Raw genomic sequence first — 110,115 nt, forward strand, 5'->3', positions numbered from 1 at the left:
TTAAAAGTTTCACAGATGATACTAAAAAAAAAAAAAAAAATTCACATCTGTTTTTAAAGAAAGCATTTAATTATTCCTTGCTGCAATTTCTTCTCGTTTATGCTTATCTACCCCCTTTTGATGCTGCCACTCAGTCACTCAGGTGTGTCCAACTCCTTGCAACCCTTTGGACTGTAGCCCACAGGCTGCTGTGTCCATGGGATTTCCCACGTAAGAATACTGGGGTGGGTTGTCATTTACTCCTCCAGGGGATCTTCCCCATCCAGGGATCAAACCTTGGTCTCCTGCATTGGCAGGTGGATTCTTTATCACTGAGCCACAGGAAAGTTAATTTAGCAGATCCGAATTCACAACAGTACATTAATAGTAAGTATAATCATAAACATACCAAGCAATAAAAATTTTTCCTTATTATTTCTTTGTATTTGAAATTTGTTTTACTTTAATTGTGTAACACCATAGGTGCAATACCTAATTTCATTCATATATATTCACCATATATATGAATAAACAAAACCAACCTTGAGGGCCTCTAAGAATCATTTTTATTAAAAAGTACTCTGCATATTTAGAGTTTATACTTGACTATGATGTTCCATAATAGTATTTTACTATACTAATGTAGAGCTTGTCAGATAACATATAATCTGAATTGTGTTGTGGCGGGGGGGGGGGGGGGGGGGCGCGGTTTAGCCTCATTTTTTAATTTAAGGGCATGACAGTACAAGGTCTTGTAAGAGACTTAGGTTCTAAAATGGGGGTGTTAATATCATCAATTTCAAAGCATACTGTATAACTTAGAGCAGTACCTGGCACACATTAAGTTTCAATAAATAATAGCATTTTTATTCTATCGGGGAAAGAGAGTCCATCAGCAGATATCGGAGGTTTCCTAGAAAAGGCAGCATCTGAGACAGACCGGAGGGATGGCAGGACTGAGACACTTGAAGATGTCAGAAAAGGCAATCTTACACACAGCATACATACAAAGACTGAACGGCAGAAAATATAGGGAGCATTAAGTAATTAGTACCTAGCTCTACTTCCCTACAACTGTGTTGTCCAATATCAGTTCAGTTCAGTTCAGTCACTCAGATAGCAGCCACTAACTAAATTTGGCCATTGAGCACTTGAAATGTGACGATTCTGAACTAACGTGCTGTTAACTACACACTAGATTTTGAACATTTAGCATGAAAAGACTATAAAATATTAATTTTTTATATTGATTATATACTGAAATGGGCTTCCGTGATGGCTTAGACAGTAAAGAATCTGCCTGCGAAGCTGGAGACCCAGGTCCGATCCCTGGGTAGGGAAGATCCCTTGGAGAAGGAAGTGGCTACCCACTCCAGGCTAGAGTTTCGTACACATAGGAAAAGCTTAGGAGATAAGGTTAGAGAAAAAGCGAATCAGGTTGTATGTGGGTTCTGCATGTCACAGAAAGCATTTGGGCTTTATTCTGTGGGCAATTAAAAGATTTTTGGAAATTCTGACTAGATGTGTGCCTCAGAAAAATTAATCTGGCACTAGTGAGTTAAAATAAAATGATAAAGGAGCAACAAAGACGACCAGTAACAAAGTTGCTGCAATTCTCTAAACAAGAACAAGGGACTAAACTGGTAATGACAGCAGGAAAAGGAAAAAAAGAGGAGAGAAATGGCGTGATTATGGAGGGAGGAAAAAGATCAAGGGAGGTTTTCTGTTTATTTTTTGGTTTTTTTATGGAAGCATGACAATATTAGCGGGAAAGTCCCACTAGAAGAGAAAACTGATGACAAAAGGGTGCAATTCCTAGAGTGCTAGTGCTGCTGCTGCTGCTTCTAAGTCGCTTCAGTCGTGTCCGACTCTGTGCGACCCCATAGATGGCAGCCCACCAGGCTCCCCCGTCCTTGGGATTCTCCAGGCAAGAACACTGGAGTGGGTTGCCATTTCCTTCTCCAATGCATGAAAGTGAACGTGAAGTCTCTCAGTCGTGTCTAACTCTTAGCGACCCCTTGGACTGCAGGCTACCAGGCTCCTCCATCCATGGGATTTTCCAGGCAAGAGTACTGGAGTGGGGTGCCATTGCCTTCTCCGCCTAGAGTGCTATCTTAGGTAATCGAAAGTGTATAGAATCTAAGGCACTTAAGTGAGGCAGGGGAGAAAGGTGGAAAAATGGCGATTTAGATTCGGGAGCACACACACAAAAGTACAAGTGACAACACGAGAATGCCACGGAAAAAGTCAACAAGAAAAGTGATTTGAGAAAGAGATCATGGCAACAAAAACAATAAAAAGTGGCACCAAATCAAGGAAGCACTAAATACCGCTATTGTCTTAAGAGTTCACGCCGACTTGAAATCCGGAGCCGGAAACATCGTATTCCGTTGCTGCTGCTACTGCTGCTAAGTCGCTTCAGTCGTATACGACTCTGTGCGACCCCACAGATGGCAGCCCACCAGGCTCCCCCGTCCCTGGTATTCTCCAGGCAAGAATAATGGAGTGGGTTGCCTTTCCTTCTCCAATGAATGAAAGTGAAAAGGGAAAGTGAAGTCGCTCAGTCGTGCCTGACTCTCAGCGACCCCATGGACTGCAGCCCGCCAGGCTCCTCCGTCCATGGGATTTTCCAGGCAAGAGTACTGGAGTGGGGTGCCATTGCCCTCTCCGTACTCAATAAAGAAGGTCGCGGGGCTCTAGGCTTCCTTGGAAACTCAAGAAGGAAGGAAAGAGGTACATACCTCATGTGGAGTTTCACAAACAGCCAATCCCACCAGGCCAGTGGTCTATTCAAAAACCAAACAAGAGTCATGCTGTTAACTACAATTCTGAGGGTTCCCACGCTAAGAAAAGCAAAACCATCACTGTCTTGGCTAAAACTGGCCTAAAACCAGCTACCGGTGTCTCAGAACCTCTGGTTCGAAGTTTTTTCCTGCCTCTCCACTCGAGGCCGCTAAACTGGTCACCCATAAGGGCACAGCAAAATGAGTCTCCAAGAAGTATCGCTAGCCCGCACCAGTTCAGGCCACCACCCGCGGACTGACTCCATTCCCGCAGTCTAAACTCCAGCAGTGACCTCCACCCGTCTCACCTTCTTCAGCAAGCCCGCCATGACAGCGCCGAGAAGCCGGGACGCGCAGCCCTCTGGGAACCTCTCTCAGACCCGCTCAATCCACCGCCGAGGCCGCCGCTCCGTCACCTTGGAAACAGCTTGGCCCCGCCCTCTGAGGCTCTGCCGGGGAGCAAAAGGCGCTGCACCTCCCACTCCTATGAGGAAAACTGATGCCTGAGTAAGGAGTGCACAAGTCTCTCAATCAAGCACAATCAGGGAAAGAGTTCTCTTAGATGTCTCTCGTCTCAGTTCCTGTACCTTTACAAAGATCTATTGAACACCCATTGTGTGTTAGTTTCTGGGACAGATTTTGTACAACAGGATCTCACATCCCGGAATTCACAGAACAATGACCAAAACATGCGTTAATAAGTAATGGGCTAAGTGTTCCAAAAGAGGTTTGTGCCAAGTGCAGTGGTAGCAGGTAAGAGGAAATCACTAAAAATTGTAGGGCTACTGTTGTTAAAAGGGGCATTTGCTTAAAAAGTCAATGAGAGAAGAGCACAAAAAATTGAGACTAAATACAGCTTCAGTTCAGTTCAGTTCAGTCACTCAGTCGTGTCCGCCAGGCCTCCCTGTCCATCACCAACTCCCGGAGTTCACTCAGATTCACATCCATCGAGCCAGTGATGCCATCCAGCCATCTCATCCTCTGTCGTCCCCTTCTTCTCCTGCATATAGCTTAAGCATCAATAATAAAACAGCCCACAGAATGGGAAAAGATATTTGCAACCACATACAATCACCAAAAGAGAAGTGGTGCCTAGAATATATAAGGAATTTTCTTCAAACAGTAAGAAAAGAGCTAATAACCACAACAAGTCTTCCTGCTTCAGTTCTTGCCTCTCTCTCGTCAGAGGGAGATTATATATCAAATGAGTTTGTAAATGTATAAAGGGCCTGGCTCAATGCATGGAACATAGCAACACACAGGTGACTGTGTTATTTTTTATTTTGCTGTTATTATTCTCAACCCAGTAGCTAGACTAATCCTTTTAGAAAGTATTTTGCTCTTCTGTGATTTTTCACTCAAAATGTAGAAACCAAATTCCCTGCATCTGCCTCCATTGTCCAACACTGTTGCTCCCTCTGCCCTTCTCCCCTCAGACCTAACCTCCTATTCCCCTCTCCCTACCCAGATAGCTGCTCTTCTAACCCTTTTCTTGGGAAACTCTTCCACCAGATGAGTGCCTGGTTCATTCTCTCACCTCTTTCAAATATTTGCACACTGTTACCTTCCCAGTGTGTGCTGCCCTGGCTTTGAGATTTAAAATTGCAAATCATCACAAAGACACTCTTTACCCTCTTTGCTGCAGTTTTCTTTGTAGCCCTTGTCACCCTCTAATGTGCTGTCTAGTTATCTTATATTGTTTTTATGTATCATCATTTTCTAAAATATAAGCCATGTATGGGTCGGAATTTTTTTTTCCTACCATATCTCAAGGGCCTGAAATAGTACTTAGTACATAATGGACACCCAGTTAATACAGGTTTAGTGAATACAATAGAAAAAATAGGCAGGAGAAAGAAATAAACCATTGGCAGAAATGGAAATAGGAAGTCAATAGACATGAAAAGGACTCAACCTCCCTATTAAGAAAAGAAATGCAAAGTAATAATTTTACTGCTGTCTTATGGGTGAAAGTTAAGGACCAATTGTTAACTAGGATGTGGAGCAACAGGAATACTCATACACTGCTGATGGGAGAGAATTAGTATAATCACTTTGGGGAATAATTTTGCAGGAGTTAGTTGAAGATATGCAAAATCTATGATTGAGAGCTATTGGTGAGTCTGAATTGTGTCCCCTCAAAATTTTGTTGGAAGTCCTAACCCCTACAACATCAGAATGTGACCTTACATGGAAATAGGGTCAATGAAGATGTAAATTAGTTAAGCTGAGGTCATGGGAGTGGGCCCTGGTCCCAAATGACTGGTGTCTTTATTAAAAGGGGGAATTTGGACACAAATGATACACCCAGGGAGAGCATCATGCAAAGATGAAAGCAAAGACTGAGATGATGTTTCTACAAGCCAAGGAGCACCAAAGATCTCCAGAAAACCACGAGAAGTTAGGGGAGAGGCCAGGAATGAATTCTCTCTCTTAGCCCTTGAAGGAATCTAACCCTGCTGGCTCCTTGATCTTGGACTTCAGCCTCCAGTTCAGTTCAGTTCAGTTGCTCAGTTGTGTCCGACTCTGTGACCTCACGGACTGCAGCACACCAGGCCTCCCTGTCCATTACCGACTCCTGCAGTTTACCCAAACTCATGCCCATTGAGTCAGTGAGATCCAACCATCTCATCCTCTGTCTCCCCTTCTCCTCCCCCCTTCAATCTTTCCCAGCATCAGGGTCTTTTCCAATGAGTCATTTCTTCACATCAGGTGGCCAAAGTATTGGACTTTCAGCTTCAACATCAGTCCTTCCAATGAACACGCAGGACTAATTTCCTTTAGGATGGACTGGTTGGATCTCCTTGCAGTGCAAGGGACTCTCAAGAGTCTTTTCCAACACCACAGTTCAAAAGCATCAATTCTTTCTTTATAGTCTAACTCTCACATCCATACATGACCATTGGAAAAACCATAGCCTTAACTAGATGGACCTTTGTTGGCAAAGTAATGTCTCTGCTTTTTAATATGTTGTCTACGTTGGTCATAACTTTCCTTCCAAGGAGCCTCCAGATGGCTGAGCAAATATTATTCTGTTTAAGCCAGTTTGTGGTATTTTGTTACAGCAAACCTACAAACTGAGTAATAGATTAGTTTAATCATATGATCCTCTCTTCTCTGAAAGGATAGCTGCTCCTAGACACATGAGCTAGGGGGATATAATCTTTCTAGTTCAGATTACCCAAGAATTTGTTATTTTGTTGTTTGATTGCTAAATTGTATCCAACTCCTTTGCATCCCCATGGACTGTAACCCACCAGGCTCCTCTGTCCATGAGATTTCCCAGGCAAGAACACTGGAGTGGGTCGCCATTTCCTTCTCCAGGGGATCTTCTGGACCCAGGGATCAAACTCACATCACCTGCATTGTGGGTAGTTGCTTTACCACTGAGCCACCAGGGAAGCACACAAGAATTAGGCTTTACCATAACTTCCATCATAATTTCCAACTTTTGGGAGGCCCACTCCCATGACCTCAGCTTAACTAATTACATCTTCAATGACCCTATTTCCATATAGTACAGTATAGTGAAGTCGCTCAGTCGTGTCCGACTCTGCGAACCCATGGACTGTAGCCTACCAGGCTCTGAAGAGCCTCTCAGTCCAAGGAATTTTCCAGGCAAGAGTACTGGAGTGGGTTGCCATTTCCATATAAGGTCCCATTATGATGTTGTGGGGGTTAGGACTTCAAACAGAATTTTGAGGGGACACAATTCAGATTCACCGATAGCTTTCAATCATAGGTTTTGCATATCTTTTAGTATTTAAATCATCCACAGTTACCGTTCAGGACAGAGGAAATATATAGTAACAAATATGCATGAATAATGGTGTTTTAAAGATACACAGACACATATGCATGGATATACACACATACATAAATGTAAAGAAACTGTTGATTTGGAACAAACCACCTGATACACACATTTGCTCCTACAAAGGTAACACATATATCTGGACATACTAGTTTAGATTCAGGAAACAGCATTAGGACTAAGAGGAAATGTCCTTTTTCAAACCAGATAATGCTGAAAGAGTGACTGGAACTTAGATAAATAGAAGTTTATGAGGTCACAGTCTTTGTTCCCTGTCCCTCCAGATTCTAAGAATTTTCGCCATTGTAGGGTGTGTTCTAGAATGTAGAATCACGTGATTATAAAAGATGCATGTGTTTTCATTGGTTGTAACTTTGAGTTTGGGCTTCTGCTGTATCACCTTTGCTAAAGACACCACAGCTAAACAGACCTAGCTGATCCTGGCTAAGGTACTGCACAGCTAATCAGTTCTATGTGGTGGGAAAATGTGTAGATTTTCAGAACTAACCCTTTGCCAGGCTATGCCTGGAGGGGTTTGATAGTGGTGTCCCACGGCTGGTGGCGGTAGATTTAGCTACAGAGGAAAATCAACGTTGACATCTATGATATTAGAAGGGGATTTGGGAATATCTTATTGTGAGTAGCAAGAGCATCAAATGCACTATATTCTCAGGTAAGAGTTCCCAGAGGGGTAAATATTGGAGATAGATGTGCGGAGTTATTCGGCAAATAAAGTTAGCAGGACAGGTGACTTAGAGCTAAAATCTGTAACACAGTTTGCTCTGCAGGAACTCTAGCCTAGCCAATAAAGTGAAAGTGAAGTTGCTCAGTCTTATCTGAAGGTCTTATTTCTCTAAAATTAATTAACTAAGAGAGTTAGAACCTCCTACACTGCTTCTTGGGCTTCCCAGGTGGCAGTAGTAGTAAAGAACCTGCCTGCTAGTATAGGAGATATAAGAGATACAGGTTCGATCCCTGGGTAGGGAAGATCCCCTGCAGCAGGGCATGGCAACCCACTCCAGTGTTCTTGCCTGGAGAATCCCATGGGCAGAGGAACCTGATGGGTTACAGTCCATGGGGTCACAAAGAATCAGACACGACTGAAGCAACTTAGCACGTGTGCACGCATGCTGCTTCTTAATGACTCAGAACTCTTGTGTGGAGGGCTGGATCTTACCAAAGTTAGAGTATTTCCTTAGAAGATATGGCTCAGGGACCTCTTACTTGAGAGAACCATGAGACCAAATGACTGAGAAAGAAGAAAACACCTCAGTTTTCAGAGCAGGAGAAGTTCATTCTTCAAAATCGAGAGATGATGAGGCCTGTCTTGGGCACGCTCACCTTAGTTCTCATGGCAGGAACGGGGCGAAAATAATTCCATTTAGGGAGTGTTCTCTCCTCTTCTAACTTTGTAACAAAAAAAGGTCATTTTTCTCAAGTGAGTTCTTAGAACAGACTGACATGTTAAAATCCTAACAGTTTGGATATTATCCATCTCTAATGCTTCCATCCATAACAATTTGGTCCTGTCTTCTTCTCTATCTGTGCTATGGATACTTCTAAAAAGTGATTGTAACCAGATAATTAGGTGTTTCTGGTATGGTGGGTTTTAGAACCTCATTCTAAATTGGGCTGTAAGTCAAATTAAAGCCATTACCCAGTTTTATCCGACTGGCTATTGGCTTCCAGATGTTTGAGTTATCGAACATGTCAGAATGGGACCATCCAACACTCCCACCTGGGCTTCCCTGGTGGCTCAGGCAGTGAAGAATCTGCCTGCAATGCAGGAGACCCAAGTTCAGTCCCTGCATTGGGAAGATCCCCTGGAGAAGGGAATGGCTACCCACTCCAGTATTCTTGCCTAGAGAATTCCATGGACAGAGGGACCTGGCAGGCTACGGTCCATGGGGTTGCAAAGAGTCAGACATGACTGAATAACACAACACTCCCACCCAGATTTGAATTAAGCTTAACAACTGAGATTAAACATAGTTCAGTTCAGCTCCGTTCAGTTCAGTTCAGTCGCTCAGTCGTGTCCGACTCTTTGCATATCTCCATTGAAAAAATAGAGAGAACCTACAGGAGGAAGGAATAATAAAGATGTTTGAGGGGGCATGTCTGTGTACTTAAGTGTGTACTTAACACTTCTTATTTAAAAGCAGGAAAGAAAGTAAAGAAGTGATGAAAAACAGGAATTTTTTTAAGGAGATAAAAAACTATCATTTGAGACTAAAATAAGTATTTATTAATATTAAAGGTAATAATATACTAAAAAATGGTAACAAAACTAATTATTTTAAAAATAAATTTCTTAACAGAATTTAGAAATAGGAAGATAAAATGAGGTACAAGAAAAAAGTTGAAAATGGTGAAAAGATAATCAACATTGTATTTTTTAACTAGTTCTTCCAAAGTAAAAGGACAAATTAAGTGAAATAAAATAACCAAGATAAAATGAGGGGGAGGGAGACACTAGCTAAAGCAGAGCAAGAACTTCAGAAATGTGAGAGGAAGCATATGACTGCTTTTAAAAACTGGACAAGCAACAGAAAAATAAAATAATGATTCATTAAACAAATGTATATTGATTGCTTACTTTGTACCAGAAGCTACCATGGGTCCTAGGGTCTATCAAGTGGACCAGGTGGCCAGGTCTCAGTTATCAAGGAGCTTTGTTCTAGTGGCTGGACATACAGTAAACATATAAGGTGATTCATAAATAGAATTACCAAATGTGATTATTTTCAAAAGGGAATAAAAATAATTATTTGCATAATCTCCATCCTCAACCTCCAGACTGTCCGCCTTCCACAGAGACCTGTCAGGACTGCTGCTGGCACAGAACACGTCTGCAGTCACGTGATGCCTTCTTGACCGACCTTTATTTGAAGGATATTCTAGGCATGGGAAAGGAAAGCTGAATATATTAAGAAACTGGGTTTCCATGTACTCATTTACTGCAGTAGGCATGCCTGCTCATCTTTACCTGTAGGCCGGAACTAAAACACCTCGACAAATTATGATCTGAGCAGATTGACTGTAGAGTCCTTTAGTTAACCAGCAATTAATTCTGCAAGGGACACAACACAAGAGAGTTACCAAAGCAATTTCTCTCTCCCTATCTTAATTTGGAAGAATCAAGTAAGCTATATATCTAACTTCTTCAGCCCTGCCCATTCCCCATTCCCACTGAAATTTACATATTCCTTCTGAAAAATATACCCCACCCATTTACTCAAAATAATTATGAACTGAAAGGAACTCTAAGCAGGAATACTGGCTGCACTGTTTACCAGCTCTATGACCTTTGTGCGTGCTCAGTCACTTCAGTTGTCTGACTCTGCAACCCCAGGGACTGTAACCTGACAGGCTCCTCTGCTCTTGGGATTTTCCAGGCAAGAATACTGGAGTGGGTTCCCGTGCCCTTCTCCAGGGGATCTTCCTGACCCAGAGATTGAACCCAAGTCTCCCACGTTGCAGGCAGATTATTTACCACCAAGCCACCAGGGAAGCCCACCTCTGATTTAGGAAGATCCTTTCTCTTCTCTGGATCCAGACGAGTATCTCCATCTATAAAGCTCATGATGGTTGGTCTCGGGCTTCATTTCCTAGCAAGTAGTGGTAGAATCCCTAGCTGTTCCAAACTGTGTTCCCGGGCATTCCAATCAATATATGTTATGATGATAATGATGATATTTGTTTCAATTTATATTTTTAAGTAATAAAAATTCTTTTAAATTTCTCATTAAAATGGAAATATTTGAGCTCCTCCAATAGCACAGCAAGTGACTATGTGCTGTGGTTAGTGAAAGTCAGATTATTAGGGAACAGTTCATTGCTGCTATACAGAGAGAGAAACTCTGAATAATTTTGAATGTTATTCAGTATTGTTTTTGTTTTTAATTGTGGAAGGGATGTTAACATTTATACAAGCTGTTGACATTTATACAGTTAAGATATGGATCTTCCATTATTGTAAGGATCTCTCAGGTTGCCTTTTTAGTAACTACTCCTAATTCTCTCTCATTCACCAACACCCATCGCCCCACCCCCCACCCTGCTTCCGCCTCGCCCTTTAGCTCCTGGCAACCATTAATCTGTCCTTCATTTGGAGAAAGTTCTGTAAATGAAGTCATACAATGTAACCATTTGGAATTTACTTTTTTCACTCAGAATATTCCTCTAAAGATTCATCCAGAGTGTTAGTGAATCAATAATCCTTTCCTTTTTATTGCTGAGTAGTATTCCACACTATGGATATACAGTGTTTGTTTAACCATTTGCCTATCAAAGGATGTCCAGCTTGTTTCCAGTTTTGGGCCATTACAAACAAAGGCGCTATGAACATTTGTATTCAGATATTTGAGTCAGCATAAGTTTTCATGGATCCCATATAAATGCTCAGAAGTGCATATGCTGGGTCGAATGATAGCTATATATTTAAGTTTTTAAGCTATCAAACTATTTTCCAGAGTGGCTATATTATTCTACATCTCTCCCAACCATGCATGAAGGATCCAGTTTTCTACATTTTTGCCAGTGTTTGGTGTTGTTACTGTTTTTTGGTTTTGTTGTGGTTTTTTTTGTTGTTGTTGTTGTTATTTTGGTAGATGTGTAATTATATCTCATTGTGGGTGTAATTTGCATTTCCTTAATGGTTTATTGATGTTGAACATCTTTTCATGCATTTTATCATTTGTATAGGCTCTTCTCACTCAAAAAATAAAAAGGTAGCTGTATGAGTGATCAGTAATGGGTATGTTAACTAGCTTATGGCAGTCATTTTACAGTATATACGTTCATCAAATCATCACACTGTACACTTTAAATTTATACGGTTTTGTCAATTATACATCAATAAAACGAACAAAAATTACCAGCACACCACTAACTTTATTTAACCTGCTAATTTCTCACTTCTTTGATTTCCTTTGTACTCTTAAGTTAGTACCATGCAGCTTAAAAATAGTTTGATTTCTGCTTTCTCTTTCCTAATTTTGAGAGCAGAAAGCATGATTTTTACTACGTGCACTTTCCCATTACATTTTTCTACAGAGCTAGTCAGAAAGTAGGTGTGCCTAACAAATATACCTAAATCAATGAATAGATTGTTGAAGCTTTGAGGGAGTCCTCAGCAATTATAAGTGATAGAAGAAACTTAGATTTGAGAACCATTGTTGTTTTACCATCAGTATTTATTTTTACTTTTAGTATTTCAGGCTTAAAGATCACTGAAGGAAAATATTCATCCAGGCTCTGAAGAAGTGTTTCAGAGCTTGGGCATAAGCTGTTCTCTATTCTTCACAAACACATCTTTGGCCTGAGGCTGCACTATTTAATTTTTATTTATTTATTTTTTAGTAATCTCTATTTACTCTAGCAGTTCATTCAGACAGCTAGACAGTTGATTCCTTCACCTACTGTGTTTTGTTTAGAAGACCTTGTACCTTGTACCTCTTCAATATTTTTTCTTGAGTGAATTCATTTCTTATCCAGGAACAGGCTATATATAACGTGTTTAAGTTCTTACAGTCTCATTTTCCTCCATAGGACTCTTTTAGTTTACTTTGAAAGTATTAGTCACTCAGTCGTGTCTGACTCTTTGCAACCCCATAGACTATAGCCTACCCTGGCTCCCCTGACCATGGAATTCTCCAGGCAAGAATACTGGAGTGGGTAGCCGTTCCCTTCTCCTGGGGATCTTTCTGACCCAGGATTTGAACCTGGATTTCCTGCACTGTAGGCAGATTCTTCGGAGAAGGCAATGGCATCCCACTCCGGTACTCTTGCCTGGAAAATCCCATGGACAGAGAAGCCTGGTAGGCTGTAGTCCATGAGGTCGAGAAGAGTCAGATACGACTGAGCAACTTAACTTTCACGCATTGGAGAAGGAAATGGCAACCCACTCTAGTGTTCTTGCCTGGAGAATCCCAGAGACAGAGGAGCCCGGTGGGCTGCCGTCTATGGGGTCGCAGAGTCGGACACGACTGAAGCGACAGCAGCAGCAGCAGCAGGCAGGTGCTTAATCATTTGAGCCAGCGGGGAAAGCCCCTATTTTAGTTTACTTTTCCTTTATTTTTCTGTTTCAGTCTTGAAGACTTGATTGGATTTAGATCTGACTCTATTTCCTTCCTGCTCCCTTGGACTCTAAGACACATTAAAAAAATACAGAGAGAAAGGTAAGAAACCACCATAAATATGTCAAACTGATTCTTTTCCTTAGTCAATGGTAAGCTCATTTTCATTTAATGAATAACAGATATGTTTGTTCTGGTTTTTGTAGTTTTTAAAATGATCTTTTCCTATGAATCTGTTTCTGTTTTTTATGTTGTTCAGATATTTAGGAAGACGACTTTAGTTTTTGTTTCGTGATTATATTTATAATATTATTATGTGTCTCTCTTGGTTTCCGATTTTCCTAGACAATTTTACTGTCAGTTTTCTACTAGGAAAAATTGATAAAATTATGAAGTTCCTTTTTTGTCTCCTCTGCTCTGCATTTCCTCTCCTATTCAATTTTAGCACACACACACACACACAAAATTACTTTTCTCAGTGTTCACCTTCACATGTTAAATATTTTTATACTCTGACATTTGCTATGTCAGATTTGCTTTTTATCATTTAACTCCCAGCTACACCAGAGGAAGCAATCTCTGCTACTTACCTTCTTTTCCTTTCTGTCCCAAATTTATGTTCCAGATAATTGTCTCCTATCTATGTTGTCAGGGCATATAATATCAACACTCCATTCTGTCATCCTAATTCCTACATTTCTTTTTCTACAGTCAATATATTTTTTCAATATTCTCTGCCATCAAGGATGGGAAATTTTTCCTTACTCCTCTTGGTTATTTTGGCTGGTCTAATAATTAAATGGACATGAGGCAGATTAACAGGGGAAAGAAATAATTTTGTATGTACAGGAGTTCATACAAATATAGACTCAAATAAGTGACCAAAGCAGGCAGCTTTTACACCTTTTGGACAAAGAAACAATAAATTTGTGAAGAACTGAAAAGAGAAAGAAGTTTGGACTTGAGGTAGTAAATTGGTAAAGAAGTAACACATTTTGTTTATACAGCCTTCTTGGCCTTGAACTTCGTATCTCTGGAGATCAGGATGTCTCCTTTGCCTTCTGGTTCAGAGAAGGTTCCTTTCACAGGGGAGATTTATTTCCTGCTTTCAAGGGAGCAAAAGAGAGTCAGAAGATCCTCCTCACACCAGCTGTTTCTTAAGTAACTTTGATTCAAAATAATCAACATGTCAAAGTGGCATATTTGCCCTGACCTCCATTACTGCTAATCCATATGCCATGTTTATCCTTGTCATTTATTGTTTGGCAGATTTAATCCTTTAGACACTTCTTTTTTTTCTCTATAGGTTATTATCAGATCTCATCTGAATTTATGCTGGTTCTTATATGTGTCAGGAATTTCTGATGTTCAGCCGTGATTATATGCCGTGATACATATGCCACACATATATAATTTGCACATAGAAACTGCTATTAAAATACTGAATGAAGAAATAGATATATGAATAGTAAGATAAAGTTCAAATGATAAAAATTATTCACAATCCATACTGGATAATCTAGACCTAACTGCTCACAAACTATCTATCTGCTTATATTTTTGCATCAGTTTAAAAAAATCATGGCAATTTCCCTTCCAAAGCTTCCTGATGCCTTTTTCATTCTCTGTCTTGTTCAGACTTTACTAAAAGTAGTTCTTTGATCAGAACTGACTGTTCTTCAGTCTACAGGAAATAACTTGCCTCAGCTTAGATACCTGTTATTTTAATATTCGCCATTTACCTGATTTGTGAACATAGGTTCAGCAGTAAAGAATCCGCCTGTCAATGCAGGAGATGTGGGTTCAAGTGCTGGGTTGTGAAGATCCCCTGGAGAAAGAAATGGTAACCCACTCCAGTACTCTTGCCTAGGAAATCCCATGGACAGAGGAGCCTGCCAGGCTACAGTCCATGGGGTTGCAAAGGGTCGGACACCACTTAGCAACTAAACAACAACAAAACTTTGAACATACTATTCTTTCCTGCTTCTACTTCTTTCTCTTTAATAAACTGTTAAACTGTTAAAAAATTCTGTAGTTTTAGTACTTGTTCAATCATTCCTTCATTTATGCCATCTCAGTTAATTTGAGGCTTTAGCTTTTAACATTATTAGCACCGGTCTTTATATTTATCCATATTATAGGGGCCTTTGTCATCTTTTATACAGGCCCTTTTAATATCTGAGCTCATCAAAGAGATTGCTATGAAGCCCAGGAATTTCTTGCAATGCCTCACCCTTTCCTTTCTCAGTCAAATTTGTTTGCCTGGTTAGAATTTTCTATCCTATGGTCTTCCCTCCTTCTTGTGGACAACTGAATCACTGTCATCTGGAAACTTTATGAATTCTAATTCCTCTTATTTCCTTTCTGAAAAATACGATTTTTGTTTTCCCTAGTGTAAATCTGTGGTAACGCAATTTATGTATGATGTATTTTATATGTAAAGATTAAGAATCAAGTAACAGTGTTAATAGTAGATGTTATACAATATATAAAAATGTGAGTCGTGTTTATTTTACCAATTATATTTGAGTACATTGATTCCATAGTAACAGCATGTTTTCTTTGATAATTTCAAAGCTTAATGAGGAAAAATCTTAGATGAAAAATATCTTCTTAGCTAGGATTGAAGAATAAGGATCTTAAGTCTATTTTTTAAGTGAATATCTACTGTTAAAGTTCTACATTGCTATGTACTCACTGAAGAGGTTATAATAGTTATGTTCTCTGAATTCTTTTTTATTACCAATCCATTTTTATGCAAAATAAATCCTCCATAAATATGTTCAAAAATATTCTGAATGGCTTTTCTGTTTGTTTTCTTCTTTTTAACCCTACCTGACTTTAGCCTGAAGGCCAAAAAGGTAATTGTAGTCAAAATAGAAGTTTAAAATCAATTCAGAACTGGTTTGTAACTCCCTGATACCAAGGGCTTTGCAAATCTATAACTCATTCATCTCTTGGAAGCTGAGTTAATTATGGCAAATCACACTAATTAAATTATTTACAAGGTCTTTATTAAAAACAAATCTATTATGTTTAGCAGTGCATTGTGGATTTGCCTTGAGACTCCCAGCTGTCTTTCCCAACAAACTTTGTAGTTAGACATTTAGTTTAAGTGAGAACCTTAAGCATATGGTTAAGCTGCAGGTTTCTCTGGCTGCTGTTTAGGTTCCCAGGCCTTCAGTTCAATTCAGATTTATTGAACACCCGTGTTGTTCAAATCCCATGTGTTATATTTTCTGTCCTCAGAGTTTCCAAATAACAGCTGATGTAAGAAATGTACATAAACGATTACAATTCAAGGCAAATAAAAAATACATCATCGGAAAATAAAAAAGGAAAACAGATGGGCTCTGACAGGGTTAGAACTTCATAGAGATGAAGAGCGAAGATTTAGGCTGGGTCTTAAAAGAGCAGAACCTCTGCTCTGCAGGCAGAAATAGGGAGTGGCACTGAGGGCCTTTGAGACAGGTCACAGAGTGAGTAGAACCCAGAGGGAAGAATGTGCAGAGCCTGATCAGAGAGCAAGCAAGTTGAGCTAGGGGAGCCCGGGAAGGCTTGAGGGGCATGGCAACCCTCAGGTCTCCACTGCAGTGCTTGGTAAGAATGTGGTTTGGCTATTTGGTTGAGTTGCTTGAATTACTGAACAAAGCAATTACAGTATAATCAAACTTGCTGGGATCGAACTTGCTGGGTACAGGGATAGCTCTGAGCTTGCCTCTGCTTTGGGCCAGTTGAGCAGGGGCTACTCTGTAGTACAGTCACTGAGTGACATCTCTTGCTCCAGTATGGGAATGGAGAGGGCAGTGATTCCACATGAGAGCTTGGGTGCACACACTCACACACACCCTCAGTCACACTCCTGGGAGGCCTCTAGCACATGGGCCAGCCTATGTTAAAACTGTAGCTCTGCCCCTAGGAGCCATGCAAACCTGGGCAATTTATTTAGCCCCCTAAGTTTTGCTTCCTCCTTGAAAGTCTTCTTTCCTCCTACATTGCAGGAATGTTGTGAGGATTTGTTGTTATTTAGTCACTAAGACATGACCGGCTTTTTATGACCCCATAGACTGTAGCCCATCAGGCTCCTCTGTCCATGGGATTTCCCAGGCAAAAATACTGGAGTGGGTTGCCATTTCCTTCTCCAGGGGATCTTCCGGACCCAGGGATCGAACTGGGGTCTCCTGCATTGCAGGCATATTTTTTACCATCTGAGCCAAAACGCAGAATTCGAAAGCAAATCCCTAAGTAGCCTTCTTGTGTGACTCTCCTCCCACTAGGTGGCGCTGTCTTCCACGCAGTTTCCGCTTCCGCTTGCTTTGTTGAAACTGACCTCCGTTTAGAAAATGGCTTTATTTACCAATCATTCAATCAATAGCGACTTGGTATCTGTGACCCACAGGCTTCCTTCAACTCCTTGGAGGTGTTATGTCTCAAAGTGTATACTTAAACAGCGCTTCAAGGAAAGAGTCTCGCTAGATAGTGGAAAGCTGAGGGAAGGCTATCAATTGTTGTGAAAAAAAGCTCCATTAATTTCCTAACTCTTTGGATTCAAAACCAGAATGTTGTGAATAATTTCTTTAACAAGTAACAGAACTACTTTACTATTTGACGACCTATGACATTGCTAGAGTGTGAGTATGGAGGCAGGACATGATAATTCAACCAATACCTAGTCTCAACACCAGAAGAAGATTCTGCTTAACTTAAGTCCTAAAACTGTGTTTTTGTTATTATTATCTTTATCATTTTAAAATGTTTTTGGTTCTAAAGAACTTGTGAGCTTCACTACACATAAAATAAGTTTTGGGGAACTCTTTCAGTTAAAGTTATATACATCGAATTATGAGGATAACTTGCTACTTAAATTATTTAATAAATTATAAACTGAAATTTTTCTTTTATTGCTGTTTAAGTCTAGTTGTGAATACAACATATATGTTTCATAGTTTCTGTGTTTTTCTCAATCTCAAGTCTGAGAGATTTGGAGTGGAAAATACGAGACTTTGTGGGTATTTTTCAAAAGATTACTGCAGACCACTTAAAATGAATTACATTTTTAAGTAAAACAAATGGATTAACAAACTGTAAAGAGCCTTTTGACTGCTCCTGCCAGTCAATCTGGGCAATGCTGAGGTATATGCTGTGCTGCTGGTGCTCCAGGTCCATTTGCATACAGAGCACCTCTTATTCATTTGGAACAAAATCTACATCTCAATTTTAGTGGTGAAATATCTGCAAAATGAGAAAAGGGAGGAAAAATTGTGAAATCAGATCAGGGCATTGTCCTGCCTGAAATGCTCCTGTAGCTTCCTCTTGCTGGGGCAGTTCTCAGACTCAGATGCTTGCAGGATAGACTCATTCCCCAGCATTTGAAGCTTACACTTTGTGGAAGGAAGGATGAGTGACTAGGTTATATTAGAATATTGAAAGGGAGTGTATGTTCAAAATGTTCAGACCATACACACAGCCTTTGAGATTCTGGTGAATAATACCACATACACTAGTTCACCCCAGAGAGAAAGCCCTTTCTCATCTCCACTGCCTTAGAAGAAGAAATAAAATCCTGAATTCCCCTAGTTCAGTATATAACATCCTACATATTATGACTCCTGCCTAAGTCTCCTGCTTGTCTACTGCAGGCTTCCTTCCCACCGCATTCTGTGACCAGCAATTAGCCATTAGTTCAGTTCAGTCGCTCAGTCGTGTCTGATTCTTTGCGACCACATGAATTGCAGCATGCCAGGCCTCCCTGTCCCCATTGGGGTAATTCACAATTACCCACCATGTATGTGTTTTCCTTTAGATCAATGTGCATTTTTTTTTCTACCTTGAATACTTGTCCTTTTTTTAGATTATTAAAAAAAAAAAAAAACCTCATCCTTCAAGTCTCAAGCCTTTATCTTCTCTGTGACATACTCTTCTCTCCTGGAAGCTGTTTATCACCTTCTTTTGGTCATCTCTTTATCTATTCCATTAACTGATGCTAAAAATGGCCTTGTTTAATATTATCAATGTACCAGGAACATAATAGCAAATAAACCCATGACTAGTGAATAAATGAGTGTAGTGCTGTTCAAAGGGGATACATATCATCTAGTTTACTCAGAAATAATAATAACATAGGACTGTGAAAGAAATCAATGTAAATCTTATTTAAGAATTAATTAGCCTTTTAAAATCTAATTTAGATAGAAGGCAAAGAGATGGCACGCATCACAAACAAAAATACTTTAGCAGGATCTGAAACTTTAAAAGTAAAACATTCAGGCTATAGAAGATGAAATGATAACATTACAGATTCTTAAAAGAGAAATTCAAACTCATATAGTTCCAGGCCTAATTTCAATATTTCAGCTGAGAAAGAGGATCCCAAGAAGTAAGAGACTGACCCATTTCAAAGAATCTCGGAGCTTTCCTTTCTGATGATCTTATATCACAGGAAGTGATATGGAAAGTGAGTTCTCAGGACAAGCTGGAAGTAAGGGCCCTGAAGCACAGCAAAATTCTAAGAAGCCTAGGAAATCCTCTTGCACGGCGGTCACCATGGCGCAGTCCTGACGTTCACCTCGAACATCAGGACTGTGTTTGCTTCTCCTGGGTTTGATGATTTGTCTTCGGAAGTATAATACAACAGTTTTCAATTCTACTTCAGTTTCTGCTTTTTGACATCCTTTTAATCCTCAAGTAGCTGCTGATATAAACTTTAAAAGAACTGATTTTAATAGATCAATGGCCCTTTTTCACAAAGTGAGACAAACAAAACGAGCTGAGAGATTTTTCTCAGAGAGAAACAGCGACCCCATAGACGGCAGCCCACCAGGCTCCCCCGTCCCTGGGATTCTCCAGGCAAGAACACTGGAGTGGGTTGCCATTTCCTTCTCCAATGCATGGAAGGGAAAAGTGAAAGTGGAGTCGCTCAGTCGTTCCCGACTCTTCGTGACCCTATGGACTGCAGCCCACCAGGCTCCTCCATCCAGACAAGAGTACTGGAGTGGGGTGCCATTGCCTTCTCTGGAATAAAGAAAGTAATGTTCCTAAATTTAAGGAAATTGTACGTGGGTCGTAAAAGCCCCTTGACTTAAGAACCCTGTGTCTTTATTCTTTATACTGAGAAGAAGGGGGGAAAAGATGGAAAACCTCTGGAATGAAGTCAGTTAGGGAGATGATTCTGGAATAGAAGACGAACCGACAGTTTGCTGAGTCCCATGGTCAGTTCTTAGTCCTTATCTTACTTGGCCTGGCAACAGAGTTTGATACAGTTAATTGCTCTCTCCTGCTGCAAATATTTTTCTTCCCCTAGCTTGCATTCTATTCTGTCCTGAGACTTTGGTTAGCACAAGGCTAATCCCTTGAATGCCTGCGTTTTTATGCCTTTGTGCATTCATTTGGTGAATTTATCCAACCTCATGGCTTCATGTATCACCAGCTCAGACTCCGCTGCCTAAATGTGGACTCACATTCACCTGCCTCCTTAACCTTTCCTCTTGCTTGACTTTTAACAGGTATTTCATGCTTTACATGATCCATGCCGAACTCCCGTTCTTCCTCTTTAAACCTGCTCTTTCTGGGACCTTTTTCATCTCAGCTGATGGCAACCCTATCCTTCTGGTAGTTTAGGCTCTATCTTTCTCCACCTCGTACACCTGACATCAAATGTAAGACAAAATCTGTAAATTTTACCTTCAAACAGAGCAAAACACCTTCATATTAGCTGGTGAAATATTATGCTCTTTCCTGTGTCCTGTGCTCAATCACTCAGCTGCATTCAACTCTTTGCAGCTCCATGGACTGCACATAGCCTGGCAGGCTCTTCTGTCCATGGGATTTCCCAGGCAGGAAAACTGGAGTGGGTTGCCGTTTCCTCCTCCAGGAGATCTTCCTGACCTCAGGGATCAAACCCATGTCTCCTGCATCTCCTGCATTGCAGGCAGATTCTTTACCACTGAGCCATCTGGGAAGCCCTCCTGTATCCTGAGTACCCAGAAAAGAAAGCCCCCTAGAAAGTATTCACTTACCTGACACTGGATGCTCCAGATCTTCAGGATTGGAGAATTACCCAGACATTCCAAACTGCATCCAAACATTTGCACCAAATCTCAAAACTCAACTTGATTTTAACATTTTTGAATTATAGCCCAAGTGAAGGAAATGTGAAAATGTGCCTTATTTGTATTGTAACTGCACATTAAATCCTCAAATCAAGTTACAACTAAGCTGCATATAATGTATGGTAGTAGACATTCCATTTTGGAAAAATCAGAGTGTTTTATTCCTGGACTGACACTATTTACTAGAGGTAAATCTAAGCCTAGCAGAAATAATCACATTTTTCTAGTTTCCTGAAAGAATCACTAAACTTAACTTTTATATTGAAATTGTTTGAACAAAATGGTAAGTCAATTTTGATATGTAAAAAATAAAAGATCTGAATGCAAGTGGGGTATTAATGTATCTCTTAATGGTAATGAATTTATGTTGAAATTTTAAAATTTTAACATGGTAATTTTTATTCATCAAATTCTTATAATGTTTCCATAACAGGTAATGTCAAAATGCTCTTTTTCATAATTAACTATTAATTGGGGAAACGTCATACACTAGCAACTTCAAAAATCAAAACATAACAACAAGCGCGATTCTTTTCAGAAAGAACAGAATACTGAATTTTCAATAATTCAAGTTTTACTTTGGTTGTCAATATGAAGCTCTGTTATACAGTCTTGATTATGATTATGTTCAATTGATATAAAAAGATACTAAGAATAGTGAGAGTCTCCTTAAGTCACTATCAATTTAGGATATGTAAGAGGTTAGAATTAGAAAAGATTGGAAGAAAAGGACTCAAAATACTTTGATTATCCACTAATGTAAAACTGATCTCTCTGTTAAAAACTCAAACGTGTATCTGTATGAGTCTTTTATTCTCTGACCCTCTCTTCTGTAGCCTACTTATGTCTTATCTCTCTTACCAAATTTGGGCCTCTTTACTACTTATTTTTCTCTGCAAGATGGTAAACTTCTTCAGGACTAGAGCTGCGTGTCCCAGCTATCTTGGTGTGCATGCCTTGAGCGGTCTAGCACCACATTCTGCGTATACTAAAATCTCTGCATTTATAGCATAGACGACCAAATGGGACAGTTGCTTTATGTTCATTTTATATCCCAGAAGTATGATACTATTAGTACGTACTGTGTCTGTACAGTGATTACTATTTTTCAAGGAATTTCCATAATTATGCTCTTGTTTTATTCTCACAGTGGTGGGAAGTAGAGAGAGCAGCATTTACACAAGTGGGAAAAAGTGCAAGTATTTCAGTGATTTGCCTTAATTCACAAAGTTATGGACAGATCTGAGGCTAAAATAGAAATTCCCTGCCTTCTTTTAATTTAGAGTTCTTTCTCTTAGATGCATTGAAATGTCTCTCGTGATGTTGAAAACTAAGAGCTTTGCTCTAAAAAAGAGAGAAAGAAAGAAAGATCAAGTCGCTTTCTTAAAATTCACCTTAAGTTTTAACTGAATCAGCCTTTAGTTAAGTGAGACAGGAAGTAACTGCTAACCCAGTGTTAGGCAATAATAAGTCACCAGTGTTTGGCAGAACATTTAGCACATATTTGGTGTGTGCTTTCTACGTGGCGAACTCTTTACCAGACACTGTTGATGAAGTGGTAAGTATAACCGGGAGCCAGGACAGAATACTCCCGCTTTTTGCCCTCATTAGTTCAGTGTGCTATCTACAGCACCGTCTTACTAAAAACTACCTTCTCGTCACTTGCCTTTGTCCCTCCGCGTGGAAACAAAATGACAGTGATGTCAACAGTGCAGGTTCTCCCAGGGGCCTGTGACATCAGCGCTACTGATGGAAGGCAGTGCTAACACATTTGACTCCGTTTCAGTCGTTTCTCAGTCTGGGAGAAAACAATAGAAAGCACAACAAATACAAACAGCCGATTATCAGAGTGCTAGGAAGCACACTAAAATAAAAAGCATTCTTTTCTCACAGTTTTCTACTGTTTTATACCCAACTGAAATAAAATGTGCATTTTTTTAATAACAGCCCCCAAGACCAAACTAACAAACAAGTGTAGAAAGGGGGGAAGGAGGAGAAGAAAATCTGAGCTATCCTAAAGTAAAAATGAAACGAAGTGAGGTACACAGAAGCACTCACTAAGCTACAGGATAATAGGGCAGAACAAAGTAGCGTTCTCCAAGGTGTGTGAACAGCCCCATTTTGCTCCGGAGGCGAAGATAAAGCTGTGCTCTGATAAGGCTTTTATGAATAAGGGGATATATTGAAAGGGAATATGGTAGTGGCCTTGTGGGGTAGATGGCATTATATAGCTTATCACAGCAAGAGTTGTATGTTAAAAGTCACAGTCAAAGGCCCACAAGCCCCGCGCCAGTTTTCAGGAACACAGAGTACCTGTGGGCAAGTGAGAAGTGTGGCAGCATGCGTGTCTTAAACACGAAGGCCAGGAAGCCACCTCACTCCCTGGGAGTTCACCATACAGTGCTGCCCAAACCTCCCAAGTTCCAGGGACAGTCTCTTTAACAATGCGTTACAACCATTTCCCCCTAAGCCTCCTGGTGTCAGTTGCTAGAATTAGCATCTTGACACAGGACACGCATTTCTTGCTATATATAGATAGAAGGGGCACGTATTTGGATGTTGGTATCATTGTGTGTACCTTCTCAGAACAATGATAATATTCAATAGCCCTTCACTGCCTAATCATACCCCTCACTGAAACTCACTCTAATCTACAAAACAGGGGTGCAAGGTTCTTTGTTTCCATTTGAGAAAACCAGCAGGAAGAGTCAATTTCCAAAACAAGCAAATGTGGAAGTGATTATTACCATTATGAAAAGCTCATTTTCTTAAATACTTGAATTACTCAAAGCCTATTTTACTGTGTGTATATAGATGATTAGGTACTTGAGGAATAAATCTCATAAAAATGGTGAGTGCCAAGGTCATTGTGTTATTATTTTTTATTATTATGGTTTTGATTATTATTACCCTCATATTACAGATGAATAAACTGAATCTCAGAGCTTTTAAATAGCAAATGTAAAGTGACAGAGTAAGAGGTAAGGCAAGACTTGTTCATAGATCTGTGTCATCAGTAGCATATTTTCATTGATTTGATACACTCTCTTTTTTTCTATTATATTAAGCATTATTTTTAATATTGTGCAACATAACTAGATCCACAGTAATCATTATAAAAATGCATAAAAGGAACATAAATTTATTCATATAAGAGCAGAAATGTCCCTGAAATGTGCCAAATCACATTTTTAAATGTTGAGTATAGATTTTTCTTAACATTCATATAAATTTTTAAATATCGTGAGTTAAGAAAAGCTCAATAAAAAGTAGAGTTTCACAATGCTGCTTGCTTTTTATAAGAGTGCTTCACTGAAAAATTCCAAATCAGATTAATAATCATAAAACATGCACAGTATTCTAGCCTTCAACCTTGATTATTTAAAAACACGGTAATAATGACATAAATATAAAATATTTCTTAGGGTTTGTTCCAAGGCTGACAGAAGTATAGCCTTTTTTTTTTAATCACAAAGAGAAGATAGAACCTCTGATTTCACATTTATGGTTTTCCACATTTTGAAATAAACCTGATAAATCCACTACAGACCATGTGTTTATTCCTTAACACTAAGTACCGAGTGACACAAAGACAACTCAGAGAGGCACAAAGAAAAACTGATGCATATAGCACTCCCCGAAGCCGAGGGGGTAGGAGTTCCAGGAAAGGAGGGAGGGAGTCAGAGCAGGAAGCCCAATAGAGGGCCTGAAAAATAAGAAACAAAGAGCGTCCATCAGCCTTAGACACGAGCAGGTCAATGAGACCCTCGAGAGGAGTTGTTTTAGTGGAGTGGTGGGGACAGAAGCCAGATGGCTTTGTGAATGCTGACAGTGACTGAGTTAATCCAAGGATACGCATGTCAAAACAAACTTCAGGCAGATTATTTTCATTAGAAAATCAGTGAGACCGTAAACTTTATTTTTTTAATAGAAAACAAACAACTCTTCCCGAGTGAAAGAATTTTCTCTTGCTTTACCCCTGCTGCTCACGTTCTATGGTTTATAACTTGACATTAGAAGTCTTGATCAGATTACGTGTCGTTGCATATCATATGCCCATCTGTGTATCAGACTGGCAGCTTTGACATGCAAATCAAATCAAAACCAGTAGATTCCTACAACAAGAAGATTGTATGTAATGATATTTGACGTGAGTCTGAAAGATGAAGAATGAGAAATAATGTGTGTTTAAATTGACTAAAAGTGGACTGGAGTCTGCAGACACAGAGAGTCACAGGTTTGTTTCTTGAACCACTGATTATAAAATATTTTTAAATTTTACCTAGCTGGTTTTGCTGTGTTCCTTCAGCAAGGACCCTGGGTTGGCAGATCGTTTGTTTTCATGAGAGCTCTTTGAACCAATGAGGATCTGGATAATCTTATTACACCTCTATGGCCGTGTGCTTCTTGTGATGAGGGTCCAGAGAAGTGGTGGGTAACACTTCACTGTGTGCCAGGAATCGCTCATGTTTCAGTTGTACAAGGTCAGAGCTTAATTTAGCCACCAACTGGGTACTTAATTTTAGATACACAGAGGAACACATTGGCTCCAGGGCACTTCCTCTGATTTAGGAAGGCAAGGCCCTGGATAAGAATGACAAGACGATCATTCCAAAAGGTGAGATTATGAAATATTTGATCTGTACCTCATCAACTAGCTTCAGTAGTTTAGTATTGGGAATATTTTGAAGAGAGGGAAACGTATTGTGATCACTTGTCATTACCTTCTCTCTGATTGATCACTTGTGGGTTTGCTTGTCAATGGCGTTTTTAATTATAGAATAAAGCCAGGGTTGTTTTGTTTGTTTACAGAATATTAACTCAATTGCATAATTATTAAGCTTGATAAAAAATAGCATCATGAGTAAAGCAGATCAAGAATGAATATGCTTATAAGTATCAATATATACACTGTGGAATGTCTTTGCTAGCTTTGGTTTCTGAGAAAAAACTAAATGATTTTTGTAAATAATTAAATTTCTCTCAAGGCTTTTTAAAATCACATAACAAAAAAATGAGTTAAATTTTAAAAATTAATTTATATTCAGATTTAAAATTCCTTTAAATTCTTTTAAGTCAGATGGAAAACAAAGGAACTCAATAGAATAGTAAATTAACTTTTGGAAGTTCAATCATAGAGTCTGGAGGCTGGAAAGTCCTTAGAACTTATCTGAGACCATCACCCATCTGGTTCTTTAGTGAACAGATAATTTCTAAGGAATATTCTACATCTAAAATAAAATGGTTCCTAGGAAACAGCAGTGTGCACAGAGAACACTTTTTTAAACACGGTTTTTCTGAAAACTTTGTATAATTGTCATAAAATATCGTAATTCTACACTTTGTTGTTTTTAATGGAAATACCTTGTTTTGAATGAAAATATACCTAAAATATTTAGTTTTACTAGAGTTGTTTGGTAGTTTGCTAGTTGCTTGCTTAAACTCATTAGAAAATTTTTTCTGAGGCTTATGAATATTTAGGTTATAGAATAAGATCCTTTGGTATTAATTCCGAGTAGGCAAGTCATCAGTTACAGTACAAGGGTCAAGCTGTGTGACCCCTAATGTCAAATGCCTCGGTTCACATCTCCATCTCCATCACTCAGTAGATATTCAAGCTTGGACAAATTACCTAACCATTGTGTGCCTCAGTTTCCTCATCTGTAAAATGGGAGGAAAATGTGTCATAGAAATTATATGACATAATCTATTTAGCATACTTAGCCTAATGCATGTCACAGGGAAGCACTTAATAGATGTTACTTATAATAATTATCAAAATTGATAAAACAAATATTTATTGAGGACCTCCTGTGTGCTTAACTCTCTGCTAAACCTTTGAAGGAAGGGCAGATATTGGTGTTGTTTCTGGGGAGAATGCATTATTTAAAGGCAGCAAATCCTTAGGGCATGGATCCTATTGTCTGGTGTCTAGCAGTGTGCCTGAAATATAGCAGATATTGAATATTTTTGAATAAACAAATAGGATGATCTGAAATTCCTAAGAAGAAAAAAATAATAATTATTGAGAACTGGTGAGTCAGTGTTCCTCATTTGCTTTTTTGTCTCAGTGGAGAAGGAGAACATAGTAGATACTATGTATCTGTATTTCAACAAGATATTTGACAGTATCTCTTGACGACGGTCTTGTTATCAAAAAGGAGACATTAATACTAGACGTGGTGTCTTTGGGAGGATTTGTAAATGGATAAACAGCCTTTCTTAAAGGGTGCTAAATAATAGATCAACGTCAACCTCTGTCCTACGCCAGTTTCTGTTCAACATTTATCATTATTAATGGAGCAGGTAGACACAGAAGACTTGCAAATATAACAATAATACTTGGAGGATAGAAAATGCATTTTCTTTTAGCTGACTGAAATAAATGTCAAGTCCAAAAGAAAGAAAGAAATGTAATAGGACTAAATAGAGAGTCCTGTACAGAATTGTGCAGCAATAAAGTGGATGGAAGAAATGACATGTAGAATTTAGGGCAACAGGAATCCAAATCAAGTCTGTAACATGAGAGCCCCAAATTCATCTGAATGTGGGTTAAATTAACACCTCTTCAGTGTCCAGCAAAAGGGAAGTGGTCACAGCCACTTAATGTTGTGTTGGTGTGACTGTAGCTGTTGTGTTGCCTTCAGAGTCCATGGTCCAGAGCTGCTTTTAGAAAGAAATGGATAAACAAGTGTGTTTACAGGAAAGCAATCAACATGGTGGCGGGAGGTAAACTGTTCACAGGAGGAACAGTTGTCCAGGCCTGGGCGGAGAAGGCTCAGTGCAGACTGACAGCCTTCCTGAGGCCCCTCATGTGGCAGAGGACAAATATTTTCTCAGCGTGGCTCTGAAAACAGAACTAGGAGTATAGAATACTGATTTGAGGAGATGGATTCAAGTTCAATATATTTTCCAATTGTTAAAGCTGGCCAAAGATGAAGGGTTGTGTGGGGTATAGTAATCTGCCTGCTACTTTGCTTTTCAAGCTGAGGCTGGACAATTTCTAGACAGCATCTGTAAATGGAATTTACAAGTGGGGCTTACCTAATGGTCTTCAACTCTGAAGTCTGGTGATTCTAGAGAAAAGAAAGAAAGAAGAAAGTGAAGTCGCTTAATCGTGTCTGACTCTTTGCAACCCTGTGGACTGTAACCTATCAGGCTCCTTATGGCAGCCTGATGGGATTTTCCAGGCAAGAATACTGGAGTGGGTTGCCATTTCCTTCTCTAGGGGATTTTCCTGACCCAGGGATCAAACCCGGGTCTTCTGCATTGCATGCAGACTCTTTACCATCTAAGCCACCAGGGAAGCCCCAGAAATAAAATAATGAGTGTGCCAGAGAACCTGTTTAAGATAAGGATTAGAGCTCAAACCACCAGACAATCCCTAGAATTCTACTTCCTTGTTCCAGAGGGGTTCAGTCACAGAATACTAACAGGTAACAGGTAATGTTTCTTGACTACTTGCAACATGTCAGACACAGCTAATAAGGCAGCTAAGCCAGGAAGGCAGGTTCAACTACTGTCTCCAGAAGAAAGAAATCAATAGCCTGTATATGATTTCAAAATAACATATGAAGAAATGCAATGACTCGTTACTGTTTGAGTTTTGAATAGAAAAGGATTTGATGAGCACCAAACAGACCACAGTCCCTGAGGTCACAAAGAATCTGACATGACTGGGCATCCGAGCATGCGTGGGCGCAAACAGGAAGTTCTGCCCTGTTCAGTGAAACCTTCGAGGAACAAATATTTTTAGAGAGGGAATATATGTGTATGTATATATGTATTTGGACTTCCCTGGTGGCTCAGTGGTAAAGAATCTGCCTACAATGAAGAAGACACAGGTTCCATCCCTGGGTCAGAGAGATCCCCTGAAGGAGCAAATGACCACTCACTCCATTATTCTTGCCTGGGAAATCCCAGGGACAGAGGAACCTCTCAGGCTATAGTCCACGGGGCTGCAGAGTCAGACACAATTTATTGACTAAGCAACAATAACAATATATGTTTCTGTCTATGTACACGTACATATATGCGTATATATGTACATTTTTTATTAAGGTCTAAAGATATTATTTTTATTGTTATTGTGGAGAAGGCAATGGCTCCCCACTCTAGTACTCTTGCCTGAAAAGTCCCATGGACGGAGGAGCCTGGGGGGCTGCGCTGCAGTCCATGGGGTAGCGAAGAGTCAGACACGACTGAACAACTTCACTTTTACTTTCACTTTTATGCATTGGAGAAGGAAATGGCAACCCATTCCAGTGTTCCTGTCTGGAGAATCCCAGGGATGGTGGAGCCTGGTGGGCTACCGTCTATGGGGTCGCACAGAGTCGGACACGACTGAAGCGACTTAGCAGCAGCAGCAGCAGCAATGTAATCAGAAGATTTTACTCACCCTACACCTCAACTGTGTAATAAAATTGTATAAATAGAGTGCAGCTATTTTATAATCTGTAACTGGCTTCACCATCCCCAGGAGCTGCCACCCTCTGATCAGTGCAAAATAAATTTGGTCTCATGCAGTTGGCACAAAAACTTAGGTGATGAAACCTTTGCTTGGATGACTCATGTAAATGGATCAGTCTTTCAGATTTCTGCTCCTTCTTCCCTAGTAAGTATTAAGTGAAGTAAAAGTAGCTCAGTTGTGTCCGACTCTTTGCGACCCCATGGACTATACAGTCCATGGAATTCTCCAGGCCAGAATAATGGAGTGGGTAGCCTTTTCCTTCTTCAGGGGATCTTCCCAACCCAGGGGTCAAACCCAAATCTCCCACATTGCATGGATCCTCCTTCTCTGCTTTACTATAAATGAGGGCAATTATCTCTTCTCAACCTCACAAAGTCTGGCCTGCCAGGAAGAGACCTATCTTACCACCTATAAGGTTTACCCATGAACCAGATATCAGGCCTGTTTTCTGGAAGACTTTGTAAGATTTGGCTCGATAAAGTCAGTCATAGTTCCCTCAAAGTGTCTGGTCATATCTGATTACATGAACCTCATTCTCTTATATGATACCTTATCTATAGTATTAAATATTCTTCAAGGATGTGAATGTTAATAGCTGTATAGTTTCCCATAACTTGACTACACAATAATATCTTCTACAAATTCCCTCTTGTTGGACATTTTATATTGTTTCTAACGATTTGGCAGTTCAACTATGCCTGTGATGAACATTTTCACATACAAATCTTTTTCCACATCTCTGAATCTCTGTAAGATAGATTCTTAGAATTACAGACAAAAGGGTGAGTCTTTAAAAGTATCAAGTTATCATGCCAGCTTGTGATAAGGACACATCTACGAATAACACATCTATGAGAAACCCAAGTAAGATGGTAGGTGTTGCAAGAGGGCATCAGAGGGCAGACACACTGAAATCATACCCGCAGAAAACTAGTCAATCTAATCATACTAGGACCACAGCCTTGTCTAACTCAATGAAACTAAGCCAAGTCTGCAGGGCAACACTGACGGGCAGGTCATGGTGGAGAGGTCTGACAGAATGTGGTCCACTGGAGAAGGGAATGGCAAACCACTTCAGTATGCTTGCCTTCAGAACCCCATGAACAGTATGAAAAGGCAAAATGATAGGATACCAAAAGAGGAACTCCCCAGGTCATTAGGTGCCCAATATGCTACTGGAGGTCAGTAGAGAAATAACTCCAGAAAGAATGAAGGGATAGAGCCAAAGCAAAAACAATACCCAGCTGTGGATGTGACTGGTGATAGAAGCAAGGTCTGATGCTGTAAAGAGCAATATTGCATAGGAACCTGGAATATCAGGTCCATGAATCAAGGCAAATTGGAAGTGGTCAAACAAGAGATGGCAAGAGTGAACGTCGACGTTCTAGGAATCAGCGAACTAAAATGGACTGGAATGGGTGAATTTAAGTTAGATGACCATTATATCTACTACTGCAGGCAGGAATCCCTTATAAGAAATGGAGTAGACATCATGGTCAACAAAAGAGTCCGAAATTCAGTACTTGGATGCAATCTCAAAAACGACAGAATGATCTCTGTTTGTCTCCAAGGCAAACCATTCAATATCACAGTAATACAAGTCTATGCCCCAACCAGTAATGCTGAAGAAGCTGAAGTTGAATGTTTCTATGAAGACCTACAAGACCTTTTAGAACTAATACCCAAAAAAGATGTCTTTTTCATGATAGGGAACTGGAATGCAAAAGTAGGAAGTCAAGAAACACCTGGAGTAACAGGCAAAATTTGGCCTTGGAATGTGGAATGAAGCAGGGCAAAGACTAATAGAGTTTTGCCAAGAAAATGCACTGGTCATAGCAAACACTCTCTTCCAACAACACAAGAGAAGACTCTACACATGGACATCACCAGATGGTCAACACTGAAATCAGATTGATTATATTCTCTGCAGCAAAAGTTGGAGAAGCTCTATACAGTCAACAAAACCAAGACCAGGAGCTGACTGTGGCTCAGATCATGAACTCCTTATTACCAAATTCAGACTGAAATTGAAGAAAGCAGGGAAAACCACTCGACCATTCAGATATGACCTAAATCAAATCCCTTATGATTATACAGTGGAAGTGAGAAATAGATTTAAGGGACTAGATCTGATACACAGAGTGCCTGATGAACTATGGACGGAAGTTTGTGACATTGTATAGGAGACAGGGATCAAGACCATCCTCATGGAAAAGAACTGCAAAAAGCAAAATGGCTGTCTGGGGAAGCCCTACAAATAGCTGTGAAAAGAAGAGAAGCGAAAAGCCAAGGAGAAAAGGAAAGATATAAGCATCTGAATGCAGAGTTCCAAAGAATAGCAAAAAGAGATAAGAAAACCTTCTTTAGCAATCAATGCAAAGAAATAGAGGAAAAGAACAGAATGGCAAAGACTAGAGATCTCTTCAAGAAAATTAGAGATACCAAGGCAATATTTCATGCAAAGATGGGCTCAATAAAGGACAGAAATTGTATGGACCTAACAAAAGCAGAAGATATTAAAAAGAGATGGCGAGAATACACAGAAAAACTGTTCAAAAAAATCTTCACGACCCAGATAATCACGATGGTGTGATTACTCATCTAGAGCTAGACATCCTGGAATGTGAAGTCAAGTGGGCCTTAGAAAGCATCACTACGAACAAAGCTAGTGGACGTGATGGCGTTCCAGTAGAGCTATTTCAAATCTTGAAAGATGATGCTGTGAAAGTGCTGCACTCAATATGCCAGCACATTTGGGAAACTCAGCAGTGGCCACAGGACTGGAAAAGGTCAGTTTTCATTCCAATCCCAAAGAAAGGCAATGCCAAAGAATGCTCAAACTACCACACAATTGCACTCATCTCACACGCTAGTAAAGTCATGCTCAAAATTCTCCAAGCCAGGCTTCAGCAATACGTGAACCATGAACTTCCAGATGTTCAAGCTGGGTTTAGAAAAGGGAGAGGAACCAGAGATGAAATTGCCAACATCCACTGGATCATGGAAAAAGCAAGAGAGTCCCAGAAAAACATCTATTTCTGCTTTATTGCCTATGCCAAAGCCTTTGCCTGTGTGGATCACAATAAACTGTAGAAAATTTTGAAAGAGATGGGAATACCAGACCACTTGACCTGCCTCTTGAGAAACCTGTATGCAGGCCAGGAAGCAACAGTTAGAACTGGACATGGAACAACAGACTGGTTCCAAATAAAAAAAGGAGTACACCAAGGCTGTATATTGCCACCCTGCTTATTTAACTTCTATGCAGAGTACATCATGAGAAACACTGGACTGGAAGAAGCACAAGCTGGAATCAAGACTGTTGGGAGAAATATCAATAACCTCAGATATGCAGATGATACCACCCTTATGGCAGAAAGTGAAGAGGAACTAAAAATCCTCTTGATGAAAGTGAAAGAGGAGAGTGAAAAAGTGGGCTTAAAGCTCCACATTCAGAAAACAAAGGTCATGGCACCTGGTCCCACCACTTCATGGGAAATAGATGAGGAAACAGTGTCAGACTTTATTTTGGGGGGCTCCAAAATCACTGCAGATGTTGACTGCAGCCATGAAATTAAAAGACACTTACTCCTTGGAAGAAAAGTTATGAGCAACCTAGATAGCATATTCAAAAGCAGAGACATTACTTTGCCAACTACGGTCCGTCTAGTCAAGGCTATGGTTTTTCCAGTAGTCATGTATGGATGTGAGAGTTGGACTGTGAAGAAGGCTGAACACTGAAGAATTGATGCTTCTGAACTGTGGTGTTGGAGAAGACTCTTGAGAGTCCCTTGGACTGCAAGGAGATCCAACCAGTCCATTCTGAAGGAGATCAGCCCTGGGATTTCTTTGGAAGGAGTGATGCTAAAGCTGAAACTCCAGTACTTTGGCCACCTCATGCAAAGAGTTGACTCATTGGAAAAGACTTTGATGCTGGGAGGGATTGGGGGCAGGAGGAGAAGGGGACGACAGAGGATGAGATGGCTGGATGGCATCACTGACTCGATGGACGCGAGTTTGGGTGAACTCCGGGAGTTGGTGATGGACAGGGAGGCCTGGCGTGCTGCGATTCATGGGGTCGCAAAGAGTCGGATACGACTGAGTGACTGAACTGAACTGAACTGATGAATAATTTGCCTCTTCATAGGCCATGCCTCCTCTATTCTTACCCATTCTCTGTTTATATTCCTCTGGAAATCCACATAATTGTAAACCTATAGCTCCCTCCTACATTGCATCACTTTCAAAAGGTAGTATGCCATCTTCCTCCATCTGTTACGATTGAAATTGCCTTGGAAATCAATATTATGGAGTAAAAATGTCTAATGTTGTAATATGGAACTAGTGATAAAGAAAACCTGTATGATAGGCTCTATCATAGTGTATTTACCTAGAAATTAAGCCTAAGTTAGTGCAGTCCTGAAACTGGAAGTGAACTTGGCAAAAACATATGTGTGACATGGAGAAAAAACACAAGCTTAATCTATCTTTTTGCTTATTTTAAGAGTGTGTATTTGATCATTCCATTTTTTACTCGTTCAACAAATACATAGTGAATTCTTATTACATACCAGATATCATATGTAGTGTCTAGAGAAAAATATATCTATTTTGGTTTTCTGTATCATTTCTAAAATGTTGAAAGCATTTTGTTGCTGTTGTTCAGTCATTGAGTTGTGTCTGACTCTTTGGCAACCCCATGGAGTGTAGCTCACCCGCATGGCTGGCATATTCTTTACCACTGAACCACTAAGGAAGCCTTGAAGACATTTTAAGGCAACATAAAAGTAGCTTTCATCATCTGGACTAAAGGGTGTGTGTGTGTGTGTGTGTGTGTGTGTGTGTGTTATCGGAACTAGCTGTGCTGTTAAGAAAGATGCTGTTTGGACTGGTCTAGGTCTCCTTATCATCCATAGGATTTCTCTCTAAAAGACAAATATCATGAAGAGGGAATGACTGTGACTTATTATTTGTAGATAGAAGTTACTTGTGTCTGTGTGTTAGAAACCAATTCTGACAGTTTTACCTCCTCCTGAAATCTCTTGGGGGCTCACTGACTCTGTTGCTGAAATGAGCCTAATAAAGCTGAGTTGCCACTTTGTACTACAGGATTCTGAAGAAGCAAACGTGTGTAGCCACCAAATAAAAAACAAAACTGTTGCGACATTTTATTTATTTCTGTATGTCTTCAGAATTACACAAGTGAATGGTCAAAGTGCAGAAAAATGAAAATGAGTGTTGTTTTGCATACACTGACTGTGAAATCTTCACAAAACCAAAATGTGACAATGCCTTTTAACTAAAGCTACTCTTGTCGTAGGACAAATCCTGATGATTCTCTCTGGAATCTCCAGTGGATGATTTTCTCTGGGACCATAGCAGTTTCAAGGTAAAAGAAAATGTCCTCAGAGTATCAGCACTGCCCCTACCCCCTGCCCCCCTGCCCCCGTGCCCCTGTTTCAAACAGCAGAACCTCAGAGCATTTGGAATTGGGCTAGCCCTGTATAAAGAAAACCAAATTTTACTGTATTGCCCTTTTCTTATCCTCTCCTGTTACCTCCCCCTAGATTCAGTCTTAATGAAAGTGAAAGAGTTAGTTGCTCAGTTGTGTCCAACTCTTTGCGACCCCATGGACGACGGCTTGCCAGGCTCCTCTGTCCATGGAATACTCCAGGCAAGAATACTGGAGTAGCTTGCCATTCCCTTCTTTAGGAGATCCTCCAGACCCAGGAATCGAACTCAGGTCTCCTGCTTTGCAGGTAGATTTTTGTTACTGTCTGAGCCATCAGGGAAGCCACCAAGATTCAGTCTTAGATCGTTCACCGTCTTTCCCATCCCATTCAACCCTCAGCAACTATTCCAAGAGATCCTGATTCTACACTGGGGGCCACTATGGTGCTACTGGCGCTTTAAAAGGGGCAACTGGAAGATGGAACAATAAGCCACAAAGCACAGAATTGCTCACTGATGTAACAGAATTGCACTGGTGTGACAGGTGCTGGGGCAGGGTGATATTTATGAACACAGAGTCCTTCCTTGCATCATGGAAGCACCTGTCCACTCTGGGAACTCTTAAGGCCAGCCCTGTTCAGGACCCACAGAGATGGTTTCAGTTCTTTATGCCCCAGACAGAGCATGTGAGTGAGAGGGGTGAAGACAATGTAATCGGAAACAAGCCAACCAGACAGTTCACAGGGGACAAAGTTATGCTGGCTCTGGTCCCGGTAAAAGGAGAACCTTGAGCCCATGTTCTGGGAGCTCCCACATTTCAGGGGAAGGCCTGAGAGGCCTCACACACTTATCAACAGTAGAGGAGAAGCCTGAATTGTGGATTGAGGGTGGTTTAGAGAGTTCAGGGCCGAGAGGCATCATATACCCATATTCACCTCTGCCTCATATCCTGTAACATTGTCCCAACCCCCGGCCACTTCAGGCAGGCACCAAATGGAATGCTGATCCAATTTTTTAGACAGTAATGTTTAGAAAAAAATACAGAGTGAAAGCAAGTTTAAGACACCACATCCCCCCTAAGCAAAACAAAGCCTTATTGCACAGAGTCAACGGTAAAGACTCATGTATCCCTGGAAGCTATGTTTTATTTTTGGAAGTTATTGTCATCAAGAGCTGGCTGACAAGATCAGAATGCTTTCTTTTAAGGACAACATACTGTGGGGTTTTTTTTCCTGCAGCTCTGGAAAGACATTAAAATGAAGGTACCATTCTCTGTCCAGACTCTACTTATCAGCTCTGTGACAATGGGTGGGTCTCTTAACCTCAGGAAGTCTAAGTTTCCACTTTTGCACGATGAATCTCTAATACCTAGAAAGTAGAACTGGAGGATTTAAAGCGAGACAGCATAGGCAAAGTGCTTTACACGGTGCTGGAAACAAAGCAAGCCCTCACTATTATTATAACCACCATTTTTATGATTACCAAAGTTATTCTTTCCCACTATCTAAATCTAGGATTTCACTCAGTCCATTCTGAAAGTAAACGAATAATTCCTGGTCTCTGAATAATGCATTTGGAAATCCTTAATTTAGTAGTTCTTGGACTGGGACACAAGAATGGGCTTCAGAGAACCCCATAAATGCCCTACAATTTTATGCAAACTTTTGAGTGACATACATCCCTCTGGAGAGAGAATCCATTGCTTTCATCAAACATGTTCCTGACTCTAAGCAAGATTTGCTTTGTTCAGTCACTCAGTCACGTCGGACTCTTTGTGACCCCATGGACTCTAGCCTGCCAGGCTTCCCTGTTCTTCACCATCTCCTGGAGCTTGCTCAAACTCATGTCTGTTGAGTTAGTGATGCCATCCAACCATCCTATCCTTTATTGTCTCCTTCTCCTCCTGCTCTCAATCTTTCCCAGCATCAGGGTCTTTTCTAATGAGTTGGCTCTTCTTGTCAGGTGGCCAAAGCAAGATTAACCAGTGCCTGAAGTGAAAAGGCTAACTTTCCAATAGGATTGTCCCAATTATTTCATATATCAGCTACTTTGAGAATAATTAAATTTCAATAGTGGGCTTTTCCAGAACAAGGTTGACAAACTGTTATCTAAAAAGAGTCAATCATCTAGATAGAGAAGTGGGGCTCTCATGAATATGTCTTCAGTTCAGTTCAGTTCAGTTCAGTCACTCAGTCGTGTCCGACTCTTTGAGAACCCATGAATCTAGCACACCAGGCCTCCCTGTTCATCACCATCTCCCGGAGTTCACTCAAACTCATGTCCATCGAGTCGGTGATGCCATCCAGCCATCTCATTCTCTGTCGTCCCCTTCTCCTCCTGCCCCTAATCCCTCCCAGCATTAGGGTCTTTTCAGATGAGTCAACTCTTTGCATGAGGTGGCCAAAGTAATGGAGTTTCAGCTTTAGCATCAGTCCTTCCAATGAAAACCCAGGACTGATTTCCTTTAGGATGGACTGTTTGGATCTCCTTGCAGTCCAAGGGACTCTCAAGAGTCTTCTCCAACACCACAGTTCAAAAGCATCAATTCTTTGGTGCTCACCTTTCTTCACAGTCCAACTCTCACATCCATACATGACCACTGGAAAAACCATAGCCTTGACTAGACAGACCTTTGTTGGCAAAGTAATGTCTCTGCTTTTGAATATGCTGTCTAGGTTGGTCATAACTTTTCTTCCAAGGAGTAAGCGTCTTTTAATTTCATGGCTGCAATCACCATCTGCAGTGATTTTGGAGTCCAAAAAAATAAAGTCTGACACTGTTTCCACTGTTTCCCCATCTATTTCCCATGAAGTGATGGGACCAGATACCATGATCTTCGTTTTCTGAATGTTGAGCTTTAAGCCAACTTTTTCACTCTCCTCTTTCACTTTCACCAAGAGGCTTTTTAGTTCCTCTTCACTCTCTGCCATAAGGGTGGTGTCATCTGCATATCTGAGGTTATTGATATTTCTCCCAGCAATCTTGAAGGATGTCAAATATTATTTGGCCCTTTCTCAGACTGCTGGCTGGTGCTTTGTTTGAATAGTTTTAAACAAAGCCTGACAGTAGATAGGCTCTCCTTTTACCCTCCTCTGCATCTTGACGTCTCTGGTTCTGTTCCACTGATGCTTCTTTGATTGTCTGCCTGACACCTTAATCCAAAGCTTTCAGGAAAAGGTTGGAGACAGCTTGTTTCAGATGGGGGTTGCTCCATGTAGTAGTAAGAGTTTTCTCTCCATTGAGATCCTGCTGTTGTTAGAGATACCAAACAGTTGTTGTGTGTTAGTTGCTCAGTTGTAACTCTTTGTGACCCCATGGACTGTAGCACGCCAGGGTCCTCTGTCCATGGAATTCTCTAGGCAAGAATATTGGAGTGGGTTGCAATTCCCTTCTCTAGGGGATCTTCCTAACTCAGGGATCTAACTTGAGTCTTCTGCATTGCAGGTGGATTTTTTATCATCTGAGCCACCAGGAAAGCCCACAAAAGAGTTAAGAGTTTTAGATAATTTCCTTCTTGGTGGTAGTTAAAAGACATTTAAAAGAACTTTTCACAGAGCAACTCAGTTCTCTAAAGCAGGGGTCCCCAACCTCCTGATCTAATGCCTGATGATCTGAGGTGGAGCTGATGTAATAAGAATATAAATAAGGTACACAATAAATGTAATGCACTTGAATCATCCCAAAACCATCTCCCCAGCCCTGGTCTGTGAAAACAAATTGTCTTCCATGAAACCAGTCCCTGGTGCCAAAAAGTTTGGGAACTGTTGCAGTAAGGAGTCTGTGATATCTCACGTACTGGAAGGCCAAATTTCAAGCAGGTTTAGTGTTAAGCTGGTGATTTAAATAGGCAAAAGGCTCTGTATCCTATTACTAATCCCAGAGCCGTGCGTTCCTCCCCCCATCACCACGTGACATTAGTGAGAAAGGTGACAGGCGATGCCATACGTCTAACTTCATCATCCAGTCCTGCTACCTGCAGACACTCAGGACTTGTCTGCCAGTAATGAGTCAGCAACTGTTTTCCAGTGACCAAGAGAATGGCCATTTCCTATAGTTGGCTAGGAGTGGGAGCAAAGAGAAAAGATATACAAGACAAAAAAGTTAAGACTTTATTCCCCCAGAAAATTAATAGTCCTGGTGAGAATACAAAATACAAAAATGTAAAGAACTTGCAAAACTAATACAAAATGATTGTAAATTCAGTTGGAAAACACCGGGTGAGCAGAGATACTCAGGGATTAAAAGAGCCAGAGAGGAATTGAAGAATTCACCGAAGGTTTCCACAGGAGGAGTGGCTGGAGCCAGGCTTGAGGCTGTGGGGACCATGAGTGTGAAGTAGCTGGGAGGGCCTTGTGAATCAAGTGAGATAAGACAGAAGACATGAAAGCACAGAAGGGCGAAAAATGAAGCCTAACACAGAATGGGTAATCAAATTCATCTAATTAGAATAAAGACTCCAGGGACTTCCCTGATGGTACTACGGTTAAGACTTCACCTTCCAATGCAGAGTGTACAGGTTTGATCCCTGGTCAGCAAGCAAAGATCCCACACGCCTCATAGTCAAAAAACTAAACCATAAAGCAGAATCAATATTATAACAAATTCAAAAGAGACCTTAAAACTGTTCCTATCAGAATAAAGACTCTCCATACAAAAAATAGATGGTTCTAAGAATAAAGCAGAGCCTAGATTATGTTAAGTTCATTTATTAACTCATTCATTCATTTTTTTCATTCTTTCAACATGTGCTTAGAGTCTATGTACCTTGAGATACTGCTTTCCTAGTCTCTGAAGGTAGACTAATTCTCTACTGATTACAGTACATTCTAGGTGGAAGAGATAGATAATGGACAATAAATAATGATAAGCAATAAATTTTTTAAAATGCCATCTGAGTCTATTTGGTGAATAGGGTCCCAAGCCCATGTGTCAAGCTTTTAAGGTTGCTAAGATACCCTGGTGTGAGAGACATACTTAGTGGAGTGCCATTACTATCTCATGGACTCCTCCAAACATCATCACTGTTCTCCCCTTTCTGTTTCAAGGTTATAGTAAGGCCTCTGGTGCAGAACAATAAGCAATAAAGTCACGATGCCACTGAGTTCATGTGCAGTCTGTCCGCAGGTCAGAGACCTTGACTGTCAGCATGTATAGAACTGCCCTTAGGATTTGAACAGCAAGAAGAGGCAAAGCAAAAATCAACTGTGTTTTGGAAATTGCCCACCGAATACTATTTGTGACTTCCCCCTTGATAACACACTGGACAATGTAAAATCTTGCATAGATAATACATTTTGGCTTGAAAAGTGTTTGGCTCAAAATAATTTCCTGTGATTGATTATCAGCCAACCTAGCTGTAGAACTGGCTTCCCAGGTGGCGCTAGTGCTCAAGAATCTGCTTGCCAATGCAGAGATGTGTTCCAATGCCAGGAAGAGACATGGGTTCAATCCCTGGGTGAGGAAGATCCCCTGGGGAAGGAAACCCACTCCAGTATTCTTGCCTGGAGAATCCCATGGAAAGAGGAGCCTGGTGGGCTATAGTCCATGGGGTCACAAAGAGTCAGACATGATGAAGCAACTTAGGACGAAGCAGCTGTAGAACTATTTTGATGTGTATACTTACTAAACTTTCTCTTTATAAGGTAAAGCAATTGATTCAGCTGTAATGGGAGATACATACTCCTCTAATTTGATATCTGAAAGAAATAAGACAATGAGAAATAAGCTACATTTTTGTGTTTTGTCTTCAGCGGAGCTGGGCCAGTCAATAGTTGTAGCTTGTAACAGAACAGTGCTAGGGAAGAAACAGGGAATCTATAGGAGGGCTGATCTCTGATCTGGCCATGGAGTTAAAATGACCCAAATTTTAACTGTTCAAATGATGCTGAGACCCAGTCAGACCTTGGAACTTTCCCTGTAAAACAAGGCAAAAGAAAATATGAACCAAATAGTAGCTGCATAAAATTTCATGAATATCATGGGTATGGTATCCCTATCCTTTCTGAAGGAGACTAACCAAATTCTGAGGTCCTTCCACTTTGGGAGAGGATTGAAGACTGGATGATAAAAGATGTCATGTCTGTTTCTCCTCACTTTTTATCTAAAATACTAAATAACTTGGCCACTGTTTGTTTAACTTTCTGGTGTTAAAAAATGCTCGACTGAGTTGGGGAATCCCACAGGCTATAAGCCCTTTGGTGCAAATGAAGAAAAATGCTGCTTTCTTGGGGTGTGCAGAGTGGCCTGCCAGTGGGCATAGCTCATGTGGGGGAGGTTTGGCTGGATTTTATCAGCCAGGAGCACTTGTGCAGTGTGCAACCTGCACTCCCATTCGTGGTGGCCCTGATTTGGTTGAAACATGGATTAGGGAGAACTGAAACAGCCATCAGTAAATTAAATAAGTCAGTCCAGAAGTTTTTCTGTTTTGACTGTTTTCTTCAAAAGCAAGAAGTCAGTTTTAATTCAGCTTCGCGTTCGCCAGTTCCCACATTTAAACCTCGCTGCATAAGGCAGGTCCTTACCACTCCCTTACATTAGGACTCCAGCATTCCTAACTGCATTAGGGATGCCTTTCTGCCAAGGTGGGAGAAAGGATCTTTCTACAGCCGGGAACACAGGTAGCCCAAGTCTGTAAATGTGGATTTCTGGGAGCATCCAGAGAGCCACATGATCTATCAAACCCATCTGGTCAGTAAGGAAGTTCTTCAAGTGCTTAAAGCCATTTTTATCAGATTAATCCTCTCTTGTATTAAAGTTCTGGACTTCTGAAAGCTGTTCACTTCGTTGTGAGACTAGACGGTGTTTTCTCAGGGAGAACAGGGCTGAAAGTTGTCAGCACCTTCTATTTAAAGTTACCTTTGTGTCTTCTCCATGTACACCATCAAAGTTCCTGAGGGCAGAGCTAGGTCACTATGTTTGTGACGTTCCGTTCTCTCAACTTTAATTCAACAGATGTTCACTGGGACGCTTCCTTATGCCAAGCACCTTCTAGAGTTGTAGGCGATGCAGAGATGAGTCACATAGAACCCCTCACCTCCAAGAGTGATTTTGGTAGAAGGAGTTGAATGCAAATACAGAAATAACTGCAATTCAAGGCAGTCAACCCAAACCGCTTTGGGAGTAGAGAGAACTAAATCAGTGAAAAAGCACACACAGAGGACAGAGAATAAAGAAAAGTAAAGAATGTGAAGGCCTTCCCAAGTGGCTCAGTGGCAAAGAATCCACCTGCCAATGCAGGAGACACAGCTTCCATCTTTGGGTTGGGAAGATCCCCTGGAGAAGGAAACGGCAACCCACTCCAGTATTCCTCCAGGGAAGCCCCAGGGACAGAGAAGCCTGGTGGCCTACAGTCCATGGGATCCAAAAAGGATGGGACACAATTTAGCAACAAAACAGCAAAGAGAAAGGCTAATTGTTCTTTATTCCTTCCTTTGTCTGTCTTCTCGGAGTTTTAAACTTCTAATATGTTACGCAGAGCAATGTCTTGAGGAAATGATGGGCCAAATTAGTGTAAGTCAGAAATGTAGAAAAAGTCATTCTAAGCCCAACTGTAGTCATTACTCAAAAGAAAGTAAAAAGTCAGAAAGCGCAGACACTTAAAGGGCAGGTAATCAAAGGTTTCAAAAGTTAGAATGGGCATTTTATACATATAAAAGATAAATTAAATGTTAACTGCCTCTGTATCTTTTTAAATGAGGAAAGGTGAATGTATTTTTCATTTTGCCTCTTTCGTGTTGACTCTATATGCTGTTCTGTGGTTTTTGCTGATAATAAGAAATTGCCTGCTTCGAAATTATATCCCGTCATGGATGCTAATGATGACCCTGATGAAGATCATCTTACAAGTTATGATGTTCAGCTCAGTATTCAAGAATCTATCGAAGCCAGCAAGACTGTATTTTATCCTGAAAGGTAACATTCAAATTGATGATCCTCAACTAAACTTCATGGCATTCATTTTTTGTAAGATCAAATGAGTGATGTTTCCAGACCTCTCTACCTATTTTTTTGTGGCAGGAAATTCAATACCTTTACAAGAACTGCTGTGCACAGGTGTAGCCATCTGATTCTACAAATTCCCATCCCCTGTGAAGTATGAGACTACCTAGATAGGAAATTCCCAGTTCAGTTTGGTGGTATAGGATTGCCTATTTCCTCAATTCATATAGAATCAAAAAGGATGGTAAATAATGTGAACGAAATTGTAAACACTGTGTATATGACTAACGTATAGACACATATACAGAATCTGTTGTGCTACTGACTCAGGCAAACTTTATAAGTAATATATTCCATTTTGCACAGTTAAAATATGAAGAATAATGCTAACTCTTCTGCCTATAAACTTAATGAGTGAGAAAAGAGTTGAAGGCTTTTATAATATATGGCAAAGTGATATATAAACCAGAACTTATTTAATTATCTACAGTTAAAGTGACAGCAGTTAAGAAATTATACATGAAATTGGTTGTGTTGGCAAGAGTTATAGCAGCTAAAACTGCCAAAGTAAATTTTCATTTTGAGTAGCACACATTATACTTCTGACAAAACTAAACTTTAATTTACCTTTAAATTCGATTATAGTATTTAGAATCCTGTATTCTGAAATTAGTAGTGCTTTTGAAAAGATTCAGTGCTATAAAATGATTGCTTTTGAGCTTTTGAAAAACAGACATGTTAACAGTTATATTTCTGGTCTTTTTCATTCTTCCCTTATCTCCCAGGAAGGCATTCACAACCCTGGAATACCAGTGGATGTTTCTGCTTTAATAGAGTTAAATCAATTTGTTATTCAATACCTAGTCACCTTTGAATAAACACACATCAGAGAATTTCCATGAGGGTTGACAATGACCTCCTGGGTCAGTGATTAGAATTTGTTTAGTAAATGCTCAGCCTATTTTTCACTAGTTTTCACAGTTGATTAAATACTAACATGCAATATACAGCATATGCTCCCAAATAAGCAACCATTAATTAGCCATTATTAAATTCAAAGCAAGAAACCTTTATTGAGCATAGAATTTTTAAAGTTGGGAGAAACCTTAGAGATCTTCCTATATAATCTCATTTTACTGATGCAGGAATCACCATCCAGAGAGGCTGCTGGCCTCCTCAGGATCACAAAATCACATCTGAAAGCAGCTTTTCCGTCTCTGACTTCAGTTATTTACCCCTTTTCATTGCCTACAATTAATTTCAAAGACAATGTTTTAACCTTCTCCTTTTCCATCTTCCCTAATGTTCATAGGTCCAGTGTATCATAAACATACTCTGTATCTGACTTTTAGACATTTACATTTTTAAAGTAGATAACATCAGTTGTGTGCATTTCCTGAAGATCCTGATTATTAAATGTGTGTGCAAAAACTAAACAAATGTTTTGGTTCCTTGGAGTATATCATGAATACAAATATGGCTTATATTTCTTTCCCTGCTAGATTTGTACCACTAAGCAATCAGAACAGAAAGCTTGTGGAGGCCATACAGCAAGGTAAATGGATTTATCACCTACAGTAGAATGGACTGGAGATTCCACCTGGCTGAGAGGTTTGTTATCAGCCCATGTGCTTATTTTAGGTCACATTCTTGAGCTCCAGGAGTATGTGAAATATAAACATGCTTTGGATGAAGCTGATGAAAAAGGATGGTTTCCATTGCATGAAGCTGTTGTCCAACCCATTCAGCAGATACTTGAAGTTGTCTTGGATGGTAAGAAAATGCAGAATGCCCTTAACCAAACCGAAGCCCAAATGCAGATGTTCTGAAGTATTCCCAATGAAAAGAATAAGCAAAAGGAAAAAGTCGAATAAAAGGTGATTTGCAGTTTGGAAAAGATAGTACTCATGCTTTAAACTGAGTACAAAATTAGCCTATTTTGTGGAGTTCAGGGTTTACCTTTTACATCTTTCTAAAAATATGACCCAGTTTGGTGGGAGGATGTGATTATCACCTAAAAGTTTATATATACCATTAACTAATTGATTTAAATATAAAATATTTTGCTTTTCAAAGTTGGTTGTAAACTTTCATCTTGAACTGAGTTGATAGTTTCCAAAAGAGTATTATTTTGTATAATATCTGTACAAAATTACATTACATTATATTACATTATCTGTCCTTATATTACATTAATTTTTTCATCATGCAAACATGAATAACTGCTGTGATATATCTACCCAAGGTTAAATGTTATTAATAATTTCTACATTCCAACAGTTTTTCACATCCCAGCATCTTATAAAACACTTTGAGAATGCCCTTCTTTTCAACCTTCAATGTTGCTTCCTAGTGCTGTTGTTAGAGATAATGATAGCCACTGGATAATTAACTATCCAGCTAGTCAGCCAGCTACAAAAAGTTAAAAATAGACAGACAGATAGGATAGATAGTCAGACAGATATAGAAGATGATGTTAAGCATGGTATTTTTTTTTGTAACATATTCTGATAGGATACATCATTGATAAATACTTCTCATTCCCACAGGCACTAACTTCATTTGACAAAAAACAATTTCAGGTTCAATTTAAATAATAATACAAAGGATTAGGGAAGTTGTTCATAATTTATTAAGAAGTGAGAAGTCACAACCCATTATCTTTTTTTGTAAAAAACACCTTGAAACACAGATGTTGGTTTGCTAGCTGTCAACTTGATTAGCAAGCCCATGCTCATCTATTTCTACTCACCATCATTTGCTAGACTTTAATCATTTCTCTTTTTAGTCTTCTCTTTTTTGTCAATTGACTTTGTCTAATCTAGTGTAGATAATATTGCGTCATTCTGTTCTATATGACATCCTTTAAGTAAAGACTTTTAATTTTCCACATGCTTTCATATCTCAGCATCTTATAAGACGCTCTGGGAGTTCAAGACCTCTGATGGAGAAACACCTTTGACTTTGGCAGTCAAAGCTGGTCTGGTGGAAAATGTAAGAACTTTACTAGAGAAAGGAGTGTGGCCAAACACCAAAAATGACAAAGGAGAGACGCCCCTTCTGCTTGGTAAATGAGCTATTTTTCCTAGAACTTTTATAATTTGAGACAAATAATATTTATTCAGTATTTAATGGAAGCCACCGTGTATTGACTAAAATTATGTGACCGCATCTGTTTCCACTCTCTGACGTCCTTTCCTAACCCCCATCTCACTTGCCATATGATTTTGTTTTCTTCTCCCACCAGGAGGTGAAACGTGAAAGCTCTTTCAGCACCAGTTAATCAGAAGGGGTCTAATGAGGAGTTTTATAAGGCCAGGAGTGCCCGTTGTGCAGAAATAGTCTCTAAGGGGGGTCCGGCCTCTAAGGGATATTGCATGTGTGACCTGTAGCTTAAACAAAGAGGCAGAAAGGGGACTCCAGAGAGAGACATGAGGTACAGAGCAGAATGATGAAACCAAACTTGAAGGCAGGCGAGCCAGCAGATTCTGAGCACACACATGTCACTGGGGTCACCACTGCGACACATCAAAGGAATGATTGTAAGCCTGAAGATGCTGTTTATCTGTACACAGCTTCTTCTCAGGCTTGTATATCCTGCTGTTTGTTGACCAGTAAGAATTGGCACATCTATTTGCAATACCAGAGTGAGATGAGATTAACTATAGATGACCACAGATAACCTTTCTTTCTCTCAGGGACATAGGTGTGGAGAAAGAATTAGGGTTTTGACATCTGAGATACTTGTATTTATTTTTCTTCCATTTTATTGAAATGTAATTGACATATAACATGGTACTAGTTTAAGGTATACAACATAATTTGATGTATGTATTACTATGAAATGATTACAACAGAAAGCCTAGTTAACATGCCTCACTTCACATAGTTACACATTGTTTTTTCTTGTGTTGCAAACTCTGTTTTGCAAACTTTTAAGACCTGCTCTCTTAACTTTCAAGTATACAATTCAGTATTGTCATGTGAATGTTAATTCTAGCTGGGAGACTGCAGTTATGGGTCTCAGTTTCCTCATGTGTAAAATGGAAATACAACATCCACCACGCAGAATTAGCCTATTATACAGAGTGAAGTAAGTCAGAATGGAAAACACCAAAACAGTATATTAATGCATATATACGGAATTTAGAAAGATGGTAATGATGACCCTATAAGCAAGACAGCAAAAAAGGCACAGATGTAAAGAACAGACTTTTGGACTCTGTGGGAAAAGGCGAGGATGGGATGATTTGAGAGAATAACACTGAAACATGTATATTACCTATATGTATATGTGTGAAGTGAAGTCGCTCAGTCGTGTCCGACTCTTTGCGACCCCATGGACTGTAGCCTACCGGGCTCCTCGGTCCATGGGATTTTCCAAGCAAGAATACTGGAGTGGGTTGCCATTTCCTTCTCCAGGGAAACTTCCCGACCCAGGGATCAAACATGGGTCTCCTGCATTGTATATAGTATGTATATGCGTATTTCACATGTATATGTGAAATAGACCGCCAGTCCAGGTTCAATGCATGAGACAGGGTGCTTAGGGCTGGTGCACTGGGATGACCCTGAGGGATGTGATGGGGAGAGAGATGGGAGGGGGTTTCAGGATGGGGGACACATGTACACCTATGGCGATTCATGTGAATGTATGGCAAAACCGCTAAAATATTGTAAAGTAATTAGGCTCCAATTAAAATATATAAATCAATTTACAAAAAAATTAGAGAAAAATCAGTTCAATTCCATTCAGTTCAGTCACTCAGTTGTGTCTGACTCTTTGTGACCCCACGGACTGCAGCATGCCAGGCTTCCCTGTCCATCACCAACTCCCGGAGCTTACTCAAACTCACATCCATTGTGTCAGTAATGCCATCCAACCATCTCATCTTCTGTCGTCCGCTTCTCCTCCCACCTTCAATCTTTCCCAGCATCAGGGTCTTTTCAAATGAGTCAGTTCTTCTCATCAGATGGCCAAAGTATTGGAGCTTCAGAATCAGTCCTTTCAATGAATATTCAGGGCTGATTTCCTTTAATATTGACTGGTTGGATCTCCTTGAAGTCCAAGGGACTCTCAAGAGTCTTCTCCATCACCACAGTTCAAAATCATCAATTCTTGGACGCTCAGTTTTCTTTATAGTCCAACTCTCAATACCATTGGAAAAGGAAATGGCAACCCACTCCAATACTCTTGCCTGGAAAATTCCATGGACTGAGAAGCCTGGTAGGCTACAGTCCATGGGGTTGAAAAGAGGCAGACACACCTGAGCAACTTTCCTTTCCTTTCCTTTCCTTTCTCAATTCCATACATGACTACTGGAAAAGCCATAGCTTTGACTAGACGGACCTTTGTTGGCAAAGTAACGTCTCTGCTTTTTAATATGCTGTCTAGGTAGGTCATAACTTTTCTTCCAAGGAGCAAGTGTGTTTTAATTTCATGGCTGCAATCACCATCTGTAGTGATTTTGGAGCCTCTAAAAATAAAGTCTGTCACCGTTTCCATTGTTTTCCCATCCATTTGCCATGAAGTGATGGGACCAGATGCCGTGATCTTAGTTTTCAGAATGTTGAGTTTTAAGCCAACTCTCTCACTCTCCTCTTTCACTTTCACCAAGAGGCTTTTTAGTTCCTCTTCACTTTCTGCCATAAGGGTGGTGTCATCTACATATCTGAGGTTATTGATATTTCTCCCAGCAATCTTGATTCCAGACTGTACTTCATCCAGCCTGGCATTTTTCATGATGTACTGTTCATATAAGTTAAATAAGCAGGGTGACAATATACAGCCTTGACGTACTCCTTTCCCAATTTGGAACCAGTCTATTATTCAATGTCCAGTTCTAACTGTTGCTTCTGACTTGCATACAGATTTCTCAGGAGGCAGGTCAGGTGGTCTGGTATTCCCATCTCTTTAAGAATTTTCCACAGTTTGTTGTGATCCACACAGTCAAAAGCTTTTGCATAGTCAATAAAGTGAATAGAGAAAAATATTAATATGTAAACTTCTGCCACATGGTAGATGCTCAGGAGAGGAGAGATGTTATGAAATAATGCACGTGTGGCAGGAGGAGGGAAAGCAGCCCTGAGATTGTTCACCAGCCATCCCAGTTCAGTTCAGTTCAGTTGCTCGGTCATGCCCAACTCTTTGCGACTCTATGGACTGCAGCATGCCAGGCTTCCCTATCACCAACTCCCAGAGCTTACTCAAACTATGTCCATTGATTCAGTGATGCCATCCAACCATCTCATCCTCTGTCATCCCCTTCTCCTCCTGCCTTCAATCTTTCTCAGCATCAGGGTCTATGTACTATGCTGAATAGCACAGTACAAATGGAATGATCATCTTTCAAAGAGTCCAGTGAGAGCCTAGATATGATCGAAATAGAAAACAAGTGTTAATAAATGCTATAACAAAGGCGTATATCCAAAGTAAATTGGGGAAATAAGAGAGCAGTGGAATCTGTGAAACTTCCAAAGAAATAGTTGTGACTCATGGGACATAGAGGGTATCAGCAACAGGTCTTTGCCCCTGCACGTAAATGTTAAATGAATAGTGTCATCACATCTCAGGAGCATTCCACTCTGATTTCTTCTTTACTCTTCTCCTATTTGGCAGCTTTTCAGTTCAGTTCAGTCGCTCAGTCCTGTCCAACTGTTTGCGACCCCATGAATTGCAGCATGCCAGGCCTCCCTGTCCATCATCAACTCCCAGAGTTCACTCAAACTCATGTCCATCGAGTCAGTGATGCCATCCAACCATCTCATTCTCTGTCGTCCCCTTTTCCTCCTGCCCCCAATCCCTCCCAGCATCAGAGTCTTTTCCAATGAGTCAACTCTTCGCATGAGGTGGCCAAAGTACTGGAGTTTCACCTTCAGCATCATTCCCTCCAAAGAATACCCAGGGCTGATCTCCTTTAGAATAGACTGGTTGGAACTTCTTGCAGTCCAAGGGACTCTCAAGAGTTTTCTCCAACACCACAGTTCAAAAGCATCAATTATTCGGTGCTCAGCTTTCTTTACAGTCCAACTCTTACATCCACACATGACTAATGCAAAAACCATAGCCTTGACTAGATGGGGCCTTTGTTGACAAAGTAATGTCTCTGCTTTCGAATATGCTGTCTAGGTTGGTCATAGCTTTCCTTCCAAGGAGTAAGCGTCTTTTAATTTCATGGCTGCAGTCACCATCTGCAGTGATTTTGGAGCCCCCCAAAATAAAGTCTGACACTGTTTCCACTGTTTCCCCATCTATTTCCCATGAAGTGATGGGACCAGATGCCATGATCTTCATTTTCTGAATGTTGAGGTTTAAGCCAACCTTTTCACTCTCCTCTTTCACTTTCATCAAGAGGCTTTTTAGTTCCTCTTCACTTTCTGCCATAAGGGTGGTGTCATCTGCATATCTGAGGTTATTGATATTTCTCCCAGCAATCTTGATTCCAGCTTGTGCTTTTTCCAGTCCAGTGTTTCTCATGATGTACTCTGCATATCAGTTAAATAAGCAGGGTGTCAGTATACAGCCTTGATGTACTCCTTTTCCTATTTGGAACCAGTCTGTTGTTCCATGTCCAGTTCTAACTGTCGCTTCCTGACCTGCATACAGGTTTCTCAAGAGGCAGATCAGGTGGTCTGGTATTCCCATCTCTTTCAGAATTTTCTACAGTTTATTGTGATCCACACAGTCAAAGGCTTTGGCATAGTCAATAAAGCAGAAATAGATGTTTTTCTGGAACTCTCTTGCTTTTTCCATGATCCAGTGGATTTTGGCAGTTTGATCTCTGGTTCCTGTGCCTTCTCTAAAACCAGCTTGAACATCTGGAAGTTCACAGTTCACGTATTGCTGAAGCCTGGCTTGGAGAATTTTGAGCATTATTTTACTAGCGTGTGAGATGAGTGCAATTGTGCGGTAGTAAGAGCATTCTTTGGCATTGCCTTTCTTTGGGTTTCTTTGGCAGCTTTCAGCCTTCTCCAATTCAGATTAAACTGGAAAAACTAATTATTATAGTCAGGGTACAGATAAAACTTCCATAACAAAAGAAGCAAACAAACACAGATACATAAAACAAACACACTGCAATGACTTCGAAAAGAAAGAAGTTCATTCCTCTCTCACACAACAATTCAGAAGTGAGTGGTCCAGGGTTTGGCAGGATGGCTATACCACCTTTACATAAGACTTTAGATGTTACATTTTTCCATCCATCAGGGAGGAGGAAAGAGGCAGCCTTGGGAAAATTTCAGCCTCTAAGAGGATGACCTAGACGTTGTACACAGCACTTCTGTTCATACCCTGTTTGTTCAGATTTTGTCACATAGTCTTAGGTACAAGGAAGGCTGGGGTATTTAGTTTCTACCTGGATAGATTGTGAACAGCTAAAACTTGGGAACTTCTGATTCTAAGGGAAAAGGTGAAATACAAGTACTGAAGAAGATATGGTTTTCTCTGCGTACATGTTACCAGACTTTATGTCACAGTAACATGGTGCTTTTTAAAATGAACAGAACACTTTTCCTGAGCAAGATCTACTGATACTACCAGAATATCACATACGGTTGCTTCACCACTATTAACATGACTTATTATTTTTGTAAAGGCATATACCATGGACTATTTGCATGTATTTGTTGCTATTTCTATAGTCTTTGATTTCTGCAAAAAAGATACACTCTTCCAGAGTTTATATATTATCTCACTTTGTGAGTATAAAATTATTCTCTACTTGTTATTCTCGATCCACTTATTATTGTTAAGGGACAACTAAGTCATGATTATCACTCATTCGTTTTCATTTCACGTCACTTAAAATTTCCTTTACTGCTTAATGCCCACAACAGAGCATTAAATATTTGTCTGCATTTCAAAGTCTCAATTGTTAGTCTCTCTACTCTAGCAATAACTGAAATGTGGGAAAGGAACTTTGATCATTGAGTTATAAGAATCAAAATAGAATTAATGCTTAGAAATAATATTTTTAAAAACCAAATGGTAACATCATAGATTAAACAAAAGTCTCACAGAGGAAATATTATGGAGGTGTTCACTTATGTCCCCACCAGCTGCATTTCTGGAGGATAGGGACTCCCCTTGGGTTACCTTCTTTAGGCCATTCATTGTGGATTCTATGTCATCTTTTTAGGTTTGTAAGAAAATGGATCTTCCATGGCACTTTGTTTTCCTTTTTCTTGCATTTTGAAGCTACTTGAAATATGCTACTCATAGTTTATTAACTTATAAAGGAGAGACGAGGGGGGAAAGTGCTGTTATTTTTTTAATGTATGCACAACACCATTTTTGTCTTAACCTGACACTATTATCTTTGTCTTTATTTATGAAATATCCTTGCTTTTGCTCAGTCGCTCAGTTGTGTCCGACTGCAGCCCTATGGACTGTAGCCCACTGGCTCCTCTGTCCATGGAATTTTCCAGGCAAGAATACTGGAGTGGATTGCCAGTTCCTACTCCAGGGGATCTCCTGAACCTAGGGACTGAATCTGTGTCTCTTGAGTCACCTGTGTTGGCAGGCAGATTCTTTAACACTAGAGATATCCTTTAGAAAGAAAAAAGTAAATTCACTTTTGGTCCCTCAAGGGCCCTTCTTCCCCCAGCAGCCAGCTGACCCTTAATTATGGTACTTTGATATATTACAATCTTGTTATACAGTTACTTGCTGAGTGTAGATATCTGATATGTGATGATCTTATAGTTATTAAGTGTTTTTTGCACACAGACTCCTTCTCAGCCCATCCCTCTAAACTTGGTGTTGCCTTCCTCCAGTAGGACAGTCACATGATTGTCCTGGCCAGAGGGTCCCAGGGTGCAGAGGAAGCCAAGGGAACTGTCTGGTACAACAGCTCAGCTCCTCTGCTTTCCACTTTCCCAAAACATGGCGCCATTCACAGCTCAGTTAATTTTACTTCATTTTCTTTCTTACGAATCGGTATATATCCTCTTTACTCCATCTCCTCTTTCAGTCTTCCAATCTTTGTCTAGGTACTACAGAAGAAAATCTCTATTGGTATGTCATATGAGTCAGATGATCACTGAAGATTTTAAATAAATTATATGAGCAAAACTCATGAAGAGTAGGACATGACTGAGCGACTGAACTGGAACTGGATGGGCAAAACACATATATCCAGAAAGAAAATGACAACATTTTTTTTAAAGAAAGAAAGTGCCAGCAAACTATAAAGTGTTCAAAAGTGCCTATAACCTATGCAAAATATCCCCTTAAATTCCCTAACTCTTCAACTGAGGCTTGCTCTCCTCTAAGCATATAGAGATACATATATTTTGTGAAATGTATTCTTTACTTCATAAATTATTTAATTTGTGTTTTACTTAGTTACATTACACACATACTGTACATTGTTAATTTTCAGTATTTTAGCCAGTTATTGATTAAGGCTGTCTTCACAGTTTAGCTTGGAAGAGGGGTTCCCCACTGTTATTTCTATGAGGAATAAAATATATTCTTAGTTCCAAAAACTGAACTAAAAATAAGTTTTATTTTCTTGGTTATTTCAAGTTGAATATGGCTTATATATGCTGTTATTTTCTTGAAGAAAGGCTAGTATCTCTAATCAACATGTTCCCTGAGTCAGACTAAAGGAAAACAGATCATAAAAGAAGAGGTTCATTATTTTATTACTTTTTTTCTAATTAGAAAAAATGGAATAGGAGCAAGAAGATAAATGAGGGCACATTATCTCTTATTTTGTTTAAATTATTGATGTTTGCTTCGCAAGAGCACCAGCTAGGATGAGGTAATTCACTGTAATTAGAGCTGCCAGTGGCAGGTGGGTGATTCAGAGAAAGGCATTTGTCAACAGATTCTGCTTCAGACAGTGAGCAGGAGAAAAACTGAAATTTTGCTGCAGTGATGGCTTGCTTCCCTCCTAGTGAAATAGACAATTTGTCCTCATCCTCCTTTTCTGCCTTTTGGAGCCATTTCTCTTGCCTTGGCCTCAGAGCCTTTCCACCTTCGGCTTCTTACCTGCCCAGGATGTTCCATGTGCCCCCCCATCCCCTTCTGTCTTTCCCAGCAAAGGCCCAGTCTTTGAATCTTTTATTCAAACAGAAAATAGTATCGCCTTCACCCCCAGGCTGCAAATTCCCCAAGTGAGAACCATGTCTGTCTTTTTCCTGCTGCCCCCTGTACCTAACAAGTGACTCAGACAGTAAAGAATCTACCTGCAATGCAGGAGACTTGGGTTCAATCTCTGGTTTGGGAAGACCCCCTGGAGGAGGGCATGGCTACCCATTCCAGTATTCTTGCCTGGAGAATCTCCATGGACAGAGGAGCCCAGTGGGCTACAGTCTACCGGGTCACAAAGAGTCAGACACAACTGAATGACTAACACTTACATGTAGCCAGCACATATTAACTGAATGAAAGAATGAACAAATGAATAAGTGTTAGAGAGTAACCTTCATCCTGCTCTGTTTCTTAAGAGATTTTACATACTGATAAGAGGAAAATGCATGACATCTTGGAGAAGTATTTATATCTAACCTGGGAGAATCCATTAACAATCTGAAAGAGAAAAAGAGTTGACAGTGTAATTTCAGCTACTAGAAAAAGATAAGAGAGGGAAAGAGACATCTGATTTACTGAACCTCAGAAAACATAGTACATCAGCTGTCTTGTACTTCACCTGTAAGAAGAACAACTGACCTACCTGGATTCTAAACATTCCTGTTGCTAACATCTCATAAGAGTATGGGAAAGAAATGTTCATTTAATATTTCCTAGTTTGGTGGGAAAAAAACTTTCTCTAGAGGGAGAAAAACTTGATAAACATTATCTGCACAGGTGGCTCCATGATCCTAGAAGTGAGGAAATCATAATAATAATAATGGTTATCATTTATTGAGCTCCTACTGTATACTAAGCATTTTACATACATTTTAATTTATTTATTTAACTGATACAAAAATTGATATTATTTTCATCTTGGCAATGAAGTGGAAGTTTAGAAACAATACAAAAAGTATCCTAACTTAGTGACATGCATCCTGTTTTCCACCAAACTCTTACCCCTCCTCAGGTCAGGGTCTTAAAGAAAAGGCAGTATCATCTTATATAGAGAAACCTGTTATGAGAAACAGAGGGGTATGGAAGATACAAGAAAAGTTGTCACTAATACCTCCCTTGATATTAAATCTGGTAATTAGTTTAGTACCATGTAAAGGATTCATGTTATATGCCTCCTGTTGACTGTTCTTTTTAAAAATCATCTTTAAGCTGTTAAAAGAGGCTCCTATGACATGGTGTCTGCTCTGCTTAAACACAACACCAGTCTTGACCAGCCCTGTGTGAAGCGATGGTCAGCAATGCATGAAGCAGCCAAACAAGGCCGCAAAGACATCATAGCTCTGCTACTAAACAATGGAGGCAATGTCCACCTAAAAGACGGATTTGGAGTGACCCCGTTAGGTGTTGCGGCCGAGTATGGTCACTGTGATGTTTTGGAACATCTGATCCACAAAGGTATGTGGAAAGGAATTGCATGTTGCTGATGTTTCTCCTGGGCTTCCCAGGTGGCTCAGTGGCAAAGAATCTGCTTGCCAATGCAGGAAACACAGGTTCGATCCGTGGGTCAGAAGATCCCCTGGAGCAGGAAATGGCAACCCTCTCCAGTATTCTTGCCTGGGAAATCCCATGGATAGAGAAGCCTGGTGAGCTACCATCCATGGGGTTGCAGAGTCGGACACGACTGAGCGACTGAGCACAAGCACAGTGCTTCTCCTGCCTCTCAGATCTCCTTTTCTCCATCTCTCACTGGCCCCTCTTCCTCTCCTGAATGTATCTGGGCATCAGATTTTTACCCCATCCCTCAATAAGCCCCTATTGCATGACTCACTTGAATCCTATGCATGGGGACCTACAAATCTGAGTGCCCGGCCCTGATGGCTATCTCTGCTGCTGCTGCTAGGTCGCTTCAATCATGTCCGACTCTGTGTGACCCCATAGATGGCAGCCCACCAGGCTCCCCCATCCCTGGGACTCTCCAGGCAAGAATACTGGAATGAGTTGCCATTTCCTTCTCCAATGCATGAAAGTGAAAAGTGAAAGTGAAGTCGTTCAGTCTCGTCTGACTCTTAGCGACCCCATGGACTGCAGCCTACCAGGCTCCTCCATCCATGGGACTTTCCAGGCAAGAGTATTGGAGTGGGTTGCCTAGGACCACATTATTCTCAAGGATCCTCTGTAGGGAAAAGACTAACATTTTTGAACTTCCCCCACAATGCAACTCATTTAATTATCAAATAAGCCATATGAAATAAGCTATATTACTGTACCTTATAGATAAGGAGTTGGAAGTTCACGCAAGTAAGTAGCTTGCCCCAAACTCTCACAGTCAGCAACAAAGCCGTAATCCAAACAGACCACTTTCCCCTATATCATGCCTTCTGGTCCTCATGACATTTGAATATTACACAATTTGTGTTCTCTGATGATATTTTGTGTCATTTCCCCTCTGAGCCATTTAAGATAGTCAGGCTTATTCATCTTAGGATCTTCTGCTGGATCATGCATGGTGTTTGCACATAGAAGACAGTTGATAAAGATTTGGTGAAATGAGACAGAGCATTAACTGTTGTCTTTAAAAGTCTAACTAGACCTTTTTTAGGGAGCATTTTCCTATCATGAAAATTGACTTGATTTCTCAGATGTCAATGAGGGAAAGATTTTCCAATAGAATGAAACATGCTTCATGATTGTTTATTGAAAAGGCTAAGAACACAGATGTTCTTAATTCTGTATTTTTAAGTCCTAATCAGAAAGGAAAACAACAGTTTGTTTTTAAGGAGATGATCTTGCATCTGCCCAGTGGTCACTCTGCTGCCTGTGTTATCCTGCCAGGAGGTGATGTGCTTGCTTTGGCGGATGATGGTGCATCGGTGTTGTTTGAGGCAGCAGGAGGGGGCAATCCTGACTGCATCTCCCTCCTGCTGGAATATGGAGGAAGTGGAAACATACCTAACAGAGCAGGGCATCTTCCTATACACCGAGCTGCCTATGAGGGGCATTACCTGTGAGTAACAAATCATAGCACGATCAGTTCAAGTTGAAAACAAAGACTTGTATATATGGTATAATCTTAAATATGTCTCCCAAAATCCAAACAGAAAAAGGTAAAATGTTCACAAGTTTTGTATATCTATGTGTTTGATTTCCCCCTTCTTTTTATATTCTTATACCTTAAAAAATTTCCACATTGAATTTATACTGCTTGTCAAATGAAAAGGTATTTTCTCTTAGAAGAAAGTTATAAGTGAGACTTCTGCACGTGCCACCCAAATGTGCCTTTTTAAAAAAATCTGTTTAACAGAAGGCTACAGGGCTTCTAAAAATTTTGCCCTTGGCAAAGGATTAAAATTTGTATTACTCCAATTTTTATCAACATCAACAGATATTATAATGTAAAATACATCCTTGAATAGAAAGGTATCATTATAAATGTAGATTTCTTTAAGAAAATGGTCAGATACATTTTAAAATCACAAAATGTGCCACAACCAACACATCAATAGAAATCTATAATCATAATAAACTACCCACCTTGAAAGGATGGTGTTTGGCAATTAAATGTATTTCATAAATTCAAAAACTGTGAACTCATTAGGCTTCATCACTTTCAGTGGTGACGTTGGCTAAGTTAAGTGGCTAATGACAAGTAATTGATGCGAAGTGACATGTTGTTAAAGTTTACCTGGATTTACTCCCAGTGTTCATAAATTCACACCTGGTAGCTCTGAATTAGGCACAAGAGATCAAGTTCTCCTTGCCTGTGGCTCTCATACATGTCCAATTCATCAGTCAAGTGTGAAATTCACAGCTATTTGTCACAGGTTCTTAGTAATACAAGCTGTGGTTAGTTATCTCAATTGAAATCATGTAAGATTGATGGAACAATAAAGACCCTTCTTGTTGCTAATAATTCAAACTCAAGTAAGTAGAGAGGATATACATGGACAATATTAAAGCACAGATTGTTCATGGAGCAGTGAAAGCGGAATAACAAATAAAAATTCAAGAGGCCTAAATTCTAGTCATTACTCTTCTGCATCTGTGTGACCTTGGACAAGTCTTTTCACCTCTCAAGTCTTCATATGGCTCTGCTGGTAATAAAAGGGTTGGACTCATCAATGCCCAAGGTGATTTCCAGCTCTAATTTCCTGTGACTCTGTGGTTCTGATTAATGGTCAACAGTATGAAGCATTCATCTGTAACATTGAATGGACCTACTTTTCTGTTATATTTTCTTCATTAAGTAGCCTTGGTGGATTATAGATAATATGTTGTTCAGAGAAGAATTGAAAAATTGGGGAGGGTTCCTGAGGAATCACAATTCTAGAACCAAATATATAAGATCTAGTAGGTTTCCCAGGAATATTTAGACTGGGAACCTAAGTCAAAACTAAACTGAATAGTACTAAGTCTATGGACAAAGACTGAATGTTTTTGTGTAAGGTTATCTACAGAAAATAAACTAATCAAATTGCATTCACTTGTCCAGCACGGAAGCTGGTTTATTTCATTTCTTGATTTTCTTCCTGCCATGTGGATATTTAATTCTTTTTTTTTTTTTTTTAGTGCACTGAAATATCTTATTCCAGTAACATCCAAACATGCAATCCAGAAAAGTGGGCTAACACCAATTCACTCAGCAGCAGATGGACAAAAGGCACAGTGCCTAGAACTGCTTATTGAAAATGGCTTTGATGTCAATAGTCTGCTTTCTGACCACATTTCTGAGAGTTATGATGACGAACGGAAGACTGCGCTCTATTTTGCTGTTTGCAATAATGATATCCTTTGCACAGAAATCCTCCTGGCTGCAGGTGCAGACCCAAACCTAGATCCCCTCAACTGTCTACTGGTGGCAGTGAGGGCCAGTAATCATGAAATTGTCCGGCTGCTTCTTGCCCATGGAGCTAATGTCAATTGTTACTTCATGCATGTGAATGACACTCGCTTCCCCAGTGCCATACAGTATGCCCTAAATGACGAGGTAATGCTCAGGCTGTTGCTGAATAATGGCTATCAGGTGGAGATGTGCTTCGAATGCATGCATGGGGACATCTTTGGAAACTCGTTTGTGTGGTCGGAGATAGAGGAAGAGGTACTGCCGGGATGGACGTCTTGTGTCATAAAAGATAACCCGGTGAGTTACACCCTTCTCTTCTTCGTATTGGGTCAGCATCATAATTTTGCTCATTTAGGGATGTTCCAAGAAAAGAAAAATCAACTCCAACTTTTATATTTTTCTTCTTCTTGTGTTTTTGTTTGCAATGAGATGGGGAAATAAGCATTAAACTAAGCCCCCAAAAGTATAGTTTTCTTGAATTGGAAGCCAAATGTTGAATAATTTGGAAAATGTATGCAATTAATAACTCATGCTTATTTAGTGGAATTTGGGGGCTAGAAACACGGTAAGAAGAATCATGGAAAATAGCATGGTTCTTCCACATTATGCTGAGTACTGTCACATCAGAGCCACGCATGCTCCAGGGCTCATTGTTTCACAGAAACAAACAAATCATTTACTTTGCTTTTTTGGTTCATAACATGAAGGGTACTTTTATTTCATGTAAAAAGGCAAAGGAATTAATTTGTCAGAACAAAATTGTTTATGAATATAGTATATTAAAAGTGCTACTAACTTCAATTTTATTACTTCTCTCAGTTCTGTGAGTTTATTACAGTCCCCTGGATGAAGCACTTGGTAGGCAGTGTTATTCGTGTATTAATAGATTACACGGATTATATCCCTCTGTGTGCTAAACTGAAGTCTGCACTAGAAGTACAGAGAGAATGGCCAGAAATCCGTCAAATACTAGGTAAAAGCAAAAGTTTTCCCTACAAAATTTTTTATGGAGAATGTATATAGGAAAAATTTCTTAATGTCAGTTTTGACACTTTTTCAGTGCTACCTTATATTCAGATTTATCTGTTTTCTCAAATCATCCTTAATTGTTCCTCTGATAGAAGATAACTTTTTGCTTTTTCTTGACACTTTCCAACTGTTTAATTGTATAATGAACAATACCATAACTATATTAACATTCTGAATAGAACTCACTTTTTAAAAGTTAACTTCTATAATATCATAAAGTTTAGGATTCTCCATGTGGGCAGGGATCTGTTTTGTTTATTTTTGTACTCTTGGGGCTTAGCATAATGTCTCATAAGCAGTAGATACTCAATACTAAGTAAATGAATGAATGGAATGAATTAAAATATCCTTTTTGATCTAGTTTCTCTGGGTCTTTACTGACAAATTTGTACTATGAAAAGTATGTTTTACAGGCAGGCCATTTTGTATTTTCTAGGTTAAAGCTTAGTTACAATCATAAAAGTGAATCATATTATGAAAGTTTCAATAAAAATACATCTAAAATTACTCCAAATACATATAGAAAGTGAAGTTGCTCAGTCGTGTCCAACTCTTTGCGACCCCATGGACTGTAGCCTCTTCCCTCCATGGGATTCTCCAGGCAAGAGTGCTGGAGTGGATTGCCATCTCCTTCTCCAGGGGATCTTCCCGACCCAGGGATCAAACCCGGGTCTCCTGCATTCCAGGCAGACGCTTTAACCTCTGAGCCACCAGGGAAGCCCAAATACATATAACAACCAGAGAAAAAATTATAAATTTGGAATGTTTTCTCTTTCAAAATATGAGTTTGGAAAAATGTACTTTCAAAACCTACTTGGACAATTTCATGGAGGCTAAAGAAGCATCCTAGAACCTACACCTAAATCAATCTTCAATGGTATAACAAAACTACAACATCCCATTCTTTAAGATCAAGCAAATTTTATGCAAATTAGTAGATATTTTATAGTCAAAAAGATGAGATTGAAATGTTTACCTGATTTACATACCATATTTGTTAGATATAAAGTTCTATAAAAAGAAATGTTCATCTAAGCACTTAAGGTTCAATCAGAGTCTCATACATTAAAGTATATGATCTGAATCTGGACTGTTTTGACCATGGTAGCAAGAGACGGAAGTTGGCAGAAACAGTGGAGATTTGATTGGCTAGAAAGAGTGTTAGTTCAGCTGAACACACATTAGGTGGTAAGCTTGGATTTTCCTCACATGGCTCTTCCACTGGAATGAGTTCTATGATAGAATAGACTTCGGGGCAACTAAAACAGGAATCTCAGAGAATCTAGTGAATGATAGAGCCTAGAAATTGACGTCTGGGGTCAGACAGGTCTGAAATAGGATGCAACATTGTTCTTGGCCTGGTATAGAATTGCTGAGCCACATAGTGCTTAGGTCACTCAGGGCTGATATTTTCATGAAAACAAGCAACAATTTATTCTATCATTTTTGTTTCATTCAGGGGAGGGGATTTTTTTTAATGTTTAATTTTCTATAAGAAAACCAAGATAGTCATACTGGTTGTGTGACTTTGAACGTGGTTACTTATTCTTTTTTATATCAAGGTTTTCCCACTGCAGAATGGGGCTTGCATAGTATTTACCTGTTAAGGTTGTTGTGGGAATTAAAAGAGATGTCACATATAAGGCACTTAGCATAATGCCTACAGCATTAAAAACACTTAGTAAATTTACCTATTTTAAAGACTAAATTATTAGTATTTTTATGTTATTTTTACTACATGGTAAGGTTATATGAAGTATCTGAAATGTGTATGTAAGCATGTCATGAACCCCCACAACTTGAAGAGTTAGATATTATCATTGCTAATTTTTAAAAATTAAAAACTAAGACTAAAGGGGATTTACATAATAGTCTGGACTCTATAAATTCTTGAAGCTAGTTACCCTTCTGAACAAAAGCCCAACTTAGGAGTGAAGTCAAAATCAAGCAGGATAGATGAAGAACTACAGCATTTTGGATCTTAAAGATTAATTGAAAGAAAGAGAAGGGGGATGGAGAGAAGGACCAACAGATTAAAAGAATTAAAAAGAACACATCAAACTAAAAAAAAAAATACTGTCAATACTATAGTTTAGGGATAGCACACGAAGATAATGAAGCTGTAAAGAAAGTGATTACTATAAAAGTCTGAAGAGTAGTTTCTTACAGGGAAGTAGGAATGAAGTTTGGATGGATTGTGGAGGGAATTCTGGGATGACTGGGGAAGTTCTATTCATGACCTAGGAGAGGTTTGCAGATGTTCACCTGATAATCACTTAAGAAACTATATGTACCGTTGCTTTCTCTATATTTTACAATGAAAGGGTTAAAATATTTTGGAGATTGTAAAGGAAAAAACCATAAGGCTTATATAAATTATTTCCCAAAGTTACAGACAGAAAAATAGCAAAACAAGTATTTGAACTCTAGTCCATCTCATTTAAACACAGGCTCTTTCTCCAACACTACTGTACTTCCTGTCATAGAACAGATTTTGCTTCTAATTAGTAATACGTTGTCCATGTGTTTGTATTGGAAAAGAATGACAAATTCTTGTGACTTTGGAAAAGAAATCCAAGTAAGAATACGATCAGAAATTTTCTAGTTGTTTCAGACACATCGTTGCAACTAGAGTGTAGTCAGTTGACTGCTATAAGTATAGTTAACCACTGGATGTCAGGATTTCTCCAGGTATATGTAGGGCAGAGTTTTTGTTAGAGGGAAAAATAAATTTTTTTAAAGATAGGTTTATTCTGTCTATTTTAGTAACGATAACTTTGCCTCAATAGTTTTTGAAAAAGTCTTAATTTTTTCAAAATAACTTGAGTATTTATAATTGCAAATATAACAAGAAATGTGATCTCTTTGATTATTGAATTGAGTGATTGTTCACAAATGATGACAATGTACCAAACACTTTTCTAATGCTTTACATGAATTAATTTGTTTGACATGTAAACAGCCCTATGAGGTGAGTCCCATTGTTATCCACATTTCCCAGGTGAGAATGCTGAGATCATAGGGGTTAAGTAGCTTGTCCAGGATAACACAAATACTATTTAAGTGGCAGAGACTTGATTTTAATCCAAGCTGACTGAGTCCAGAGCTTACCTCTAAGCCTGTGGGCAATGCTGCCTTTTCACTCACTCCTGTTGCTGGATTAATATTTCGGTACTGTAATTATAGTAAAGATAAAGTTACTAGAGATAAAGTAAGAGTTGAAAAGAAAGACTAACATCAGTTATTTGAACAACATTAGCAGGTTTTTTGAAAAATATAAAATTTTTAGGTGTCATACACTGAACCAAACCTAAGATTGAATCACTGACATATGGAATCAGTTTTATCAGATGATTCACAGATGACTATTCATCAGAAAGATTGGTAGGAGAGAACAGAAGCGAAGGAATGTATCTCTAAAATACTCAGTTCTAAAAAATAAATAGTAGGAGATATAAGCATTTGCTTTCTTTAATCAAGTCCATTCATTCATTTAACATATTCTGTACTTCCCTGATGGTCCAGTGATTAAGGCCACGCTCCCACTGCAGGGAGTTTGATCCCCAAGGGAGGAAGATCCCCCATGTCACAAGGCGAGGTTAAAAACAAAAACAAAAAGCATATTCTAGTTGAACACTCCCTAGAAGTCAAGCTCTGTTTTTGACACAGTTCAGTTCAGTTTAGTTGCTCAGTCGTGTCTGACTCTTTGTGACCCCATGAAGCACAGCACGCCAGGCCTCCCTGTCCATCACCATCTCCCAGAGTTCACTTAGACTCACATCCATCGAGTCGGTGATGCCATCCAGCCATCTCATCTTCTGTCGTCCCCTTTTCCTCCTGCTCCCAATCCCTCCCAGCATCAGAGTCTTTCCCAATGAGTCAACTCTTCGCATGAGGTGGCCAAAGTACCAGAGTTTTTGACACAGAGACACACTAAATACCTACCTCAATGGAGCTTGCATTCTAGAGGAAGGGTGTGGAATGCTTAATTGCAATTTGAATTTTACTTAGTCACCAGTTACTAACATGTGCATGCTTGTTTTTTAGAATGACACTTAGTATTATTCTAAAACAATCTGTATCTTATAGGTTCATTCATATTGTTTTTATTTTTTCCTTGTTTTTCCCATTCACTTTAGAGAATCCATGCTCATTAAAGCATTTATGTCGGTTAAAAATTCGAAGACTGATGGGGCTACAGCGGCTCTGCCAGCCAACCTCGATGGAGAAGCTCTCTCTACCACCAACTATTCAAAGATACATATTATTTAAAGAGTATGACCTCTATGGACAAGAGCTAAAATTGCCATAATTTAAAATAATATTTTTAAATGTGACTTTAAAAATATGTTTAAATGAGATTCCCTCCGAGAATTTCTTGGAATCGTTTTACATCCTGACATATATTTAAATCCATTGACAATTTTATAACTGGATCCTGGGTTCTTTGGGGAACACCATATTTCACATCTTTAAAGAACTTTACATTGTGATTTTTTTAAAAGAGAGTTAATATTTTGCATGTGATTTTCTATTGATTATCTTTGCTCGCAACAAGTCTTCAAACTCTCCTTATCAGGTGGCTCCTACAGTATCCATGAGCAAGTCTCTCCTTTGCTTGTAAAACAATCAATCACTTTCTCAAACCCCAGTTGCTGGCCCATTCTGTCCTTTCTCTTATTGCCACACGGTATAAAAGAGCTCCTCCCTGTCTCTGCAGATGCCCTCATTGTCATCTGGCTTCTACTCCCTCCACTGCCCTTCCCAAGGTCCTTATCAACTTGCTTGTTGCTACTTTCCGTGAGCATCCTCCAGTCTTTGCAACTGGTTGCTGCAGCATCTGACACTATCACCTACTCTACTCCAGGAAATGGTCTTCCCTTGGTTTTCCAGGTATCTTGTTCTTTTGGCTCTCTTCCAGCCAGTCTAACCACTCTGTTTCTGGCTTCTTTCTATGTTGTGCGTCTCCTACCAACTCTTTAGTAACATATCTTAAGTTCTCTTTTTTTATGCTCCGTTCAACAGGACATTTCCTCCATACCCATGGTCTTATTTACAACCTACATGTTTTTTGACTGTAAATTTATATCTGAAGTTCAACTTTTTCTCTCATGCGCATGAGACCTGTGTAGACAATTGGCCTAAAGGAACTTTGAACACAGAGGAACCTCAAATTCAACGAATCCTAAAGCAAATGTGCTGTCTTCCTCCACAAAAAAAGGGGGGGGCTCCTTCTTTTACTATCTCTAGCTCAATTATTCAGTCGCTCAGTTATATCTGACTCTGTGACCCCATGGACTGCAGCATGCCAGGCTTCCCTGTCCTGGACCAACTCCCAGAGCTTGCTCAAACTCACGTCCATTGAGTCAGTGATGCCGTCCAACCATCTCATCCTCTGTCATCCCCTTCTCCTCCTGCCTTCAATCTTTCCCAGCATCAGGGTGTTTTCAAGTGAGTCAGTTCTTTGTATCAGGTGGCCAAAGTATTGGAACTTCAGCTTCAGCATCAGTCCTTCCAATGTATATTCAGGACTGATTTCCTTTAGAATTGACTGGTTTGATCTCCTTGCAGTCCAAGGGACTCTCATTAACCCAATTATTGATTCAGTTTCCCAAGTCAAAACTTGCACATAAAATTTGACCATCCCATTTTCCTTATCCAAGTTTATTTCATGAAGTCATCTTCTACTCAGTCTCACTGATTCAGCCTGAATACCAGCTCTTATCTCCTTTCTTCCTGGGATATTGCAGTGTTGCCAAACTGATCCTCCTCTCTGCTATCTTGCCTCATCTAACCCATGTTCTACACATAACATCCCAGAGTGATCTTTTACAAATGTAAGCAAGTTTCACTCCCCTGCTTAAAATCATTCCCACTGCTCTTGGGATACAGTCCAAAGTTCTCCATCTGCTCCAAATCCCTGCCTTCCTCTTAGCCTTATCTCTTGGTGTCTCCCGTATGCCAGCTCTTTAAACATGTTAAATGCCTCTGATAAGTTAATTCTTTGAACAGGGATTTCATACATCACTGTGGTGGTGGTTTAGTCACTAAGTCATGTCCGACTCTGGCAATCCCATGGACTGTAGCCCACCAGGCTCCTCTGTCCATGAGGTTTTTCAGGCAAGAATACTGGAGTAGGTTACCATTTCCTTCTCCAGGGGATCTTCCCAACCCAGGGATAGAATCTGGGTCTCCTACACTGCAGGCAGATTCTTCACCAACTAGGCTACCTATACATCACTAGTTTCTGTTTTAAAAATAGGGTCATCTATTTTATATATACATATATAAAATCTATTATTATGGATATTTCATAAAAGAAGGGCCATTTTAATGCCAGAAAATGGGGCTGCCTTAAACCCAATTATTAAAATTGAATTACTTTATCTTTGTAAAAACTTAACAGTTTGGTCTTCATTTCCACATTGATGAGTGAAAATTTCATTCTAGCCCAAGAAGTCTAGATTGGGAACCACTGTTTTAAAAGAGACTATTTTCTTGGCCCTCAGGGCCTTTGTATGTTCTTCTCCTTCTGCCTGGAATCCCCTTTCCATCTCCTTCTTCCTCCCTCCACCCCTTATCCTACAGGTCTCAGTTTAGGTGTTCCTTTCTCTAGGATGGGAGGCCCTAGAACAGCATTTCTCATGCTGTATTACAGAATCCTATGTTCCCATCTGTCTGTCCACTAGACTGTAAGCTCTGTGAGGGCAGGGTCTATGTCCGATTTGTTCTACAGGGTTTTCTTAGGGTCAAACACATTCCCTAGAGCATACAGAGAATGCAAAAATTACTTGTTGAATACATTGAATGCGTGAATGTTATGTTATATAAGATCCAGACAAAATTAATCAGTGACCTCAAGGTAAAATGATAGTTCTGAATCTCTGAATTGGTTATATAGCTTTAATTATGTAATTACTTGGATTCATTCTTAGATTTTCTTACAATCGTTTTTATCTTTAGTTATTGTATTCTTTCAATAGTACTATCTCACTAGTTTATGAGCTATACAAATTGTATTTAGCTCTAGCTATAAGTATGAAAAAACTGTATAATTAGACATATACTTTTAACCACTTTTATTCCCTAAAGAATATATTTTCGTATAGATTAAACTCTAATGTATTTAATTAGAACTATAATGTTTTGGGTATGGGATTTTGTGATTCCTCTGTTGCTCTCCTACTTGTGGCTAAAATGCATTGTTATCTATAATATTACTCTAAGTAGATTTTTTTTTAAAGATTTAAGTGTACCATATGATACTTCAGATATTAAATAAACTAAAACTTGGATATTTACTGTGTTTTTGTATAAATACATTCAAGATACCTCAGATATTAAATAAACTCTAGTACACAAAAGTTTGACATTTTCTTTAATGCGTTTTATGTAAATATATTCAAGAAACACTTGAATGAAAGGATATGAATTCACTGCACCTACTATGGGTTGAAAGTGGTTCTTTGGTACTTGTGAAGCAGAAGAAAAATATATTCTATGAAACTGAGACGATTACTATATTCAAAATGGATTCAACCTCTTTCCTATTACATGTCAGAATTTTCTATCAGTGTTTTTGTTTTGGGGTGAGCTGGATGGTAAGAGGATTATTTTATATCTAATTAGGACTCTGTTTCTCCAAGAATATGTCACTTTATCTGGGAGGGCAACAGCTGCTTCTCCCCAGTGAGCTTCAGGAGAAGCCAAACATTCTACATGCTGCCTGTTTAACCACTATCATGTTTAATCAACATGATAGGGTTTTGATGACATCTTCCATGCTGCCAAGATGATCATAGCTGTTTTGGTAACTGTGGATTCTGTTTTGTACCATAAAGAGACTCTGGTTGGGAAGAAGCAGATATGGCCTCTCATTTGAGTGAGGTTTGTTTAGTTTTTCAGTAGGTCATCTTTAAATACTATTTCCATTTCTGACTTACAATAATTTCATAAGCTCATTGAAGCCATGTACCTCCTGAAGAATATGGGTTAATCATTTTAAATAGTCTCAGAACATGTTTCCAGGCATAAGTCAATGGTGCATAAGTTGTGACAATTGTGTAAATGTTGTACAGCAAATATTCTTAGGTAACACTTGCTTTGATGCAGGTTTTTGAAAAATCAGTGCATAAGGGTGAGACAGCATGGAAACTTCCAAAAAAAAGATGGAGTCTTTTATGACATAGCACATGAAACCCCACATCTTCTATTGCTTGATAAAGTCCTGATCATCAAAAAGGAAGAAGGGCTTCTTAGGGGAGAAGATGTGTAGAAGGAAATAGACTTATTTGACCTCAGTGCCCTGTGTTGTGTAATCTCACGGAGTGCTAGAGATGTCTGGGGATTTGCTGTTTTCGGAAGGAGACAGTCTAGTAATTTGAATCTGGGCACTGGGAGCGCCTGAGTTCTAATGATGGATTGACCAGGGATTCCACCGGAGGCACTGGACGGGTGCTCACATTCTGTGTTTCAGATTCTAGTAGATGAGAGACAGTCATTTCTCTTTCTTTGGAAGTCTTTCATCCCAGGAGATCCCAATGATTTTAGATAAAACTCCTTGGAAGCAGCCTGTAGTGTTGGATAAGGTAGAAGGTGTGGAGGGTGATAAATATGATACTTACTTGAGGATCGAGTGGGTGTGAGACAGCAGTATCTGGCTCTTTCTGTTTGAAGCAAAGCCTGTACTGGCTTCCCAAAAAAACTTTCTCATGCTTTGTGAAAGTCAAATAACCAGACGTGATATTCAGTAGTCAACAATCTATGTTCCTGATTGTTCTAGTAGCCCCTCATGATCTAGTTACCCCAGTTGGTCTAACATTGTTTCAGTGAAGCACCAGCTTTAATAATTTTTGTCTGGAGGATGGAAATATTTGCACAGACTTTAACTCATTAGAAGCCTTTCAACTTGGACTCAACTGTGGCCCTAAGCCCCTTACTGGGGGCCTGACCTTCAGAGTCATCTGAGGTACTGAAGAGGCAAAAACTGAATCTGTGGGTTGGATGCCCTGATTAAATTTGAACTGCAACTGAACTGAGTCCAACTTCATGATTGATTCTAGGATATCTGAAGACCCTCTCTTCAATGGGAAAAAAAGCCTTTTATTTGACAATCAAAAATAAGAGTCTAAAACACTAATAAATTTAAGAGAGAATCATTTTAAAATCTTTCTAAATAGCAGGGTTTGGTAAGGGAAAATGATGAGACTCCAATGACCATGGAAGGAAAAAGTAGTTACTTCCTACCCTCCTGCCATAGATCATTTGTTCTATGACTGTGGAAAGATTCTTGAGAGAAATATAGTTCATTTTAATATGTTCCAGTGTTCTTGCCTGGAGAATCCCAGGGACGGGGGAGCCTGGTGGGCTGCCATCTATGGGGTCGCACAGAGTCGGACACGACTGAAGCGACTTAGCAGCAGCAGCAGTACTACTTCACTAACAATGCCTTTCCTTTGTCCTGTGTTTTATAGTTCACGAAGCATTTCTCATATGTCATGCCCCTTTGCTGTAGGAGCAGGACAGTGAAGGGGTTAAAGATCTCCACTCTATAGATAAGGAAATCAGTTTCACAGTTAACTAAGATAGTAAATGCTGGGGCTAGGATGCAGTCTAGGGTTTCTGATTGCAAATCCCATGTTGTTTTCACCACATCATTTTTAGTACGGATTAGGAGAGCATTGTTTAGAACAACCCAAAAGTGGAAGCAATCCAAATGTCCATCAACTGTTGAATGGATAAAGACAGTATGGCCAGTCTATACAATGGATTACTATTTGGCAACAGACTACAACATGGATGAATCTCAAAAGCATTATGTTGAGTGAAAGAAGCCACACATGAAATAACACTATTGCATGATTCCGTTTGTATAAAAATGTCCAGCCAAAGCAAATATACCGAGACAGAAAACAGAGGAGTGGTTGCCTGGAGCTCAATGGGGTGGGCACAAAGGTTGAATGCAAGTGGGCACAGGGGTTTTGGGAGGTCACGGGAAATGTTCTAAAATTGAATCATGGTGATGGTTGCACAACTTGGTAAATTTACTGACAATAAGGATTGAACTTTACACAAAGTTGAGTGAATGTTATGGCCCATCAACTACATCTGAATAAATCACTTAAAAAAAAAACAAACACAAAAACAAACTAGAAGAGCATGTCTCTTGTTGACAGGTGGTGCCATGTTTACAACCTCGCTGAGGTCGCCCAGCTGAACAATGGAGTCATCTGGCTCAGAGGAAAGCACTCGGTTCTTGCTCTGGCAGCCCATGATTTATTAGTTTTGCTCTGCTGATAAGACCATGAAAAGCAGATGAGGACACAGCATTCAAGGGCAGTGCCTGTTGCCTTCACCAGTCTCACTGGCTCTCAAACCCAAACAAACACAGCCTGCTCTGCCAGCCTCTGACATTTCCATGAAGCTTGTAATATGACTTTCCCACCTATTATTATTATTATCTACAAAACACACAAAAACATGCAGTTTAGAGAGCTAAAAATGAAGCTTTCCTGTCCAAGTGAGGGCATAAACTGACAAGGAATCATGGTATCCCGGGATGGATGGGTGTTTTGTAACACTCATGAGAACTAGTTCGGATTCCCTGGGGGTGCAGTGGAAAAGAAAGCCAGGAGAAATGGAGGTAGGGATGGCATTCCAGGGGAAATCAGAGAAAGCAAACTTTCAAAAGGCTGTGGATCTCAGGAATCCAGGACAACCGAGGAAGGAAATGTCAGTAAGGAACTGTGAGTCTGTGTGAAAAGACAGTGCCCTTGATTTTCCCAAGAAATTTGCCAGTGAAAAAGCTCAGTAACCAGACACCAGCTCTCAAGCACTGACTGTCCCATCTCAGATCACACCGTGTCCCCACAATTCCCAGACTTTGACACTGAATTTACCCTTCTAGGCCCTCTTCACAGTGGAATCTCAGCTGTTCTGCCCTTTCTCTTACTACTTCCCTGCAGCACTGGAGTTTTCTTAAGTGACAGTTGTCATAAACCTGAGGAGAGAGCCCTCCCAGGGAACAAATCTGTGTCTTGGGTGGTCTTGAGTGCCGATCATTCTTCCTAATACACAGTGAACAAACCGGCCCCAAACTGTCATATCAACACGTGGGGTTACAACTAACTGGTTACTGAAATGGATGAAAGCCTCAGACCTTCCAGGATACCCCACGTAAAATTTCCTTTATCAGGATTTCGTATGATATATGTCAAATCTGTTCCCGCTTCTATAAATGGAATTCCATGTTTATGAGCTGCCTCAGGAGGAAAATCTGATCGAAGAAATTCAGCTATTCTTTCTTCACTTTTGAATTTTTTCTAACAACCACTCTTTTTTGGTCTTTATAATTTTAACATTATCAGCTTGTCTATTAATTTGCACCGGGGCTCATTTTTACGTGTTTGAATTACTTCAGCAAAGGATACTTGAACCTACTACACACAAGGCAAAGCATTAGCTGTGCTATTAAAAATTTCTGTCTTTCATCCCATCTGTCTTCTATTTTGGTACATTTTGAAATGACAAACTGGAAAATCTCAGCATGAGAAGCACTCGGACTTACAGAACATAACACTAATTATCACATCATAGCTGGGTATACTTAAAGAGACTTTTTAACCTCTCAGAACCCCAGAACCCATTTTCACCCTTTATAAAATGGGTGGCATAGTATCTATTTCACCAAGCATTGCCTCACACGCAGTAAGTGGCAGCTACACACAATTATTCCGTGGAGATCCGATTACTATGTCGGACTGCCTGGCACACTGTACGTAAAAGCATTCTGTAAACTATAAACGTTATACAATGGCAAGATATTAGCTTTATAAATAGCTCTAATAATTTTAAATTTGACTCATGCTCACAACCACAAGCTGGCACAGCTGGGAGATTTACTTGGCTGCCAAGCCTGAGAGAGAAGACTTGATAAGGGTATTGCCAGTTCTCATCTGATCCTTGGGGCCTGTTTGGTTGTTGTCTGTGCTGGGCCTGACCTTTGCCTGACATTCCCCCTGGGATCCTGTCTCCTGCTGTCTGAGAAGCTCCCAGCAGACAGACTGAGTGAAGTCGGAAGTTTCACTTCCTTAGAGGTCATTGCGTTAGTTCTGCAGCCTTGGGATCAACCAGCCATAGGAATTGTTGAAAACCAAATTCTTCTGTATAAGTGAGAAACAGGTTAAATCTAGTTCAGGAAGTAATCTGGCAATTGTACAATGAGAGAGATGAGCTAAGCTCTTAAACAAAAAAAGAGCAAAAATAGAGAGAAGGTGAAAGTTAGGAATAACTTGTTAACAGTAGGTAGGTGATACTTGTGAAAATAAGGGAATTTCCAGTTCCCCAACTTTGTAAATGACCCTGAAGCATATGATTTTCATGTTTCCTCATCAGCAAACTGAGAACAATTTAAATAAGAAAGGCATCCATGAAATGAACAAAAAAGTCATTGTGAGATATGAACACATAGTGACCAGTCAGGCTAATTTGTTAGTTTGGGAGCCACATTTAGAGGCAGACTGATCATGAAGCAGGAGCTTCTGGGCCCTTGTGAGTGTTGGGAGTCCCAGGAGTAATGGAACATTGAGCAGGTTTTTGTGTGAGAAAGAAGCCAGGTTATAATTAGGTGCCATTTCTCTATATGCATTTCTGGCAAGCCACTTCAAGAGAAAAAGCTCTGCTTGCTCAGTTGCTTCAGTCATGTCTGACTCTTTGTAACCCATGGACTGTAACCCTCCAGGCTCCCCTATCCATGGGATTCTCTAGGCAAGAATACTGAAGTTGCCATTTCTTCCTCCAGGGGATCTTTTGGACCCAGGGATTAAACTTGAGTCTCCTGCATCTCCTGCATTGCAGGTGGATTCTTTACTGCTGAGCCACCGAGGTAGCGGTGTTTTATACACTCTTATAACTAATTTTGTTTCATATTATTGTTCTTAAAGAGGTCCCCACCACTGTAAAATCACTAGACTCTATAAGACCTGGATCTACCCCTGCCTACACTGGAAACCATCTGAGTTGATTTTTCAACTTTTTCTTTCTTTTATATTTTTACTTTATTTTATCTTATTTGTTTATTTATAGACTGTGCCAGATGGCACGTGAGATCTAGCCCTGTCTGGGGAAACTGACCCCCACCCCCCAATTGGGAGCCCTGAGTCTTAACCACTGGACTGCCAGGAAAGTCTCTGGGTTTTGTGCTTTTTTTGAAAACACACACACACACACACACACACACACACACACACATTCTTCTTAAACACCTGAGAACTTTAGTAGGCCTTGGGGATGATGAATGGGCAGACATAGCTCCTTCCTTTGGGAAAAAATTCCTTTCCTGTGAAGACAAATTCAAATCAAGTGACCCCAAGTGGGAGGCTGCATAGAATAAAGTTTTGTGGGAACTTAGAGAACTAAGCTGACCTCAGGAATCAGGAAAGACCTCTCTTTGGGAGTGTTACTTAAGAGTAAAGAATCTAATGAGGTGCATGAACCTAGAGCCTATTATAAGAGTGAAGTCAGAAAGAGAAAGATAAATATCGCATACTAATGCATGCACACGTCATGGCAAATAGATGGGGAAATAGTGGAAACAGTGGCTGACTTTATTTTTCTGGGCTCCAAAATCACTGTGGATGGTGATTGCAGCCATGAAATTAAAAGACGCTTGCTCCTTGGAAAGAAAGTTATGACCAACCTAGATACCATATTAAAAAGCAGAGACATTGCCAGCAAAGGTCCAACTAGTCAAGGCTATGGTTTTTCCAGTGGTCATGTATGGATGTGAGAGTTGGACTATAAAGAAAGCTGAGTGCCAAAGAATTGATGTTTTTGAACTGTGGTGTTGGAGAAGACTCTTGAGAGTCCCTTGGCCTGCAAGGAGATCCAACCAGTCCATCCTAAAGGAGATCAGTCCTGGGTGTTCATTGGAGGGACTAATGTTGAAGCTGAAACTCCATTACTTTGGCCACCTGATGCGGAGAGCTGACTCATTTGCAAAGCCCCTGATGCTGGGAAAGATTGAGGGCAGGAGAAGAACGGGATGACAGAGGATGAGATGGTTGGATGGCATTGTGAACACAATGGACATGGGTTTGGCTGGATTCCGGGAGTTGATGGTGGGCAGGGAGGCCTGGTGTGCTGCGGTTCATGGGGTCACAAAGAGTCGGACACGACTGAGCGACTGAACTGAACTGAACTGAACGCATATACATGGAATCTAGAAAGATGGCACTGATGAATTTATTTGCAGGGCAGCAATGGAGAAACAAACATAGAGAATAGACACAGGGAGAGGGGAGGGGAGGGTGAGATGTATGGAGAAAGTAACAAGGAAACTTACATTACCATATGTAAAACAGATAGCCAATGGGAATTTGCTGTATGTCTCAGGGAACTCAAACAGGGGCTCTGTATCAACCTAGAGGGGTGGAATGGGGAAGGAGATGGGAGGGAGGTTCAAGAGGGAGGAGACATATGTATACCTATGGCTGATTCATGTTGACGTTTGACAGAAAACAACAAAATTCTGTAAAGCAATTATCCTTCAATTAAAAAATAAAATTTTTAAAGAAGAATGTATAAAATAGTAACTGCCACAGAGGAAAAAAAAAAGAGCGAGGAGGAAGCAGAGGCCTCCCAGGCAAGTGGAGGGAGCATGCGAATGGCCTGGGATGGGAGCCAGGGAGCCAGCCTAGGGTTCAGCAGCTCTGAGTGGCTGAGGGTGAGTGTTGGAGGAAGTGACCCAAGTTGAGGCTGGAGAGGTGAGCGGGGACTTTTCCTGGAGTGGCCAGAGGGCACGATGAAAGATTCTTTCTGAAGGACAGTGGGAGCCCTGTATGAGGGTCTTAGGTAGAGAATGACCAGATGAGATCTGTGGTTTCAAAAAATTACTCCAGCTATATGGTGGCAAAGAAAAAGATGTCGGGCATCAGGGAAAATGAGGACAGGAGCTTAGACTGGGACCGGGTGGAGCATGCACAGATAAAGTAGGATTCAAGAGCTTGTGACTGAATATGATAATATTGGTGAGAGAAGACGACACACAGGCTCCAGAACTAGGTGGATGAGGGGACCATTTTCAGAAATGTGAAAGCTTTGGGGTGGGGGAAGTGGAAAGAAGAAAATCAGGTTACTGATTTGGAGCAAGTTGAGGTTTTCAAGCCATGAGGCAACACTCTTTCCTACCCCACTTCCTCCCCACCTCCAGTGAAGTTTTTATTGGTGGTTTCTTAAGAATTCTTGAGGACACAAATATTAGCTCAGTCAAATTACATGTTATTGTAAATCTTGGCCCTTTGGGGTCCTTTCAAATCACTGAAACTACGTATATTAAATTTGTGAGTGACAAGTGCCTACAGTAGAATAAAGCCAAGAACCAGGGGAAATCAAAAGGTTTATTAAATATATTCTTAAAATATATACTTTTCTTTGTGGTTATAAATTTTAAAAATGCCTATACAAACTTTCTTTTTCTTTTGTTATGACTTATTACACCAGACATTGAATATAGCTCCCTGTACTATACACTAGGACCTTGTTATTTACCCATTCTATGTATAATGGTTTGCATATACATATTCTGAAATATGAACAGTTCCTGAAATTACCAAATTCTTCCTGAAATGCGGGGGTTATTAAAGAAAATAAAGACTCAATTGACAGAACCTTAGGTGATGGAATTCCACTTGAGCTATTTCAAATCCTAAAAGATGACACTGTGAAAGTGCTGCACTCAATATGCCAGCAAATTTGGAAAACTCAGCAGTGGCCACAGGACTGTAAAAGGTCAGTTTTCATTCCAGTACCAAAGAAAGGCAATGCCAAAGAATGCTCAAACTTCCACACAATTGCACACATCTCACACGCTAATAAAGTAATGCTCAAAATTCTCCAAGCCAGGCTTCAGCAATGCGTGAACCGTGAACTTCCAGATGTTCAAGCTCGTTTTAGAAAAGGCAGATGAACCAGAGATTAAATTGCCAACATCCACTGGATCATTGAAAAAGCAAGAGAGTTCCAGAAAAATATTGATTTCTGCTTTATTGACTATGCCAAAGCCTTGGACTGTGTGGATCACAATAAACTGTGGAAAATTCTTCAAGAGATGGGAATACCAGAGCACCTGACCTGCCTCTTGAGAAACCTATATGCTGGTTGGGAAGCAACAGTTAGAACTGGACATGGAACAACAGACTGGTTCCAAATAGGAAAAGGAGTACGTCAAGGCTAGATATTGTCACCCTGCTTATTTAACTTATATGCAGAGTACATCATGAGAAACGCTGGGTAGGAAGAAGCACAAGCTGGAATCAAGATTCCTGGGAGAAATATCAATAACCTCAGATATGCAGATGATACCACCCTTATGGCAGAAAGTGAAGAACAACTAAAGAGCCTCTTGATGAAAGTGAAAGAGGAGAGTGAAAGAGTTGGCTTAAAGCTCAACATTTAGAAAACTAAGATCATGGCATCTGGTCTCATCACTTCATGGGAAATAGATGGGGAAACAGTGGAAACAGTGTCAGACTTTATTTTGGGGGGCTCCAAAATCACTGCAGATGGTGACTGCAGCCATGAAATTAAAAGACACTTACTCCTTGGAAGGAAAGTTAATGACCAACCTAGACAGCATATTAAAAAGCAGAGACATTACTTTGTCAACAAAGGTTTGACTAGTCAAGTGGTCATGTATGGATGTGAGAGCTGGACTATAAAGAAAGCTGAGCACTGAAGAATTGATGCTTTTGAACTGTGGTGTTGGAGAAGACTCTTGAGAGTCCCTTGGACTGCAAGGAGATCCAACCAGTCCAACCTAAAGGAGATCAGTCCTGGGTGTTCATTGGAAGGACTGATGTTGAAGCTGAAGCTCCAATACTTTGGCCACCTAATGTGAAGAGCTGACTCATTTGCAAAGACCCTGATGCTGGGAAAGATTGAGGGCAGGAGGAGAAGGGGACAACAGAGGATGAGATGGTTGGACGGCATCACTGACTCTATGAACATGAGTTTGAGTAAACTCCAGGAGTTGGTGATGGATAGGGAGCCCTGGCATGCTGCGTTTCATGGGGTCGCAAAGAGTCGGACATGACTGAGAGGCTGAAGTTAATTGAACTGACCTCTCAACTTTTCTGAACATTAAGAGCCAAAAGCACATAAGCCACAAGCCAAGAAACTCACCTTAAAGGGAGGGTCTCCCTCAATTACCGAGGGTTAGGCTGAAGTAGTTAGTACACACCACTGGAGTTAGGAGGTGTCTGATCACTGCCTAAAAATATTACTTACTGAAATACCAGCTCTGCTGGCAGGGCCCATAGTGCTGATTTTTGGAGGTGCTGATGAGTTTTGCTCTTCTTGAGTCTCCATTAGTACCAGGACACTTGCTGGGATTAATGGTAGCTTGTATAACATTAGAGATTTCTACTTAACTTTAGATGTAATAAAGTCCGAAACTCCTCGACATGACCCATCAAATACAAAATATTCAGCATCTATATGTGTTTACCAGGTGTCAGCCGTGATGATGGTGGCTAGGAGGGAGAAAAAACGAGTTGCAGGGGAAGTAAGAACCAGGGCCAGTTTCTGCCTAGCTCCACCTACTCCTCATCTCTACTGAACAATGCCTGGCTTTGTTTTTGTTTGCATTTTTATTTTCATACTCTTATGTGTTTGCTCAGAGGCTTCTCTCTCTTCCAGGAAATCTCTTTATGGTTCCTGTGACTTCTCCAACTGCAGCCACGTGGGCTGCCTTGCTTCTTCATCTGTATTTATTCCACAGCTCTACTCTTGTTGGCACCTCGGCGGAGCTGTCACTGCACTGTGTTACTGTCAGCTGTCTGCCTCTCTATGAGGAGCAGAGCTCCTGAGGGCCGCAGTGTCTAGATCAATTTTTATTTTTCAGTTTATAACCCTAGCTTCCAGCATAACACCTATCCACACAGCAGACATCTGGTAAATGAACATTGAATAAAGAAACAAATAATAGCATTTTCAAGAGGAAGTCAAAGGGGAAAAAAGGTTGAAAAAAAAAAAACTCTTTTCACTAAAAAGAAAATTGCTGATGTCCTGGGAAATAGTGTATATCTGATTGACAATCAAGAAGCATGAAAATAATTCTCTCCGAGAGAGATTGTTCTAAAGAGAAAATGTAAATCTTCAGATGGCTTGTAGTACTGATGGCTCTAAAAACAATCCTACTCGAAAACACAATGTAATCAGGTTAAAAATCACAAAATAGAAAATGGTGATGCTCAGAGAACTTTTGACTGAGATTTTTCCCCTCAATGCAGACAAGTTTGCAAAGAAATCTAAATTTTTCATTGTACTTAGGTCTGGCCAGAGTCAGGCATTGGTGTTTAATTAGTCAACAGAATTTTATCCAATGGATTTAAAGTCTGCGGAGAAAACATAAAGAGGGATCCAGTGAACTAAGATCATCCATGAGCTGTGATTTTTATCATAATTAGAGTGATTTGTAATATATATACTAGGATGTCTGAATGACCATTGTTCTTCATGGAGTGTCTTGAGAGGCCATAATATTATTTTTTTGCCAGTGATGCTGCCACAGAGCAAAACACTTTAATGTCTCCTTTTCCAGAGTTATCTTCGGAGTCATTCAGGGGCTACCCAAGATTTGGAAGAAGAAACTCACATGAGAACGTATTTATTCTGCATTGTTCCAATGAGAAAACTTAAATATATTTATGGTGAGTTTTAAAGAGATCAGTTTTAACACAATAGAAAGAAAGATGTTGTAGTGATTTGAGCCCTCCAACAAAGGAAGGAGTTTTTGGTAATGTACAGTTTTCACCGAAAGTACTCAAGCAAACACTAAATGACCACTTATAGAAGTCACAGAGGATTGATGTTTTTCCAAGTCCCTTTGAAAGCTGAGAATCTGTGATTCCAAAAATATCTCAGTCATTATTTTATAGTCATATTAACTGTGTATTATTGCATCAAGACCTTACTTCAGATCTGTGCTTAAAAGTCATCTTATTAAAAGAGAGATCTTCCCTACTTGAAATATTACCTGCACAGTCTTCTTTCTTCCCTTCTATCCCGCTTTATTTCTCTCCATTGAACTTCTGTCTGCACGTTCTGTATCTACTCATTTATTTGCATATTGTCTGTTTCCCCCAGTGAGACTGTAAACTCCATGAAGGAAGAAATTTTTACTTTTGATTTTCTTCAATGCTCTAATGCCAGCACTTAATTTAGAATCTGACAGGTAATGTATGTTCAATAAGTTGTCAGATGAAAATAATATTAAAATATTATAGAAAAACTATAAACAAGAGAGAAAAAGTAAAACACAATTTCATATTTTTACAGTTATGCATCTCAAATTTATATAGTGGTCGGCATATCACATGTGCCTAATACATACTTGTTGAAGAAACAAAAGTATACTATCATTTTAATGTATTTTTCATCTTTTTCATTAAAAAACAGAGGCTTTTATACAGTTGTAATCATAATTCATCTTTTCACCTAAAATTTATTATTCAGCTGAATAACTCATCTTATTCATCAGATTTGGATATAATATTTGATGTCATTTCCAAAAATCAAAACTATTTTCACATAAAAAATGTATTATCACTAAGGCTATAACAATGGTATATGCTAAAGGCCATAAAAAAACAATGAACTCATCATTTCTAATATCATAATTATCCTAGTAGTATCACTGAAAAGAGTCATAGTTATTTTGGGAGACAGAATTTCATAATGAGTTAAGGCCATAATACTTAGCCAAAACATTCTTGCAAGAGAAAAAAAGTGAAGAACTTATAATTCCTGGTTTCAGTACATACTACAAAGCTATAATAATTAAGACTAGGTGGTACTGTCTTAAGAAAATAGACTTACAGATCTATAGAACATAACCTACTGTTCAGAAATAAACCCTTACATTTCTGACCAATTAATTTTCCACAAAGGCACCAATACAATTTAATTAAAAAATCCTAAGACAATTGGACATCTGTATACAAAAAGATGAATTTAGACCATTACCCTACACAGACGCAAATATTAAATCAAAATGTGTAATATACCTCTGAAAACCCAAAACTGTAAAACTCTTAGAAGAATGCATAAAAGTAAGTCTCAGATCCTGTGTTTAGGAAAAGATACCTTAGTTATAATACCAAAAGCTCAAGCAATAGAAGAAGAAATAGATAAACTGAACTTCATCAAAATTAAATAGGTTTACTTTTCAAGACAATCCACAGAATGACAGATAATAGCTACAAATCTGATAAAGTCCAGATTATAAAAATAATTTTTATAACTTAGTAATAAGACAACCCGATGTAAAAATGAGCATAAGATTTAAATGAATATTTTACCAAAATCGACATAAGAATGCCAGTAAACATATGATATTCAGTATCACTAGTTATGGGCCCCCTGGTGGATCAGATGGTAAAGAATCTGCCTGCAATGTGGGAGACCTGGGTTTGAGACCTGGGTTTGATCCCTGGGTTGGGACGATCCCCTGGAGGAGGGCATCTAACCCACTCCAATATTCTTGCCTGGAGAATCTGCATGGAAGAGGAGCCTGGCAGCCTACAGTCTATGAGTTGGCAAAGAGTTGGACACGACTGAGCAACTAAACACAGCACACATCATTAGTTATCAGAGAAATGAAATTTAAAACAATAATGAGATACCATTTCATAGGCACTGAAATAGCTATAATCCAACACTTTAGCAAAAACATGTTAGGATGTGGAGAAACTGGAATGCTCCTTATTGCTGGTGGGAAAGTAAATTGGTACAGCCATTTTGGAAAATAATTAGGCAGTTTCATGAAAAGTAAATTTACCATATAACTCAGCAATTCCACTACTGCAAACTAGATACCCAAGGGAAATAAAAACATGTGGCTACATAGACTTGCAGTAAGTGTTCAACATTGGTTATAACTCCCCAAACCTGGAAACAACCCAAACATTCACAACTACTGAATGTATAAACAAAATATCATGTATTTGTGTTGACACATATATAGTTCTCTCTATATATACATTTTAACAGATGTTCATGTATCTGTATGCTAGGATGATATATTTATGAAACCCTGTAAACTGTGTGTGTATTTCATCACATTCACAAAAATGTGGACAGGTATATAATTTCAAATTAGCATCTCTGCAGTATTCAGCCCAGACACAAATCCAGTTGCAAATTCTAGCTCCACCATTTCTTAGCTCTGTGGTCCTGGGCTAGTTACTTAACCTCTCAGAATCTGTACTAGTAGAATATGGGTAATAGTATACACTTCATGGGACTGTGGGATTAAGTGAGATAAATGTTTGGCGTAGTGTCAGTTCATAATAAATCTTGTCCAATATTGTTATTTGTCTTTTGGGGAGTTTTGTTTGTGAATCAAGTTGTTTACTAACACTTAGGGCTGAGGAGAAGGAAACCATTTTGTGCAGAGGAGAGAGAGTGCAAAGGCTTCCGCCCTTCTAGCTGTCTGACTTCACTTAATTTCTCAGAGCCTCACTTGCCAAAATCTGTAAAGGGAGATAATTAATGTAAGTCATCTCTCAGGACTTATGATTTGTAAACTTCAAAGTGCAATGACAGTAGAAAAATGCTATTTCATTATAACCTTCTGTCCTCATCAGTGCCACCCACGATATGTTTTTTAGGAGAACCAGAATAACGACTCTGAAGGCATGTGTAGTCATTTCTCACCCTGGAAGATTATAGGAAGAGAATCTTTTCATGACCATGGTGGTGGTAGTAAGCCATTTTAGAAATACATTTTTACCCTCTTGTTGTTTGAAAACAAATAAGAAGCTGGTTGCTTCCTATCTGAAGCCCTGTCTGCCTGTCCTCATGAGCCATTAGGCTCAGCTAAATATGTCCCTGGCCAGTATGTGAATAATCCCCACTGGTTCTGAGACCTCCATCCACCACTGATGTGACATTCTTTGTGTTCAAATGTCTAGCTGACGTCTGATGCTTAAAACAGCCTATGCCTTCACTCCTCTCGGCATTGTCACAGCCTGTATCACCACTCTTAAAAGGCTATCGCAGGCACTCCCAGCACCAGTTGCTAACCGGCCTGCCTACTCTCCTCCCTGCCTGCCGCTGGCTGCCTTGAAGGCCTGGTTCCCCAAGCTCCTTTCGGGTCTGACGAAGCAGGGACCATGTCTACCTTTGGCTACAGGAGAGGACTTAGCAAATATGAATCCATCGATGAGGACGAACTCCTGGCTTCCCTGTCAGCTGAGGAGCTGAAGGAGCTAGAGAGGGAGCTGGACGACATTGAACCTGATCACAGCCTCCCGGTGGGGATGAGGCAAAAGAGTCTGACCGAGAAAACCCCCACAGGGACATTCAGCAGAGAGGCGCTGATGGCCTATTGGGAAAAGGAGTCCCAGAAACTCTTGGAGAAGGAGAGGCTGGGGGAGTGTGGAAAGGTAGGCTCTTGGATTTTTTTCCTTAGCTATTCCCAATCCCCCAACCCCGAACCCAGGAATCTCTCTTATTTTTTTCTAATTTTTCATTCCTCATCACTTTTCTTGTAATCCACTTGCACCTGCTATTGAAAATTTTCTCAGGCTGAAATAGTCATCCAACTTTTATGACAACCTAATGGATTATATGAAAGATTCTTAGTTGGGGGGTCCCGTGATTGACAAGGATGGGATCTTCAAGAGGAAAATAATTCACAAGCAAAGCATGGGTTTAGATATTTTGCCAAACAACAGTCTAATTTGAGTTATAAGTTAAGGATGTGGCATAATACTTGTTTATACATATATATATATGGCAATAACATAAGTGTATATGGCAGCTAAGTAAATTTATTTTCTTCTATAAAGACAATAGTGGGTAATCTGTTGCTTGGACTGTGATGGTGGCTACAATAAAACTAATTCCTTTTTCCAACACCAGGAAACATGGGGTGGTGAGTAACATATGGGGCTGAGAGTCAGGGGACCTTATTTCTTATTCCTGCTCTGCACCGAAGTTGTAAGACCTTGAACAGAGAGTCAGTTCTGCAGAGTTCTCTTTCATATCAATGGAGGGTGTTCTTCAGCCACCATTTTGAGATCTTTAGGTTAAAGACTTTCCTAAGAAAATGCATGTGTGCTTGTGTAAACATACAAGATTTTACATAGAATTTCAAAATGATGGCACACATCCTGAAACCCTCCTAAGGCTCCAGGTTAAGCATCCCTGCTAGGATGATCTCTAAGATTCCTTCCTATTTTATAATGGTGATTCTGAGGCCAGAAAATGCATTTATATTAGAGGTCAGGTCTATTAAGCTCTTGTTCTCTGCCCAGGAAATAGTTAATTTGAATTTGTCAAATAAATCATTCACAGAAGGAAGTTCAAAAAAAGCTCTGGAAAGATAGTTATGGCAATAAGAATATAAAAATAACAAATTCCTGAATTTGTGGAAGAACACTGGTCAGGAGCAAGAGTTTAAAACCTGTGTGCTCTACTGGAATCATCTAAGATCAAAATGGCCTGAAGCCAATGGCAAGGCTTTCATAGTACTAATCCGGGAACTGTTAGATGATCTTGATGATAGAGTGTGTGGGCCACATTTGTAGCAAGATATGTGTGAGTTTTGTCCATGTCAATCATTGCAGAATGGGCCACCAGAATCAGGCCAGGGTTCGCCAAGGCCACAGTGGCGACCTGCATTGAGGGTCTGAAGGTGGTGGTGAGAAGGAAGGATACACAAAATGGGCCAGGATTTGGGTTGGTCAATTCTTCCACAAACGTAAGGTCTTTTTTTTTTTTGATGTGGAAATGTGTGTCTGAAATCCAGTCAAATATAGGAAGTATCACATTTTCCTAACAGTTCAAGATTTTCCCTAATAAAAAAGATTAAAATTGCCTCATAATATCTAGGACAGACAGCCACTGGAGTAATCACCCAACAAAGGCATTTTAATGTCATAACGTATTGAGGTGAGTGGAAAACAAAGGACAAAGCCTGTTGTCAGCTGTTGATGAAACCCGCCGGCTCCTGCCAAAGGTTTTGCTGATACCTGAGCCCTGCCAATGGCTTATCAGCTCAATTAGAGAGGCTGTGTGTTGATGAACTTTGATTCCTTTCTCAGCTACTTAACTTTTCTCCCGCTCCCCTTTCCCTGCTGGCAAGTTGTCTCCAGAGTCACAAGGAGTGCTGAGCAGAAGTTTGCCAGTGGAGGGTGTCAACCCATTTCAACTCCAGGAAAAAGCTCAGAGCAGCTGACTGGTGGGCGGGTGGGGGAAGGGGTAACAGTGAAAGTGAAGAGCAGCCCAGTGTAGACCATGAGAAGGAGATAAGGGGTCATGCTTCTCAGGCTGCTGTTGGCTGTAAATATTTATGAAAATCATGTTCAACACCTACTGAATGACAGCTTCTGCCCACCTGGACTCCCACAAACTTATCCTGCATTAAACATCTCCAAGAGGCCCTGGAGACCCAAAGGTCCAGCTCCCTGAGCTTGAGTATCTGCTGGGTGTCAGGCATAGGTGACAATAAGTACATTCACATTACTTCACTGAACTCTCACCTTCTGGATGTGAGAAGTGAGACTGGGAGAGGTTAAAAAACTCACTTGAGATTAACAGCTTCTAGCTGAAATTCAAACCAAGTCCTGTTGGCACAAAGACTGCAGTTCTCAGAATGTGGGTACATCAGCATCGCCTGGGACCTTCCAACTCATTCTAGGGCTCCCCCAGACCAGATGAATGAAGAACTCTGGGAGTGGGGCCCAGCACTGTGTGGCTTCTCCTGGTGCCCCTGGTGCTTTTGACATATCCTGTGGTTGGAGAACCGCTCAACTCTACTGCAGTTTCCTTGAGACTGTCTATCCCAGGGATGTAGTGATTTGTTTAAAATCAACCAGCTCTTTTTGAGACTTCTCTGGTAGCTCAGCAGTAAAGAATCTGCCTGCCAATGAGGCGGACATGGATTGGATCCCTGAGTGGGGAAGACACTCTGGAGAAGGAAATGGCATCCCACTCCAGTATTCTTGCCTGGAGAATTCCACAGACAGAGAAGCCTGGTGGGCTACAGTCCATGGGGTCACATCTTTGTGACCACATGTAGGACATGACTTAGTGACTAACACAACAACCAAAACCAGCTCTTTATGGGTAGAACCAGAACCAGAATGGGAAACCACGCTTACTGCCTCCTGCTTCATGTAATGGTGCCAGGGAAGTAATGAAGAGAAATGGTTGGCCACCCTCTTCTTGTTGCCGTATTTATTCTTAAGTGTACCCATATTCGCTTCTCCCTATCTCCCCCTTCAGTGCCTCAAGCTTCCCTGCCGCACCCCACCCCTGACCTTTCCACCCCCATTCTTGCAAGTGTTAGTCAATCGTGTCCGACTCTTTGTGACCCCATGGACTGTAGCCCACCAGGCTTCTCTGTCCATGGGGATTCTCCCGGCAAGAAAACTAGAGAGGTTGCCATTCCTTTCTTCAAGGGATTGTCCCAACACAGGGATAAAACCCAGGTTTCATGCACTGCAGTCAGATTCTTTACCATCTGAGCCACCAGGGAAGGCCTTGCAAGGATCTGGGTTAACTCCAGAGCGGTTATAGATAAGTGATCTGGAACACTGCAGTCAGTCCAAATGAGAGAATTATTTTGAAAGTGGGCAGTGATTGCTTTAACATCATTATTCCTTCTTCTCTGGATACCTTTCTCCCTTCTGCTGTTCTCTGAGATGTCCCCCAACTAGAGTGGCTAACCATCTTGGCTTGTCTGGGACTGTGTAGATTTTAGAATGCAAAACTGTTTGCTGGAATACCTTTCAGCCCCGGGGCAAACCAAGACAATCAATCACCTTCTTTCTATCCACCCCATCTGTACTCTTCTCCAAGACCTCCCCTGACTCAGAGGCTGTTATGCTGTCTTGTATCAGTTGCTCAGTCATGTCCAACTCTTTGTGACCGCATGGACTATAGCCCGCCAGGCTTCTCTGTCCATGGAATTGTCTAGGCAAGAATACTGGAGTGGGTTGCCATGCCCTCCACCAGGGGGATCTTCCCAACCCAGGGATCGAACCCAGGTCTCCTGAATTGCAGATGGATTCTTTACCAACTGAGTCACAGGGAAGCCTGAGGCTGTTAACACCAGAGGCTGTTAACCAATGTCAATTTAGAGCTTCTCAGTTAACAAATTTTACCGAGCCCCTACTACCTGCTGAGCACTGTGTGAAGTGAGAACAGACATGATCCTTTTTGTCACCCTGCAAACAGTCTTTTGGGAGAAAAAACCAAATAATTAAAGAGATACTTTATTGGAGGAGTTACAGCATCATGGGATCACATCACAAAGATAATTTGAGGAGATGTCAAAGAAGGCTTTCTGCAGGAAATGTCATTGAGATATCACAGGACAACTCATTGCTGGATAAGAGTTTCAGATATGATCTCTGCAAATATATTTAAGAGAAAAACATTTCTTGCAGATAAAGCCTAAAGGTCTTTGAAAAACTAGAGGGGTACCATTTAACAGTGGTATGACAGGCAGTATACCTTGAATTTTGAGACAGGCTCCTTTTCTCCAAATACTGAAACAGCTAAACACACACACACACACACAGACACACACACACAGTGTCACTCTCCCTCCTGCTCCTGAACAAGTGAGTAAATTAAGACTGGACAAGCCATCCCAGGAGTGGCTGACCCCTTCCCCAGGCCATCACTTGGTGCCTGCCACTCCAAACAAGCGGATAACTGGAGGCTATTTTGTGACAGCAACTGGGCAAACAAACCTGGAGACCAGCGCAGTGTTTTCCAAAGCTCATTCCACGTGCCTCGGGCAGCAGGAGGCTGGGGTCAAAAACATTCCCATGTAGAAGGAAGAATTCTGGCTTTGGGGACAGGAAAGGGTCTCCAGGCTTTAGAGAAACTAAAGGATTAAAAAGATAGCATTAGGGAAAATTGGACTCTGTCAGCAATTGCCCGATTTTTATTTTATCAGAAAAGGTAGCGAGGCAAAGAATAAAGGGGGGGGGGGGTCAGCTGAACTTCTCAGTACAAAATCTTGTAAACAGGAAAGACCAAGATGAAGTGAAATTGTGTTTGACTGAAAGTCTTTCATAATTGATACCTGGTAAATAATTTAAGACCATCAGGCTGAGGCAGTGGCTTGCTTCAAGATTTTTCTACTGTTCTCTGCTGTTCCATGTGACGGTTGAAATGTAGTTAATGCCAAAGGCAATTACTTTCCCACCTCATGTCCTCTAAAGTCCCATCTCATTAAACCCAGTGATAACATGAGATTTCAAGCTGATTTGCTGCAAAGGATGACCCAAATGAGTTTCTGCATAGAGATGAGCTTTGACCTGCTCCCTTGTTTTCTTTCCTCAGAAAAAAGACAGATACAGCCTCAGCTTCCAGGTGGTGTGGTCTCTGAGACCCCATGCCAGGCTCTACTTAGAGGGAGGTGCCCAGCTTCTGTATGCCCTGACATAGGACACGGCAGAAGGCTCTGGGCTCACAGAGACTGTAGGAGGCAGACTGGAGGAAGAATTCCTCAACATTAAGAAAGGGAACCCAAGGATTTCCCTGATGGTTCAGTGGTTAAGACTTTGCCTTTCAATATAGAAGGTGTGAGTTCGATCCCTGGTCAGGGAGCTAATATCTCGCATGCCTCAAGGCCAAAAAGCCAAAACACAAAGCAGAAGAAATAACGGAACAAAATTCGATATGAAGACTTTTAAAAAATGGTCCCCTCAAAAAAAAAATCTTAAAGAAAAGAAAGGGAACTCATAAATGTGTTATGTATTTTTGTTGTCATTTGTATGTTTGGGATGGAGAAATAAGGAAGGACAAAAGGGTGATTCCCCCAAGGGATGGCTGACTCTGCTAAACTGTAAGTAGACTAGAAGCCAAGTCATTCAGGAGAGGAAGTGAAGAGAATAAGAATGCTATCAAGGGTTTTCCAGAGCAGAAGCTCCCGCTTGTTTGTTAAACACTGGCAAAATGATGGCAAACTCTTATTCCATCAACTGAATTCTGGATATTTATTTTGAAGAATACAAAAAATTTCTGCAGAATACAGAAAAAGCTGGTGAAAGTTATGCAAGGAAATGTTAACCCTGGTCACCTGAACTAGGGAGATTAGCAGCTGGAGACGAACTTTTTATTCTTAGAAAGTTTTGTCTTACTTGCTTGTGTGTTACTTTTTAAAGAATTTATTCAGATATAATTGACATATCACATCGTGTGAGTTTTAGAGGGACCACCGTGATGATCTGATACATGTATATATTGCAAAACCAGGTGTTACTTTTGTAAAATGTAACAATGTGCTTAAAACGGCAAACCTCATGAGGATACTCTGCTCTTCAGGTTGCAGAAGAGGACAAAGAGGAGAGTGAGGAAGAGCTTGTCTTTACAGAATGTAACAGTGAGGTTTCTGAGGATGTATACACGGAAGAGGAGGACGAGGACGAGGACGAGGACAGCGAAGGAGAGGAAAGAACAGGTGCGAACGAGGAAGGGATGAACGGAGCTGTGCATTCCGATAGTGTCCATTCTGACAACGCGAGGCCAAAGACATTTAAAAGTCAAATCGAAAACATACATCTGACTAACGGCCACGGTGGAAGGAACACGGAGTCCCCCCCGGCTGCCATTCACCCCTGCGGGAACCCCACAGTGATCGAGGATGCTCTGGAAAAGATTAAAAACAACGACCCCGACACCACGGAAGTCAATCTGAACAACATCGAGAACATCACTTCGCAGACCCTCGCCCGGTTCGCCGAGGCCCTCAAGGCCAACACGGTGGTGAAGACCTTCAGCCTGGCCAACACGCGCGCCGACGACAGCGCGGCCACGGCCATCGCGGACATGCTCCGGGTCAACCGGCACATCACCAGCGTCAACATCGAGTCCAACTTCATCACGGGCAAGGGCATCCTGGCCATCATGAGGGCGCTGCAGCACAACCCCGCGCTCACCGAGCTGCGCTTCCACAACCAGAGGCACATCATGGGCAGCCAGGTGGAGATGGAGATCGTCAAGCTGCTGAGGGACAACACCACGCTCCTGAGGCTGGGCTACCATTTCGAGCTGCCAGGACCAAGAATGAGCATGACCAGCCTCTTGACCAGAAACATGGATAAGCAGCGGCAGAAGCGGATGCAAGAGCAGAAACAGCAGGAGGGATACGACGGAGGAGCCAACCTTAGGACCAAAGTCTGGCAGAGAGGCACGCCAGGCTCTTCACCCTACGCGTCTCCCAAGCACTCCCCCTGGTCGTCCCCCAAACTCCCCAAGAAAGTCCAAACTGTGAGGAGCCGCCCTCCGTCTCCGGCGGCCCCGCCCCCTCCCCCGCCCCCTCCCCCGCCCCCTCCCCCTCCTCCACCCCCACCGCCACCCCCTCTTGCTCCCCAAAGGCTGCCACCCCCGCCTCCGCCTCCCCCGCCTCCGCCCGCAGAGAAGAAGCTCATCACCCGCAACATTGCGGAAGTCATCAAACAGCAGGAGAGTGCCCAGCGGGCATTACAAAACGGACAGAAAAAGAAAAAAGGGAAAAAGGCTAAGAAACAGCCAAACAATATCCTAAAGGAAATTAAAAATTCCCTGAGGTCGGTGCAGGAGAAGAAAATGGAAGACAGTTCCCGACCTTCTACCCCACAGAGATCAGCTCACGAGAATCTCATGGAAGCTATTCGGGGAAGCAGCATAAAACAGCTAAGGCGGGTAAGTAACCCAAGAGCAGACTGGGGCGCGCACCTAGCGTAGGAGTCAGCCTCCACCGCACTCGGGTACCAAATCACCTCTCTAACACTTAGTATACGCCAGAGCAGGCTGCCAAATCTGGAGCATCAAGAGCAGCTCGCTAGAGAGCACGTTTCTGTTTGAGAGATGCGCTTGGTCCACCTTCTTGGCATCTCATTCTTTTAAGGGCCAGGCTCATCTTAAGACATTTCAACCTAAAAAAGAAAAAAAAAAAATCCCAATTTCCTTAATAAGAAATCAGGGTATATGTCTCCAAAACAGGTTCATCACTTGACAAAAATTTTACCACCGAGTTGCAAGTGATTGGACTTCCCTGGTGGCTCAGAGGGTAAAGCGTCTGCCTGCTATGCAGGAGATTCAATCCCTGGGTCAGGAAGATCCTCTGGAGAAGGAAATGGCAACCCACTCCAGTATTCTTGCCTGGAGAATCCCATGGATGGAGGAGTCTGGTGGGCTACAGTCCACAGGGTCACAAAGAGTCAGACACAGCTGAGTGACTTTTTCCTTTTCTTTCTTTTTTGCAAGTGACTTAACACTTAATTTATAATTAAAAAAATTGAACATCACCCAGTAAAAATCTGGGTTTCCCAGGTGGCACTAGTGGTAAAGAACCCAGCTGCCAATGCAGGAGAGGTAAAAGACCTCTTGGGTTCAATCCCTGGGGAAGGTCCCCTGGAGAAGGGCATGGCAACCCACTCCAGTATTTTTGCCTGGAGAATCCCATGGACAGAGGAGCCTGGCAGACCACAGTCCATAGAGTTGCAAAGAGTTGAACACAACTGAAGCAATTTAGCACACACACACTCACAGCAATCTGAGTTCTTTCTGGAAAATACTGCTAAAGTCATACTCTACAGATATATTTTTCTTCACTTTATCATTTGCATTGTTTTTATTAAAAGAGAATCCCCTATTTTTGTAGGTGGAAGTTCCAGAAGCTCTGCGATAAAAGCCTGATTTTTAGAAGAGGATGCAGAATTATTCAGTTGGTATTAGATAAAATGTATTGTGAGATGTTTCTAAAATACCTTCTTCAATTTGAGATGTTCTCTGACTTTAAAAATAGCCTCACCCATTAATTCCAAAGAGAATGTTAAGAAACTACCGGCATGTTTCTTCTGTAAATATGAAAAGAAACTTCTTTTTTATGTCATGAGATTTGTATTGACAAGAAGCAGTTTATTTAAACATGTTGGATGTGTTGGTAACTCTGAGCTGTAATGAGTTCATGAAATGTGCTGTTATTTTTGTAATCCTAATAAATTTGGATTGAAGTTTTTTGTTTTTTTTTTAAGCAAACTAATATTTTTTGTAAGTGGATAATCACGTCTGTCAGGTGTGTATGTAACTTTGCTAAATATTAAACATATTACATTCTCACCCCAAAAGAGGTTTGGGTACTAAGCATTTGCCTTTGTTTCCTCATGCCTAAGAAAATATGATCAGAGCTCTCTCTAAAGGTCTGGAATCAAGAACCCTTTTAAAGGTCTTTTTGGTAGTGAGATACTAATAAAAGCTTGGGAAAAGCCCCCACTTGACCATTGTCATCCTGGAGGCATGAATATTGGACCCATAAGGCTGATAGACACCCAGAAGTCATTCAATCATTTATAATTAAAGTTAACTATTTCTGGGGAAAAAATGGCAAATTAGAAAGTTTCTTGGTAGAGATGGAACAAGTGCTAAGGGAACACCTGGAAGATAGGCCCCCTGCATTCAGAGCTGTCTTGAGGGTAATGCTAAAGAGTCACCACTCAAGTCTCCTTTGAGCTCTCCCTGTGATAAGCTTTAGTTTAAGGCAGTGGTCCCCAACCTTTCTGGAATCAGGGACTGATTTCATTTAAGACAATTTTTCCATGGAAGGGGGTCGGGGAGGGGAAGATGGTTTCCAGATGATTCAAGAACATTACATGTACTTTATTTCTATTATTATTACATCAGCTCCACTTCAGATCATCAGGCATTATATCCTGGAGGTTGGGGACCCTGAGTTTAGTGTGTCTCTGTACTCTGCCTACATAGTGGTGATATCAGCGTCCACTACACACATCCACGGACAAGCATGCAAGCATTTGCAATCATCCTACCCCATCTCTCTTTCATTCAAGAAAGATCCGGATTTTCAGATAAGAGAAAGATCTGGCAGAGATTACCTTCACTCCACCTGATGCTGCACTCCAGCTTATGAAAGCTACAAATCTCCTCTAAAGTCCTTCATATTATCTTTGATTAGCAATGTTTCCTTTGTGTCCTATAGAGTATGAGCTCTTGGGTCACCCATTTAATAATTACTTCCTGACTTTGTGTGGGGAGTGACTGACATTTTCTGAACTAAGCTGTATACTTTTCACAACATTAAAAGGTGCTCTTCCCATTTAATTCACAAGGAAAACCAGGTTCAGAGGGGCTAGGGATGCATGGGAGACTGTTCAGAAGCCCATGCATGCTCCTTCTGCATCACTGCATGTCTCTGCTTCCATCTGGACTGAGTCCTAAGGCTCCCTGTGCTTCGAAGGACAGTGGGAATGTCAGTTTCCTTTAGCAGTGACTTCAGTATTTCACCCCTTTTCATGAGTGTTCACAATTGTGCTTGTGAGTCCCTTGGACTGTAAGGAGATCCAACCAGTCCATTCTGAAGGAGATCAGCCATGGGATTTCTTTGGAAGGAATGATACTAAAGCTGAATCTCCAGTACTTTGGCCACCTCATGCGAAGAGTTGACTCATTGGGAAAGACTCTGATGCTGGGAGGGATTGGGGGCAGGAGGAACAGGGGACGACAGAGGATGAGATGGCTGGATGGCATCACAGACTTGATGGACGTGAGTCTGAGTGAACTCCGGGAGCTGGTGATGCACAGGGAGGCTGGCGTGCTGAGATTCATGGGGTCGCAAAGAGTAGGACACGACTGAGCGACTGAACTGAACTGACTGTTGTGCAAAAATAAAAGCTAAAATATAGATTTTTAAAAGGCAAGCATGTGTGTGTGTGTAGTGAATTAGCACAGAAAGCCAAGACTGACCTTCCTTTCCCCTGACCTCTGTGTGTGCATGAGAACAGGGCTCTTCTGAATGTGAAGAGCTTTCAGCTCCACCATGATGAAGCAAAGGAGTAAATGGTTGCTGATAAATAGATCCTTTGATAAAACCATGTATGCTGCTGCTAAGTCGCTTCAGTCATGTCGGACTCTGTGTGACCCCATAGACAGAAGCCCAACAGACTCCTCCATCCCTGGGATTCTCCAGGCAAGAACTTTGGAGTGGGTTGCCATTTCCTTTTCCAATGCGTGAAAGTGAAAAGTGGAAGTGAAATCGCTCAGTCGTGTCCGACTCTTAGCGACCCCATGGACTGCAGCTTACCAGGCTCCTCCATCCATGGGATTTTCCAGGCAAGAGTACTGGAGTTGCGTGCCATTGCCTTCTCCAAAACCATGTATAAATCCCAGAAAAAAGGGAGTGTGCAGAGGTAAGAGGAAAAGGCTAGTTCCTGGGCTGCTAGGAGATGCTGGGCTGTGGGGACTGGCTCGGCCTTCTCGCCAAATGAGAGTGTTTGGGAGACAAATATCTCCTCCTTCAGATTGTGACCTTGCTGGAAATTTTTGGGCTTTGAGAGAGAGGAGCATGCACTGATAAGGCACTTAACAGAATGGAAATAAGCATCCAGATCCCCATACTCAACCTTCAAAACATTGTAAAGCCCCTAATAAGACAAGTATGATATAGTCAGACACTAAGTTGGCATATTTTTCATTCAAGGAAAGCATTTTTAGAATGTGATTTCAGAAGACACCACTGGAGCCAGGCAAGGTGTCATGACTCTTCAGCACAGAACAGGAATCCCAAGTTCATCGTCCCTGCAAACTCACAGAGCTGGTATGAAAGCTAGCTAGTTCATCCGCTATAAAGAGCGTTCAGCTCACTGGGAGAGGGGCTGTCCAAGACCAGATGGAGTGTTTAGACCATGATTTATATCTGCACATTAATCTCTTAAAGTACACCTCATCCTGGTTGAAACAGGGCCAAAATGCTGAGTCTCACTCTGCGTCTGGAGCCCTGCTGCCACAGGTATTCAATAACTCAGTGTCAGCAGGATCGTGATTTAATACCTGCCCAGATGCAGTTGCTCCAAGTGAGGGAGAGGAAGAGGTAAAAACAGACTGCAGTGCGTGATTGAGAGGCACCACAGACAGGGGTAAATCGATATGTTCTTGAAAAGACCTCTTAACTACTTCCTTTCGTGAGAAGGTCACACTGTCTTTTCTTTGTTTCTCTGAGGTTTGGAAGGTGGGGTTTTGTTTTCATCAGTCGTCAAATAGTAGACGTAAAAGTCAAAGACCTGACCTAAGAATTACAAAACTCAGAAATATTGCACTGATACTGAGGCACTGAACTTTCACAACTGTTCTCTGAGTGCCTGCCACGTTCCAAGTACTTCTGGACACCGAGGATGTGCAGTGAACAAAGGAGATAAAACTGCCTGTCTTCATGTCACTTACAAGTCGAGGGAAGGGACCTGACACCATTCCTTCAGGCACTGTGTGCCTATCAGGTGCCTCCTGCAGTTGAGGCTCTCTGCCTGATGCTGGGGAGATCAAGTTGAATTAGAAAGTGTCTTTCACTTCCAAACAGCGAGGACCCTCGTTCCTTCCAGAATTTTCAGTAGGTATAGAGTCCTTTGTGAGCACTGAGGAAGCCTAATCTTCTAAAACTGGTGTTAGCAAATTTCTATTAAGGGCCAGAGATATTTAAAATATTGTATAACATATTTAAACATTTTAGATTCTGTGGGCCAACTACTCAACCCTGCCATTATAGGGTGAAAACAGCTACAGATAATATGCAAATGAATGAGCATGTCTGTGTTCGACTACAACTTATTTGTAGACAGTAGAATTCAAATTCCATGGAATTTTCATGTGTTGTTCATATTCTTCTTTTGATCATTTTTTCAACCATTAAAAAATGTTAAAACTCTCTTTAGTCTGCAGACCGGACAGTAGAAGAATTGGATGGATTTGACTTGTGAGCCAGCCACTGTTTACCATAGACCCTTGACCATAAGCAGATAAGAGGTCAAGAAAAGCTTCTCAAGGAAGGTGACACTTGTTTTAGAATTTTAAAGAATGGAGAAGACACCAGGCTGAAAAACGAATCAAATGGTAGGGGTGATGAATGAGGAGAGACATTTAAGCTTGAGAGAACAGGGTATTACAGAAAATAGAAAATCATAGGGTTAATGTCATTCTATAAAAAGCAAGAATTTGGTGAAGAGTTAATATTTCAGTCTTCTAGTATTGACAGGTTTTGTGGATTAAGAATAGTACTAGTATTTAGTTTCTGTATGGTCTTTAACAAAAGTATTATGTGATCATTAAGACAAATTAGAATATACTGATAAGGCAAAAAACATCAAAATCTCCACAATCTCACCCATGCAGAATTACTGACAACCCTTTAGTACATCCTTTTAGATCCTTCTTAATGCATATTTAACACACATATAAATTACATACCATCACATAACCTACTGTATTTTATTTAAGCAATTGTAATAACTTGGATATTTAGGTTATTTTGATTAGAATGCTGATTTGGAATTTGGTTTGTTCTAACTTATCTTTTTGAGTCATTCTAACATTCAACTTTTCTGAAAAACCCTTAGAAGAAATGACTGAAAAAAAATCACAGCTGAGAAGCCATCCCCCAGTTAGACAAGGGTGAGTATACCATCATTATGGTACACCAAAACTGGAAATTAGGTTTCAACCAAACTGTCCTGTTTACCAGCTTTCTCTCTGTCAAATCATATGCCTGTCTGAACCACAGAGGCATGCCTTGGTAAGACAAATTTCCAAAAGTCCATAAAATTATCTATGTCTGAATAAAAAGGCTGGAAGGGTCTAAGAGCCACAATAGTATGCCCTGAACAACTCAGCGTAAGCTAAAGAATGGGGATTCATTCTGAGGGTCCTAGCAAGCATCAAAGAATTGCAAAAAGCGTGACATGATGTTTGTACAACTTTGCAAAAATATGGCTTTGGCCACCTGATACGAAGAGCTGACTTCATTGGAAAAGACCCTAATGCTAGGAAAGACTGAGGGCAGGAGATGGCGGAAAAAGAGGACAAGATGGTTGGATGGCATCATTGACTCAATGGACATGAGTATGAACAAGGAGACAGCAAAGACAGGGAAGCCTGGCAGGGCAGTCCATGGGGCTGCAAAGAGTCGAACGTAACTGAGCGACTGAGCAACAGCAAGTGAGAGGAGAATGGACTCGGTGAGGCCCAGGCTGGTGGTAAGAAGACCAGTAAGGAGACCGCTGCAATGGTCTAGGAAGGAAGCAATCCAGACAGACTGTGAACATTGTAGGTATGAAGACATCAGAACAGATAAAGCAGAGACTGAGAAAGCGTTTGCTCCACAGAATTTAGTGACTGATTAGATGAAGGGAGGCAGGGGGCAACAGAAGAGAGGTGTGCAGATTGACACGTCCAGGCTGGGCCGTTTGGGTGGACAGTGGTGCCACAAAATGGGAGAACAGGATACATCGGAGGAGGAAGATACGTTCAGTTTTAAATAGTGTTGTGTCTGAGGTACCTGTCCATTTGAAAGTAGTGATCATGGGGAAGATAGGTTTGTGCTGGAAATAAGGATTTGCGGGGTTGAGTATGAGTAGCACTTAAAGATGGGGGTTTGGACGAGGTCACTCCGAGAAAAGGGCAGAGGCTGAGTATGTCTAAAGAAAAGCCAGAGGAGAGTCAGGTGGCAAAGCAGAGAGTTGCGCTAAGGAAGGGCCAGTTGGCAGCGCAAAATGCCTCAGTGTGTTCCTGAGCGCAAAGGCGACCATTCGAACTGGTGCTCTTGGTGGGAGCAAGTCCACGGCAGCTGTGAAGATGGACATTAGGTTGGAGGGCTAGAGTGCGGTAACGCTATCACGAGGATGACAACCGTACACAATGCTTCAGAAAATGGATATGCTCCTCTTGAGGAGGGTCGGAGTGTCCACAAACCTCAGAATTAAAGGTCACATATTCCTGGTATGTCATTATATTGCATTATATTATATACATTGGGTTGGTCAAAAAGTTCATTTGGGTTTTTCTGTACCTTCTTATGGAAAAACTCAAACGAGCATTTTTGGCCAACCGGATGTATTTACATACGCAAGTATCTACTATAATTTTTACCTGATGTGAGAAAATCTTATTTATATATAATATTTACATGTTTAAATGTAAATACATGTATATATTATGTACATACTTTTCCTCATGTCAAATAAAAATGACATATGTATGTGCATATGATGTGATGTAACGTTAGTCACTCAGTCGTGTCTGACTCTTTGTGACCCCGTGGACTGGAGCCCGCCAGGCTCCTCTGTCCTTGGGATTTTCCAGGTAAGAATACTGGAGCGGCTAGCCATGCTTTCTCCAGGGGATGTCTCCAACCCGGGAATTGAAGCCGTGTCTCTCACAGTGCAGGCACATTCTTTACCATCTGAGCCAGCAGGGAAGACTGTATGTGCCATACACATGTATTTAATAGTCAAGATAAAGTTAACTGGAAACCTCAGTGCACCTCCGTGACAGTCCAAAGAGTTCCAAGAATTCCTGGGATGAAGGGGTAGGGGCGAGAGGCTTCTCTGCTCATGGTTGTCTCTGGCTCCATGCACCAAGCATGCCTCTTGCAAACCTATGGTTGCCTGGCCCTATTTCTGTCGACAGTGACCTAATGTGACGATAGACCTGTGACAATCAGCCCTCTTTCTTGGTTTCCACAGGCTCGACATTACATGAAAATTCGGGAAATGAAGGAAAGGTTGTTATTACAGTGACACAGTGACTCCAAGCATGAGATGTTAAAACAGTAACAGAGGGACTAACTCCCTATTTGAGATTTTTCCCCCACTTAAATTTTATACAACGTAATAGTCTGTATTTTATTGTTAGTTTATCACTCCTTCTTCTTCTCTCATGATTCGTCTTCGTTACTATCCTCCTCCATCACTCCTGGGAGTTCCAAGTTCTTTTCACTCTGTTCTGCACAGCACATTCAACTCTCTTCAACCCCTGCCCAAGAGCAGCTCCGGTTTACTTTTGCATATGCAAACCGGTCAGAGTGAGACAGATCAGAAGAAGCTTTAATTTAACAGGAGATTCCCTCAGGTTATGGCCCTGAATAGAATTTCTCCTCTTAAAAAAGTCATATACTCTCCTTAACCACCATAAAAACCTTTGAGGAGTCACTCACAATCTGTTATCTGGACTGTTGTTTTTGAACTGGAGTTTTCCTAACCAGCTGCTTCCTAACTGATTTCTGTCTCCATTCTCCCTGGCCCATTTTTTCTCTACTTGCTTCAGTGATATTTTTTCCCAAATGCAATTTGTGATAAGCCACATTCTACAGAATAAAGCTCAGCTCCCTTGGCCTGACAAACGTGGCCCTGCTGATCTTTCATCCTCATCTTGAGGCAGGCAGTAGATGAGGCCCCCAAGGGTAAAGTGATTGGCAACTCATTCCCTATGGACTAAAATTCCAAGACAAAAATAGCAGGACAATTAAAATTGGGCCCTACCCAGACCACATATTTCTCATTCTCCAAGTCAGGAGATCTCCCCAACTATACATACTCAGGAAAGCTCCTTAGAGATCAAAATGAGAGTGATGTCAAGGGATGCTCTAACCATAGGCCTTTGTGGTGTAATTCATCTTGGCTAAGAGTTGTGTGTGAACTCATGGGAGGATCCTGAGATACACCAAATATGGACTGTGACTCAGGCAAACCAAAAGGATTGGCCAAAGGAAACCCGGAAGAAATGCTCCATAAAAGTAATTCAAACTGCCAAAAGGGTGCAACTCAGCAGCTCTCTCTCTCTGAGATAGTTCTATTTACACATACTATACTTTTCCCTACTAATAAATACTTTCACTTGTTTCACTGTGTGTGTGTTAGTCGCTCAGTCATGTCCAACTCTTTGAAATCCTATGGACTGTAGCCCTCCAGGCCCCTCTGTCTGAGGATTTTTTCCAGGCAAGAACACTGGGGTGGGTTGCCATTCCCTTCTCCAGGGGATCTTCCTGAACCAGGGATCAAACCCCGGTCTCCCGCATTGCAGGAAGATCCTTTACCATCTGAGCCATCAGAGATTACTTTCTGTCTTAGTGGGAATTCTTTTCTGCAAAATCGAAGGGCCAGGTGCCCTGTCACAGACCACCGGCCTAGTGGCTAGGATCTGGTATTCTCACCACCATGACTCAGCCTCAATCTCTGCCTGGGAACCCAAGCCCAGCCTCAAGTCATTGTAGACCGAGACCACCCAAGATCAATCTGTCCTCATGCTCCCCATACTTACGCAGTTCACTGAATCAGTGATGCCACCTCTTGACACACACCTTTCACAGACCATCGATCTGCCTGGAATTCCCTTCCCACTCTCTACATCTAGGGACCACCTACTCATTCTTCAGCAGACCTTGAAAGATGAGTCACTTATTGCACCAAGGAGATGGGGATAGGGGCATCTTTCAAAGGAGATCTATTCTTTTCCACACTCTCCCTGGGTGACCTCATCCAAAGTCTCATCTTTAAATTCCACTCTTATCACATGATGCCCAAATTCTTACCTCCAGGACAAATACCACCCTTATGATTCTAAATCTACTCTTTTAAAAGAACAAGCGCCCAGACAGAGTATATAAGGCTGAACTCATCTTCTTCCTCCATCATCTACCCCTCTTGTATTCTACATTCCACAGTCTCACAATACATCTAGCCTTGCATTATATATGTTATCTGTGTAGATGTCTTAATCTTCCTGCTCACCTACTGGATTCCATATCCTAGAGATCAGGGACTTTATCTTACCTTCATTGCTAATAAACAGCCAGCACTCAATACATACAAATTGGTGGAGATGATTAGCTGTTCAGCAATGAAGAGACAGTGTGATTGTATATCCTTGCCATTCTTTCCCAGGTGGCTAAAGGGTAATGAGGAACCAAAAATGATAGTGGCTGAGAAAGGAAGTGTAGAGGCAAGATTTATCCCAGGGTCTATGACAGGGTGGGGCTTCTCTAGTGGCTCAGTGGTAAAGAATCTGCCTGCCAATGCAGGAGACAGGTTCGATACCTGGGTAGGGAAGATCCCCTGGAGAAAGAAATGGCAACCTACTCCAGTATTCTTGCCTGGAAAATCCCATAGACAGAGAAATGTGGCTTGCTACAGCCCATGGGATAGCAAAGATTTGGACTGAACGACCAAACCACTACGACCACTCATGACAGGGCAGGACCTACATGTGGAGACTAGGAGCTCCAAGGATGGCATCTCTAGGGAGCAGCCAAAGGTGGGCTGTCTGTTTGTGTGCATGGCAGGACCAGAGCTCTAAGAATATCTGCATCCACTCTTGCTGGCTCTCTCCCCTCGAAGCCTCACTCTACCTTCTCCCGTGGGATCACGGATCTGTGCTCAGGATACAGTCATGAGTGTTTGGGTGAGCTGAGGACTGACAACTGGAAAACAAAAGTCTTGTTCTCTAAATAAACCATCCTGAGGTCAAATTTGTATAATCCTTAACCCCCTAACATTGAATTCATTAGACAAATTCGCACTCCGAAGCTGAAGTCTTTACTTTGATCTATTATCTGCTTGTTCATTGGCTATTCTGCACTAATTTTCAGATGACTAATCACTTGTCTCAGATTGAAACCTTGTGTAATTAGCCATGTAGGCTTTATGACAAGTTCAGCAGCTTCTTAGCAACACAACTCTTGTGGTTATATGTTTAGAAGTTTTAAAAATTAGGTATGTATTTGGAAAGTCTGGTCATCTCTGATCAAAATCCTATTATCAGTAGCTCCAACTGTTAAATTTTCTCTCTTCCTGAATGAAATCTCAGTTGATGCATCTGTGCAGTCCTTGTGTAGTCGTTGAGTCATGTCTGACTCTTTTGCATCCCCAGGGGCTGTAGCCCACTTGGCGCCTCTGTCCATGGAATTTTCCAAGCAGGAATACTGGAGTGGGCAGCCGTTTACTCCTCCAGAGGATCTTCCCAACCCAGGGATCTGAACCTGCATCTCCTGCATTGCAGGCGGATTCTTTACCTCTGAGCCACCAGTGAAGTACATAAACACAAAAATGATCTAAAGGCAGGCTCAGATTACAGTTTGGAAGTTTCCCTTCCTGCATTTCTTAAGCATCAGTTCCCCTCCAAGTTGGGGCTGGGTGGCAGCCGCACTTCACATACACGTGAACCAATAATCCAACAAACGGCAGCTGGAGAAACTCTTTACACTGGAGGAAAATGGGGAAAATTAAGCTTTTATTTATTTATTTTTTTTGACATTTAAAGGAAGTGTCAGAGGGAAAATACATTCACTTATATATATTTGTGAACGTCTTTCTGGCAGATATACTTTAATCTGCAGCTCTTTATCATCATTTTCAGCTGGAGGGGGTGTACAGAATATGCAGGAAACCAGCAGAAAACTGAAAATAACACAGTCAGGAGGAGCATGAGCAGACTCTCCAATGCATATATTTATTTTTTTCTCAATGCTGCCAAGACTTTTCCGTGACTCTTCTCCGAGACACTTGTAGGAAGTATAACAACTGTAACAAGAAACTTGACCATCAAAACCTATGGGGATGGTATCTATGCTTTTACCCCCAGAAGCTGTCATTAATATCAATAAAATTTGTTTTTTAAAATGTGAATTATTTTTAAAAGAAGCTAAAGAATAAAAGGCAAAACAAATCCAGCTTCTTCTCCATGTATGATCGTCATAAGTTAAAAGTCACCATGGGGTGAAAAAATATGAAATCAATGAAAAATGGTTAAAGAAAGAGACACATTGACAGAGGTTACTTGAAATTCAGAGACAGGATTCTGAGGTAATTCCAAATAAATTCTTGTGTAATCATTTATTAAGCATTTGGGATGACTCAAATCACTTGCAATCATTTATTAAGCATCTGGGATTATTAAGCATGCCAGTTACCTAAGCTAACATTTAAATGGAAAAAAAAATATTTTGATGGTGATGGGAGGAGGAATGGGAATTGGGGATGAGCAAACAAAAAAATGACAAAAGATTCTATTCATGAATACTCCAAAAATCTGAGGCTGTAGTAATCTCAAAACTTGCTTTGGTTTTCTTTAGTGGCTGCTGGTTTAGCTGTATGATTTCAACATATTTTTTTCTCTCTTTTTTTAATAGCATATCTAAGAACAAAACTAGTGAAGGTGATGAAATTCCTAAAAGATGATGCTGTGAAAAGTGTTGCATTCAATGCCAGCAAATTTGGAAAACTCAGCAGTGGCCACAGGACTGGAAAATGTCCGTTTTCATTCCAATCCCAAACAAAGGCAATGCCAAAGATGTTCAAACTACCGCACAGTTGCACTCATCTCACATGCTAGAAAAGTAATGCTCAAAATTCTCCAAGCTGGGCTTCAACAATACTTGAACTGAGAATTTCCAGATGTTCAAGCGGGATTTAGAAAAGGCAGAGGAAACCAGAGATGAAATTGCCAACATCCACTGGCTCACAGAAAAAGCAAGAGAGTTCCAGAAAAACATCTACTTCTGCTTTATTGACTATACCTAAGCCTTTTACTGTACGGATCACAACTAACTGTGGAAAATTCTTAAAGAGATGGGAATACCAGACCACCTTACTTGCCTCCTGAGAAATATGTATGCAGGTCAAGACGCAACTGTTAGAACTGGACGTGGAACAACAGAATGGTTCCAAATAGGAAAAGGAGTACGTCAAGTTTGTATATTGTCACCCTGCTTATTTAACTTATATGCAGAGTACATCATGCAAAATGCAGGGCTGGATGAAGCACAAGCTGGAATCAAGATTGCTGGGAGAAATATCAGTAGCCTCAGTTATGCAGATGATACCACCCTTGTGGCAGAAAGTGAACTAAAGGCCCTCTTGATAAAAGTGAAAGAGGAGAGTGAAAAAGCTGGCTTAAAACTCAACATTCAAAAAACGAAGATCATGGCATCTGGTCCCATCACTTCATGGCAAATAGATGGGGAAACAGTGGAAACAGTGAGAGACTTTATTTTGGGGGGCTTCAAAATCACTGCAGGTGGTGACTGCAGCCATGAAATTAAAAGATGCTTGCTCTTTGGAAGAAAAGTTATGACCAACCTAGACAGCTATTAAAAAGCAGAGATGTTACTTTGCCAACAAAGGTATGTCTAGTCAAGGCTATGGTTTTTCTAGTAGTCATGTATGGATGTGAGAGTTGGACTATAAAGAAAGCTGAGCGCCAAAGAATTGATGCTTTTTATTGTGATGTTGGAGAAGACTGTTGAGAGTCCCTTGGACTGCAAGATCAAACCAGTCGATCTTAAAGGAAACCAGTCCTGAATAATCACTAGAATGACTGATGCTGAAGCTGAAACTCCAATACTCTGGCCACCTGATAGGAAGTACTGACTCACTGGAAAAGACCCTGATGGTGGGAAAGATTGAAGGCAGGAGAAGGGGATGACAACAGAGGATGGAATGGTTGGATGGTATCACTGACTCAATGGACATGAGATTGAGCCAGCTCTGTGAGTTGGTGATGGAAAGGAAAGCCTGGTATGCTGTAGTCCATGGGGTTGCAAGGAATCGGACATGACTGAGTGACTGAACTGAACAGTGTGACAGCATTTCCCTCTGGGTCTTTGCGTTGCAAAAGCAGAACAATGCCAAGCCTTCTACATTTGAGTAAAGATAATGGAGTAATATTTTAATTGTTTATTCAGATCATTACTGGTGTCAACGCTCTTAGGAGACAGAGAACTATAGTGGTTTAGGGTACATCTTTTGTATTGTCGGACCTAAGTCTGATGCTCAGCTCTGCCATCTACTACTTGTATGTGTTAGCCACTCATCATGTCCAACTCTTTGCAACCCCATGCACTGTAGCACACCAGGCTTCTCTTGTCTGTGGGATTCTCCAGGCAAGAATACTAGTGGGTTGCCATTCTCTTTGCCAGGGGATCTTCCCAACCCAGGGATTGAACCCAGGTGTCCTGCATTGCAGACAGATTCTTTACCAGCTGAGCCACCAGAGAAGCCTCGATTTACTATTTAACTTTGCGCCAATTGTTTAACTCAACTTTGCATTTGCTTGACTAAAAAATTGGAATAATAACTCTTTCACATAAAACATTTCATGTCATGCCCAACTTACTAAGTATTCCAATGAATAGTGGTTAGTATTAATATTATGGGGCTTCCCAGGTGGCGCTATTGGTAGAGAACCTGCCTGTCAATGCAGGAGATGCAAAAGATGCAGGTTTGACCCCTGGGTCGGGAAGATCCTTTGGAGTTGGAAATGGCCACTCCAGTATTCTTGCCTGGAAATGATGGGTCCCTTTAAACCTGATTTTTCTCAGCATCTCAGTGATGAAAGGTCTGGCAGTGGTGAAAGCACAGCCAAGGGGCTTCTGGAAGCCCCTTTACTGGCTTCACCATTATCATCAAAAAGTGGTTTGGTCTGAACTAGCTGGGTGCTCACATTTCAGTACCCTCTGCAGACAGGAGACAGGGCCAGGGGATGCCTCACTGAGGAAGTTAGAAATCAATCTACATTGGGAATTGCAAGCAAGTGTTGACAGTGCCCTCTGGGGACAGTGTTTATTAGAAAAACATTTGTGTGGGCAGGTAATGTACTCCCCATACAAAGCAGAACCAATATTTGAAGGTGTTCTTCCCACCTCCCCCCTCTTTTTGGCCACAAGATCTTATTAATAGTTCCCCAACCAGGGATCAAACCCACACCTCCTGCAGCGGAAGTGTAGTCTTAACCACTGGACCACCAGGGTAGTCCTTACTTGAAGGTGTTCTTGATATCATGAATACTTAGAAGAAGCCAACTTTCACTGTGCCTCCCCAAGTCCCAATAATACCTCACAAGTTTCAAGAACTCACACATGCAAAACCAAGTACTCTTCTGTGGATTTTATACTCCCTAGCTAGCCCTCTTGGTTACCAACTATTATTTTCTGTCATGGGGGAGGGACGACTGGAACCATGCAACAATAGCAAAAAATTGGGTTAGATCATTTCCAGGAGAGGTGAGCAGAATAGAGGTTGTTGCTTTGAGTCAGAGAAAAAGTAAAGCTAGAGGATGACTTAAGGGGACAATGCTTTCAGGAGAAGCAGTAACTGAAGACTGGGAAGCAGCCTCGTAATTTTCTGAAACCTGTTGCTTCTTCCGGTTTCCTATTCAACATTGTGTAGTAGTTTCTATGTTTGGGGAAGATGCTGTAAAAAAAAAAAAAAAAGCCATTGGGAATTAAGGCATGGAAACCAAAACTTGGGGAAAAGGTTTCTATATTTTGATCTTGACATAGCACCAATTTTGCTTCTCCAGATTTGTCAGAACAATTCTCATGAGTTGATATCATTGTTAAAGTGTGAAGAATTCCACGGACAGAATACCCTGGCAGGCTAAAGTCCCATGGGGTAGCAAAGAGTCTGACACAACTGAAACAACTTAGCAAGCACACACACTTTCTATTTCTAGCTGTGTCAAGGTAACAAACTACAAAAACCTACTAGGGATCTGGCAGACAGGGCTGAGATGGAAGCCTGATCTCTCAATGGGTCTTAAAATTATATGGTCGCATGAATTTAGTCTATTACCCTAAGGTAGAAATATATTAATACATGGCATGAGAGATTTATCTTGAGGCCTACTTCCAAATTACAGCAACAACAATCATTTAAAATAGTTCGGTTTATAAACACCAAGGTTCTAATGTATAGCATAGGGAACTATATTAATATAATAAATCATAATGGAAAAATATTACAAAAGACTGTATATATGTGTATAACTGAGTCACTTGGCTGTAAAGCAGACTGGTATAACATTGTGAATCAACTATATTTCAATAAAAATGAAAAATATAATAGATAATAAGAACTCACTGTATAGCATAGGGAATACTACTTAAAACTCTGTAATGAACAATATGGGAACAGAATCTTAAAAAGAATGGATATATGTATATGTATACTCACACACTAGCAAAGTAATGCTCAAAACTCTCCAAGCTAGGCTTCAATAGTATGTGAATCAAGAACTTCCACATGTTTAAGCTGGACTTAGAAAGGCAGAGGAACCAGATATCAAATCGCCAGCATCCACTGGATCATCAAAAAAGCAACAGAGTTGCAAAGAAACATTTACTTCTGCTTTATTGACTATGCCAAATCCTTAAACATTCTTTGAGAGATGAGAACACTAGACCACTTGACCTGACTCCTGAGAAATCTGAGTGCAGGTCAAGAAGCAACTCTTAAAACTGGACATGGAACAACAGACTGGTTTCCAATAGGGAAAGGAGTACATCAAGGCTGTATATTGTCACCCTGCTTATTTAACTTATACGCAGAGTACATTATGAGAAATGCTGGGCTGGAGGAAGCACAAGGTGGAATCAAGATTGCCGGGAGAAATATCAATAATCTCAGATATGCAGATGACACCACCCTTATGGCCGAAAGTGAAGAAGAACTAAGAAGTCTCTTGAAAGAGTGAGAGTGAAAGAGGAGAGTGAAAACGTTGGCTTAAAACTCAACATTCAAAAAATGAAGATCATGGTATCTGGTCCCATCACTTCATGGCAAATAGATGGGGAAACAGTGGAAACAGGGGCAGACTTTATTTTGGGGGGCTCTAAAATCACTGCAGATGGTGACTGCAGCCATGAAATTAAAAGATGCTTGCTCCTTGGAAGAAAAGTTATGACCAACCTAGACAGCATATTAAAAAGCAGAGACATTACTTTGCCAACAAAGGTCCATCTGGTCAAAGCTATGGTTTTTCCAGTAGTCATGTGTGGATGTGAGAGTTGGACTATAAAGAAAGCTGAGCCCCGAAAAATTGATGCTTTTGAACTGTGGTGTTGGAGAAGACTCTTGAGAGTTCTTTGGACGCGAGTAGATCCAACCAGTCCATCCTAAAGGAAATCAGTCCTGAATATTCATTGGAAGGACTGAGTCTAAAGCTGAAACTCCAATACTTTGGCCACCTGAGGCAAAGTTTGAAAAGACCCTGATGCTGGGAAAGATTGAGAATGGAAGGGGATGACAGAGGATCAGATGGTTGGATGGCATCATTGACTCAATGGACATGAGTTTGAGTAAACTCTGGGACTGATGGACAGGGCATGGTGTGCTGCAGTCCATGGGGTCACAAAGAGTCGGACATGACTGAGCAACTGAACTGTACATAATGACTAGAGAAGCAAGTTTTATAGAATCAAAATGGAACTCAAATGCATAATGTTATCTCCCTACCATCTTTTCCCAAGCAGGCTATTGGAATAACTAACGGAATAATGATTGGTTTAGTATTCAGTTAGCTGGGAAGTGAGGAAACATATGAAAAATACACAGTCATCCCTCAGTATCCACAGAGGATTTGGAATTCCATGGATACCAAAATTCAAGTCTGCTGAAGCCCCTTCTATAAAATGGTAGTTCAGTTGTTCAGACTCTGCACTCTCATTGCCATGATCCCTGGCTGAGGAACTAAAATCACACAAGTTGCATGGTGTGGCATAAAAAATTAAATTAAAAAAATACAATTAAAAAAATTTAAATAAAAATTAAAAAATAAAAAGGTTTAGTACAGGGAATACAATTGGCCCTTCATCTTTTGATGCAAACCCCACAGAAACAGAGGGCTGACTGCAGTGACTCCTCTCAACAAGTTTTTGTTGTTCTGGGTTCTAGAAATCAAAGCAGTGCAAATGTCAAGTAAAAAGGATGCTGACAGGGCTCAGGTTGTGTGTAGAATTTCTCTTTGCTTGTTGTTTAACTGGCATAAACCATGTCAGGCTGTCCCAGGCATGTTGGCTATAAACTGCGAGGCCCTAGTAGAGATTTTAAAGCATTCAATTGGCTCACAATTTACCTGAACTTTCTAAACATCTTGAGGCAGCAGGACCTTATAATCATGCTCTATGGGATTTGGAGGCATTAATGCATGAACAAAATAAGACTATAACAACAGATCATTTAGAGGTGGCTTGGAAAGTAGTTTTAGGATGAGGTTTATTAGACTGTCATAATTACTTAACTATTAATGTTACCTACATCACAACCTTCAGCAAATACCCACAGCAAAGTTTGGCAATGTTTTTAAGAAAGTTAAAAATTTTCTATCTGAATGGACTATATTGAGCCTTAGTTGAACATACAACTAAGAAGTTGGCCTTTCTACACTTACATCCTTGCTCAATAAACAAACAGAACCCAAATATTCTGTTGCATCAGTTTCTCCCTAACTAGTTATTATCCTTCAAAATGGAGATTCAAACCCACTTAATTTTACTTGCTGAGTTTTCTCTCAATCCCAGTCTTAAAAACAACGGCTGGAGACACAAATTCTGTGTAGACAAACACACACAAAATTCTTTTCTATGCTCTGCCTCCTTAGACTCCCACTCATTAAAAAAAAAAAAAAAAAAGGGTTGTTTCTTTTTAGGCCTGGAAGCTGATTTAAGGACCCGTTGTCAAATAGACAACTACAGAATTGAGACGTTATAAGCAGGTTTGTTGATTTCCCTCGTTAAGTGGACATGATAATGTCTTTTCCTTTCACTTAATTTCTTTCAATACCACAAATACTAGATATATTTTATTTTCCTGCCCCTTTTACAGCAAAGGCGAAGTACATGCAACCTAGTTAGAATTCTCTTGTCTCAACAATAAGAGAAGCAAAAAGTTGGATTTCAAGTGTCCAGTTTGTCCTTGTGCTCCTTGGAAGAACTCCTGGTCTTTAAATTGACAGTACAGCTGTTGGCTGATAATTAGGCAGAAAGATTAATACATTCTCAAAGTAATTTTCTGTTAGGCCATTGACCATAAGTGTTTACAAAATACTTATGTTTAAAGGCAATGCCCATTTACAAAAACCTAATGAAAAGAATTTGGATGTAGAATAAAAACCTCAATTTGTTTTCAACTCAGTACTAAATGACAGAAGTGTCCTGTGCTGACTGAATGCTTGGACAATGTAGGGTGACTGCTATCACTGAGCCAAGATACTATCACATGCTTCAGAGTCAGGGGCTGGCTCCTCAAAGCCAGCCAGCTTTACTAGGCAAAGACGGGAACAGGAAGCTAGAGGCTTTTATCAACACCCAGCTGACATGTGAAAAAGGGTGAAATTTGTAGCCGTAAATCTTCCAGAAACAAAGTAAATCTGCAATTTATCCACAACTTAAAAAAAGTGAAAACAAGAATAAAACAGTATTATGGTATATGGGAAAGATCAACTGATTTAGTAGTCAGATCTGGCTTCTACTATTAATATTTGGCTCTAATGGGACTCAAGCAAGTCCCTCATCTATCTCATATACTCTCTCATCCAGGATATGAGTATATGCTTGATATAACTCGATGGTCTCGCAACTGTTTTTCAGTTGTGACGTAAGTATTTTAGATTGAAGGAAGGAGGGGATCAGAGACTATTGTTATATTTTAATGCCCATCATATATTTAATTTTAATAATCAGTTTAAATACGGAGATATTGATGCTGGCCTTGATGAAAACCCTCAAACATCTATCAAGAACTATGATAAAACTGAATTTAGGTCAAGACATGCCAACCAAATTCAAGATTAAAAAATGCCAATATGACACGTGGAACTTCAGTTTCCATAATGCAATTTGATACTCCTAAAATTGTAGTTAACAAATTAAAAAAAAATCCTAAGGATAAGAAATTTTTGCAGTTGTTAAAAAATTAAGAGTACTTCAAATTTACCAGAAATGCCCCAATATGCAAACACCTAAGCTAGAAACCACCTATAAGCTACTGTTATATTTTACTCAAAGTAATTGTTATTCATATCTTGACTGATCTTGACAGTGGTATACATGGCTGGTTTAGATTTACACTGGACTTGTGTAAAATGTAGTACTATATATGTATCAATAGACTGATTACTGGTGCAAATTAACATTTCTTTTTTAGTGAGTTGAGTCATGAGAGTCACTCAGTTGTGTCCAACTCTTTGCAACTCCATGGACTGTAGCCTGCCAAGCTCCTCTGTCCATGGAATTCTTCAGGCAAGAATATTGGAATGGGTTGCCATTTCCCTCTCCGGCAATCTTTCCAATCCAGGGATGGGTCTCCTGCATTGCAGGGATATTCTTTACCATCTGAGCCATCAGGCAAGCCTGATCACTCATGTAAATTGAAAAAAAAAAAAATTTAAGCTGCTGTTGATTTATCCAGATTTGTTATTTACAAATCCAAAATTTTCAATGGGTTCCCTCATGGCAAAGAAGATGCCATGGAGCACATACAAAAGGTACAGACAGTCCTAACATTAACTGCAAAGTAAGTTCCCCATCATATTCGTAAGAGCCAGGTTATTACGCCTTTTTCTAGTGGCTTCACTAGAAAGCATACTTAAAGGAAAAAAAATCTAAGAATAAAAGAACAAGAGATTACAAAAAGCATGCTGTTTTGGAGGTATGATGTGACAGTGTCAATAAGGTAAGTGTGCTAAGCAAAATTTCCATAAAGAATTTTCCATTGTATTGTAATAGGCCTTTTCCCTATAGCTGTCCTTTAAGAACTCCATTTCTAAAGCAGAGTAAGTAATTTCAGGAATTTCTTCATTGAATAGATAAATATAATGTTACAAGAGCAATTCTAAGGCACTTCTCTCTTTAAAAAACTTTTAAAAAGGTGTGGTTAATACATTCTTAAGGGTTCACATTTGTACAACAGCAACAAATTTGTAATAGGACATATCATTTTGGAAAATGTTTAAATGTGACTAATGGTTTT

General features: G+C 40.5%; 3 protein-coding genes across 4 annotated transcripts in view; 2 read left to right on the top strand and 1 right to left on the bottom strand.

Annotated features, from left to right (window-relative positions):
* The window catches only part of NDUFA5 (NADH:ubiquinone oxidoreductase subunit A5), a 15,426-nt gene extending 12,305 nt beyond the window's left edge, over positions 1–3,121 (bottom strand). The window contains exons 1-2 of one of the 2 annotated variants that reach the window (XM_068973104.1): positions 3,071–3,121; positions 2,721–2,765 (exon numbers count right to left, since the gene is read on the bottom strand). In XM_068973104.1, the coding sequence (XP_068829205.1) occupies positions 2,721–2,765; positions 3,071–3,091 (66 nt within the window). In that variant the 5' untranslated portion in view covers positions 3,092–3,121. The remainder of the gene's footprint in view (positions 1–2,720; positions 2,766–3,070) is intronic. The other variant, XM_068973105.1, reaches the window with a different exon arrangement.
* A 39,365-nt stretch (positions 3,122–42,486) lies between these two features.
* Positions 42,487–63,842, top strand: ASB15 (ankyrin repeat and SOCS box containing 15). Its single transcript, XM_068973308.1, has 9 exons — positions 42,487–42,593; positions 44,123–44,175; positions 44,262–44,393; positions 45,529–45,687; positions 54,871–55,116; positions 56,494–56,665; positions 58,228–58,798; positions 59,321–59,474; positions 63,670–63,842. The coding sequence occupies exons 1-9, from the start codon at positions 42,487–42,489 to the stop codon at positions 63,840–63,842; spliced, it is 1,767 nt and encodes a 588-aa protein (XP_068829409.1).
* Positions 63,843–81,702: 17,860 nt separating this feature from the next.
* On the top strand, positions 81,703–90,224 carry LMOD2 (leiomodin 2). Its single transcript, XM_068972309.1, has 3 exons — positions 81,703–81,979; positions 87,885–89,236; positions 90,198–90,224. The coding sequence occupies exons 1-3, from the start codon at positions 81,703–81,705 to the stop codon at positions 90,222–90,224; spliced, it is 1,656 nt and encodes a 551-aa protein (XP_068828410.1).
* The last annotated feature ends 19,891 nt before the right edge of the window (positions 90,225–110,115 follow it).

Source organism: Capricornis sumatraensis, chromosome 5 (assembly GCF_032405125.1).
Source record: "Capricornis sumatraensis isolate serow.1 chromosome 5, serow.2, whole genome shotgun sequence".
NCBI classification, from domain to species: Eukaryota; Metazoa; Chordata; class Mammalia; order Artiodactyla; family Bovidae; genus Capricornis; species Capricornis sumatraensis.

Excerpts from the sequence above, each read along its gene's own strand:
- LMOD2 (XM_068972309.1), top strand. The coding sequence starts at position 81,703 with ATGTCTACCTTTGGCTACAGGAGAGGACTTAGCAAATATGAATCCATC. Across the intron at positions 81,980-87,884 it reads GGGGGAGTGTGGAAAGGTAG|AAGAGGACAAAGAGGAGAGT; the intron begins GCTCTTGGATTT and ends TTCAGGTTGCAG. Across the intron at positions 89,237-90,197 it reads GCATAAAACAGCTAAGGCGG|GTGGAAGTTCCAGAAGCTCT; the intron begins GTAAGTAACCCA and ends CTATTTTTGTAG.
- ASB15 (XM_068973308.1), top strand. The coding sequence starts at position 42,487 with ATGGATGCTAATGATGACCCTGATGAAGATCATCTTACAAGTTATGAT. Across the intron at positions 56,666-58,227 it reads GCCTATGAGGGGCATTACCT|TGCACTGAAATATCTTATTC; the intron begins GTGAGTAACAAA and ends TTTTTTTTTTAG. Across the intron at positions 59,475-63,669 it reads AGAAATCCGTCAAATACTAG|AGAATCCATGCTCATTAAAG; the intron begins GTAAAAGCAAAA and ends CATTCACTTTAG.